Here is a 144,179-nt window from a genome sequence, read left to right on the forward strand (position 1 = left end):
TCAAGGATTCACCTATTATGATAGATGTATCATTAGGTTTCTCTCATGTTGATGTTGATTCATATGGCTCTTAGTAGGGCTTGGATGACGAGTTTGGGATTCTATCCATTAAAGCACCTAGTGTGCAAAAGGCACAAGATGCTAAAGCACATGGTAGTGATCCAGGTCCATGCACGTCAAATACAGTAAGAAAGCCAACGCAACAATTGACATATGATAGCCATGTAGCTCATCGCTATGCATATAGGGCTAAGATTGTGTAGCATATGAAACCCGTTGGTTTTGAGAATGTAGTGGGTAATGAGCATTGGGATTATGGTATGGATGAAGAAATAGTTGTAGTTAAGGAGAATGACACATGGGAGTTGGTACCTTTACCTGAAGACAAGAAAGATATTGGTTGCAAATGGGTTTACAAGGTCAAGTATAAGTCTAATAGATCTATTGAGTACTATAAGGTATGATTGGTTGCCAAAGGGTATGCATAGACTCATGTTATTGATTATGGGGAGACTTTTGCTCTAGTTGGTAAAATGGCCACTGTAAGGGCTCTCATACCAATGGTTGCATCAAAAGTTGGATCATGCATCAAATGGATGTTAACAATGCTTTCGTATTACAAGGGGAGTTGCAAGATGAAGTTTTTGTGGAGCAACCACCTAGTTATGTGGATGAGAATCATCCACATAATGTATACAGGCTTCATAAGGCCTTATATGAATTGAAGCAAGCACCCAAGGCATGGCATGATAGGATTGTAAAACACCTTGTTAGCATTGGATTTTATAAAGTAGAGGCTGATCACTCACTCTATATATGTGAGAATGATGCAAGTATGTTAGCATTGGATTTCATAAAGCAGAGGCTAATCACTCACTCTATGTATGTGAGAGAGATACAAGTATTTTGGTCATTACTACATATGTGGACAATTTGATCATTGTGGTTGATAATGATATAGAAATCGACAATGTGCAGGTTCTTCTCAAGACTAAATTTGAGATGAAAGATTTGGGAGAGCAATGCTATTTTCTTGGCATAGAGATAATCGAGATTCCATAGGGTATATGGTTGTTATAGAGACAATATATATTGGATATGTTGAAAAAGTATAGTATGGCTGATTGCAAGCCTATTTCTATATCTTTGAATGTTAATATTGAGCTTAATGCACATGAGGTTACTTGATTGAGGATGTTACTATATATCAGAAGATTGTGGGCAGCCTTATCTATTTAATGATCACTAGGCTAGACCTAAACTACACAGTTAGTTTGGAGAGTCAGTTCATGCAAGTTTCATGGAAGCCACATTTAGATGTAGTATGGCGCAAGTTGGGGGTAAAGGCGCCTCCGCCTAGCTGCTCATGTATTACTACACTGACAGTACCCGCCACTGCACACTGCAGGTGGTGGACGCTTGTCACAGTCACTTATTCTTTATTCTTTTAGTGACACTTTGAATAAAGGAAGGCCCGGCCACACATTGTGGTTGTTGGAGTTCCCACTTTTGAGTCTCTCTCTCTCTTGGCTCTTGCTCTCCATCCGCCATAGCTCTCACCGCCAAGCTTCTTCCTCCTGGGTTCTACTCAGAGCAAAGGTATTGGAGCTTGCTCGGCATTCTCTTTAGCCCAGATTTGAAGAGCTTCAACCCGAGCTTCAATGGCAGCCATGTCACCTTCATTTGCAGGTATGTTTTGATATCCCGCCTCCTCCCCGATCTCCCAGCCTTCCATTGGCACCTTGTAGGGCTCCATTGGAGCCCCCTCAACATTTCCAAGTGCTCCAGAGCACAGTTGAAGAACCCCCAGCCCCCAAGAGCAACTAGTGCAAAATGTGGCGCATTTTTAAGGGGCCGGGCTGATCTCTTCTTGAACTTTCCAGCTCCTTCCTTGGCTTCTCGGAACTATTGGCAACCTTCTCGATCATCTTTGGACTCCTCGACATTAGTTCTTGGCTCCCGACGATTGATTTGAGTGCTTCCATCTTCAGCCATTGCTGTATACACAATCCCAGGACTGTCAAATCAGGGCAGCACTTGACATTTACTATTTGATGTTTCTTGGCATTGCCCGTTTGATGCCTATTGATGCCTGGTGATGCCCGGATGTTATGGGATGCTATGTCTATACTTTGGGATTGATTTGGAGCAGATTTGGGCACCGATTGAGCTTCATTTAATAGTAAATATCCTGCTATAATACAATGGGCTGAAGCTCATTTACTTGGTGTATGCATTGGTTCTTGGATACAGGATGCTTACTAGAGATTTGCATGATCATACCGATGTATTTGGAGATTTTCAAATGCTTCTTTTTGGTTCTGGAATGCTTTTGAGCTTGGATTAGGCTCCGAATCGGTCGTCATTCACTGGCATTTGGCTTCAATTGTGGCATGCTTTGGACCGGTTAATGCCTATTGTCACTGCTTGACACTTAGGCTTCTTGCATTTATGCTTTGGTCAGATATGGATGCCACTTGGTTTGCCCATGCTTGATAGTCACTTGGAGCTTCGTCTTCAGATATATTTGAGCATTTTGGACCTATTGGGCATTAGATTTGGTTGTCAGTTACATTCTATTTGAATGCTTTCAGGCTTATGCTTTACGGGTCTGCGATAGCTTGGGATTTATGCTCCAAATGTACCCTACTGGGATTTGGCATGTCTGATGCTATGTACTTGATGTATTTCAGCATTGATTGCTCTATTTGTATCTAACTTTACTTCCAATGGGAGCCTCTTGGCATATTCGGATGTACATAGAGTTTTACACTTAAGCTTGAGCTTGTGGGGCAGTTACATGCATTTGCTTCCTTGAGAGCTTTATGTCCGCAGCTAGTCTGTATTGGGCTGATTTGATATGCCTATTGGGACAGGCACCTATCTCTGTCACATGTTTATAAGTTTTGTATGTATCTTGGATGGTTATGCATTGAGCTTCTTGCTCTATCAGTTGTGCTTGTGCTTGGTCTCTTCTCTTACCCCGAGACCCATTACATATATGACTTCTAGAACTATGAGATGTCTCTTGCCTCACACGTTATTGATTTGACTATTCTTGGTACCTTCTTGCCCCTTGACACTCACTGTTGGATGTATATTGCTACCTGGCAGTTGCAGTGATATATGTATCAATGATTGCTTCACTTTGGGACAATTTTACATACTGATGTACTTTATTCCGGCAAGCTGAAATCTGCAGATTTTGAGCACTTGTATGAGGGTAATGCTTACTGTTTGATGTTATCTTGGTCATATTTGGTGGACCGGAGGTTCTCTTGGTGAAATCCACTCTTTCAGCCAGTTTTAGCAGTGGTTTTAGCGCATTTTTTACTAATTACAGCAACCTGTAATTTTGCAATTTTGCTTTGATTTGGGACAGTATGGCTAGTCATGGCTAGTCATCTGAAAGACACGACTCTCTTTAACATTGCCAAGTTGGATGGTACCAACTATGGGTATTGGAAGTCCCAGATATGGTAGGTTTTGGTGCAGAAGTTGCAGATTAAACCCTTGCATTTCAAGGGTGTTAAACTCGAGGATATGGATGATGATGTTTGGATGGAAGTTGATGAGCTATGCAAGTCTACCATTATCTTGTCACTCTCAAAAGAGGTCCATCATAATGTTGTTGAAGATGAGAATCAGAGTGCATGGGATTTATGGGAGAAGATTCAGGAGCTTTATGTGCAGCAGAGTCCTGTGTCACAAATGTATTAGCTGAAGCAGTTAATGGACCTTCACATGAAAGAGGGGACATCCCTATCATCTCATTTCAGTCAATTTCATGCTATCATGAAGAATCTGTTGTCGCAAGGTATTGAGTTCAAAGACAACTTGCACCCGTTGTTTCTGCTTGGCACCTTGCGTGAATCATGGGATGTCTTCCGTACTGCTATACGCATGAACAAGCTTGATGGACTGAAAATCAAAGATGTTGAGAGTGCTTTATTGAGACTGAGGAAATCAATAGGAGAAACAATTATGATTCCCGCTCTTCACATGCATTGACCGTTAGAGGTGGCAGACATGGCAAGCATGATAATGATTATAAGGGCAAGGACTCTCAGAAGTCCAGGTCCAAGTCATGTGGTCGCAGTAAGTCCCGTGGACGGAAGTCTGATCTTACCTGTCATTATTGTGGGAAAGCAGGACATATTAGGCTGTAGTGCCATAAGATGCGCGATGATAAGGCAAGGAAAAGGAAAAAGAGAAAGTGCAGGAAAAGTCTTTTGAGTGCAGTATTGTACATGCAAAGTCTAGTGTGAAGATAGAAGAGGTTAATGTCATGTAGGCCATTGATTTAGATGAAGATTACATACTTGCAGCTTCTTCATGCGATGCTTTACAGCCTTCTGAGATACGTCCTATGTATGCGCAGTGCTGGCTTTTGGATTCGAGTGCGTCATTTCATGTAATGCCCTGTAGAGATTGGTTTTATACCTATCGTACCATCTCTGGTTCTGTGCGTCTTGGTGATGATAGGTCTCTTGACATTGTGGGCATTGGAGATGTTAGGCTGCAGTTTCCTTCTAACAGTTCTTTTGTTTTGCATGATGTACGCCATGTACGTGCGTTGACTTGTAGCCTTATGTCAGCTGGACAGCTTGATGATGCAGGGTATTTTGTGTCTTTTGGAGACTCTGCATGGAAGATTACTGATGGCAGGCTTGTGCTTGCAAGAGGTGCCAAGTTTGGTAGCCTCTATCCCTTACTTATATCTGGAGCTACCTTGGATCATGTTTTGTCTGTGGGTTCTATCCCCCATGTATCCCTTTGGCATGCTCGTTTGGGGCATATGTCCCTTAAATGAATGAAAATGCTCCATGCTTTGCAGTATCTTCTGCCTTTTGACTCTTTGCAATTTGATTCTTGTGATCATTGTTTGTATGGCAGGCAGACCAGGAATACGCATAAAAAGTTTGATAAGAAATGCATGGGTGAGCCCTTGGCTCTTATGCACTCAGATGCATGTGGGCTCATGCCCTGCCAGTCACTAGGTGGGGCAAAGTGTTTTGTTACTTTCATAGATGATTACCCACGTAAGGTTTGTGCTTATCCCATAAAGAGAAAATCCGATGTCTTAGACACATTTCAATGTTGGCTTGCATTCGTAGAGAACCAGTCTGGGAAAAGGCTAAAATACCTAAGGTCAAATAATGGGGGTGAGTATGTATCCCCTGCTTTTGAGCAATTTTGTGATGAGCGGGGTATTGAGCGTCAGTTGACCACCCCTTACACCCCACCCCAGAATGGTATGGCTGAACGCATGAATATGACCATTTAGGAAAGGGTCTATAGCATGCTTAGCCAGGCTCGCTTACCACAACACTTTTGGGCCGAGTTAGTTACTACTGCAGTGCATCTCATTAACAGGTCACCTAGCAGTAGCATTGACTTTTAGGTTGCAGAGTAGGTATGGGCAGGCATGCGCATTTGCATGTCTTTGGATGTGAGGCATTCTGCCATGTGCCCAAGGACAAACGAAATAAGATGGATCCTAAAAGTGTCAAATGCATTTTCATTGGCTATGGAGATGTAGGAGAGATGGGTTACTGTCTATGGGATCCGCAGGCACGGAAAGTGATCTGCAACCATGATCTCATCTATCATGAGGACAAAATGCATATGCAACCTGAGAAAGTGGTTGAGGTACACAGAGTTATCTTTCAGGAGGAGCCGCCTGCTCCCATTCAGCTCACTCCACTGCCACTTAGACAGCGTGCAGCATCACCTGATACTCATGGCCCAGATGTTAGACATGTTAATGTTAGACAGGATGTCGGTCAGGCAGCAGAGCCTGGGTTGAGGCATTCTACTAGAGATAGATGACCTCTTGACCGTTTTGTACCCTTTATGGATTATGTACTAATTACAGATGCAGGAGAGCCTCTCACTTATGATGAGGCTATGCACAAGGGTGATTTCACTCTTGGGAGAGGGCTATGCAGTCTGAGCTTGACTCATTGCATAAGAATCAGACTTGGGATTTGGTTTCCTTGCCTCAGGGTAAGAAGGCTTTGCCATGCAAGTGGGTGTACAAGCTGAAAAGTACCCCTAGACACCCCAAGTCGGCATACAAGGCTTGATTGGTTGCTAAGAGTTTTAAGCAAGAGCATGGTGTTGACTTTGATGGAATTTTTTCTCTTGTGGTCAAGATGGCCACCCTATGCTTAGTCTTGGCCTTGGTTGCATAGCTTGACTTGGACTTGTACCAGATAGATGCCAAGATGGCTTTTTTACATGGGGACTTGCATGATGAGATTTGCATGGAGCAGTCTAAGGGCTTTGTCGACCCTGGCAAGGAACACCTAGTGTGCAAGCTAAAGAAGAGTCTATATGGCTTGAAGCAAGCACCTAGGCAATGGTACCATAAGTTTGATGTATTCATGCAATCACAGGGCTACAGCCGCAGTGCTATGGATTCGTGCTTGTACACGAAGAAAGCCCATGACAGTTCTTTACCGATTTTGGTACTCTATGTGGATGACATGCTTTTAGCAGAGACAGCTCATGAGGAGCTAGATGCTCTTAAGGCTCAACTCAAGAAGATCTTTGAGATGAAAGATCTAGGATAGGCCTCTCACTTACTTGGTATGCACATTACGCACGACAGATCTTAGGGCCTTCTCTATCTGTTCACAGAGGAAGTACATTCATAAAGTCCTTGAGCACTTCCGTATGCAGGATGTTAAGCCTATTGGTTGTCCATTACCTTCTCATGTGAAGGTTTCACATGCCGATTGTTCGAATATAGATGAGCAAAGGGCTGAGATGGCCAAGATTCCCTATGCATCAACTGTGGGTAGTCTTATGTATGCTATGATAGCCACCCGTCCAGATATTGCTTTTGCAGTTGGGGTTCTGGCATGTTATAGGGCTACACTTGGCAAGCAACATTGGGATGCCGTGAAGGGTATCATGAGGTATGTGAAGGGCACAATAGATATGTGTATTTGCTATGGCAGCCAAGATATAGGAGTCGTGGGGTACACTGACTCTAATTATGCAAGACATGCAGATAGTAGGAAGTCCACTTCTGGCTATATGTTCACTTATACTGGAGGGGCTATCTCTTGGATGTCCAGGGCGCAAAAGTGTACGGATCTTTCTACTATAGAGGCCGAGTATATTGCAGCCATAGAGGCTTGCAAGGAGGTTATCTGGTTAGGCCGTTTGATTGCAAACCTTGCTATGATAGATGTTATGCCTACACTGCATTCAGATTCTATGAGTGCCATTCAGTTGGCCAAGAATCCGGTCTTCCATGCGAAGACAAAACATATTGAGGTGAGGTATCACTTCATTCGCGAGGTCGTTGAGGACAGGTCTGTTAACCTGGTCAAGATTCCGATTGAGCAGAATCCTACAGACTTGCTCACGAAGAGCCTTACTTTAGAGCGCTTTGCCTTCCTTAGGAGATTGATGGGCGTTGGATGAGATGACATCTTTTTCCTCATTCAGTTGTATATATGTACATGTTGTATTGTCTTTTCTTTTCTTTTCTCTCTCACTGGGGCAAATTCACCTTTAAGTGGGAGGTTGTTGGGGGTAAAGGTGCCTCCACCTACCTGCCTATATATTACTATACTGATAGTACTCGCCACTATACACTGCGGGTGGCGGGCGCCTGTCACAATTACTTATTCTTTATTCTTTTAGTGACAGTTTGAATAAAGAAAGGCCCGACCACACATTGTGGTTGTTGGAGTTCCCACTTTTGAGTCTTTCTCTCTCTCTTGGCTCTTACTCTCCATCCGCCATAGCTCTCACCACCAAGATTCTTCCTCTTGGTTTCTACTTCCCTTTCAATGCACACTATGCTATGTCAAGTCCACATTAGATTATACCTTATTCTATGATGTAGGCATTGTTAGATATGCTCAATGCCCCACCCTTGTAAGGTGCCGCCAATGATCCATGGTGCTCTAAGTTATAAGGCCACCATTATGAGGAGAAACCACGTGTGATTATGGTGGCATTGGTTGGGTCATCCTGACTTATGTGTCACATGAGGTCTATGTGACCAGATGGAAAAAAGGTGACCTTTGTGAATCTACCTTTTGGATTAGATAAAGTAGTTATGTTGGAAGCAACTCGAGGCACAATGCATCGACTTGAGAGGTGTGGGAGTTATCAATCAGGGACCCCCTATTTTGGGGTTTAAGAGCCGCGAAAGAGGCCCTTGGCTGGGGGTCTCTTAGGGGGACCAGTAACCCCCTTGACGAGGGTCCGAGGGCAATGTCCCCTGCTTGACAATAAAGAGAATATTCCCTGGCCAACTAGGGAAGGTTCATAATATGATCAGATAGGCTGACCATATTGCCTTTCTAGGCTATAAAAGGAAAACCCCTCCAAATCCATTGTCAATCAATCCTTCACCTAGTCAGATTTCTACTAGCTACCCTTAAGCTCTTTTCCTATCATCTGTCTGGATCTCCATCTAAGCTTCACAGTGAAAGTGCATAAGTGGATAGAGCCATCTTTGTATTAGTTCTCTTGAAATTGAAGTAGTTTTTGTTCTTCTCATATTTGATCTGTATTCTCTACTCCTTGCATAGATTTTGTCCATATGCCAATTTAATCTACAAGTGTATCATTGGACTTGCATGGTTATACAAATTTAGATTGGGCTGGTAGTATTTCAAATAGGAGGTCTACTAGTGGTTTTATGTTTTCCTTTGGCAGTATTGTTGTTACTTGGAGTAGCAAGAAATGGTTGACCATTGCCTTGTCTAGTATAGAGGCAAAGTATAGAGATGCTACAATTACAACATATGAGGTAGCTTGGTTACGTAGGCTACTTGGTGAATTGAGGATGCAAGTGGACAAGAAGGTTATCATCTACTATTGAGATAACCTTAGGATCATTCAATTGGCTAGGAATGGACCCAAAGTATCATGTGTGGACCAAACACATAGAGGCCCATTACCATTTCATTCGAGAGCGGGTTTTGACATGTGATATTGACTTGGTTTATGTCTATATAAGCTGGCATCTACTACATGCCTTGGCAATGTGGCAGGATATTATTTACTACCGACACCCATATCGTCTATCCTTGGGTATGTCACATTCATTGTGCCACCTTTTCTTTCCTTAGGGTATTCACACTTAATGATTATGTATACATATATTATGGTGCTCTCATATTCGTCTTTTATCATGTTGTAGACTAAGTTTTTTTGTGTGGAAGAAGAAAGAAAGAAGAAGAAGAAGATTGCAACCCTATCTCTATGTGTGCTCAAGTCTCCATTTCTTTTGTGTGTGTGCTCTTACTTTTCTTCACGTCTCTTCCCTCTTGTTTATTTTTATGTAACACTTACATATTGGGTTTGATGGGTAGCCTTCCTGGATCACTTAGAGCTCAAATAGTTCAATACTTGAAGGGTTTAGCTATAGCAAAGTTTGGATAACTAGCATTCATAGTGAATGTCTATGTATTGAATGTTTACGTGCTCTTCGGGTATGCTATATGGTTATGTTCATGCTTGACATTGATATTCATGCTCGGATGTACTTATGTTGAACTCTATATCTTACATTTGAACTCAATTGGTTGCATTTGGGTAGTGGATGGCTATTTGCTTCAGTGATTTCCACTTGCAGGCTTAAAGACATGTTGAAGGTATATGCTCTTGGATTGATATATGATGTATTTTGGATATCCGAATGCTATAAGCTCTATGCATTGAGCTTCCTTTACTACTTTGGATACTCCATATTTTCTTCAATACTTGGTATTTTCTACATAGAGCTTGGTTCATTTGAGTCCATGGGAGACTCTCTTATGCTTTCTTGGTTTATGCATATATTGTAAGTGTAGAGGTTTATGACTATGGACTAATTGCCTTTGATTTGGACACCTTGTACCTCTTATTGTTTGTCAATGGGTTGTCAATGTGGTGGATACATGCTTGGTATGCATTGTGGTATGCATCTAGATACCTGGCACCTTGGACATTTTGATAGTCTTTGGTACTCAGTGGTTTATGCTTTGACTTTACATTGCTAGTTGCATTGTACATTCCTGTTTCTACACAACTTTTTTTGGTAGTGGGAGCTTACTCTTTTGCATGTGTGTCTATAGTTACATATTAATTTATTGTAGTTTTATGGACAACTATGCTAAAAATTAGTTTTGAAAAATTTCTCTAAGAGCAAACACTTACGTTCAACACTCTTGTGTTTGTGAATAACAATGTATTGGCTCAATCTTCCCCCTATTGCAAGCTTTTTGGCTCGTTTTTGGGGCTAATTTTCTATTATTACAATATCCCATATTCTCTTTTTTTAGTAGACATAATGGCAGGTGCTTTAAATTCTTCCAATGGTAGTGTTGTTTTCAATATAGAGAAGTTGGATGGCATTAAATTTTGGTATTGAAAGACTTAGATTTAGCAGGTATTGATGCAAAAGACGCACGTTAAGATATTGACACTAAAGGGCATAAAGACACAACTTTATGATGAAAAGGATAGAGAATAGCTTAATGAGTTATGCAAGTCTACCATTATTTTGTCATTGTCAAAGCAAGTATATCTCAATGCCATTGAGACTCAAGGTGATGCTTATGCATTATGGAAAAATATTTGTGATCTCTATGATAAGCAAAGTCCTACACCATAGTTATATTGGCATAAGAAACTCATGGACCTTCGTATGAAGAAAGGGACATCTATGTCATCCCACATAAATGAGTTTCATTCCATTTTCAGTTAGCTTTCTTTGCAGGGCCTCAAGTTGGACGAGAATATAAAGTCTCTTTTCTTGCTTGTCACATTGCCTGAGTCTTGGGATACCTTCTATACTGCTATGAGTCCAAACCCTCCTGAAGTGGCTTTTGGCTCAAGGATGTAGAGGATGCTTTGCTAATAGAATAAGTAAATAGGAAGAATGTTGATGCATCCCCTACTTCTCATGCACTTATAGTGAGAGGTAAATATGGTGGTAATGGGAATAATAATCATGGTAGAGACTCATAGCCTAGTAGGAGCAAGTCTAAGTCTCACAGGCAATTACACAATAAGTTCCATGATCCTAAGTCCTCTCTAACTTCTCATTATTGTGGGTATCTAGGGTCATATAAGGCCATAGTTCCATAAGATGTGCAATGATAGGCATGAAAAAGGCAAAGGAAAAGCATACGATAATGCCTTTTTCTGATGATCGTAGTATTTTTCCTAAGTCCAGTGTTAAAATAGAAGAGAGGAATGTTTTGGAGTATAGCTAAGATGATTATATACTTGCTACATCACTTAATGTTGCCGAGTTGATCGATGCTTTGTCTTCTTACTCTCATGTTGGCTTCTTCATTCCAGTGCTTCATTTCATGTTACCCCACATCATCATTGGTTTTATGCTTATCGTATTTTGGTTAGACTAGGAGATGATATTACATTGGATATTATTAGCATAGGTGATGTGAGATTTTGCTCCATTTGTGCTTCATGATATACGTCATGTTCCATCTTTGACTAAAAGCCTTATCTCCATTGTATAATTAGATAATGATAGGTACCATGTCTCTTTTGGTGATTCTATATTATAGAAGATTACTTGTGGTAGTCTTGTTTTTGTTAGAGGTGCCAAGGTTAGTAGTTTGTACCCTTACTTATATCTGGCTCCATTGATCGTGTTTCAGCCATGACTGATCTTTCTCATGTATCTCTTTGGCATCGTTGTATTGGACATAAGGAATGAAAATACTCACTTGTTTTGCAATATTTGTTGCATATTGACTATTCATGTTTTGACTCTTGTGATTATTTTTTATATGGCAAGTAGACTCATAAATTGCATTTAAATTTGGCTCTACACATTGTTAGTCATTAGGTGGTGCTAAGCATTTTATCACTTTTATTGATGATTATTTGCATAAGGTTTGGGCCTATCCATAAAGCAAATGATCAATGTATTGACTATGTTTCAATGCTTTTTTGCTATATTTGAGAGCCAATCTGGGCATAGGCTAAAATGCGTATGATCTGACAATGGGGAAAAATATGTCTCTAAGACATTTAAGCAGTTCAGTGATAAGAGGGATATTAAGCATCAATTGACTACCTCATACACCCCACCCCCGCAAAATGGTGTTGCAAAGTGCATGAATAGGACTATTGAAAAAAGAGTTCGTAGTATGCTTAGTTAGGTAGGCTTATTACAATACTTTTGGGTTGAGGTAGTTACTATTCTTATTCATTTGATTATAAATCCCCATACATTGCTCTAAGTAGAGTTATTGAGAGGAGGTATGATCTGGTAAACCTCCCTTATATGCACATTTGTAAGTCTTTAAATGTGAGACTTTTTGCCATATTCCCAAATATAAACACAATAAGCTAGATTTGAAGTTTGAAACATGCATCATTCTTGGTTATGTGATGCAAGTGAGATGGGCTATTGTCTTTGGAACTACATGCTCGAAAGGTTATTTGTAATCATGATATCATATTTCACGAGATAAAAATCCATATGGGACTAGCTTAGGTAGTTGAGATATATAAGGTGATTTTTTAGGAGGAGTCTCCTATTATAGTATAGCTAACCCCAATTAGATAGCTTATTATAGGGCTAATGATATAGTCACCTAGGATCCATAAGTTATGCAGGATCATGATGTTGGACAGAGAGGATAGGCCATATAGGCTCCACATCGAGTCTTAAGGTGCTCCACTAGAGTCTCACGTCCTCCTGATTGTTTTGAGCCCTCTTGAGTGCTCCATTTATGAGGAGGCTATGTGTAGAGGTGATACTCACTCTTGGGAGAGATCCATACAGTCTAAGTATGATTCATTGCAAATGAGCCATACATGGGATTTGGCTCCTTTTCCCAATGAGAAACATATATTGCCATACAAGTGGATGCACAAGTTGAAGAGTATCCCTACTCACCCTAAGATATCATATAAGGCCAGATTGGTTACTAAGGGTTTTAAGCAAGAAAAGGGAGTTGATTTTGATAAGACATTCTCTCATGTGGTTAAGATGACTACCCTATGCTTGGTATTGGTTGTGGTTCCATAGATGGATCTAGACTTATACTAGATAGATGTGAAAATGGCTTTCTTACATGGGGCCTACATTCATAAAGTCCTTGAGTGGTTCCTTATGCAATGTGGTAAGCCTATTGGCTCTCCACTACCTTGTCATTTGAAGGTTAGTCAAGTAGATTGTCCCAAGTTAGATGATGAGAGGGTCGAGATAGCCAAGCTCCCATATGTATCCATTGTGGGTAGCTTTATGTATGCCATGATAGCCACTAGACCTAACATAGCATTTGTAGTGGAAGTTGTAGCTTCTTATATGATGACGCTTGGCATGCGACATTGGGACACTGTGAAGAGTGTTATGAGATACTTTAAAGGGCACTATAGATATGTGTATTTGTTATGGTGGCTAGGATATTGGAGTCGCGAGCTACACAGACTCTGATTATGTAAGATGCCCAGACGGTAGAAAGTTCACCTTTGGCTATGTATTCATTTTTGCTAGTGGTGATGTTTCTTTGATGTCCAACATGCAAAAATGCATAGCCTTCTCTACTACCAAGGCTGAGTACATTGCAACCACAATGAGGCTTCCAAGGAGGCCCTATGGTTAGACTGTCAGGTAGTAGGCCTTGGTATGACTATGACTCCTACATTGCATTCAAACTCCATGAGTGCCATTCACTTGGCATGCAATCCAATCTTTCATGCGAAGACCAAGCACATTGAGGTTTTTATCACTTCATGAGAGAGAGAGTTGAGAACAAGAAAATAGAACTTATCAAGATCTCGACAATTGACAAGAATTCTATAAATCTGCTCACTAAAAGTCTCCCAGTGGAATGTTATGCCTTCCTTAGGAAGATGATGGGCGTTAGATAAGATGATATCTATTCCTCATCCTGTTGTACTTATATGTACACATTATACTTTGCCACTTTCTTTTTTCCTTATTCTCTCCACACTTAGGTACATTCACCTTTAAGTGGAAGGTTGTTAGGGGTTAAGAGCCACCTACATTTACTTATACTCATGCTTGCACACCTGTACACTAGAGTTGGCAACTATCCATCACACTATCACTTTATTTCTTTATCTTTATATGACAATAGAATAATGGAAGGTAGGTCACACATTGTGACTGTTGGAGTTCCCACATATAGTCTTACTCTCTCTTTCTTGAATCTCCATAGCTCTTGTTTTTCTCTTGCTTATGCTTGTGCTTCCCCTCTTGCTCCACCTTTCAATGTTTTATTGCTTTGTTAAAGCAAAAGAGGTGAAGAGGTTGAGAGAGATGGAGGCAAAGAGTATCCATGTGCAAAGTGAATAGGTAGTCAATACAATGTGGGCTCTTAAACTAATACGAGTGAATCAGTCACTATTTGTTAATATCCTAGAGTTGAGCCACATTGGCCCACACATTCTGGTTCCATCATTGAGATCAATAGGTATTCAAATAAGCATACCATTCTCTATGTCCTTATTAGATGAAGGCATTGTTAAGCCATTATGGCTTTAAGAGATTGAATGGTTCTCCAATCTCTCTTATTGGTTATATAGCTTCACAAAACCTGTTCGATCAGATTAGGAGAGCCAAATGGGGAGGAATTGATTCATTGAAGTGGACCAAATTGAAAGAACTTGATAAGAGTGGGAACAAATAAAAAAATCACTAAAAAGATCCAAAACCCATGAAAATAAAATTTAAAGATAGGCATAATGTATGGAAGTTATTTATTTGGCTTGAATATTGACCTTGAAGTGATATTTTTCACATAAATACTAGAAAATACACTTGAAAGTAGCTCATTGATGAGTTTGGACTAGATTTGAGCTTTGAAAGATCAATAGGCATAATAATCTGTAGGAGAAATAAATATATCATCCAAACTAGGTCCTAAAATGCACTAGACAATTAATAGCCTTGATATTATGTCTGAAAATGAGCCTTGAGCTTTAAAAGGAGACCAAAACCTAATCTTCACTATTTCCTCACATGAATCTACTTTTCAAAGCTCATAATGGTTCTAACATGGTTAGAAAAGTCTAGACATTAACTAGTCATCATCTAGTAGCTTCCAAAAATATTTTTTTGCATATTCTTGTGTTTTCGTTTCCTCAAAAAACTTGAATTGGGATAAATAAAGGTAAAGCCTACTCTTGAATTGTTTAAAAAGACTTGAATGATCTTGTATTTTGCTTGCTTAAACACAATTGAATCCAAATAGTCAACTAGACTTTTGTTTTTCTTGCTTTAATAGACTTGAATTCAAATAAACAGTAGAACATACTCTTGAATTACCTCTGCTGATTGGCATTTAGGCTCACTTGCATATCTCTTGATTAGAGCACCTAGTCTACATATAGATCTTACATAAACATTGTTTGAGGCAATCATTTACATGCTTGTTATGGGCTTTAGAGAGTTTCCCCACCATTTGCATTATCTTTTCATGAGTTCTTACCTCTTTCTATAGTGCTTGAAGCCATTTTGGTGTATTGAAATTCATAAGATTCTTCGAAACAAGCTCTACATCCTTTACACTAGTCATAGGGAGAGTTAGGAATTAGTGTGGATGCTTGGAGAGTTGAAGCTCTACATCCCTTATGCTAATCATTAGGGAGAGCTGGAAATCATTGTGGATGCTTGGAGAGTTGAAGCATTAAAGCAATCAAAATGTTTGAAGGGAATTAAAATTTGGATCACATACATACAAAAAACCAACACTACCCAAAGCACAAACACACAAAATTTTCAAGATTAAACTTAGGAAAAAGGGTAGTTTATTGATACACTTCATGATGATGAAGGGCCACGAAGCATATTCAAACTCTTACACACTAGAGATCAAACAAAGGCCAATATTGGAAGAACAAGGGTTTGATTGGATGACACTATAGTATATCGCCAAGCAAGGAAAGAATCAACCGACTTTGGAGTTCAGAAGCATAGAGAACATGAATTTGAAGCATTAAAACAATCAAAATGTTTCAAATGAAGCAAAATGAAGATTGTAGCTATACTTACTCTAGCACAACACAAACCACTATTAAGTAAAATTCCCAAGATGAAGGTAGCTAAAAAAGAGAGAAATGGGAATCTTATCAAAGTGCAAAGCCAATCATAGACAAGTTCAAGAAGCCTAATTATTAATTTTTTAACATTCATATCTTGAAGAAAAGAATCGAACAATCAAGACCTAGGATTGATGACTAGCATGCAAGAAATAGTACCCAATAATGGATAGCAACCATGTGAGTCTCAACATCCAAAACAACTGCACTACCCATGCTTTTTAGAGTATTGACATGGCTCCATGAAATCTAAGAAATATCAACATACATGAAATACTTTTTCCATGGCATGAAATAATTATGCTTGGCAATATCATTCAAACTACTTCTAACCAAAGGCAAATGTGCCAAATAAAATATAAGTATAATAGTCCATGCCACTTTGAGACATACATGGAAATGCCATGCTTGAGATTTCCAATTAAGAAACTTAGCTTCCACCTTCTAAGAAATCCATTGCATCAATTATTTAGGCTAACATCAACACCCAAAGGGTAGCTTAGATGTTGTGCAATATTGCCCCATTGACAAAATGAGTCCCAAATGCCTAATTCCATATGGATGTTATTGCAATCAACTTTCCATATATTATGAAAGTGTCATTGGCCAATGCTTGCTTAACAAAATGTCAATTCAATGGGAGGGATAAACTAGCTAATTGCCTTGTCTCAACTAGATGTGACAACATGGTGAGAATTGGATCCTTAGCAAGGGTAAAAAATAGGGGACTCTGAGGTAGACCTATCTAATTGACCATGCAAGGGTAAAGGGATTAGTAGCACCAACACTCAAATGATGCATAAAGGAGCATCATTGTTAATAGTGTATGTAAACTTAGACATATGTGGCCCAAAACCCATGGTGGTTTTGCATAAGCTTTGCAAGGAAAGACTTTTCCAAGTAGTTAAAGGTCTTCTCTCCAAATCCGATTGAATAAGAATGACCTCTTGATTGGAGTGTTGTGCATAATCTATGCCCATATGTATACTCACGATTTAATAAAATATTCCTACCCTTGATGAACCCATGATGCATGATGGTAGGGAGATGCTCATGAAGGTGATTAGCTAGCACCTTCGAGAATATCTTGTACATAAAGCCCATCAAGGAAATTAATAGCCAATGTTTGAGCATCGAAGGGGAAGGGACTTTAGGGATAAACTTGATAACCTTTTTTTTCTAGGATGTAGGCATGATTCTAATAGCACAAACCTTCTAACACATGGTTGTCAATGGCTTCACCAAGAGAGTAGCATAATTCTTGAAAAATTCATGCATGAGACTATCCCAACCGAGGCTTTTATCCTTGGGTAAGTGCAATAAGGTATCCATAAGCTCATCCTCATGAATATCAGTCTCTAAAATAACATGAATGTTAGGAGAAACTTGATCCCTAATCAAGGCATCAAATACTAAGTGAGCATTCAATCTAATTAGAAGGTGTTTGGCTCAAACTAAGAAGATCTAGAAAGTATTGTCTATACATATAAACAATGGACTCGAGGTCTATAGCCATACGACCATCATCATTCTATAGTCTCCAATGCTCTCCCAAATAGAGGATGTTGGGGTAAAGGCGCCTCCGCCGTGCCGCCCCGTGTATTACTACACTGACAGTACCCACCACTGCACACTACAGGTGGCAGGCGCCCGTCACGTCACTTTATTCTTTACATTCATTTTTAGTGACTAGTAAATAAAGGAAGTCCCGGTCACACATTGTGACTGTTGGAGTTCCCATTTCTTGTCTCTCTCTTTCTTGCTCTTGCTCTCCCGCCATAGCTCGCGTGCAAGCTCGATCCTTCTCACCTTTCAACTGGTATCAGAGCTTGGCTTCCTCTTGCTCGAGCTCAACTTGGTGCTTCTCTACCTTCGCATCGACTCCCTTCACGCATTGGATCTCCATCCCGACAGCCATATCTGATCTCCTCGAGCTCCCGTCACTCCCCGGCTTCCCGAGCACCTTCCCGGCCTATTGAGGCACCTTCAAGGCATTGGTACTGAGGTATTTGATCATTCTTTCAGGATTTTATTTCAGTCTACAGGTTGCAAACAGCAAGGGCAGCCATGGCTTCAAACCCTTGAAGCTTATTCCCCTCATATTGTGCCTTACACCTATCAAGGCTCAAAGAGCCTTGTCATAGGCCTTTGATAGGCCCTTCTTGAGCCCCCCATTACCCCCTTTCAGCCCACGTGGAGCAATAGCAAGTTCAGCACCAACAGGGCAGATTGCGCCATTTTTTTCCAGGCTGTTAGCACTCGTCTACTTCAGCTCCACACTTGGCCATTGCTTCTTGCTCTCTACCTTGATCAAAAGGGCTATAGACTTCATGTTTGATGTCATTCAAGCTTTGGACATTGGTCTTGATCATTCGGGGCTGATTTCTTCAGATTTGGGACTATCATAAACTATCATAACAGGCTGAAAATAGGGCAGCACCATTGGCATTAGCATTTGTTGCTTACACTCCATTCCGGTTGTGCTATTTGATGCTCGTATGCGGTCTACATGATGCCTAGTGCCTTGGGAATGTATGCACATGATTATGCCATGATTTTGGCCTGAAATATTAGCTGATTTGGGACTGTCATTTACTGTTATATAGTGCTGAAAACAGGGCAGCCACACTTGGCATTGGCATTTGATGCTTATACTCTACTCCGATTACCTTGTTTGATACCCGTATGCGGTCTACATGATGCCTAATGTCTTGGGAATGTATGCATTCGATTTGCCCATGATTTGGCATTGTTTTTGGGCTGGAAATTGACAGTTTTGGACTGTTTAGAGCTGTTGTACATGAGTGGGCTGAAGCTCATTTGTCAAATGTATTGCTTCTCTATCGATACCGGATGTATGCTATGGGTTATGTCATGATGTATTACACTTTCGGGATCGACTTCGAACTCATGATCGTGATTCCGGAATGCTTTTGAGCATCGCATTTGCTCCGTTGTTATTGGTTTGTCATTGGCAGTTTGGTCGACTTGACTGGCATTTGGGCCACTTATGCCTATTGTCTGTACTTGACGGATAAGCTCTATGCATTACATGCTTTGGTCCGTGGTTGATGCCTCTTAGTTCGTCCATGCTTGACAGATATTTTGGAGCTCCGATTTGGATGTTTTGAGCACTTCCGACTCACAAGGATATTGACTTTGGCTTACTACTGGATGTATTGACTTGACAGAGATCTTGCCATTGGGATTATGTCTTGCTTAGTGGTTGCTACATCAGTTGCTTCATGTATGTCATGCTCTTGGGAAGCGTATGACGCATTGACTTGGTCACTTGTCACTGGTACGTTGTCTTGGGTTGCTTGAGCCCTTAACTTGATTGTACGCCTTTTGTGCCAATGGGAGCATCTTGCATGCTTACTTGACCTTGAGCAGGGATTACATGCTATTGGAGCAATCTATGTCATTGAGCAGTTATAGATGTATTGAGACTTCGACAATTGGATGTTGCATTGAGTATATGTCTTGGTTCACAAGATGCTTATGAGCTGAGTCTCAATTTTGGATCCGCTTTCTTTTGAGCAGACACCTATTTGTGTCAGGTTTTGGCAGTTGGTTCTACATTTTGCCTAGATTGTCTGGGGGTGTGCCTCTTACTGGCAGATGCTATTTGACATCTCTCGATGTTATGCTCATGTATTTTCACTGTCATTTGGCTTTGCTTTGTCCTCTTTATGCTGGCTTTGGACCTAGCATTGTTTAGTTGACATTAGATCCAATTTTGGGACAGTTTGCTCTGATTATTGCAATTCTGAAATTTTATTACAACAAGCATTTATTGGTGGACTGAGCAGTATTTTTTATGCTGAAATATCCTGATTTGGTGTACCGCACCTAGTACTAAGTGGGCAGCATCTTTTGGTACACTTTTCTCGCCATTTGGAGCTCATTTCAATGGATTTTGGGCATTTTCTGCAGTAAAACAGCCAGCAGTTTTACATTGTCTGTGCATTTCTAGCCTGCATTATGGCATCCTCTTCGACTGATAATGCCATATTTAACATCACAAAGTTGGATGGCACCAACTACTCTTATTGGAAGAGTCAAATTTGGTAGGTCTTGGTGCAGAAATCTCAGATCAAGCCACTTCGGTTGAGTGGGGAGCAGCCTGAAACTATGGGCAATGACGACTAGCTTGAACTTGATGAGCTATGCAAGTCCACGATTGTATTGTCTCCCACTGAACAGGTACATTATAATGTATTTGAGGAAGCACAGAGTGCATGGGATCTATGGAATAAGATCAAGAATCTTTATGATAAGAAAAGTCCGGCGAGTCAGATGTACTGGTTGAAGCAGCTTATGGATCTGCGCATGAAGGATAATGCGACTATGTCTGCTCACTTGAGCCAGTTCCATGCTATACTGAAGAACCTGACTTCGGAGGAAATCACCTTTGGAGAGGAAGTAACTTCTCTTTTCTTGCTTGGGACTCTGAATGAGTCATGGGATGTATTCCGTACTGCCCTATGTGCCTCTAGTGCTACTCTGAAACTGAATGATGTTGAGAGTGCTCTTCTGCAGGAAGAGGTTAATCGAAAAAAACTTGGATGCCTCTCGTATTTCACATGCTTTGACAGTTAGAGGCAGGAATGACAGGAATGAACGTGGGAATGGCCGTGGCCGTGATTCTCAGAAGGGTCGGTCTAAATCTCGTGGAAAGTCGCGTAGTAAGTCGCGTGGGCGCAACGCTAATGTCACTTGTCATCATTGTGGAAAAAAGGGCCATATCAGACCACAATGTCATGAGTTGCGCAATGAGAAGCGCAAGGATAAGGGGAAAGAGAAAGTGCAAGAGAAGTCCTCTGATCGCAGCATAGTACCTACGAAGTCCAGCGTCAAGATTGAAGAAATTAATGTCACGCAGACCGAGGATTCCGATGGTAGTGATGAGTTCATACTTGCAGCTAGTTCTTCTGATGCCTCACACTTGACTGAGACACCTAGTATGTATGCACAGTGCTGGTTATTGGATTCAGGTGCGTCCTTCCATGTGACGCCTTACCGTGAGTGATTTCACTCTTACTGTACTGTATCTGGACCAGTCAAACTTGGAGATGACAGGTCTCTTGATATTGTGGGCTGTGGAGATATTCACTTGCAGTTTTCCACTGGCAGTTCCTTTTTGCTCAGGGATGTACGTCATGTACCTGCGCTTACGCGCAGTCTTATGTCTGCAGGACAGTTGGATGATGCAGGGTTTCATGTCTGTTTTGGAGACTCTGCCTGGAAGATTACCAAAGGCAGACTTGTGCTTGCTAGAGGCACCAAGGCTGGCAGCCTCTATCCTCTTGTTGTATCTGGGTCTTCTGTAGACCATGTTTTGGCAGTGGGTTCTATCCCACATGTATCACTTTGGCATGCCCGTTTGGGGCATATGTCTTTGAAGGGAATGAAAATGTTATCTGGTTTGCAATATCTTCCGCCTTTGGACTATGCACGTTTTGACTCGTGTGATCATTGTCTTTATGGTAAGCAGAATAGGTCTACGTATAAGAAATCAGGTAGGCCATGCATGAGTGAGCCCTTGGCTTTGGTGCATTCAGATGTTTGTGGGCCCATGCCGTGTATGTCTATGGGTGGCGGGAAGTACTTTGTTACCTTCATTGATGATTTTTCTAGGAAAGTGTGGGCTTATCCCATAAAGCAAAAGTCCAATGTCTTGGCAGTCTTTCAGCGTTGGCTTGCTCTTGTTGAGAACCAGACTGGGTATAGGCTGAAATGCCTTAGGACTAACAATGGGGGAGAATATGTCTCACGTGCTTTTGAGCAGTTTTGTGATGACAGGGGTATTAAGCGTCAGTTGACCGCCCCTTACACCCCCGCCCAGAATGGTTTGGCTAAGCGCATGAACAGGACTATTCAGGAGCGTGTCCGCTCTATGCTTAGCCATGCAGGCCTACCACAGAGCTTTTGGGCTGAGGAGTTAGTACGACAGTGCATGTCATAAACCGATCGCCTTCTAGTGGATTGGATTTCCAAGTTGTAGAGGAAGTTTGGGCTGGTAAGCCACCCTCTTATGCACATCTCCGTGTCTTTAGATGTGAGGCATTCTGCCATGTGCCCAAGGACAAGAGGAGTAAGTTGGATCCAAAGAGCATTAAATGCATCTTTCTTGGTTATGGTGATTCAGGAGAGATGGGCTATCACCTATGGGATCCGCAGGTGCGGAAAATAGTCCACAGCCATGATGTAGTCTTCCATGAAGACAAGATGCACAGGCAGCCTGAGAAGGTGGTTGAGATCCACAGAGTGATCTTTCAAGAGGAGCCTAGAGCTCCTGCACAGCCAGTTGGACAGCCTACAGCTGCAGCAGATGCTCATGGTCAGGGTGTTGGACAGGCAACTGGGCAGGCAGCAGAGCCTGCAGTGAGACGGTCTGCTAGAGACAGACGTCCACCTAATAGATTTCAACCCTCTATGCATTATATTTTGGTTACAGATGCAGGAGAGCCTTTCACTTATGATGAGGCTATGCGCAGGGGTGACAGTCACTCCTGGGAGAGGGCTATGCAGTCTGAGATTGACTCCTTGCATAAAAATGAGACTTGGGATTTGGTTGCCTTGCCGAAGGGCAAGAAGGCTTTGCCATGCAAGTGGATGTACAAGCTGAAAAGTACCCCTGGACACCCCAAGTCGGCATACAAGGCTAGATTGGTAGCAAAGGGTTTTAAGCAGGAGCATGGTGTAGACTTTGATGAGGTCTTTTCTCCTGTGGTTAAGATGACCACCCTGCGCTTGGTCTTGGCTTTGGTTGCTCAGCTTGACTTAGATCTATATCAGATGGATGTCAAGACGGCTTTCTTACATGGGGACTTGCATGATGAGATCTATATGGAGCAGCCTAAGGGCTTTGCAGAGCCTGGCAGGGAGCACCTAGTGTGCAAGTTGAAGAAAAGTCTTTATGGCTTGAAGCAGGCACCTAGGGAATGGTATCATAAGTTTGATGCCTTTATGCAGTCACAGGGCTACAGCAGGAGTGCTATGGATCCATGTCTTTGCACGAAGAAAGCCCGTGATGGTTCATTGCTTATTTTGATACTCTATGTGGATGATATACTGATAGCAGGAAAAGCTCATGATGAGCTAGATGCTCTTAAATCTCAGCTGAAGAAGAGCTTTGAGATGAAGGATTTGGGACAAGCCTCTCACATACTTGGTATGCGCATTAGACGTGACAGGCATCAGGGACTCCTCTACTTGTCACAGAGGGAGTATATTCATAAAGTCCTTGAGCGCTTCCGCATGCAGGACGTAAAGCCTATTGGCTGTCCATTGCCTTCTTATGTGAAGATATCACAGGCCGATTGTCCGCAGACAGATGAGCAGAGGGCCGAGATGGCCAAGATCCCTTATGCTTCAGCCATGGGCAGTTTGATGTATGCCATGATAGCCACTCGTCCAGATATTGCCTTTGCAGTTGGTGTTGTGGCACGCTATATGGCTACACCTGGTAGGAAACATTGGGATGCCGTGAAGGGTATCATGAGGTACCTGAAGGGCACAACAAATATGTGTATTTGCTATAGCAGCCAAGATACAGGGGTCATGGGGTACACTGACTCCGATTATGCAGGACATGCAGATAGTAGGAAGTCCACTTCTGGCTATGTATTCAACTATGCTGGAGGTGCTGTCTCTTGGATGTCCAGGGTTCAGAAGTGTACGGCTTTGTCTACCACTGAGGCCGAGTATGTTGCAGCCACTGAGGCTTGCAAGGAGGCCATATGGCTAGGCCATCTAGTTGCTGACCTTGGGATTGATGCTATACCTACACTGCATTCGGATTCTATGAGTGCCATTCAGTTGGCTAAGAATCCGGTCTTCCATGCGAAGACGAAACACATTGAGGTGAGGTATCACTTCATACGTGGTGTCGTGGAGGACAAGTCTGTTGACCTTGTCAAGATCTCCACTAACGAGAATCCTACAGATCTGCTCACGAAAAGCCTCACTACTGAGCGCTTTGCCTTCCTCGGGAGATTGATGGGCGTTGGATGAGATGTTGCCTTTCCTCATCCCTTGTACCTATGTACAGTTGTACTGTCTTTTTCTTTTCTTTTCTCTCTCACTGGGGCAGATTCGCCTTTAAGTGGGAGGTTGTTGGGGTAAAGGCGCCTCCGCCGTGCCGCCTCGTGTATTACTACACTGACAGTACCCGCCACTGTACACTGCAGGTGGCAGGCGCCCGTCACATCACTTTATTCTTTACATTCATTTTTAGTGACTAGTAAATAAAGGAAGGCCCGGTCACACATTGTGACTGTTGAAGTTCCCATTTCTTGTCTCTCTCTTTCTTGCTCTTGCTCTCCCGCCATAGCTCGCGTGCAAGCTTCGATCCTTCTCACCTTTCAAAGGATGCATGTAAACCATGAAAGAATTTGTGGGATTAATTAGAGTTATCTTGCATTCCCTCTCTCAAGGCTTCTAGCTCAACTTGTTGATAAGAGTGTAATTGAAAGCACTTAACAAGATCAGCCAAACATACAGACAATGGAACCAAAAAAGCATCATCCAAAGACAAGCAACAAGGAATGAACCAAAGCTAAGACTTCCTTGGCATTCATGCACTAAAGTGAAGCATGGTGAATGCCATATTACTTGGCAATCCTTTGCACATTTTAAATCAACTTTTCAAAGGAGACACTACTTGCATATAGAAAGTCCAACAAAAATGAAGAAAAACTATCAACAAGTAGTTGGCCCATGTAACCATTGAAAATTGCATGGCTCAAAACGGAGGAATTAAAGTGCAAAGGAATCATGCCAAGAACTATCCAAAGGGGTTATTGGCCTATCTAAGCATGTCAAACCATAGAGGAAAGCGTTCAAATAGAGCATATTGTTGCAACACCCTCATCTCTAGAATCTTTGATAAGAAAATATCATCCTCCATAACATATGACCCAAGCAACTTCATGTCGCAATATGCCAAGTTGAATGAGATGTAATTCTCAAAATTGAGGAACATAGCCAAGACCAAGTATCCTATTTGAGAATTGCTAATGCAAAATCTAAAGCATGACCTCTTGGGGCATCCATGATTGAGTGCTTAGAGGTAGATTGTGAAGGATCAACATACATATTGAAGTTACCCACCATCAGTAACCCAATCTACTAAGGAAATTCTTGATTTTAGATGATCCCATAAGTGACATCGATGTGAGGCATCACTAGGTGCATATACTCCACTAAATCATAAAACTTTATCTTCAAACGCAAGGAGCTTAGAACTAGAAGTAGCCAAAGTAGATACACTTGGCACATGTAAAGACTTATCCTTTTGATGCATATGCGTAAATAGAAGGAGTCCTACGAGCCTGTTGATGGACTAATTAATTGCTCAACATCGATCTTATTGCTTGCCATGGACCAATTGGCTACTCAATATCATCCTTCTTTCTTTTTTATTCCAAATATTAGTATATCCCAATTTCTCAAGATGGTTAGATCCTATGTCCATTTTTCTTGGTGCACTCAACCATGAAGTGGCTAAGCTTGTCACAAAAGAGAATGACCAACAAAGGTGCCCCATTTAAGTCTAAAGTGCAACAAATGCAAATTAGAGAAATTTGGATGGAACCAATTAGGCCCTTTTTATGCATCGTCCCACAGTATGCATATGTGATTTCTATTTGCTACCCTCATACTCGGAGGCATCAAAATAGGACCAATAGCTACCATCACATTCTTTAATAGAGGCAAACAAACTGCCGACGAGCCAATAAAACCTCAACCCATATCAAACATTCATGTTTAAGTCCATGTTGAGAGTCAACCATGGCATCACATCATGCACCAATTGTCTATCAAAGAAAAGAGGCAACTTGCTCAATAGATAATCACAATTCTTCATTGATTTCAATGTAACCTCCTCAAAGAAGCGCCAAGGACCCAAAAGAGTTCTTCCAGACAATCCCCCTACAAAATGGAGGTCAACTATTAATGAATCTAGGAAAGCACCAAAATCTTGATAGTGAAAAAGAGAATGACTCCATGCTCGTAAAAGGAAAAGAGGGATTGAAGCACTTTCTTCATGTCCACATGAGTATCCAAAGTATCCTCCTTATCACACTTGAGAGGTTATGATAATTATGTTTGACATATTCACTAAGAAAGGTGTTCGCAAATTCCAACAAAGTTGTTCACAATCTAGATCCTAGGAATCATTTGATTGGGTAGCAACTTGGGCATAGGAGCATGTAGGAGGTTTTGAAGGTATAGGACCCTCAGAACCTGCCATGGGTTCATCTACAACATGCTTGCATATGAACTTTTTAAATGCAGCATTTAATAGCTAGTTGTACTTTAGTGCATTATTGTACCATTTTCTCTTCTACTTCAAAATTGAGCCTTGAGGGTGCTCCTACTCGATCGTGCAAGTCCTCCTTGTTTGTCGCCTTGTAGATTCTCACTGAAAGGTGTGAATCTCTTCCTTCCTCCCGCTCTCTTATGTGGTCGCTTGTTTACAGATTGGCATGTTTGTAGGCTATCTATTTGCAAATCACATGCTTGTAGGTTGATAGTAGTAGCATGTTATGATTACAATTGCATGAGGGTGCACTCCTATTATCTACTCTCTATAGGTCAAGACTGCTTGCAAATCCATGACTATCATATAGGTTACAATGGTTTGCATGCCTTTGAGTCTTAGTAGTTGCACTGGTCAATCTACAGGTTCAAGATGGTGTGGATAGGATGCAATCCATTGGTTTTCTCTCTCTTTCTCTTCACACACACACACACTCTCTCTCTCTCTCTCTCTCTCTCTCTCTCTCTCTCTCTCTCTCTCTCTCTCTCTCTCTCTCTCTCATCCAAGATTCTTGCAACATTGATTATAGCCTTTGGTCATGAGTGTCTTGATGTGAAAACTGTAAGGGCACTTTTGGGTTAGGGAAACTCAATTCTATAAAACACTCAAGGCCCATTGTGCACTCTATAATCATTATTTTGGAACTTTAGGGCCAATGGTAGTCATGTCTTTAAATTGGGATAGTTGATGCCAATGTTATCAAACACCAACTCCTAGAACATGTAAATCATCTGGTGGTATGGAATGCCAACTCTTGGGATATGGAATTGTGGCCTAATACATTACTAGCCCCAAGCTCAAGGTAAGCCAATTTGGCTCTATGGCTAAGAGAAGAGTCTCATGTTTTTAACCTTGTTGGTTCTTATACCCTAGTAGGGTTTGTGTTATTTTGTGTATAGGTGGAATCCTAGGTAGATGTGTCATCGGTAGGCAATTGCATGGCTATCTTGCTATGGCTTTTACTGAGTAAATTCCTATGGGTCATACTCATCCTTCCTACTAAAGAGAAGGATGGCACAATACATTGCTACATGGATAACAAGTAATTTGTTATCTAGAATAGATGATCTTATTTTCAACTTTGTGACGAAACAGTACTTCACAAAGATGGACTTAAGTCCAAATACTATTAAATATTGATAAGTATTGGGGATTGACTATGCTAAAGCTTCATCCCAGTAGGTTGTTATGCTTTTGCTTGATATTGAAAAGGCATTTGATCATGTTAGCTGGTCTTTTTTGCAGTAGCTAATGACCACCATGGGATTTGGGCCTCCTATGATTTCTCTTGTGGATATCATTAGTCAAGGTGTTGTAGCTTGCATCGCACTTAATGGAGGGATCACAAATGAAATTGCCTTACCCCGATCTCTTCGGCAAGGATGCCCTCTCAGCCCTTTGATATTTGCTTTAGTCACTCATTCGATGCTTTCGTTGTTGGACAAGTTGGCTAATCAAGGTGAGATTGTTGGTTTGACTCTTTCCAATGGGAAGCAACTTTTGGGACAATCTTTGGTAGATAATTTCTTTCTTTTTCTTGAGGTTGATCGCTCGAATATCAATCAAGCAATGGTTGCATGGGAATATTTTTGTGATGGCATTGTAGACAATACTTGATGGTGTCATTCCTGGATAGACCCATCTTTATTCTTTTCGGTGTATCCGTTAGCACTTTCGAGTACCTCCAGGTTATCATGACATTTGGTCATCTATACAAGATATGCTTTTGAGGTTTTTCGCTTTGCTTGTATTACAATCATTGTCTCCATGGTGTGATTGAAAGTTTGCTATTCTTGATGATTTTGAGAAAAAATCACCTAACCAAATTTATCATTAAATTAAACCAAGAGATGGATCACAAGAAAGGTAATAAATTATGGCATATTCGAGATAGAAAAAAGAAGTGGTAGGAAATATTCATCCATCTTTGAAAGTCTAGAGTTCCATAACAGGATAAAGGTTGTGTGTGATCCTTAGAGAGGTGGTTGCTTGATGGATGGATATTATTTGCACCATTATGATTAATCCCCTTCATCTATTCTTATAGCCCTATGTTTTTTGTAACATTTAAGCTCCATGTGTTGTTTTTTGTCTATCTTTAACTTAACTTGGTTGGCCAAAAGGCCCTTTGTAAATATTTTTAGTTCATTAATTAATTCTTCACAAAGAGAGAGAGAGAGAGAGAGAGAGAGAGAGAGAGAGAGTACCAAACTACGTATCCATCAGCACTTCTGAGTACCTCGAGGTTATCATGATATTTGGTCGTCTATACAGGACATGCTTTTGAGGTTCACCTTTGCCAGCCTTACAACCGTTATCTCCCTGGCATGATTGGAAGTTCATGATTCTTGATGATTTGAGAAAAGGTTAACCAATTAGATTTATCATCAAATGGTGGAGGCCAAGAGATGGGCCATAGAAAAGGCTAATAAAGTATGGCATATTCGGGATAGCAAACACAAGTGGCAAGAAAGATTCATCCACCTATGGAAGTCTAAGGTTCCGTATCAAGGTAAAGTGTTTATGTGGAGGCTGCTTATTGGGGTCTTCCAATTGGCAATGTGTTGTGTGCTCGCAAGATCTCTTTTGGTCGTTGTGTGTTTTGTACTACATGCGATGAAACAATACTTCATTTCTTTGTCTCTTGCCCTGTTGGTAAACAAAATTGGAGCTTTGTTTCCCGTGTGTGATCTGCGACAACTAAGCACCGAATATCAGTTCGTTCGTGGATTATGGGAAAGATGAATTCCTCATCTTCTTTGCATTCAAATTATTCTTGCCTTTTCCATTTCCTTAGATGGACAGCCCTGTGGCATATTCAGCGCATCCGAATTATGTATCGAGTATCCATGGTCATGTGGCCCATATTCGTGGTTTACTATTATGGAAAATTTCCTCTATGGTCTCAGCTCATGTGGTTCTTCCTGAAATTGCTGCTCCCTGGCTAGATATTGTTCGCTCCACTCCAACTGTTCTTTCTGAGTGATATTTCTGTGTTAGAGCTGTGGTAGACTTTTAGTTGTATTGCTGACCTGATGGTCTGATGTAAAATTGTGACTTGTTTCCTTCCGGTATGGTTGGCTTGAAGGCCGGATGTAAATATTTCTAATATTAATATACACTTATTCACGAGAAAAAAAAGAATCTACCAAACTACTCTTTAGCCAATAATAAAGGCATTCTTATTTACTCATTAAAAAGTTGAAAGGTTACAAAAGCATTGTGGTTTCCAATTGCTTCTTGTGAAGACAACCTTACTTTTGAGCTCCCCTTCTGTCTGAATTGTTGCTGAAGCCACTGATGTCCATGGCAGAATTCTAACAAACAAACAAGCAAACTGGTACAGCATGTCCTGACCTCATGCTAAACATGGCTGTACAAGATTGCAGTCCCTGAATATACATAAGGTATTCCAAAAACCAAGCATAATTTTGTGAAGATGAATGTCAGGTCACATAGAATAGGCTGAGAAATATGTTTTTATAGAGAACATCTAGACACAGTAATATACACTGCCTGTAGATTAGTGCGTATCAAATTCTTTAGTCACTAGGGACCTTTCAAGTTGGAACAACATGAGAGGTTACAAGAATGATTGGGTGTGGTTTACTACTTTCTTTTGTCCTGCTGAACTTGTAAGTGGTGCTTGAACATTGTCTTATAACACATGGATCACATGTTTGGAGCAAATGCTCAGCATGTCACAAGCAGAAGTGTCTCAACTTGCTTCTGAGAGACAAAGTAGCGACTTAGTTTCCAAGCAAAGTCACGACTTAGTTTTGGCAATGCTTCAAGCTAAATATTCTTGCTTTTTCAATTGAAGCTCTTACCTGGTGGCCTTGGAGATGCTACCATATTGCAGTTCAACATCAATTTGCTCTAATTTTCAGCACATGAGTAACTTGACTAGTTGCAAACAACATCGGAATAGAAGCCAATGGTCCTACGTGTGCAATCTTTGGCCTCAAGAAGCTCAACATCAAAAACCTCAAATTGCTTTGCACTAAAAAAAGTTGAAGGTCCAACCTGAAAAAAGCACAAGCTTAATAACACATGATGACAGTCATTCATAAACTGAGGAAACAAAGAATAAAGCCAACATTGTGAGCATTGGCTTAGGTGTTGATTAAATGCACTGACTTGCAAGTTGGCACATTAAAGCTGTATTCACAAACTGCACAATGGCTTACAATAGAAAACATCCACTGCAGCATCAACATAAAAATGATATCATGAGACCCGTGGTGATACCATATTAGAACTGGATGACTAGAGCTCTACAGCACCAAGGTGGCAATGATGTGTATCATGCAGGTTGTCTCCATTGACTCCCTCTCCTCAACTTGCTCCTAGAGAGACAATGGTTTGAGATTTTCTCCACTTTGGGCATATCGATTCAATTCAATGAGTTACTCCTTTACAATCTTGTGTTGTGTCATCTTGAGTTTCTCTCTGAGTTTAGTTCTTTAAGGTAAGTTTGTATATGCTTTGTGTTTTCTATGCAAACCCTAAGACATTCTCCTCATATGGTATCAGAGCTATAGTGGGACTAGGGGTTGCACAAGCAAACTTCACTAACTTTTGATGTCTTAGTCTCATACTTGGAAACCCTCCTTAGAGCCCTCTCTTTTGAGTCCATCAATTTAGGCTCGGCTCCAAGGGATTTCCAAGACTACCAGCCACACACAAAGGGACTTCAATTCCACTACACTTTGCCCCCACACATGTCCACCATCCTACCTCTTGTGGCTATCCAGTAAGACTTGAAGAACTTTGCATCTTATAGATACCATTCTCCTCGTGCCCCTCGCAAAGTACTCGTCTAGTCTTTCCATCAACCCAAAAGGATTCCTTGTCAAACTCAACTGTGAGGCCAAGTCCACAAATCTTACTCACCAAAAGTAAGTGATAGGCTAAGCCTAGAATGTAAAGAACCTCTAAGGTGTGGATACTGCCATGCCCACTCAAAATCAACTACATATTGTGAGAGTGTGCAATGGAAGAGAAACACAAACACAAAGAGAAGCAAAGAGAGAGAAAGAGAGGACGCAAGAGATGAAGGAAAAATACTGCAACGATTGAAGAAGAATGTTGATACAATGATGATGGACTGATCAGCCCTTGCACACAGCCCAAAGTGCCAATGAGGGCACAAGATCAGGCTCATGACGATGGCAACACCAAGCACGGAGAGTCAGAATGTGCACTTGCAAAGGGAAGATTAAAAATTGAAGTGTGTGTGTGTCTGGCAAGTGGGGGGCAAGCTAAAAATAGTCCTAAATGCCCAAATCTGGTCGGCCTGAACCATTAGGTGTCAAATAAGTTGGTTGGCCAGCATTTAACACTGGTCACTGAAGAAAAATGCCAGAAAAAGTAAGGGTAGCCCAAAAACCTGTTGGGTGAAAGGGCCCTTATGCTACTCCCATGTATATATTTATTTACACATGTGAACACACCCTTGCGGGTGTAAGTGTACGGTACCCTAAGTATAAATACATTCTTTTATTCTTTGTGTATACCACATTGGTACACACCCATCCCTCAATCCTTCACTCTCTCACTACATTGAACAGATGCACACACCTCGATTGACACGCACATTTCCTAAGTACTTCCTCTCACACTCTTCAAACTGGTATTAGAGCATTGGAAAATGAGTCTACATTCTCGAGGATTGGGATAAGTAATCGTTGTCAATCAATGGTCAGTTTAACCAGCATGAATGAGGCAACAGCAAGCATGACAGTCTGCAGCAGGCATGACCAGTTAGGTGACAACGTTTCAAGCCACGCGCAATTGTGACAGGCACCTCGTGTTTTCTGCAGACGATCGCTGACAGGAGCAGCTCAAAGGCAGGTCGAACAGCAGTGGGCAGCACAAACAGGTCAGTGGCAACCAGACATAGCATCTTGGGCCAGCGTTTCAGCTGTGGCGACAGCTTGCAAGCAATCGATAGGTCAACAGCCTGGCTCTTTGACACTTTTTCTGACATTTTTTTTGGACATTTTTTAAATTCATTCCAGCAAGCAGGCCCCTTGTTCATTAACGGCGGTTCATGCATGCAAGCACAGAGCCCAGATCTGTGCAGAATTATGCTTGCTGGTCATGGAAAACAGTGAGATCTGACCCAGATATTGCAGATATTGTGTGCACTTGCCTCAAAAATTTGGGGCTTCTCTTAGACAAGTGAAATTTTGCTCAATTGAGCCAATTTCACAGTAATTTGCGCACATTTGGACCCCGAAATTCAGGGGTTTTGCAGAAATTTTGAAATTTCTGCAACATTTGCTTATATTTGATACTCCGGATGATGAATTAATGCAATTGGGGCAAATTTACTACAAAAAACTTGGGGCTTTTCCCATCAGTGATGCATTTTAAGCCAATTTGTGCCTTGACAGTGAAATTACAGCAGATTCACAGCTGAGTGGGAGAAATTTGGAGTTGGGATGTATCAAATGTTATAAAAGGGCAACTTCTCTTGGTACATGTATTGCTGAATACTCATTATTCAGTGAAACAGTGATACATATAGCACTTGGGTTATTGCATTTGGGCATTATGGTGATGTATTATTGAAGTGGGAGGTGGGAGCTGTCATTTATGCAAATGTATCAGATTTGATTCATGTACATTTTGTAGTCAGCACTTGGACTGAAATTGCAGCAAAATATCTACTTCTTAGACACCTTTGGAAGTACAAGCATGTGTACTTACTGTTATATTCAGCAACCTTGCTATTGGCTAAAAGTATTCAGCATTTTATAGCAGTCTTTTATTGCTGAAGATGGCTCGCAGTGCATCTACATTTGACACAAAGAATCTCTTTGAGATTCGTCAATTTAATGGCAATGGCTTTGATCTTTGGAAAGATCGTATGCAATGTATACTTTTTTTGAAGGATTGTGATGATGCTTTGGTACAACATAAGCCTATTGCTTTGTCAGATGAGGATTGGGCTAAAATGAATAAGAAAGCCATTACTTACATTAAAATGGCTGTCACAGATGATATCTGAAGTGAGTGATGCGCCGCGGAGATGCAATGTCCGGCGATGAAATGTCAGGTAAAGAGCAAAACACGTGAGCAACAGCAGCGAGTGAGAGCGAGAGATGCAAGATGTTCTTGGGTACAATTCGAGTGTGTACCACTTTAGGTTTTTAGATAGATATATATGAAAGTACAAGTGTGCTAAGGGTGCGTTCACACCCGTGCACATATAAAAGGCACGATGGCCCTTTATTCCCAACAACCTCCCACCTAAAGGCAATGTGCCTTAAGAGGAGAAAAGAATCAACTAAGTCTAAGTATGTACAAAGCTGAAATACATAAATCTATCCAACTCCCATCATCTGTCGGCAATGAGCAAACCGCTCTGCTGGAAGACCCTTCGTGAGAAGATCTGCAGGATTATCATCTGTATGCACTTTGACAAGCTCAATGCTCTTGCTGTCAAGTACATCTCTGATGAAGTGATACTTCACCTGTATGTGCTTCGTCTTTGCATGAAAGACGGGATTCCGTGCTAGCATGATAGCACTCTGACTATCACAATGAAGAACGGGTAACTCTGTAATGCCAAGATCTCCCACCAGACGTGAAAGCCATAAAGCCTCCTTGCATGCCTCAGTAGCAGCCACATACTCTGCCTCTGTAGTAGACAATGCAACACACTTCTGTAGCCTGGAGATCCAAGAGACTGCTCCTCCTGTGAAGGTAAACACATACCCAGAAGTGGACTTTCTACAGTCCGCATGACCAACATAGTCTGCATCCGTAAAGCCAACGACAGATGCCTTCTGCTTTCCAAAGCAGATGCACAAATCACTTGTGCCTTTGAGGTATCTCATAATACCTTTCACTGCTTTCCAATGCTTTTTGCCAGGGTTTGCCATATATCTGCTAACCACTCCCACTGCAAAGGCAATGTCAGGACGTGTAGCAACCATAGCATACATCAAGCTGCCAACAGCTAAAGCATATGGAATCTTGGCCATTTCAGCCTTCTCATCATCAGATGTAGGGCTGTCCTCTGCACTGAGTTTCACATATGGAGGCAATGGAACACCAATTGGTTTCCCCCCCTCCATATTGAAACGTTGCAAAACCTTAGAGACATACTCCTGTTGAGATAGAAAGAGTAATCCTTTGGACCTATCTCTGAGTATTCGCATGCCAAGAATGTGATTTGCATCACCAAGATCCTTCATGTCAAAGCTGCCATGAAGACTTTGCTTCAACGAATCCAAGGCATGAGTATCCCTGCCAGCAATCAGCATGTCATCAACATACAGAACCAAGATAATTAGGCTGCCATCTATGGCCTTCTTGGTGTACAAGCAGTGATCCACTTGACTTCTTTGAAAACCTTGAGACTGCATAAATGTATCAAATTTATGATACCATTCTCTTGGTGCTTGCTTCAGCCCATACAAACTCCGTTTAAGCTTACATACCATCTTCTCTTTGCCTTTAGCCACAAACCCTTCAGGCTGCTGCATATATATGTCTTCATGCAGATCACCATGTAAAAATGCAGTCCTTACATCCATCTGTATGAGCTCCATATCTTCAGCTGCAACCAAGCCCAAAATGGTTCTCAAGGTAGTCATTTTGACTACAGGAGAGAAGATCTCATCAAAATCAACTCCATGTTCCTGCTTGTACCCCTTAGCAACCAATCTGGCTTTGTACTTTGGCGAGGAACCAGAAGTGACCTTCATCTTATAAACCCATTTGCATGGAAGCGTTTTCTGCCCTTTAGGCAACTGCACCAAGTCCCAAGTGCCGTTTTTCTCAAGAGATTCCATCTCTGACAGCATGGCTTTATACCATTTCTTGCTGTCCTGTCTGTCCATTGCTTCCTTGAAGCATGACGGCTCACCACAGTCAGTGATCATGACATAATCAGCCACATTATTTGCACCAAGAACGAATCTGTCGGGCTGTCTAGTAGCCCTAGACGATCTCCTAACCCAATGATCATTGTTTGCTGCCTGTTCAGCCTGCATATTATCATTTACAGCTTGCTGTCCTGGCATTTCAGCCTGCAAATCAACATTAACAGCTTGCTGTCCTGGCTGTTCCTGCACATTTAGTGGCTCATCATTATGGGCAATGGCTAGCTGATCATTTCCAGCATCATTTTCTGCATTCACAGGTTCATTTACAGCAGGTATTTGCTGCTGTACAGCGGGCACATTTTGCTGTCCAAAAGGTACTTCTTCCCGGAATACAACCCTACGAACCTCCTCAGTCTTTTCGGGCTGTTTATGCATGCGACCTTCCCGGAAGATAACATCATTGCTGCGCACTGTTTTCCTTTTCACGGGATCCCACAATCTATACCCCATTTCACCCTCGTCACCGTATCCTAGGAATATGCACTTACAGGACTTTGGCTCAAGTTTGCTGCGGTCTTCCTTACGAATGTGCACAAAAGCCTCGCAGCCAAACACTCGTAAATGAGCATAAGAAGGTGGCTTGCCCGACCACGCTTCCTGAGGGACTCCCCCCCCCAAAGACCTGTTTGGTGACCGATTGATCAAGTGAACGGCTGTCATAACAGCCTCTGCCCAAAAACCATGGGGTAATGCAGCATGAGACAGCATAGTACGGACTTTATCCTGTATAGTCCTGTTCATACGCTCTGCAACTCCATTCTGGGGTGGATTATGAGGGGCAGTGAGCTCCCTTTTTATCCCTTTGCTGTCACAAAATGCCTGAAAGGCCTTGGACACATATTCCCCACCATTGTCAGAGCGAAGACACTTAAGTGTCTTATCAGTCTGATTTTCAACCAATGCCAAGAAGTTTTTAAACTTGTCAAGTACTTCATCCTTGCTACGAATGGGGTAAACCCATACCTTCCGTGTAGCATCATCGACAAAGGTGACAAAGTACTTCTTCCCCCCCAAAGACAATCCTAGCATCTGACATACATCTGAATGTACTAACTCTAGAGGTGAAGATTTCAAAGAAAGAGATTTCTTATGAGATGTCTGTGCATGCTTACCATAGACACAATGATCACAATGCTCAAAATCAGCATAACGGAGACAAGGCAAGTAACCCAAACGAGAAAGAACTTTCATTCCTGTTTGACTCATGTGTCCTAACCGGCCATGCCACAAAGAAACACTTGGCCGCTCGGTTACTGCGACAACATGGTCACGCACACTAGATACATGAAGAGGATACAGAGTATCACTCTTTGAACCCCTGGCAATGACTCTAGATCCTGTACTGATCTTCCATTTTCCATCGCCAAATGTGGTATGATAACCATCATCATCTAGCTGCCCAGTACTGATTAAGCTCTTCTTGAGCTCAGGTACATGACGAACATTCTGAAGAGTAAAGACAGAACCATGCTGAAACTGAAGCTGCACACTGCCAATGCCTGCAATATCACATGCTGAGTTGTCCCCGAGATGGACAACACCATGTCGACCGCCTGTATAATCGGAAAACCAATCTCTGTAAGGGGTGACATGAAAGGAGGCACCCGAATCTAAAATCCAAGTATGCATGTCATCAGCCGAATCGGCAACCAATGCATGGGCATCAAAACATGAAGACACGAAGAGTACATTGTTCCCACTGTCACTGTCCTGAGTGACTACATTCACCTCTTCGATCTTGACGCTACTCTTCTTGGGCTGGCTCTCTTTCTTCTCTTCCTTGCTGTCCTCTGTCTTCTTGCCTTTCCCTTTCTCTTTCTTCCACTTGTAACAGTCACGTTTGAAGTGGCATTTCTTGCCACAGTGGTGGCATTCCACATTCTTGCCGCGAGACATGCTGCGACCCTTGCCATCAGATTTTCCCTTCTGCTGTGATCTGCCCCTGGTATGCAAGGCACTAGACGACTTACTTGATGCATTATTTTGCCTATTCATCTCTTCCATAAGCAAAGAGCTTTCCACGTCAGAATACATAAGCATAGCATTCGAGTTACTCAAGGCAATCCTAAATGTATCCCAACTCTCTGGTAGAGTGCAAAGCAGAAAGGTAGCTTTAAACTCGTCATCAATGACAAACTTCAAAGCAACCAGCTGGCTGAAAATTGAGTTGAATTCACTCAGATGATTTGACATAGCAGTTCCTTCTTTCATCCGCAAATCCATAAGCTTTTTTAGCCAATACACCTTACTAGCTGCACTCTTCGGAGCATACAATTCCTCCAGTCTAGTCCAAATGGCATAGGTAGTGTCCAAACCCTCTATGTTAAACAGCAGAGCATCAGAGACAGATAGCTCAATGGTCGAGCGTGCAAGCTCGTTCAACTCATCCCAGTGATCTTGTTCCACATCTGCGGGCTTTACCCCTTTGGCCTTGATCGGCTTAGCCTGCTTCTTCTGCAACAGGATATTGTAGCATTGCTTTTGCCACACTGCAAAATTATGTGCACCCTCAAGTTTCTTGATGTGCATAAGATGGCTGCTATCGCTGCTGCTAGCCATGATTTTCAGTCCAAAATATGACCACAAATTCAGCAAATGCAGGCCCAAACTGTCAAACAAGTGACCAAGGTACAAACAAGTACCAACCAGCAATAAGTACCAGTTAAAAGCAGAAATTTCAGATCTGCAAATCAATTTTCAGAAGCACCAAACGTTGTGCTACAGCACTCCACAGCTGATGACAGCTGTTCCAAGGACAAATACATCACATTACATGAGAAGTCCCAAATTTTAGCTGCAATTTCTGCTGTACATGCACCCACGGGCATAAAATTTGACCCGCACGGTCAAAAGCCCCAAAGTTTTGTGCTCAAAACATCAACCATACATCTGCACTGTCTCTGACATGCATAGAATAGACCAATTTTGCCAAAATGAAGCAATTTCAGCAAAACCCCCAAATTTTTCAAGTGTCGGGCGTCCAAATTGCATGAAATTAAACCCGCATGTACATAAAATGACCAATTTGCGCACAGATTTTGCTCAAACAGCAAAAGCCCCAAATTGCACGGGGTCCAATGTGCATCAATGTCAAGAAATTGGGTCAATTTCAGCCCAATTTTAACATGTACATGAAAAGCCCCAAATTTCGGAGGCAAAATGTCACAAATTCCTGCAATTTCTGAGACAGAATCTCACTGTGTGTCTTGCTCGTGTCAAATCCGGACAAATCCCCAAATTTGTGGCTCAAATCTGCCCAAAACACAGAACTGTGCTTACACGCGCGAACTCCCGTCAGTGGGCAAAGGGGGCAGCTTGCAGTAAACCTTTGAAAATTAAAAAATTTTGCAAGAGAAATTTGACGAAAACTGTCCCGTAACGTGACAACTGCTGCGTTTTGACCTGCCGCCAGCTGCACGTGGCCTGGAAAGTCACGAACTGACCTGGCGTGACCTGCGTGACCAGCGCCTGTGCAAAACACGTCACTTCTGACCTGCGCCTGACCTGCACGCTGCCTGGAACTGCACGCCTGACTGCACACTGTCCAAGAACAGTGACGAGCTGACCAGAAAATGACTGACTGACCTGCACCAACCTGGGAAATGTCGCCTGGCTGAAAAACGTGACCTGTGGACTGCGAGAAGCACGAACACCTTAACCGAAGCTCTGCACGGACTGCGAAAAGCGCGAACACCTTAGCCGAAGCTCTGATACCAGTTTGAAGTGAGTGATGCGCTGCGGAGATGCAATGTCCGGTGATGAAATGTCAGGTAAAGAGCAAAACACGTGAGCAACAGCAGCGAGTGAGAGCGAGAGATGCAAGATGTTCTTGGGTACAATTGGAGTGTGTACCACTTTAGGTTTTTAGATAGATATATATGAAAGTACAAGTGTGCTAAGGGTGCGTTCACACCCGTGCACATATAAAAGGCACGATGGCCCTTTATTCCCAACAATATCTTGGTTGATATCAGGGGTCTTACCATTGCTTATGCAGTTTGGGAGAAACTCAAGGCTACGCATGAGAATACAACTCCTGTCAATCAGGTCCATCTCATGCGAAAGTTAGTTAACTTGAAGCTTGACGAGTCTAAGCCCACCTCATAGCATTTAAATGCTTTCACTTGTATTTTGAGTTAGTTACAGGATGGAGGCTTGCCGGCTTTTGATCCTAAGCTAAGGGCTATTTTCTTACTTATGACTTTGCTAGATTCATGGGAAGCATTGGTTGTGTCATTGAGCAACGACCCCAACTTGACATTTGATGGTGTACGTGGTTCTATTCTCAATAAAGAGATTAGACGCAAGGCAAGTGGGAAAAACAGTGGATCGGTCTACAATGTTACAATGTAAGAGGATGAACTAAATGTTATGACAGAGAGTGTGAGGATCAAGACACGCAATGCTTTCTCACAGCAAAGAGAGAGAGAGAGAGAGAGAGAGAGTGCAGAGTAGACAGGAGAGTGAGCACGACACTTGATGTTTGGTGTGACGAGTGTACCTCTTTAGGTTTTAGATAGATATATATGAAAGTGCAAATGTGTGAAGGGTGTGTTCCCGTGCACATATAAAAGGCATGATAGCCCTTTATTCCCAACAACCTCCCACCTAAAGGCAATGTGCCTTAAGAGGAGAAAAAAATCAACTAAGTTTAGGTATGTACAAAGCTGAAATACATATACCTATCTAACTCCCATCAGCTGTCAGCAATGAGCAAACCGCTCTGCTGGAAGACCCTAAGTGAGAAGGTCTGTAAGATTATCATCTGTATGCACTTTGATAAGCTCAATGCTCGTGCTGTCAATTATATCTCTAATGAGGTGATACTTCACCTATATGTGCTTCGTCCTTGCATGAAAGACGGGATTCTGTGCTAGTATGATAGCACTCTGACTATCACAATGGAGAACAGGTAACTCTGTAATGTCAAGCTCTCCCACCAGACGTGAAAGCCATAAAGACTCCTTGCATGCCTCAGTGGCAACCACATACTCTGCCTCTGTAGTAGACGATGCAACACACATTTGTAGCCTGGAGATCCAAGAGACTGCTTCTCCTATGAAGGTAAACACATACCCAGAAGTGGACTTTTTGTAATCCGCACGACCAACATAGTCTCCATCCGTAAAGTCAACGACAAATGCCTCTGCTTTCCAAAGCAAATGCACAAATCCTTTGTGCCTTTGAAGTATCTCATAATACCTTTCTCTGCTTCCCAATTCTTTTTACCAAGGTCTGCCATGTATCTGCTAACCACTCCCACTACAAAGGCAATGTCAAGACGTGTAGCAACCATAGCATACATCAAACTGCTAACAACTGAAGCATATGGTATCTTGGCCATTTCAGCCTTCTCATCATCAGATGTAGGGCTGTCCTTTGCACTGAGTTTCACATATGGAGACAATGGAATCCCAATTGTTTCCCACCCTCCATATTGAAACGTTGCAAAACCTTGGAGATATACTCCTGCTGAGATAGATAGGGTAATCCTTTTGACCTTTCTCTGAGTATTCGCATGCCAAGAATATGATTTGTATCACCAAGATCCTTCATGTCAAAGCTGCCATTAAGGCTTTGCTTCAGTGAGCCCAAGGCATGAGTATCCCTTCCAGCAATCAACATGTCATCAACATACAAAACCAAGATAATCAAGCTACCATCTACTTCCTTCTTGGTGTACAAGCAGTGATCCACTTGACTTCTATGAAAACCTTGAGACTGCATAAATGTATCAAACTTATGATGCCATTCTCTTGGTGCTTGTTTCAGCCCATACAAACTCCTTTTGAGTTTACATATCATCTTCTCTTTCCCTTTTTCCACGAACCCTTCAGGCTGCTGCATATATATGTCTTCATGCAGATCATCATGTAAGAATGCAGTCTTTACATCCATCTGTATGAGCTCCATATCTTCAGCTGCAACCAAGCCGAAAATGGTTCTCAATGTAGTCATCTTGACTACAGGAGAGAAGATCTCATCAAAGTCGACTCCATGTTCCTGCTTGTATCCCTTCAGAACCAATCTTGCTTTGTACTTTAGCGAGGAACCAGAAGTGAATTTCATCTTGTAGACCCATTTGCATGGAAGGATTTTCTGCCCTTTAGGCAACTGCACCAAGTCCCAAGTGCCATTTTTCTCAAGAGATTTCATCTCTGACAACATGGCTTTATACTATTTCTTGCTGTCTTGTCTGTCCATTGCTTCCTTGAAGCAAGACGGTTCACCACAGTCTGTCAACATGACATAATCAGCCACATTGTTTGCACCAGGAACGAATCTGTCAGGTTGCCTAGTGGCCCTAGACAATCTCCTAACCCAATGATCATTGTTTGCTGGCTGTTGAGCGTGCAAATTTCCATTTTCAGCATGCTATCCTAGCATTTCAGCCTGCAAATCAGCATTAACAGCTTACTATCTTGGCTGTTCTTGCACATCCAGTGGCTCATCATTATGGGCAATGGCTGGTTGATCATTTCCAATATTATTTTTGCATTTGCAAGTTCATTTACAGCAGGTATTTGTTGTTGTACAGCGGGCACATTTTGTTGTCCAAAAGGTATTTCTTTCCGGAATACAACCCTATGCACTTTCTCTGTTCTTTCGGGTTGTTTGTGCATGCGACCTTCCCGGAAGATAACATCATTGCTACATACTACTTTCAAGTTTTTTGCATTCTTCTTTACGAATGTGCACAAAAGCCTCACAGCCAAACACTTTCAAGTGTGCATACGAATGTGACTTGCCCGACCACGCTTCTTAGGGAACTCCCCCCAACCCCCCCCCCCCCAAGACCCGATTAATCAAGTGTACGACTGTCATAGCAACCTCTGCCCAAAACCCATGGGGTAATGCAGCATGAGACAGCATCGTACGAACCTTATCCTGTATGGTCCAATTCATACGCTTTGCAACTCCATTTTGGGATGGATTATGAGGGGTAGTGAGCTCCCTCTTTATCCCTTTGCTGTCAAAAAATGCCTGAAAGGCCTTGGACACATCTTCCCCACCGTTGTAAGAGCGAAGACACTTACGTGTCTTATTAGTCTAATTCTCAACCAATGCCAAGAAGTTTTTAAACTTGTCAAGCACTTCGTCCTTGCTATGAATAGGGTAAACCCATACCTTCCGTGTAGCATCATCGACAAAGGTGACGAAGTATTTCTTTCCCCCCTAAAGGTAACCCTGGCATCTGACATACATCAGAATGTACTAACTCTAGAGGAGAAGATTTGAGCAAAAGAGACTTCTTATGAGATGTCTTTGCATGTTTCCTATAAATACAATGATCACAATGCTCAAAATCAACATAACTTCCCTCCGTATTTATAGAAGTGAGACTTATTATTCCCACTATCACTGTTATGAGTAACTACATTCACCTCTTCAACTTTGACACTGCTATTCTTAGGCTGACTCTCTTTCTTCTCTTCCTTCCTGTCGTTTGTATTCTTATCATTTCATTTTTCTTTCTTCCATTTGTAGCAGTCACGTTTAAAGTGACCCTTCTTGCCACAATGATGGCATTCAACATCCTTACCACGTGATTTACTGCGTCCCTTGCTATCAGATTTTCCTTTCTGCTATGATATGCCCCTAGTATGCAAAGCAATGAAAGACTTATTGGAGGCACTGTTCTGCCAATTCATTTCTTCCATGAGGAGAGCACTCTCTACATCAGCATACAAAAGGATTGCATTAGAATTGCTCATAGCAGTCCTGAATGTATCCCAACTCTCTGGTAGAGTGCAAAGCAAGAATGTAACCTTAAATTCTTTATCAATCATGAACTTCAAGGCAACCAGCTGGCTAAAAATGGAGTTAAACTCACTCAATGAGTAGATATTGATATGCCCTCTTTCATATGCAAATCCATAAGCTTTTTCAGCCAATAAACTTTGCTTATGGCACTCTTCTGTGCATACAGTTCTTCTAGTCGAGTCTAAATAGCATAGGCAAAATCCAAACCTTCAATGTTAAACAAGGCATCAGAACTCCATAGCTCGATGGTTGAGTGTGTAAGCTCATTTAACTCATCCTAGTCTTCTTGTTCCATGTCTACGGGCTTTGCCCCTTTGGTCTTAATCGGCTTTGCTTGCTTCTTCTGCAACAGGATATTGTAGCACTGTTTTGCCAGACTGCAAAGTTATGTGCTCCTTCAAGCTTTTTAATGTGCATGAGATGATTGCTGTCACTGCTGCCAGCCATGATTTTCAGTCTAAATGTGACAAAAAATTTCAGTAAATGTAGGCCCAAACTCACACAAGTGACCAAGGTACAAACAAGTACCAACCAGCAATAAATGACCACGTAAAAGCAGAAATTTCAGGTCTGTAAATAAATTTTCAATCGCACTAAACCTTGTGCTACATCACTCCACAACTGATTACAGTTGTTCCAAGGACAAATACATCACATTACATGAGAAGTCCCAAATTTTAGCTACAATTTCTGTTGTACATGCACCCATGGGCACAAAATTTGACACGCACAGTCAAAAGCCCCAAAATTTTTATGCTCAAAGCATCAACCACACATTTGCACTATCTCTGACATGCATAGAATAGGCCAATTTTGCCAAAATAGAGCAATTTCAGCAAAACCCCCAAAAATTTTCAAGTGCTAGATATCCAAATTGCATGGAATTAAACCCGCATGTACATAAAATGACTAAATGACACACAAATTTCGCCCAAACAGCAAAAGCCCCAAATTGCACGAGATCCAATGAGCATCAATGTTGAGAAATTGGGTAAATTTCAGCCCAAGTCTTGCATGTACATGAAAAGCCCCAAATGTCGGAGGCAAAATGTCACAAATTCCTGCAATTTCTAAGACAAATATCATTGTTCTGTCTTGCTCGTATCAAATTTGGACAAATCCCCAAATTTTTGGCACAAATCTGCCCAAAATCTTAAACTGTGCTTACATGCACGAACGCCTGCAAAGGAAAGGGGCAAAAGGAATTTAAAAACAAACTGATTTTTTTTTTCAAAAAAAACATGGGGGAGAGGGGGGGCGGGGGGGCGCGGCAGCGGCGGTGGGGGGGGTTCCGTTCACCCGCCGACTTGGGATGCACCCGTGCAGCTGACGGCCACCACACACGGCGCCTGTCTGCCATTGTTTGTCGACTGGTTGTCACTTTTGCTTGGTTCTAGTCGCCCGTCGATTGGTCGTCACGCAGTCGACGCTATCGCTTGTCAACTATCCAATATGGAATGATGCACTCACCACATTTTGTATTCAATTCCAATATGATAGAACGGATGCATGAAAGCTTGTGAAAGGCTATGCAACCTTAAGCAAGGATATCGATTAGTTTAGGTGTATACCACCAAGTTCACTATTCTCAACCCTAGAATTGATCCCAATTCTCAACCAAAAGATAAGATGTTGAATACATTGTATGTTCAAGGTTTCAATAAACCTTTCCAGAAAGCATTTTCCTTCAAATACTTGTCGAGTAATAGAATAGACCCATTCTACAAGAAATCCCTTAGACTAGAGTACCTTTTGTCTAAATAAAAGTCAAGAAAAGAAAGTAAATCCAATAAGTCAACCCAAAAGCACCACAATGATGATAGTAGTGATTCCGATTCTAATTCTAATCTAGAGGTAGCATCTAGCAATGTTGAATCTAACTGCGAAAAGGAGGAAAAAAAGCCCACCACAAGTAAGAAGCACGTCAAGGACAAGAGAACATTGAAAAACACTAAGAAGTCTGCGCCTGTGCCTTCTGTAAAACCAACAACCTGCTCGCCTAGTCGTCCGCCTGACGTCTCCAGAAGCGTGCACTCCTTGCGTGCTCTAATACCAGTTTGTTATGACAAAGAGCGCGAGGACCAAGACACGCAATGCTTTCTCACAGCACAGAGAGAGAGAGAGAGAGAGAGAGAGAGAGAGAGAGTAGAGAGGAGAGTGAGCATGACACTTGATGTTTGGTACAATGACGAGTGTACCTCTTTAGGTTTTAGATAGATATATATGAAAGTACAAATGTGTGAAGGGTGTGTTCTCGTGCACATATAAAAGGCATGATGGCCCTTTATTCCCAACACTAAAAAGGGGTCAAATGCTACAAATAAGAACAAAAATTGCAGCAAAAGCAAGGAAAAACAGCTAGATGTCACTTGCTATCACTGGACGCAAAGGGCATAAAAAGCCCGACTGCACGTACTATAAAAAGAAGCAAGAACGCAAGAAGCAAGCTAATGCAAAAGGCAAGAAGAATGAGAAGGATGGCAGGTCTACCCCTAAAGAAACAGAAAATGAAAATGTGGTATCTAATATTGTTATTGAGGAGATCGAAGAAGATAAAAATGCCGATTTGCTGGTTGCATCTTCAAATCCACATGCTAGACAACAAAAGACATATCTATCACTAAAAGGGATGTGATAGATGCCTTGTTGTCTGCTCATGATGGTCTGTCACAATTGTGGATTGTTGACAATGGTGCTTCATTTTATGTAACTCATCTTTGGAGTGTTTCTCTTCTTATACAGAAGGTAACCTTGGAAATGTCTATCTAGGCAACAATCATGCATGTGATATTGTAGGAATGGGCACCATATACTTGGCTCTTGAAAACAGTCAAGGATTGAATCTTCATAATGTTAGATATGTATCTGGCATTAAGAAGAGCTTGCTTTCTGTTGGGCAACTAAACAACAAGGGTTACTTCACTACCTTTGGTGGTGGAATGTGGAAGATACAAAAAGGGTCTATACTAGTCACTAGAGGTGGTAAAAAGTGAACTCTATATTATCTCCATTGCAGGCACTTCCTGGAAAGTTTGTTGTGGTTGCTAAAGCGTAATCACACATGGAGTTATAGCACAAGCATCTTGGACACATGAGCCAAAAGGGTTTACAAGCACTTTCTTCACTTAAAAGAGTTGATGTAAAAAACTCAAAGCTTGACCTTTGTGATGATTGTGTTCTAAGGAAAAGTTAAAACATGTAAATAGTTCAAACTCTGATGGAGCTTCTAGGAAGGCATGTATCTTGGATTTAGTTCATTCTAATGTATGTACTATACCAATTTTGTGACTTTTATTGATAATCGTTTCAAAAAGCTATGGGTTTACTTGCTTAAGTTGAAAAGCAAGGCATAAGACGCCTTTAAAAAGTTTTATGCATTTGTTAGTACCCAAAAGGACTTAAAATTAAAATGCATAAGAAGAGACAACAAGGAAAAATATGTATCTAAAGAATTTAATCAGTTTTGTGATGTCAATGGGATTAAACAAAAGCTTACAACTCCTTATAATCCGTCATCTAACGGTGGCTGAGCAAATGAATCGCACTTTATGTGAGAAGATTCGGTGCATGTTATCCATAGCTAATCTCCCGTAATCATTTTGGGGAGAGGCACTTAAAACCGTGATGCATATTTGCAACCCATCTCCACATCGTGCACTTAAAAGTAGTATCCTTGAAGACATTTGGTCTCGCAAACTTGCTTCATATGGTTGCTTAAGGGTCTTTGAATGCGAATGCTATGTACATGTACCTGTTGATAGTAGAACCAAACTTGACATGAAATCCCAAAGGCATCTTCATGGGTTATGGAGATGAAGGTGAAATGGGCTATAGAGTTTGGGTTCCAAGCATGAAAAAGGTACTACACAACCAAGATATGGTATTTAATGAGTGAAAGTTGCTGAAAAATGCCATATCTAATGATTTGGCCAAAAAGAAAGTGAAATTTCAGCATGATCAGCCACTAAAAATTCAGCTCCATTTGATGGAGGTTATGATAATCAGTGCATCATCATTGAGCCAGATGAAAATTGGCAACAAAGGGATGTTGAAAATCAATTTAGGCAACAAAATCAACATGCTGAAAATAAACTATAACAGCCTGAAAATGTATTACAGCAACTTGAACATGCAGTTTAACAGCCCAATAATGAGGTCATTGGCATTCCCTTGGATGTGAATCCATTGCCTGATAACACAGATCATTGGGTGAGAAGGTCTACACGTGTCAAGAGACCTATATAGAGGTTTGATCCCTGTTTGGACTGCATTTTGCTCACAGATGAGGGTGAGCCTCTCACATATAAAGAGGTATTATCGTGTGAGTTTAAAAAAAGTAAGAGCTAGCTATGCAGCAAGAAACGAAATCATTGTATCATAATGATACTTGGGATTTGGTTCCATTGCCCAAAGATAAAAAAGCTATTCCTAACAAATGGGTCTATAAAATCAAGTGTGTGGATGTCAAACCCAAATACAAAGCTAGGCTTGTGGCTAAGGGCTATACACAGAAAGAGGGGATTGACTTTCAAAAAGTCTTTTCACCTGTTGTCAAAATGACCACTCTTCGGGTATTGTTTGCTATCGTAGCATCTATGGATCTTGAACTTGATTAGATGGATGTTAGAACTGCATTCCTGCATGGTGATTTAGAAGAAGAGTTGTACATGAAACAACTAGAAGGCTTTGTAATGCCAGGAAAGGAGCACTAGGTGTGTAGGCTTAAGAGAAGCTTGTCTCAACCTGCACGAACAAAAAGTGTCTATGGCCAAAGGGCAGAGCTGGCTAAATAGGCAGGAAATAATAAAATAATATGATCAGACAAAACTGGCTGACTGCTGCATAAATAGGCCAACTGAAAATAAAATAACAAAACAATGAAACTGCTGCGAAAATGCAGACTGCCACATGGCAAATGTGTCCACCCTGCCCAAGCTACCTAACCTGTCCACAATCCTGCCCAAACTATTGTCGACTGCAAAGCTACTGTGCGACCTGCTCTTGGACATGGTATGACTGCATAAACTGCCCTAATCTGCCCTGTACACACTTGTGACCATCCTAAAGGTGACCACATCTCTAAAACATATAAGAGTTTCATTCTCAGCTCCAATAGTTCTCTCTTGCATCAAACCATTGGGCTCACCTTACTAACAGCTATATTGTCTGAGAGATTTGATATGGTCAGTGCTGTCCAAAGTAATGAGTTGTATCTCCACTTGTGTTAGACTCCTTGGGAGCTAGTTGTGAATACCACTCTTGTTTGGTCCTTGGCATAGGTTGACTTCAAGATTGAATTGGTGATGAAGTTTTTGAAGTCATCTTCCCATCTGCATTCTTACTTCTCTCCAATGTCAAACTTTCAGGTCAAGGCTTAGGTATCTTCAATGTGTACATAGCTCTAATAACATGTAAAGAAATACTCAAGCAAAGAAGATTTAAAAAAAGTGTACAACAAAACACAATTGATAAAATAGATTTACTAGTTTCCATTATAAACCTAGGCTAAGGTGAAGAGTAACTCAAAGTGAATGAGAAGAAATGCTGAAAATACACTGAATACAATAACCTCGAACCTCCATGTATTCGAGTGAACCAGGGCAGATATGCATTAGAGAGTGTATCATACTTTCAATGGATCCTAAATCGCAACACGCGGCCTCTGTATGCAATCAGCTGCTGTAAACACAGATCGGAGAGAGAGAACCATCTGTAACAGGCTGATCAATGGCAGTGACAAGAGGGCAGCCTGCACAGGAGGAAAAATGCCATATGGCAACTGAAAATGCATTCTGGAATAGCTCCGAATGATGAGCAGCATGCTGAAGATGATCTTGATGATGCAAACGGCTGAAGCATGCTGAAAACAGAGCCTCTTGCTCATCTTGGAAGCACTGGCAACTGGTCAGCTACTGATATCAGCAATGTGACTGCCCAAAACAGAAGGAAATGCAGCCTGAAAGGCTGGTGACAGCTAAAGAGTGACGTGGACAGGCTGCAAATGAAGCATTTGCAGAAAATGCAGCAGTGGAGGATGTCTGAACAGAAAATGCAGCAGTGGAGGATATCTGAACAGGTTGCATAGCAGCTAGAGGATGGCTGGCTGCTCCATGAACTAAGGTATTTGCCAGTGGAGGGATGTAGACAGCAGTGGATGATGGTGCCAATTGCTGGAGTGTCAACATCTGCAAAACACAAATAACTAAGCAGCTGGGTGGCAGCCTCTCTATTTATGCGATTCCAGGGCCAACACAATATCATCAGCATAAAGCATAATAGACACTAGTTTACTTTCTACGTCCACTCCATCTCCTCATGTGGTGTGCTCCTCTATCTCATCGGCATAGAGTCCAAAGAGTAAAGGCGAGAGAGGGCATCCTTACTTCATGCCACTAGTGCTAGGGACCACTGTGAAAGTGCAGTGAATGGAGAAGCATATGACAGGACCAAAAGAAAGAAAGGAATAAGAAGACAAGGGAGAGAGAGAAAGGAACACAAGAATGCAGAAATCTGCAATGAATGAATGCTGAATAAAGAGAGCAGATATGTACATTGGGCTATCGAATTTATCTACCGGAGATCTCTCAGCCTGCACAACACAAAACTGAATGTGTGTGCGACTAGGCCGGGCAACCTATAAATAGGCCAAGGACAAAAAAAAGGCAGGTCAGTCACCGACCAACTAAAGCAAATCAGGCTGACTGCACAAATAATAATTTAAAAATGCTATGCAAGCAGGCTGCCTGCCCGAACTGCTCCCCTGGCCCAGCACTGTCTAACCAGCCCAAAACTGTTGTGATCAAGCTGGCAACTCTTACAAACTGTCCAGCAACCTGATCCGGAAATGCATAAATCTGCCCTAAAATACCTGAAAACTGCCTATGCCGATGACCAAATCTCTAACACCCCTTCTCAGATCTTGAATGAGACATAAGGCTCAGGGATCTAGAATGCTGTGGAAGAACGGCCTGAGAAAGAGCCTTCATAAACAAGTTTGCCAAGTTATCCTTTGTCTTACAATACAACACATCAACAATCTCATCCAAGATCTTATCCCAAGTGAAACGGTACTGTATCTCAATGTGCTTCCACCTAGCATGGAATATGAGATTTCATGCCAACGCAATGCAACTCTCATTGTTGCAATTAAGTGTAGTAGGACATGTCTAGGGACAGCCCAACTCTCCTAACAACCTTCGAAGCCACATTGTCTCACAAGTGGTAGAAGACACTGCTCTATACTCCGCCTCTATAGATGATAGGGCAACTGTGGGCTACTTACTACTACTCCAGGAGATAGCATATGCACCCAAAGTATAGAAATAACTCATTGACCTCTTCTAGTCAACATCTCCACCCCAATTGGCATCTCTCTAGCCCCATAGAACAAAGGCTATGTCTCCGGTACCTACTGGATAATAAATACCTAGGTCCAAGGTTCCCCTCAAGAACTGCAAAATCCACAATTGCCTACTAATGAATTAGCTTGGGTTTACTCATGAACCCTACAAGAAAACCAAGTATTTAGGAGCCATATCAACAACCCAATCAACTGCTTGTAATGGGTAGTATCTGCCATTAGTGAATCTGCATGTGTCATAGCCTTCCTGTTCAAATCTATGGGAACAGAAACAGACCATTCTGCTGCTGAGAGATAAAAATCCCCCTCGAAGTTTGCCATATCTCATGACCTAGAAAGATGTGGAGAAACCCCATATCAATCATCTCACGCATCACATATAGTGCCTCCTTAATCTACTTCACCTCCTAGGCATGGTCACATGTCAAAATGAGATCGTCCAAGTAAAACCTCCAATTGGGATTGATACCCTAACTTTCCCTAGTAAGTTTATCTTCTCGTTCCAAGCACGCGGAGCCTATTTGAGACCATAAAGGACTTTCTTCAACCTATAAACTTGGCCATTTAATGAGGAAAAGCAAGGAAGCTGCTCAACATACATCTCCTCCTTCAAATCACCATTAAGGAAAGCAAACTTCACATCTAGCCGATAAACTAGCCATCTCCTATGGCTAGTTGAGGTAAGAACAGGCCAAATTGGAGCCATCCGAGCTATGGGCAAAAATGTATCATGGAAATCCACACCTAACCACTGTGCAACCCTTACTTATCCAAAGTTGCTAGATTTGGATTTAGCAACACGTACACACACACACACACACACACACTCACTCACAATGAACAAGTAAACAAGAGAAAAGAGTGTTGGAATGCCACATTCACTATGTGAGAATGATATGAAAGTATGATTGCTAAGGCACTAAGTATCACACCCACTGACGAGTGTTCACACAGGGAAAAAATTCTTCTCCATCTAGAAGGTAAAAAGTGTCCATGGATAAGGAACCCTTCACACCAAAACTTAGGAGGAACATGATAAGTGTAGCAAACCCCCCTCCAGTGACTGATAAGGAATTCACACCAGCAACCTAGAGCCTTACCAAAGGCTTCAAACTTCTCTTTAGAGAGAGCTTTTAAAAACATATCTGCCAAGTTGTCCTGTGTAGGGACATAAACCAAGTCAATCTCCTCTACATGGAGCCTCTTGTTGACATAATGATAATGCACCTCAATGTGCTTAGTGCGAGCATGAAAATCTGGATTCCTCACGATTGCCATGGCACTCGGACTATCCATATAGATAGGAGTGGGTTATTGTTGCCTCACACTAAGATCAACCATAAGGTGTCTCAATCATACACATTTCAATGTAGTTGTAAATACTGCCATGTATTCACCTCCACAACTAGATGTGGCCATTGTAGACTACTTATTGCTCAACCAAGAAATACATGAATGACCAAGCATGAAACAAGTACCACTAGTGAACACCCGTGTGTCAAAACAACCAGCCCAATCACTATTTGTGAATGCATGCAAGCAAAGAGAAGTGCCTTTAGGATAAAAAAGGCTTAATGTCTAAGTGCCTTTCAAATAATCAAAGATACGTTTAACTACTTGGCAATGTGAGTTCCAAGGCTATGCATAAAACATGCCAACTAAGAGACCCCCAAACTGAATATTTGACCGTGTATTACACAAATATAATAAACAGCCAACAACCTGCTGATAAAGAGAAGCATCGAATAGATATCATGCATCCTCAAGTTTAAACCTAGGGCCTGTCTAAACTAGAGTAGAGATAGGCTTGCAATCTTGCATTTGGAAATGCTCAAGAAGCTACCCAATGTATTTGGATTGTTGCAAAATAATGCCGCCTTCAACTCAATAAACTGTATGCCAAGATAGTAGTGTAAGTGGCCAAGATCTGTCACATCAAAAGCATGCTACAATTCAGCTTTTAAGGCTGAAATTTGTGTCTCATGAGGTCTAGTCAACAACATATCATCCACATAAGCAATGAGAATCAAGAGCTTATCCCATCTTTGTGGACATAAAGTGTGCTTTTAGTGTGTGAATTCCTAAAGTCAAGAGCAATCAAGTATGCATGTATCTTTTCATACCATGCCCTAGGTGCCTCCTTTAAACCATAGAGGGCCTTCGATAAACGGCACACTTTGTTTTCTGAGCCTTTCTAAACAAAGCCAAGAGGTTGTGTGACATAAACCTCCTCATCCAACTAAATGGTAGTCATACAACTGAATCACCATTCAAAAAGCAATCTTCACATCCAACTGAAGCACATGCCAATCAAAATGAGCAACCAAAGCAACGACACCGCAAATGGTAGTCATACAGGAAGTGGGTGCAAATGTCTCATCATAGTCGATCCCGTGTTACTGGGCATATCCTTTGGCAACAAAACATGCCTTGTAGCGATCAATGCTGCCATGAGATCTACATTTTAATTTGTAAACCCACTTTATGCCTATAGTATACTTGCCAATAGGCAAGTCCCATAACTCCCATGTGTCATTTTTAAGAATAGAGTCTACTTCTGATTGCATAGCTGCCATCCAATGCTCATTGTATAAAGCATAAGATAAAGAGACGGGTTCCTCATTGCATGTAGTAGTGACGAGTGCCAACGCAACGTTGTTACCCTGTGCATGGTGAGTGGCTACTCTAGTTTTGCCAAAAAGTGAAACAAACTGTTTGCTTTCTTGTAATGTATCTAACAACCATCTAGGGACCATTTTAGCTTCCCTAATAGAATCCCTCTCATCGGCCACTTCATCATCAACAATATCTTGATCAATAGGCTGAAAACCAGGCTGTTGTTCAACATGTGTTTGCTACTATAAACCCTCAATATGTTGCTAAGATTGACCAAAATTAGGTGCGGGCCCCACATTGGGCTGATTTTTGCAATCCATGAAAGGCTGACCAACATATTCAACAAATACCACATCGCTACTAAAAACAGTGGTGTCGGTGGAGGGTTGGAACAAGCAATAGGTATCCTTTACTTTTTGCATTGTAGCCAATAAAAATGCATTTGACAACATTGTCTTGCAATTTATGTCTTTGTGCCTATGGCACCAAAGCATATGCCATACAATCAAAGACACAAATATATGACACCACTTGTTTCTAGCCATTCCAAGCATCAAGCCAAAACTTTGGGGGCAACTTATTATGTAAAAGCATACAACGTGCCATTTCCATCAAAGTACAATTTTTTCTTTCAGCCACACCGTTTTGTTGAGGTGTGTAAGACATAGTACACTAATGTACAATGCCCCTTTCAACCAAAAAAGAGTTTTAAGTCTCATGACATGTATTACCCCCCTCAATTGGTATATAGTGTAATCAACTTGCATCCATTGCCATTTTCAGCTAAGGCCAAGAAGGTAACAAAGCATATGCCTCAAAGCATATGCCCAACAATGACAAGCCATGTCATCAATGAAGGTAACAAAGTACAAGTATCCTTTGATGGATTTGACACGCATGGATCCACAAACATCACTATGTACAAGCTATAATTTTTAATCAGCATGCATAGATCCACCTTTGGGAAACAAGGCATGATGCATTTTGCCAAGCACACAACTTTCACATGCATTGTGAGCATGTGCTTTTAACGTGTGGACATGAAGCACCATATTTTGTTAAGCTAAAAAATGCATTACATGCTGATTAGCATCTTAAGCAGCCCCAAAACATGCTCATTTAATGAAAAAACACAAAAACGGTACGTGGTTCGAGAGAGTTTCAATGAAACCCTAATTTGGGAAGGTCCGTCCACATCTGTAAATAGACAGGCTTCCCCCATTCAGTCCTCATTCTTTTGTACAGGCTTCTCGCTCTAGTGTGCAGATTACACCCATCAGCCACCTACCATCTACTATCCAACCATCACAGACTACAGCCCATCACTATCAACCCCTCGGCAGCCTACTTCTAGCCATCACCCTCCTGTTTGGAAGTTTCCATTTGTACATCATCATAGCACCTAATCCGCCTGCGTTTTCAGCATCAAGTGCTAGCCGACAAGCTTTTGCTATCTCTCCCACTAGGCGACTATTGTAACACCTGTGTTTTTGCTGTCTTGCGAACCACCTACATCTATAAACACCTCTCCTGCTGTCACTTAATAATTATATGCCTCCATTGATTAGTTTTCAGCCTTCCCTGTGTCAAGGTGAAGCAATGCGGAAGCGAATGACCAAGACAAAGAGTGAACACATAGAGAGAGAGAGAGAGAGAGAGAAATGCAAAAAAAAAAAATCGTAATCAAGTACTCTTGTACTTTTTTCGTAATTAATACAATTACCTTTTACGAAAAAAAGAAATGCAAAAAATCTTGGGGGTAGGTCGATCCTCACAATCCTTTAGGAACAAAATGCCCTACATACGGTCTTTCCAAAGGTCAAAGCCATGACCATCAAACCATTTGATTTCCATCAAACTCTTGATGTCTGAACTGGAGGAAGTTGCAGCCATTTTATCACAAACACAAAAGTAAATGCACTAAACTGTAGGAGCACAAGCTGAACCAGCAAATTACACTATTGTTCTTTCTCAACCAGAAATAAATCTCTACTATTTGTACAAGAACCAACCACCACACGGGCCAAACATGCAGAAATTTACCAAATTCTGCACAAATCCCCAAAATTTCAAGTCCAAAAATGTATAAATGTCAATCAATCTGACCCAGCTAAGCAAAATTTTGCCAATACATGAAAAGCCCCAAATTTTTGGGATCCAATGTCAAGGAATTTTGCTCAAAAGAGTAAAATTTTGACCAATTTGGTAAAATCCCCAAATTAATTGAGGTCACCAAACGCAACATCTGCAATTTTTGACTCAAAAGCCACTGACGGGCATAAACAATGTCAAATCTGAGAGAAGCCTCAAATTTTTAGGCCAGATTTGCATAGATCTGTGACTTGTGCCTCCATCATGCAAACTCTCGCCAAGAGTAAGTTGTAATTGAAAAGATTTAGGGGAAATTTTTTTATTTTTAAAAAAAAAACATCTGACGTAGGGTTCGTTGACCCATCAGGTGGGTCATGTGGCCTGTCTGTCGGCGACTTGCGATCATCACTGCTCGCTGGTCTTTCCCCGTCACCTTGCGTCTACGCCTGCCTTGTCACCTGACTGCCTCGTCACACATAGCCTCCCAGCTGTGTGCTGCATTAGTGCCCCACTAGTCCATTGTCGCCTGCCTGGTCCCGATCATGTCGCCTAGCACCCATCAGTTGCCTACTAACATCTGTGGACTGGGAAGAGTTGGGATTGCCTGCACAAAACCTTAAGCTCTGATACCATGTTGGAGAAGTGAGCGTGAGAGTGTGTCGGCTAGAGGGAGAGAGAGCAGAGTGAAGTACGATTTGATATGAGTATATCAACAAAATGTATTGGTACACAAAGAATAAAATGTATTTATACTTAGGGCATATAAGGGTGCATTCACATGTACAATGTGTGTGTACTATACATGGAGCTTAAACCGGGCCTTTATCCCAACACACCCAAGGTCCACCTATGGTCCACATCGCTAGCCCAATCCAAATCATCCAACTTGCAAGAACAAGATCGGAAGCACCCGTACGTTCTAGGTAGGAAATCCCTAGCTTGGAGGTCCCCCTCAGAAACCCTAGTATCCTTGAGCAGCCTACCAATGCACCTGTTGAGGTACACTCATGAACCCAGCCAAGATACCTACAACAAAACATAGATCAACCCGCGTGTTGAGGAGCCAAATCAATGATCCAATCAACTAACGGTAGCACGTACCATCTACCAAAGGAGAATCTGAGTGTGAAGTGGCCTTCCAGTGTGGATCCATAGGAGTAGAAATGGACCAACAATCCTCCATCTCAAAAGTCACCAAGAGCTCCTGTACATATCTCTACTGAGAGATGAAAATCTCCCTCTGAGTCTGATAAATCTCGTGGCCCAAAAACAAATGGAGAAATCCTAAATCCATAATCTCGAACTTCTGGTGTAAGGCTGCCTTCATCTCTACTACCTTCTCACCATGATCACCTCTAACAATCAAGTCATCAACATACAAAACAAACAACACACGACCACCTTTAGAAGTACGCACTAAAGCTGCGGATCGGCCCTAGAGCGCCAATATCCCAACATTGCCTAAAGAAACGACTCAATCTTCTCGTTCCAAGTACGCAAAGCCTAGTTCATGTCATACAAGGCCTTCTTCAACCTCTAAACCTGACCATCTTGGGAACCAAAGCCAAGAGGCTGCTCTACATAGATCTCCTCCTTCAAATCACCGTTCAAGAAGGCCGACTTCATATCCAACTGAAAGATGGGCCATCTCCTATGACCAGCCGAGGCAATAACAGCACGGATCGTCACCATACGAGCAATGGGGGCAAAAGTATCATGGAAATCAATGCTTGGGCGCTAAGCAAAACCTTTAGCAACAAGGCGGCCTTGTGCTTGTCCAAAGAGCTATCACTATGGTACTTGGTCTTGAAGACCCATTTAACACCAATCACCTTCTTATGAGAGGGACAAGGCACAAGGTACCAAGTGCCATTCCGCTCAATAGCCTCCAACTCTGCTTCCATCGCTTTTTGACAATGGTTAGACTGTAAAGCCTCCTTCACAGAGGTAGGCTCTGTATCCTACATAACACAGGACATCAAACAGTAGTTAGAGCAAACAAGCTCCGTAGAATATGCACGGTCCCTCTGACTTCCATAGCTAAAGGAATCTTTCCTGCCACTTCTTTTTGCCATCCCTAATATGCCATAATTTATACACCTTTGTAGTGACCCATCTCTTGGCCTCTACCATCTGATGGTAAATTTGGTTAGCAGACCTCTTCTCAAAATCATCTGGTATCACAAACTACCAGTCATGCCATGGATACAAAGGCTATAGCATTGGTAACAGAGAGAACCTCTAAAGTTTGACCTATATGGATGACCAGATATTACCATATCCTCGGGGTACCCGAAAGTGTTGACGAATACGCCGAAAAGAGTAAAGCCAGGACTGCCCAGGAATAACACCATCCAAAACTGTCTACAACCCCAAACGAGCCATCCGATTAAACTTGAGTTTGTAAAAATCTTTATCCGGCCAATCTAACAATCTGGAGGAGGCCAAGACTTCTCCTTGTAGAGAATTCGCGTCCTTACGAATCTCAAGAGGGCACCAAACTAAAAAACATAAGATCTCCTGCCAGGATGCAATCAAATGAGAAAGGAGAAAAAACTAGGTGATCTTAAGAGGCCTCGAGGAATTAAGCACATGCCACCAGGAGGTACGAATGACCGTGTTACCATGGGAGATGCTGGTCTTTTCAATGAAAATTTTTCCAATGTCTGACCAAGGATGACTCTGTACGCATAACGCCTGCAAAAGGGCCAACCTCAAGGCTTTCATATGCAAATTAACATCCAGCAAAGCTACTCCCCCCATTCGTTTAGGTGTAGTCACATGCTACCACGAAATCCAGGCCCGTCCCAAATGGTTCCCCTTCTTTTTCCACAACATGAACCTGATCGGCTGAACTAGTTCCAAAAGGGACTTCTTAATCCAGGGAAGTAGAGGCAAAAAGAATGATATCATACTGATCATAATACTTTGAGCAACTTTTAGTCTGACATGTAAAGGCCAACCTTGAGATTTCTAGTACATGAACCTGTCATGAATCTGGGAGCCCATCCAATCCAATAAGGCCCGAGGTGCTACCTCCACACCAATAGGGTATCCCAAGTGTCTGGTGATATTTCCCTTTTAGATCACAATTCCATGCCAACCCAAGGCCTGCAGATCAGTCTCCGTATAGGATAGAAGTGTAGATTTGTGAGTATTAATATGAAGACCAGATGCCAAAGCAAAAAGATTCCACGCCACCATTGCCCGATTAGCATTAGTGTGATCAGTCTTAAGGAACATGAAAGAATCGTCTGCCAAAGATTGACCCACAAGTTGAGTGCCACTGGGAAGAGACAAGCCAAATATCTCGCCTTGATCAGCCAGCTTATCCAACAAGGAGAGCATCCGGTGAGTGACTAGGGCAAACAACAAAGGGCTGAGAGGGCAGCCCTGCCTAAGGGACCGAGATGAGGCAATTTCTTCTGTGATCCCTCCATTAAGAGCAATATGAACCACAGCTCCCTGACTAATAGTGTCAAGAAACCATGTGAGGGCCGACATGATCAAATGCCTTCTCAATATCGAGCTGGAGCATGATTACTTGATGTCTCCTGAAGCTTTAGCATAGTCAATTCCCAGTTTAACATTCAAGATGTTATGCATTAAATTGTGGCCTTTAATGAAACCATATTGGCGTGGATGAACCAAGTGCGCAAAAACTTTGTGCAATCTGTTGGCAATGATTTTGGAGAAATTTTTGTACAACGAATCCATAACGGAAATAGGTCTCCATTGTTTCAAAGAGGTTGGGGAGGGAACCTTGGGCAACAACCGAATGACTCTCTCTCTCTCTCTCTCTCTCTCTCTCTCTCTCTCTCTCTCTCTCTCTCTCTCTCTCTCTCTCTCTCTCTCTTCGTAATGGATGTTATATTTATAAAGTACTAAATGACAAAAGAGTTACAAAAGTCATGGCAAAGACGCAGAGGAAATTGCCATATGCCAAGGAATTGAGTCCTCCCGAGGGAGTAAGTCAGAGTGCCGAATTAGATCTATCTGCCAATGCAAGAGACCTTTAAGCCTAGCAATATGTCCGTGAACATTAGAGGCTGAATCAAAAAGAAAAGCATTCCGAATGGTCCAATTGTGCCAGCAGCCCCAGTATCTAAGAAAGTGAAACAAGATCTTCATATGCGACTGTGCCGGTGTGGGGTATTTGGGCCGCACAAAAACCCAATCAAAAGGGCTTAGCGAGAAACCAACCATTGCTTGCCAAACCGCTGACAAGAGTGACCAGATTTTCTTAGCGAGAGGGCAAGAAATAAATCAATGACGGGCCGATTCCACACTGGTGGTGCAAAAGAAACAATTGCCGTGGGAGATTCGACGCTTGGAAAAGGCTGAAGCAAGAGGAAGACCACCAATCATCACCCTCCAAAGAAAGACCTTGCATTTGAAAGGTGTCTTGTTCAACCAACCCTCCATCACAGTTACTTTCCACCATGACTGAGATTTACGCAATCCCCATACAGTATTAGCTTTAGTAACCAGCCATTGATGATCTTTAATCAGAAGATAATACACCTGGTTAGCTGAGGCCTTTTCCAAATTCAGCCGGCCTGCAAGGTCCCAATCCTGCCAGGGACGATCCGAAGCAAGGGCAGGAAAGGGTTGTCTGCTCTGGAGCACCATCAAAAGCTATCCCCATAAATCACAGTATCCACGAGGGATCCTGAAAAGTCTCCTGGCTATACGAAACGATATCAACACATTGCGACTAGCAAGGGTGACATCAGCAACTAAAGTCAAGCCCAAACATGCCATGCGGTTAAATTTTGGTCTGAGCTCATGTTTGCCTTCCCAAGAAAGTAATCGCGAGGCTGCCAACAATTCTAGTTGAAAAGAATTAGTAGCTAAACGGTCCTCCGCTGGATGCCACTGAGCCTTCTGGAGAACCAATTTCCAAGAACATACCAAATGAGCAAGCAGGGATGATGAAGGACTAGAAAACCGAGAATCTGCACTAAGAACATGCCACCAGGAGCTCCGAATTTGGGTATTACCATGCACAAGCCCGTGATCCTCAAGAAAATAACGGGCTATGAAGACCCACGGGTGATGATCCAAGCACATGGCACGAAAAAGAGACCAAAGGAGTGCCAGCATATGAGTTTCGGCATCCAAAATAGCCCCACCACCCATGCGTTTGGGGGTACATGCATGCGACAAAGAAATCCATGAAATGCCTACATGCAAGGAGTCCTTCCATAACATGAAACGAATGTACTGAGTCAGAGCATTGAATGTAGTAGTAGTCCAAGGCAGCAATGGCAAGAAATATGTGAGCATTGGCAACATAATTGTCTGAGCCACTTTGAGGCGAACATGGAAGGGCCAAGCCTGCGACTTCCAATACAGAAACTTAGCTGCCAGTTTCTGTGAAATCCACTCTAGTAGTTGCTTCGGTCGAACATCAACACCCAAAGGGTACCCAAGATGCCTGACAATGGACCCACGGGAAACAACCATTCCCTGCCAGTCCAATGACTGTAAATCTCACTCCGTGCAACTGAGAATGGCTGATTTCAAAGCACTGATATGAAGACCAGAAGCATGACCAAAAAGAGTCCAAACATCTAATGCTTTGCGAAGATTATCCTTGTCCGCAAAATCATAAAGCTGTCATCAGCCAAGGATTGACTAATGAAGTGCTGTCCAAAAGGAAGAGACAATCCAGCCAACTGACTAGAAGCTGCCATATGAGATAACATCGAAAGAACCGGATGAATGGCAAGGGCAAAAAAAAGAGGACTCAAAGGGCAACCCTGTCTCACAGAGCGTGCGAGGACAAATGGCTCGGTAACACCACCATTCAACATAACTCGCGAAGAAGCCCCAACACTAATGGTGTAGATCAAACGAGACATCCGAGTACCAAAGCCCATAGTAGACATAAGTTCTGCAATGAAAAACCAATCTAAATAATCAAAAGTCTTTTCCAGGTCCAATTGAATCAATACCATCTCCTGATTAGAGTGCCTTGCATAGTCAATAGCCATTTGCACATTTAAGACATTATGCAAAATCTTTCGGCCCTTAATGAAACCATATTGAAGAGGATGCACAATGGCAGGAAGATGCTTATGGAGCCGATTACTTTGGAAAAGATTTTATACATAGAACCCATCAAAGAAATTGGTCTCCAATGTTTCAACATAGATGGCGAAGGAACTTTTGGAAGCAGTTTGATAAGTCCTTTCCATGAGGAAGACATGAACCCCATTTTCCAAACCTGTTGAAACATAGCCGTCAATGGTTTCACCAGTCGCATAGCAAAAACCTCAAAGAATTCATTGGTGAGACCATCCCAACCAGGACTTTTATCCTTGGGCAAGTGTAACAAAACATCCATAACCTCCGCCTCACGAATATCTGTGTCCAAAGTAGTTTGCATGTCATGTGGAACCTGATTGCGGACCAAACCATAGAAAACTAAGTGGGCATGAGTAATTTGGTCAGAAGGTGAAGAAGTAGAACCAAGAAGGTCTAGAAAATAATTCCTCCACATATTCACAATAGTCTGAAGATCAATGACTATTTGACCTTCTGCATCCTGGAGTCTAGTCATATTCTCTCGAGCAGGAGATGCATGGAGAGCTCGAAAGAACTTATGAGTCTGACAAGCACTATCTTGCAAATTCTCAGTCAAGTTTTGCAATTTGGCCTGCTGATAAGATTTCAACTGAAACTCTTTAATAAGATCAGCCAAACGCATAGCCAATGGCAACAGAAATACATCATCTAGAGTCTCCACCAATAGAGAACGAACCAAAGCCAATAATTCCTCCGCTGCTTGTCGACGCCGCCAACAAAGAGAGGTATGATGGATCCCATACTGCCGAACAACCCGCTGCAAATTAGAGAGCAATCGTTCAAAAGAAGCATTGCCCTCAGAGGAGAAGTCCAATAAAAATCTATCAATCAATTGTTGCATATAACCCTGAAAGATTGAATGCTTCAAATAAGACGAGTTGAAAACGCAAAGGGAGTCTATCCAGAAATTGCTTAAAAGGTGCAATGGGTTGAACAAGCATCTCAAGCTATAGAGGAAAATGATCCGACACGGCATATTGCTGCAACACTTTCATTTCCAGCATCTCAGGAAGAAAAGCATCATCCTGCATGATGTACATGCGGTCCAACCCAACCATGTAGTTGTATACTGCGCAGAATGAAAAGTAAACCTTGTAGAAGAAGGGTGTAGTCATGACCAGAGATCTTGCTTAAGTACGGCAAAAGCAAACGCATTCCACACACTGCTTTCGGGAGTGTCCATCACCGAATGCTCTGATGTGGACTGTAAATGATCAACACACATATTAAAATCCCCCATCAAAAAGCCGCTTTGCCAAGTGACAAGGAGGTCTGCAAAGTATTCCAAAGATCCCGACGGGATAAAGGGTCATTTGGAGCATAGAGCCCAAGTAACCATAAGATCTCTCCTTCAAATAAAACTTCAATTACCACAAAACGACCATGTACATCATTTTTAATAAGAACAGGCTGATATTTCTCATGTACAATCATAAGCACACCAAAATAATACATGGCATGTGTCCCTACATAAAACAAGCAAAACCCATGGCAATCCACAACTTTTCCTGCTTCACCGTGACTCTTGTGCTCAACAGCACACAAGACATCCCACTGATTCTCATGCAATAAACTCCACATGGTATGTTGCTTACTGCGATAACAAATGCCTCGCACATTCCATGTGGCTATCTTCATGTATATTTAAAAAAGAAAATCAGGAACGAGGCAGGAGATGATTTTTGCAAAGCTCTATAGAGAGCTTTTAGCAGCAGATACTCGTGACACTCGCAATCAACATGCTCGTGGGCAAGGAGTTCGAGTAGGTGGTAGCAAGGGTATGGTCATTCGGTGCCCTCCAACATTAAGGAGGGGTGGTTCAACTAGCTTGCAAACATATCTAAGATGGGGCTCTAGTAGCTCACACCGCGTGCCTGATGATGGCATCCCCCCCTTACCTACACAGCCATCACCTAGGTAGCCATCATTTGATGATGATGATAACCTCATCAATGAGGATGAGTATGAGAGTGTCTCATCGTCCGATACTGAGGAGTCATCTTCAGACTCTCTTGAGAAGCACTCTGATGGTACTGATGATGACGATGACGACGACAACGATGATGATGATGATAGTGATGCCTCATCATAGATTTATAGGTCCCTCTCTTTTTTGTATCTACTATCATTGTATCCACATGCATGATACCACTATGATGCATTATCCATGGACCATGCATATACTAGACTGTAGTTATATTGTGCCCATGCGACCGCGATGGCCACCCTCATATATTCAAACTTATTTTATAATGAAATGGCTATTTTCACTTTAAACATGTATTCTATCATTTAATTATTTATGGTTTTTTTAAAAATCATGTTAAATTCTTTTTTCATACTAATATCGTACCGTACCTTATAAAATCATAAGGTACCATTTAGTACCATATTTTATGATACCATACCGTACTGTATCGTACCTTTCATACCTAACAACTATACATTGCATGATTTTATCATCTTTGTAAGGGGCACTTGGGCAAGTGAACAATTTTTCCACGAGGGACACTATCCAAGTGGCACCTACTACATTAGCATTTCGTAGCATATAGCATACTCATTGTACAAAGCACCACTAGACAAATCCTAAGCCATTTCCACCCACAGTTTGTACACCTCACCACCATTACTTGATCACCCTACCCTTGTCATTGACACCCTTAAGTTGATGGGTAGCTTATTGATTGGTTGGACCTAACCATCCATTCTCATTCTCCCATATGACAGTTACTTAATCGACCACAAACCATCTCTCAAAATACCTTTTTCCTAAAACAACAAAAACAAAAACAAAGTTCATTGTGGTTCTATCCGCCTTTGCAGGACTTGGTAGACCACTAGGCAACCAACACGCACCCTTTGTCCAATGCCCTGTCCTCTCTGGGTGACTACTTGGACTCTCTTAGTAAGATAACCATCACCTCTGTAATCTTGGTAGGCCAGTGGCAACCACCATACACCCTTTTTCCGATACCTTGCTTGCTTTGAGGTGGGACACCTTGGGCAAAATTTGGTTGGTCTGTTTTTCTCGCCCCGTTTTGAGCCTGAGAGGGGGTTTTGAGCTTAAAAATGCATTACATGCTGTTTAGCCTCTTAAACAGCCCCAAAACATCCTCATTTAATAAAAAACACAAAAATTGTAGCAAAAGAGTTTCAATGAAACCCTAATTTTGGAGGGTCCATTCACATCTATAAAAGACAAGCTCCCTCCATTCAGTACTCATCCTTTTGTGCATGTTTCTTACTCTACCATCCAAATTTCAGCCATCAACCACCTACCATTTGTTGTCTAGCCATCAACAATTGCAGCCCATTTCTATTCAGCCCTAGGCAACCTATTCCAACCATTGCCTTGTCATCTAGAGATCTCCATTTATTGTGTCATCATAGCACCTCATCAACCTACGTTTTCAACATCTAGTGCTGGGCGACAGGCTACTGCCATCTCTCCCACTAGGCAACTGCTACACTACCTGCGTTTTTTGTTGTCGAGCAAGCCACCTACATCCGCAAACACCTCTCCTTAAACAACTCCTCTTCTTGGCCACAATTCATGAGACCCCCCTCCCCCTTCAATTTAACTATAAATATGGGGCATGCTTACATATCTATACATTGAAGGTGGTGGCTACCCATTAGCCATAGCCTATAGGATCTGAGGAGCAATCGCCTGACAATTCTCTACCTCGGGTGATCAGTTTTCAGCCTTCTTTGGTGTTACACTACTACGTTCACTAGATTTCAGCCTTCGACTATTGTGTTTTGGTGACTAGGTTGCTGTCCTTCATTATTCACCATTCTTATATCCAACTAGTGGTTACAACACTTAGAATCTTTCTCTGGTGGACGTCAATCTCCGACACTACTACTCTATTGTTGGGCACTCTGTACACTCTTCATTCATTTACAGTTTTCATTCATTTTAAAGTTGTGTTCTTTCACTCTCCTTCTACTTGTGTTTGTTTCTGTGTTTGAACTTGGAGCTTTTCTTTTAGGGTTTGAGTTTTGCACATTTATGTTTGTAGGACGTTGTGTTTCTATCATGATCAAACATCTCAATGCAAACCCTAGCAACTACTCCACAGTTTTCTTTATAATTTTTGCTTTTTAGGTGAAGCAAACTGCCATAATTAAGATGACCAAATTGAGTATGACATAACTCAGCGTCATCGACAATGGTGGGATCAACCTATAATGCATTCTCCGATGCTCTCCTCTCATATAAATCAAGCTAATAGATTCCATTGTACAATGTGCCAATGACAATGAGGGCATCCCCATCACTACAATCATAGACACTGCATTGATCCATGTGGAATTTAACCACAAAACCAACACATACAATGGCTGAAATTGAAAGCAATTTTTTATTTATACTTGGCACATACAAGACCTTTTCAAGCATGTTATTTTTCCCACCTACCTCAATAATGGGAATTTGACCAATGCCTTGAATTGCATATGAAGCATCGTTTGCATATACAACACATTCCCCTTTTTGTACATTTGCATATGACACAAATAAGTCACAAAATGACGTTATATGCTTGGAAGCTCCGCTATCAAAATACCATGTGCTACAATTTTCAGCTATTGATAGACCATGTTCATGTGAAAAAGGATCATATAAACAATGCACAACAAAAGCATAAGATTAACCAATGTCTAAGCTTGCTAAATATGTAGTTGCATTCTTCGTATTTACTGAATTTTCAGCAACACTCATGCACAATTGTTTCCTCTTTTCACATTCCACCACCTTTCTATATTCTTCAATAACATGCTCCTTTTTTCTACAATAATTATATCTCTTTTTCTTAATGCCATCATCGTTGATGCTTGAGAAGTCCGTGGAAGAAGAAGTTTTGCCTTTACCCTTAGAGTTTGAGGGCTGCCATGGTTTCCCTTTGTTCCTATGGCTGGCTACAAATGCTTGATTGATGTTAAAACGATTCACCCTTGATTTTCTTCTTGCAATGACAATGACACCAACGCATCAAATGTGTCTACCTTGGCATCTCCTTTTGCAAGTAACCGAAGTGTAGTGGCCAAACTCTGATAAGTATCAAGTAGGGCAGCCAAAACTGTACATACAAGAGAGGCATCAAGAATATATGCACCCACAAAATCACTCTCTGTCATGTGCTCCATCTCAAGCTGCTTGCACAAATAGGCTACATGAGTCTCATTGTGCACTTGATACAACGAAGCAAGCTTATCCCAAGCATCCTTGGCCATTGCACAACCAAATATGCGGGATAACTTATCTCTTGCACGAGAGTGCAATCAAAGCATGACCTTGGGCATCATGCCCATCCCATCTCAATTGATCTACAGTAGGAGGTGCAAGAGGAACTATAGCGGAAGATCCACTAGTAACAGTGGATGAGCTAGAAGAACCTATAGCATTCTATGTAGCCGAGCCTATAGGCCTAACCTTTGAACCACATACATAACCCTGCTTGGCAATTAAGACATGCTTCATAATGTATGCCCACATGGGATAATTAGTGCCATCCAATTTATCAAAGTCCCCAAACATATTGAGCAAATCATTTTGCCCTACCATGGCTTGCTGTAAATTTTTTGTTTTTGTGACCAGCTGCTGTCCAAAAGTGCAAATGCAAGGGCAACACAAAAATAGAGCAAAGAAAAAGCCAAAAAACTTACAATTTTTCACAAAATCGATGATGACAAGGAAGAATTCGAAGCTAAAACAGCTCCAATGTGTGTGAATGTCAATATAAAAGGTGTAGTTGGCCTCAATGTCCATGAATTTGGGAAATTTTCACAAAAGCCCCAAATTCATTTTTCGAAATTTTATGAAATTTGAGCTTGAATGTGAAAAGCCCCAAATTTTTGGCACATAATTGAGGAATTTTTTAGCACCAAATGCAAAATCCCCAAAATGTTGGTCAAATTTGGGGTTTTTAGGCAAAAGCCCCAAAGTTTTTGAAGAAATTTGGGGGAAATTGATGCCTATTGCAAAATCCCCAAATTTTTGAGCCTAGGTTGTGCATGAACAATGATCTGTTTGATCAAATCAATACAAATTAAGGTTGAGCAATAGCATGGTTATCATGAAATATTAATTTTAAATGCCAAGGCTACCGAAGGGGGACTAGCTGTCAATTATCTAACGTGGCAACGCTATCAAGAGCTAGCAACTGCTAACATGGGCCATCTCGCAATTCGCACACTACTTGTCAAAGCCCAAACAAGACTGTCGGGGCAGAGAGTCCGGCATGTGCAACGCAAGCTATTGAGAGAGACATGCAAGCTCGCAGAGAATGGTGAGGCACGCAAACTATCAGCTATAGAAAGTGCAACAAACAAACAAAGATGAGGCACCACAACAAATCGTCGCTTGCGGATGCAAAGCTGGTGACAAATCAACATTGCCAAAGAGTGGCCGAGTGCAAGGCTCAATGGCATCAGTGTCAGCGGCAACTTATGAGCTGTGATGGCAACTGAGAAGGGGTAAGGCTCTGATACCAATATTAGGTTAGAGTTCAGCAGCACATTCACACACACTCTCACAATGAACAAGTGAACAGCAAGAGAGAACACTGTTGGAATGTCACATCCACTATGTGAGAATGATATGAAAGTACAATCCCTAAGATATAAAGTACCACACCCACTAACGAGTGTCCACACGGCAAAAAACCCTTCTCCAACTAGAAGGTACAAAGTGTCTGTGGATAAGGAAGTATCCACACTAGCACTTAGGAGAAACACGATAAAGTGTAACGAGAGTGCCACCACTATAGTATTTGGTCTTAAAGATCTAGTTGATTCCAATTACCTTCCTATTAATGGGTCACCAACTCTTGCTCCATAGCCTTTAGCCAATGCTGTGACTACAAAGTCTCGTTCAAAAAGATGGGCTCCCTATCCTATATGGCACGAGTCATCAAACACTAGTTAGTACAAGCTCAATGGAATATGTTTGGTTCCTCTAAGACCTATGTGGGCCATCCTGTGGCTACCACTCCTTCAGATCTCAAGCCCCACATCCCGGAGTGTATCATGCGCCCAACGAGGAGGCTGGTACTCCCCTCATCACTTTGCCTTTGATAAAGTCTTTGGAACATCTACCCGTGCCAACTCTATGGGTGAATACGGTGGTGAAGCAATCTCCTCCTTCACTAATGGTGGAGCGTCAAGAGGCATAGGCTCCAAAGGCATTGGCTCAAGTGCCTAGCTCTCACCCGAATCTCCAAGTAGAGGGTACTCCTCACCCCCCTCTGCAAGTGGAAACCTACGAACCGAACATCTTGACTCGTGTAGACCTCCCATGAAATGAGATCATAAAGCTTGTATCCTTGGGACAGCAAGCTATATTCCATGAGCAGCATTTGTCTTTTGGAAGCTGGCTTGAACTTATCCCTCTATTTCTTTGTGATTTGAGCATAGGCATCATACTCAAAAAGGAGTCGTACCAATGTAGGTGACCAATTAAGGATGTGGACAATGGTGGCCACTGCCTCAACCCATAAACACTATGGAGTCTGCCAATGCTCCATCATAGTCCACTATCCACCCCATCTCGATCATACTCCAAGTCTTTTACTCCAATATGCCATTCTCCTAAGGGGTGTTTCTGTTGGCAAACTCCTAGTGAATGCCACAATCTACATAAAACCTAGCAAGCTCGTTGGAGACAAACTCTTCTCCTTTGTCAAATTGCAAGGACTTGAGTTTTTTACTAGACTGATTCTCCTTGAAAATCAACCAATCCTTGAAATTCCAGAATATTTCAGACTTCAACTCCAAGAATATGCCCATGTCATCTTGCAAAAATCATCAACAACTAGCATAAAATATAAACTCCCTTTAAGGGACTCCATCCTCATTGGTCCACATAAGTCCATCAAAACAAGCTCCAAGGGCTCCATTGCCATTCGCAAAGCCTTGCTAGGAATTGCATCTCTATGCTACTTGCCATAAATGCAAGACACACATGGCAAGTGGCTCACCCCAATCTCCCGCAATCCATAAGGAACCTAATCACGATCTGCCTTTGTAAGGTCTCGTAGTTGAGGTGGCCAAACCAAGCATGCCATAGCTCTGTCTATGTCTATGAAGAAAGAAGAAGAGAGATAAAAGCAGAGGAAGTCCGAAACTTTTAGACTCCATTCTCCTCGTGATGTGCACAAAGAAACTATCTCGAATCTTCATCAAGAACTTGGAAGGAGTCCTTATAGAACTCGACCATAAGGCCAAGTGCACAAATCTTGCTTACTGAAAGTGGATGATATCCCAAACCCAGCACATAGAAAACCTCCAATGTGTGAGCAGCACTACACCCATCCAAAATCAGCTACATGTCACCTTTGCCTTTGACAGGGACTGAAGATCTATCACTACTAAGAATTTGCCCACATATCAAATGCATATGCGCAATACCATCTGCAAAAGAAATCATGTGACAAGAAGCAACACTATCCACAATCCACTCATGAGGCTATAGGGCCATCATAGCTACATCAAAGGAGTAGTTGTTAAATTTGAATCCTCAATCAACTCCAAATGTAAAAAAACTTCTAATGAAGGAGCCGCCACCCCTCCTGAGTCCATAGATTTCTCCTTCTTGGTATCCTTCTTGTCCCTCGAGACAGTCCTTCTTCCTATGGCATTTCTTGCTACAGATGTTGCAACTAGAATCCTTTGCTTTGTCTCACTTGGTCTTCTCATATGTCTTCTTATTATTATTCTTACCCTTCTTTTGGGAAGATTGGCCTACCAACACCTATGTCTTTGGAGTGTTTAACCTTTAAGTTATTCCTCGTAATCCAAGACCATCGAAACAAACTCCTCCCACTCAAGGGTGTTGTTTGTCCTGAAGCAATCAAGGCCGAGTAGAACGCACTAAGTCGAGGCAGTAACTACAAGAGAAAAGTTATTGCCGTGTCCTCTGAGGTAATCACCTTCCTTGTGTTATAGATCTACATCTCCAATTGCCAAAGCTTATTGGCATCCTCCTGCATGGAAGCAAAATTGTTCGGGTTCAACGGTCCGTATCTATACCGCCAGAGACACTTGTTTCATCACAATCATTCGATTGTACAACTGATCCAATTCCACCCACATCTTGAGTAGCAACGAAATGCTTTATGTGGGCTATCGTGACTGGTGTGCATAAGAGAGAGAGGAACAATCAGATACAGGCATTCAACTTGTCCCACTGTGCCTGAACCTTTGCCAACTTGGCTTTCTCATCTAAAGAAATATTGGATAAGTCATGGGCTATAGGACAGTCTATGGCCTCAATCATGAGCTCCACCAAATCATAGGACTCCAAGATAACAACCATCATTACTTGCGATATGTAGTAATTTTTCCCATCGAGCTTCTAATCTTGAGGAAGAGTCGTAATAGGGGATCTTACAATTCATAATAGCCTAGAACTCCACATCAAGCTCAAAAGACATTGTCACCTATATGACTAGCCAAAAACAAGGTCAGTCCCCCTCTAACTCTGAAAATGCAGCTTGCCAAGGCCCCGGTTAAACCGCTGAAGATGATGAAAACTCAAAATCTGAAGGAAAAGGCTGAAAACACAACCTTTTCTCCTTCATGAACAGCAAAACCTACCAAAAATCAACAACTTCACTCCTTTCCTGCACTTCTCCACTTGTGTCAGCGTGTGTCGATGTGCAATCCTCCTGCTCACCCTCAAACACTGAAAACACAGCCTTTTGTTGCACTGCAATCTCCTCTTCGAGTATGCCCAAATCAATCAGCCCTTCAACGTTGCTCTGATACCATGTCAGAGTGCAAGGGATGAGGAAGTGTATGATTGGACTAAAAGAAAGAAAGGAACACAAAGAGAAGCGGAGAGAGAGAGAGAGAGAGAGAGAGAGAGAGAGATAAAAGAATGCAGAAAACTACAATGAGAAGGCTAAATAAGGAGAGCATATGTGTACAATGGATTGTTGAGTGTATCCACGGAGATCTCTCAACCTGCACAACACAAAACTGAATGTGTGTCCCCGGGCTGGGCAGTCTATAAATAGGCCAAGGAAAAATAATAAAATATGGCAAGTCGGCCAGTAAAAACTGACCAACTCAGTAAATCAGGCTGACTGCACAATAAATAATCTAAAAATACTGCACGGGCAGGCTGCCTGCCAGATGGCACCTTGCCGGCGCTGTCTGACCTGCCCAAACTGCTGCGATCAGGCTGGCAACTGCTGCAAACTGTCCGACTTGATCCAGAAATGCATAAATCTGCCCTCAAATACCTCTAGACTGCCTGTGCCCATCAAAGGGAAGACCAAATCTCTAACAACCACATTCAAAAATCCCCCTGGGAATCTAAGTCAGCCCCTCACTATCTCGTACAACACATAGGTGCCCTAAGTCATATCTGATGGGATTCCAAGTGTTTGCAATCTCTGTAGTAGTCTATCTCATTGGATTGTGTCAAAGGTTTTCCCAAAGTCCACAAAGTAACAGTGGAGTATCTTCCTGTTGGCTTTTGCCTACTTGATCATGCCTCTCAAGTGAAGCTGTGGTCTGGTGTAGAGAACCCTCGCCTGAATCCAACTTGTCCTGTAGCTCTCGATGCCCGTCTCTCAGCACAGGCACTCAACTCGATCTCCATCACTGCTCCATTGATCTTGGCTAGTGTGTGACCCACAGCCCACCATTACAGCCCTGTCGCTGCCTGGATCTCAAGGGTCTCCAGATTTGTGGATAGGCACAATGATATATAATCCACTCATTTGGATTCTTTTGCCAGTGCCCTATCATAAATGCAAGAAAGGGGGCCAAGATATCCACTACATAAATAAAGTGCTCACATCATATACTTAATGATCCATCAATCGTCAATGTTGTAGATGCTCTATGGCCTTTCTCACCATATCATTTATGAAGAAAGTGGATCTTAAGGGGCAAGGCTCTGTGGGGTGTGGGATCAGCGACTCGTGTGGTATAGCATATAACCTCTCTACACATGAGTGCAAATCTCTAGATCTCCTATGGGTGTGGGTTGGTGTGGCTCTCATAATCAGCACCATGAGGGGGTTGCACCCCTACAAATGAATAGATGGTACAAATTACCAATATTGCATCTGCTGGTATGCTCACCTCTTATGGTGCATGAGGGTCCTCGTCTGTCTATGGATTTCCCTCTTTGTGATATGCCCTAATCCTCTCCAGGTCCAAAGGTGTCAGTAGAGCTCTCTGCACTATGACCTCAAGCTGACTATGTACTATAACACGTATGGAGTACTCTAGGAAGTGATTGAATATAGGATGGAAGACAGCTAGGAGGTGCCGCTAAATAAGCATCGTGCTCAAATTGGGTAAGACCACTGTAAACATGGTAACTGTATACATCAGCCAACTCAAAACCCTAAGTGCACGCGCACGCACACACATAGATGTGTTCATACACTAACACATACTAATGTGTGTTGATACATGAAGGTCATAGGTATAGTCAATAAACCCCCCTTCCAATCATGGGTGACTGAACCCATGGCATGAAACATATAGAAAAGAAAAATATAGATGGTAAGGTCTTGTCTCAAATAGAGGCAGTGTCTAATCCCGAACAATAGATTGGCTAGAGCAAGCACCCTGCTACCATTGGCCCCTTATGTATGTCACTTCCACCATTCCTGTCATTGCCTCTAGCATGCTTGTTGTTGTGACAGCCACTTGCACCTCGTGCCTAGTCAATTACCTCCCTCGCCAACCCATCCTCTACTGCTTCCTCTCCTCACTTTGCCTTGTCACTTCTCCTCGGCTGAACATTTGTTGGTCCCTCTCTTTGCATTAGTCCTCCCTTGTTGATTTACAAGCAACTCACTTAGGAGGTCCTCAAACAAAGCATGCCATGGAAATCGCCGTCTTGACATTGATGCATCCCTTAGATGCTCTCTAGTCATATGCTTTGTGATGAGTAGTTCTCTCCAAGGAACAACTTCAATCGTGGGACAAGTTGTGAATCACTCTCCATTCAAAGCATAGCTCCATGATGGGGTTCATTCTTCCTTGCGTATCGGCACCCCACGCAAGGCATATTCATTGTTCACCTTGCTTTAGCAGAGGCATGGGAGCTTGTCAATAGCTATCCAGTTGTGCAACTCAAAATTATTCTTTAAAATGTGATTGTTCAATATTACTTATAAGCCCTCTAATTCCCTTAAACAACACCTAAATCACCTCAGCTTCTCTTTCAACAATGGACCGCTCTTAATAGTTGTTTGATGACAACAACAATAAGGATGTACTCCTAACAATATCTTAAAAGAAAATAAATTTAGTGAAATAGTGACAACTCTTAAAGCTTCTAGGGAAATGAAGTATGAAGAAATGGCCACCATCTCTTGGATGACGAACAATGCAACAAACATGCAGATATAGTTCCTCTTGGTTTTTACACAAAGAGCTAACCAATGGAGTACACATATTGTAAATGTATTGGGTCACACCTTTGACCAGTACTATAGAAAGAAGGGCAAGGAGTAGGAGAAGCAACACACACATTGTGTGGTTGCTCACTCCATTTGGGACAAGTGACAATAATCTAGCTGAGCCACCCACCCCTTTCAACAAGGTCCTAACTGTTTCAGTCATCGTCTTTAGGCAACGATGTATAAAAACCTTTCACTTATGACTTCTAAAATTACTCCAAAAATGATAAAAATGTGTTTGAAACTAGACATTGAACATGTTCCCGAATGATAGACATGTGTTTGAAATTAGACATTGAACATGTTCCTGAATGCACTATGATCATTACAACACATATATTGCATGTGTGGGGTACTCTGCCCAGATTTTTATCCAAAAAGATTTCTATTTTCTTTCTTTATGATCCTATTAGGAGTTATGTTCCAGGGGGGTTGTAACCACATTTTGCATGACTCCGAGTTAAGCCCAAAAGTTTGTATCTAAATATTTGGCCCTTGGTCACGTGCACTCTGCCTTTGCGTCATGCTGGCTTTTGATGTGCCTCTAAGCCGTGTACATGCACCTTTGGACCATGCTTTACTGTGGGTCCTTGAGCTTGTCACTGGATGACATCATGATCTAGCCTATATTGCATCTCTCTCTCTGACATATCTCCTTTGGAGTTATCTACTGTTCTAACTCATTATTGCATAAAGGTTGCATTCTTAGGTACTAGATACAATGGTACACAAATTGCTAGATATTTTCAACATTAAAGAACAAAGAAAACGATGCATTTTTCCTTCCCTTTTTTTGGTCACTCTTTCAGTGAATAAGCTAGCAGTTTACTCCAAATGGTGATAGCCTAGCAGTTAGCACTTGGGCTCCTAACCGTGAGGTTCTGAGTTCGAGTCTCATAGGGCCCATCTGGTTGTAAACCACGCTGCTAGCAGTCTTCAAGTGGTTGGAAACATTGCATTGCTGTTTGGTGAAGGCACATGATCATTTGGGGTTGTTGGGTTTGCATCAAGGAAAAGTGTCTTGCTGTTGGCATGGCTGCCATTGGTTAAGGTGCATTTCCTGTAACTCCACTGCTGCAAAGGTGAGTTCCGGTCCTTGGTGAAAGCAAGGATTACCAGAGGGTGGAGTCAAAAGGAAATATGTTGTGAAGAGTTTGTGGGCTGAAGATCTGGGCATCAGGTTTTTCTCATGGATTGATCTTTTGAGAGGGTTAGACAGGAAGGTCTACATGAAATCACCAAGAATCCAGAAGTCCAGAGAGATTGGCCCACTTTTGGTGCTGAGATCCTCTCGATTTTGGACAGCTTTGCTGTTACGCTCTTCCACCAGAGCTCTTGTTTGGGGGAATCTGCGTTGGTGTCTCTATTCGCAAGAGCAATCTAGCTCCTATCTGTTCTCTTTGCTTTTTGATTTCAACCCGTTAAGGTGATGTTTGTGCAGTAATTTGGAAGGCAAGTTTCAGATAAACTTTTGTCCAAGGTGATGTATGGCACCTCCTCCACATGCATACTCTCAACTTATGTTCTCCACCAATGGAGCCACTGTCTCGTTTGGGGTTGTCCATCCAGCAAATTTATTTCAATACTCGACAAACTATTTGAGCATTTATCTACTACTTTTCCTCTCTTTGGGTTTACATTGATATGTTTTAGACTCCAATTTCCTATTTCTTGGGACCAGTGGTGGGGTTCTTGGGCACAGTGGATTACCAATAATCAGAGCTTGTTCCAAGATCCTAGCATAGACAAGTTTCTTTTTTGCTAAATTATAACTTGGATTCTCTACATCTGAATTGGCTTTTTGAATCAGATCAATGAAACAATATGTTCTGTATTCCACTGCTTTTAGTATGATTTCAATTTTTTATTCTTATCCATTTTGACATGCCTCGTGGATAGAAGTACCACTACATTTGAATCTGAGTTTGGATCAGATTGAGAAAACACTTCGTTTTGTATTCCATGCTTTTAGTCTGCAACTTTTCCTGCATTAATTACTTCATTTCTTTCAATCAAAGATACTGACACATACTGGTTTATACAAAAAAACATGAGATGAGTTCCAATCCTTCATATGGATATGCAGTATGACATGTATTGTTCCAGTAAGATTCTAAGAATTATAGATGAAAGCAACCTACAGATCAAATATGGAAAGAGCCATTCTGGCGGCAAGCATTATTTGACTGAATAGTAAAATTGAAGGCAGTTGTTTGTGAAACTAAATTTTAGGAGAGAACCAAGTCACAAATAGCCGTGTAGCTCTTATCACACTAGGAAAAATTCCATGAACTAAAACTTTATATACAGAGATAGCTCATATAGTTGCTTATAATAGTTACAAGTACCACAGATTACTTCTAATACTTCTCAGCAAAGGTTGCAAGAACTTCTGTTTTTGGTAAAATATGAAGTCAGAAATGAAATTTGGAAAAATCCTTACAGGTGGACCAAGCTCAGGTGGGACAATAATTCTACGCTTTCCACCTGGTCTCATGGTGCGAACACCCTCTTCAAACCCTGACAACATGAACGAATACCACATTACACAATGGACAGCAATCTTACAATCAAAGCAATGCCTTTCAAAAGAGAGGGTGAAAGAGTTATGATTTAAGCTGCATGAACCAAACCACAACCTCCTAACCATGAACCTAATGTAGCAACAGACAGAAACAATTCATACTATACACACTTGCCACACATAATTTTACAAATTCATAGACATATACATGTTTATAGCAAAATAATATATGCATTACAAATAAAGCACTAATTTTGCAAACATGATAAAGTGGGCAAACTTCTGAGGAACACTGAACTATCTTAGACAGATCCGGTTTGGGGGAGGGGATATAAGCATACCTGGAATCATTGCATTAATACCCATACGAGACCTTGCAGGTCGACCTTGTTGGTAAGTGCTATCAACTCGACGGCCAGACTCATTGTAGCCTATGTAGTGAAAAATAACCTGGAATGCATCCATGTATCAGCCTTAAAGAATATGAAGAAAAGAAAGAAGTGCATTATCATGAATATGTGTGAGCAGAAATTTTTGAGTATGCTGCATGCACAAAACTGTGCATGTGGGTTAACAGACTTATTTTACCTGTGCATAAGCATGTGAATCTAGAAACAGGAATGCCCTATTCAGTAACATGATTTGCCCATGGCAGTCTTATGCATCAAATATTGAAGTCAATCAAATAAATCGTTGGTTCAGAGTGGAAACATCATTCAATATGATATAAAACTCATCTATAATCAAATCACTGATATCATTCTATAATTGGCAATTGTTTGACATGCTAGAATATACTTTTTTTGGCCTAAAATTCACTTATACATTGGTTGATTACACAAATCCAAATCGAAACTATTTTGTAATAATTAATCATTGGGCTACCTTATAAGACTGTGACATAGCAATGATCCAATCACTGCAGCACTGCAAGAAGCTAATACTACAACACCCAACCACTGTAAGACTGCAACGTCACAGTGATCCAATCACTGTTACATCACAGTGATCCCACATCACAGTGATCCCACATCACAGTGATCCAGGACATGCCCTGCGGCTAAAAACAACAAGGGTGTGATATCAGTGTGAATAATTTTGCCACATTGCAGTGACCAATACTACGATATCAGAATGATCCCCCCCATCCCCCCGAGGGGCCCCTGCCCCAAAAAATTAAAATAAAATAAACGTCACTGTGAGCCAGTTGATAAGCCACATCATTTCCATCTACAGGAGAATGTACAAATTGCTCCACGACATCATCTTCTTCGCATAAAACCTCGGCATGTGACTCATCAAAAGTAGGATCCTCATCCAGAATATAACACTATTGATTACTTGAGATCCACATGATCATCCTTGACTCCTTGATTACATTTTTGCTAATTTGCAACTTCTGTAAAGCCAAGTAAATGCAATGTGGAATACTTTCCAAGAAACTTAATGACCTCTTTCTTGCCTTGGAAATTGATCTAATCTACACCATTGTTTGGATCCATGCTTAAGGCATCAAACACGATTAGGAACATAATCTTCAACATGGACAACCTGAGGCTTTTGGTATTCCAGCCATGAAGACTAAAGCTCTTGCACTCCATTTGCTGAATTTGACATTGAATCAAGGAAATCTTCAGATTTTGTATGATTCTTGTTGGTAACCTCCAATGGATCTGCTTCCTTCTGGTTGGTCTTTGGAAGATTCATGATGGTAAGCACCACTCATCGTCATCATCCTCAGTTGCATTGGACCCAAATCTATCTTCATACTTTCACTTAACCTATCCAGTACTTACTACAACATTTGAGCACGATGAAAGCTAAAGCATCATTTTTCTCTCTTTCCATGATGATTTACATGCCATTACTCTACATTATCCAGTAAATCTGAAAATTCTTCCAACTCTTCCCTCATTTCCATCTCAAAATTCTTCCACTGCTTCCCTTGTCTCCTCCATTTCAGCATGTTTAGAAATTAGATACATTCTGAAATTGCTGGATATTACATATCTTTCTTCAAGCATGGATCATATGTATGGGCATTCCCCTGTGCAACAATTGTGCTTCACATGTAAGTAGCACTTACTCTCTTCTATTTGCCATTTAGCTAAGCCTTTACATATAAAAAGCATTTCATGTGGAGTTTAATGTTGCTATAATTGAAGGCATCATAACTGATCTTCTTCCCTTAGTTCTACTTGGTCTACACAAATCTACTTGAGAATAATTGAAAACGCTGCTTAACTGCTTGAAAATTGCACATGAATAATTCCATTAATAGCATCTCCAAGAAAATCCCTTGGGGTAAAATACAATGTTCAAGGAACTATGTAAAGAGTAGCTAAAACATCGCAAATACAATGGTTGTGTCAACAACCAATCTAGTGGGCCATAATACCAAAGCATCTAAGGAGCACTCTAGAGAAGAATGTCTAAATCCCACATTTGCAAGAAAGCTGCTCTCCTCCTCATCCTCTCAAAGCTGCCCTGCATCCTCCCCCATCTCTTGTGGAGAATTTGGACGACCTCTATCCAAATACTAGAAAGAGTCTCCGTTGTGGATACATCCTGGAGGTCTGTGGCATGGCTACCCCTCACAGTCCAAATGTACCAAGCTATGATGCTGGCAATCAGCTCCCATCTATGACATTGTCCTTGGGTCCTCTATGCCTGTGAGTAATCTTGAGTGGGAATCCTACTTACATGTTGTCCAATGATGAGGAAAGAAAGCCTCCCCTAAGCATCCTCATAGCCAAAAGTTGAGCCTTTGTTTTGACTCAAGCTACAACTCCCCAGGTTGTAGGCATGGTCTCGGCTGCTCCATGGAATATCATCTTAAGGGGTCTCCTTCATACCTCTTGAGATCTAGAGCAGTCCATAGGCAATTTCCGTGTGTCTCCTCTAGCTCACCGGACTTCACAAATGCCACTAGGTCCCTATCATATCCAAGCCAAGTGCCAACTGCTAAGCTCCTGTGAGCCAATAGCTATAGGAAGAAGGAGACTTTCCTAGGCCTAAAGCTATCATGTAGCCTCACCCAGAAATAATCTTGCACCTGAGCCTGATCTTTTTCATTTAGGTATCCAAGTGCAAAATGGAGCTCTAGGGAGACAAAATCTTGTACAACAACATGAATGGACCATAGAAGCATAAAAGAATGTATTCATTGTGACAAGTGAGTACTCTTTCCAATCCATTTGCTTTGCCTAATGTACTCTCAACATGTCCTAAAAAGGTTTTTGGACGTGTTATTTAATAAGATAGTCACTGAGCACGCTATCATTGTCACATCCTTCAAGAAGTCCATACAAACAATATAAGTACTTCAATAATATATGTGCTAGCTCATGAATTTTAGCATTGCTCAAGTAGGATATGTGCCATTTTCATTCCTATATTGATGACTAACCAAATGCAATCATGACTTCTCTAGACCCTAAGCAGACTACCAACAAAATGCATCCAAATGTTGCCACATGCAAATCTCTGCTAGATGTCACCATTCATTAACCTTTTAGAAAATGGGATCTTTAATAAATTTAAAAATGCATCCACCTTTAGGCATCTAATCTTTATTCAGTCCATATTTTGGTTGCTTTTCTATACACTCTTGAACATCCTAATACATTCAAAGCCATGAAATGCAACGATCTCTCTTTTATGCAATGATCTCTCCTTTATGCCCAAAAAGACTGCACAATGACAACAGTGATACTCTTACAAAGTTCACTATCACATGATTTGAGGCAAATGAACCCACGATCTGTGGTGAGTCAACAACTATAGCTACACATTATGATAGCCATGGAATTTAATTTTCAATTTCTATCAAGCCCGCCAAACATTTGCACATGATATCAAATTAGATTTTACCGAATGAATACAAAGAGACTTATTTGTGGAGTTGTGACAAAGGCACAAAGAAATAGAGGTAAGTGGCAAACCTGTTGACCATCCTTAGGGCAGTCACCTCTACCTTCTTGAATATCCAAGTATATAAGCCCAGAATCACACTTCACATACTTATCATTGGTCACAACCTTCACATTGTATCCTACAGATGACATCACAAAGCAAAACACATTATACAAACCACCTTACATTATTTTATCAAGTTGTGACGCATGGTGCAATAAGTAAGACAATGGTTGATTTAAATATGGCCCTGACTTCTAAAAGAAACCTAAATTCATTTACAATACAGCCCAAGGTTAGGTGTCATGAAATCAAATGTTCAACCTTATTTGAGACACACCTAAAGAAAAGCTCAGCATGGAATACAAGCCTACTACATGGCTGACTGCCTCAACTTACTGTATACAATCACTCCCAGTTAACTTTAAACCATTGTCCACAATTGCTTCATGAAAATACAATGTGAAACTCTTAGCAAACTATAAAGAAAAAGAACAACATGTTGAGCCACTAATATTAGCGTTTGCACTCAAACTTAACTATGGTGCATCAACCACTAATTTAATCTCCTTAAAGCCGCCCCAAAAATCAATCAATGCTAAATAACCAAAAATAAATGGCTTTATTTTTGACACTAGGATAGATGCACCCTCAATCCTCTATAAATAGGAGTCTTGTGTTTGTGACTTTACTCCCTCATTCTAGCCGGTCACACCTTCAGCTTTCTCCTTGCCCACTGCTGCCCACACTCCTTCCAAAGGACATTCCCAATTCATGGAGCCTGTTCAAGTGCTGCCCTTGCTGTCTACAAACCCTACACGGCTGGGCGACCTGATTTCCAGCCTCAGAAATCTACACTTCTTGTCTTCTATAAGTGATAGGAAGAACGAGAGAATCAAATATTTTGAGCTTATACAATTTGATTAATTATCGCCATGAAATTAAAAGATGGACACACAACAGTGAGAGAGAGAGAGAGAGAGAGAGAGAGAGAGAGAGATGACGCCATGGGGGGGGGGGGGGGGGAGGGGGGGATAACACCACGGGGTGGGTGTGACATCTGTTGGTAAAGAAGCCATGGATACCAGTGTGCCTTACTGAAGAAGGAAGAGATCAGCCACCATGAAGCACGAACCGCAAGGTCCGCCTCAAAGGGTGTGAGGGCAGTGCGAAGCACGAACCGCAAGGTCCGCCTCAAGGGGTGGGAGGGTAATAGAAGGGCTGGAAGTGAGCTGCCAGTGGGAGGAGGATGCGACCAGCAGTAAGAGGTTGCAACCAATAGAAAAACGCGGGTGAGGAGAGAGAAAGAATAAAAGCGCAAGCAGGACAGCCTACAGGAGAGAGGAAGACTAAAAACGTAGGCAACAGGTGAGAGAAATACTAAAAACGCAAGCAAGACAGCCTGTAGGAGAGAGAGAGAGAGACTAAAAACGCACGAAAAAACAACAGCAGCAATCAAAATGCTGAAATCGCTCTGAACAGTGTGTGATAGGCTGGAAACAAGCACCAGACTATTGTAGACAGCAATAGCCAGCTTGGACCGCGATGTCCTCCATGTTTGGGGTGTGGCCAGCAAGCTGAAATACCTGAAATCTGCAAAAACGAGATTGTTTTCTGAATGGAGAGTGATCAGCAACAGTCGTTCTGCTATAAACAATTGCAAACTGTGGGTGGAAGACTCGAAACAGGCGCCAGACTATAGATAACAGCAAGGGACAGCTGAGACTCCGATGTCCTCCGCGAAAGGGGTGTAGGCAACAAGCTGAAAACACCTGAAACCTACAAAAACGGGATTTTGATGCAGTCAAAGAAGAATAGAAGTGGATGCCGAGCCCGCCACCGATCTTTGCCTTCACTGGAGTGGAGGATCTTCGTTGCTAGGTGAGCAGATCTAGCTCTGATACCATGTCAAAAGATGGCGTACCAGCGAAACAGTAGGGTTTGCGGGGAGGAACACTAAGTGAACTCGGCAAACATGGAGAAGAGAAGAGAAGAGAGAAGAAACTCTGATGAATGGAATGATGAAGTTCCGAATCATGAAGTGAATGTGATATAAGGGAACAAGGGTGCCGTAGCACAAGGAAGATGATAAAGACAGCTACGAACCACGAACCGCAATGTCCTCCTAAAGGGGTGTGAGGGTAGTGGAGAGGCTGGAGAGAAGAAGTGACGGACTGAATGAATCAGCCGTAAGGAATGAATGAGAGAGTGGCCTATATATAGGCACAGTCAGTCTAGGATGGCGCTCCTTTTTGGGGCTACAAACCCTAAACACAAAACGCAAAAACGCAAAGACACAAACTGCACGTGAAGGGTGAAGGGTTGAAGCCTCTATAAAGTGGATAATGGTTGGAAATTGTCATTTGGGTACTGGGGTGGCAGCAAGAGCTGGAAACACATAATGATGAGATGATTTATTGTATCAATGTCACAAGGATGTGAAATTTTAATGTTGTGCTTAGCACTTGAATTAAAAGTTAATCAAATGTGCAAATGTGACTTGCACACGTGAGGTACAGGTTAGTAATTTCACAATGTGGGACCTAGGACCTCGAGATTTTAGCTGGTGCCAAAGGTAAAAATTGTAGTAAGTTATGCCTAATAGGTACTAGGTAATATCCGGTGTCAGATTTTGGCCCAGACCATTTATGGGACTAAGACTGAGTGTATGAGATGGGGAGTGTGTCATACTTTGTTAGATCCCAAAATGCAGCAAACAGCCTTCGAAGCAGCAAATGCAGATCTAGAGAGTCTGGATTAGGCTAAACATGTGAGAAGGAGCTCAAAAGAGGGGGCAATAGCCTGAATACAGTCTTGATGAGGTAGACAACAGCTCAAAATGAAAGTGCAGCTGATAGTGATGATGTGGTAGGCTGGTGACAGCTCTTGATCAGCAAATGCAGATTCTGTGGACGTGCAGCAGCAAACGGCAGCCAGCTGATGGTCACCGAGTAGGAGGAGAAGGCAATGAATTGCCACTTGATAGCTAGCAATCATTAGCAGCAAATGCAAGTAGGGAAGGCTGAAGATAGTTGCCAATGGTTGATTGAGGGCTTGGTGTAGGTGCCTACTGATCGATAGCCACCTGAATTTAGGTATCCTTTGGTGAAGGGGTGTGGACAATAGAGACAGGCTGCCAACAATATGTAGAACAAGATTCAAGCTGAGTGGTGAGCAGCTTGTCTATTGAAAGATGAGTCAATCCGCCTAGATTAGGGTTTGGTATGTGGGACAAACGCTCTCTAGGAAAGTGGTCATTTAATAAAACTTTTTATAATAAACATGTTTTGGCTTTGTAATAAAGAGCTAATTGGTAATGAAAATTGTGTTTGTTTCAAACGCTCCAGAATTTTGTAAGAAATAATTTTGTGTTCAGCTTCTGTATCAAATTTTCAACTAGTTGAGATATTTTTAGAATGGAAGGTTTAGAAGCTTCTTTATGTGGAAAATTGACATGTGGCATCTAGAATAGGACATGCATCATTTGAAAGTGGCATGTGTCTCTACATCTATATGTTGGAGATCTCTCTCTTCACTTCTACAAGCTCTATAGCTGAAATTTCAGCCACATGCTATGTATACACCTATCCAATACTCATCCAAGGAGCACTCTCTACTCAGCTTGATCAAATCAAAGCATGAAAGAAGAAAGTCAGCTTGTTGCCTGGAGTATGCAAAAATTAGGGTTTCAAAAGCCTAGCATTCGGTTTTGTAACAAATCAGCCCCATTATATATTGTTCAAACACTTTGTACATGTGGTTTGTGTCAAGAAAATCCTATAAAGGGTAGGGGCCAGTTCTACTTCCCCTCTTACCGTGGCATCATCTATCTCTCTCTCTCTCTCTCTCTCTCTCTCTCTCTCTCTCTCTCTCACACACACACACACACCCACCCACCCCGTGGCATCATTCAAGCCGTCTACAGCAAGATATACCCTCTTTATCAGCCCTACATCATATACCTCCGTTTTTGTGTTTTCTTCACTCCTAAAGGGTTGCCCATCAATCGCCTTGACAAGAACCATCATCCCAAAGAGATTTTAGCATATCCTTCATCTTCGACAGCTCTAAGGACTGCATTTCGCTCCCTCTACTGCTATCCTCCATCTTCAAGACTTCCAATATCTACTCCGACATCCCACTACCCAAAGGATTGTGTTTCACTCCCTCCATAGAGCAACACTTTCCTCATCATGAACACCTCTACCCAAAGGACTGCGCTTGGCTCCCTTCCAAAGCAGATCCCTTCCAAGTGCTGCCATCTGATCACCCAGAACAAGGCAATTACCTTCAAGATCGACTTCATTATATCAACATGATTCAGTATTCATGGTTCTTCATTCATCTTCTTCTTCAATTTTTTTGAGTTTCTTTGTCTCGATGTTTGCCGTACACTCTGTGTTTCTCCCCGCAAACCCTCCCATTTCTCGACATGGTATCAAAGCATACCATTTTGTCTCTTGATAATGATCTCTTCAACTTCTAGCCCTAGCTTTCTAGCCCTTGTATTGTTGTCATCCCTCATGACTCTCTAGAGCTAAAGAGTACCAAAGAGAGTGTGACACGATGGTGGCGGTAGGTCATTATTACCTCATCCATATGCAAGTGTGGTGGACCCTAAGTGCAACTTTCCAGAACATCGACTAAGTCTGGCAAATTCAAATCCTTGAGTTGGTTTGCCTTTCAAGTTCATGATGGGATGTATGTTTGAGAGAGCACAGTATTTGCTCATAGACTAATGTCACATGAGAGGACACTTTAGTGGTTTAGCCAAAGGCGAGGAATCCATGGTCATGAAGTGTTGTCTAGGGAGTTGGTTCATAATAGGCATCGAGACTCAACTATTTTCTACTCTCTATGCTCACAAATTGGTACGATCAACATTGACTTTGGTGTCTTTCCGAGGCACCTTGTGTTGAGAGTCATTAGTCATCTCTTTGTTAGCCAATCATTTCCTGGACAGTCAGAGCAGTACGGCAATCCACACAGTCCATGTCAGCAGTCGGCCAGATTTGTTGTGCAATCAGCCAGTTTTCCTGCAGTCGGCTGCATTTCTGGTGCTAGGATTTCCTATTATTTCGGCTATTTATACCCAGTTTCGTGGCTCACTCCAGCATTCATTATTCAAATTCTGATCTTGAGATTTGTTGGTTGAGACAGACTGTGCTCGGGCTAATAGAGATCGAGGTCATCAAGTCGGAGACATACGCAGATATTTCCTCTGCCCCCTTGTGTATTTCTGCACTCTTATATAGTATACTACACCACATATTTTCTACGTTTACATTGTCTCCTTTTCTCTCTCTCTCAGTCTTTGTCCTACGCTTCCGCATCGTCGCACTCTGACATGGTATCAGAGCGGTGAAGATGGACTGCTCACTGAGGGCTAAACCTATATGAAGAGGAGATTTCAGCGCGACACAAGGCTGTGTTTCCAGGTTTCGAGGGCGAGCGGGAGGGCTGCGCATCGGATCAAGGCTGAAGCGAGCGTGGGTGTGCAGGAAAGGAGTCTAATCGGTGAATTTGCTGCAGGTCATTGTTGTTCGAAGAGGAGGAAGGCTGCATTTAAGGCCTTCCATTGCAGATTTTACCTTTTCATCGCCTCCAATGGGTGAAGAAGGTTTGGGCAACGGACGAATCAATCCTAGAAGGCTGCATTTTCACAGTCAGAGGGGGCTGCTTTTGCGTTTGTGCAGGTATTGCAGATTAACATGTCTTCAGTGACTGATTTGGAGTTCCAGGCGATCATGGATAGGAAGGTGCCTGTCCTACCGGCTCTTCCAACGGATCAAAAGCTTGATAGTGACAATTACCGCATCTGGCGGGTGATGATGTTGGCCATTTTAGAGTCTTATGATTTGGCAGAACTGGTGATGGAGGAGATTAACAGACCCTCGGTGAGGGATGAGTCCAAACTCTCTTCCAATGCTCGTGCGGAGTTGACCAAGGCCCAGTTTCATTGGAACAAACTGAATGCCAAGATTCAATCTTTTCTGTTTCTGTCTTGCACCACAACCGTGATAGCTCACATCGAGCACTTGATGATGGCTCGTGAGATATGACTGGAGCTCGACCACATGTACAACCGGATGACCCTGATGAAGAGGGTTTCTTTGGAAGTGCAAATGCGGACTTTGTCCGTGAATAGGTCTTCTTCGCTTCAGGAACACATCAACAAGCTTCGGCAGCTTCAAATGTAGGTTCAAAATGCAGGAAAGCCTATTTCCTCCGAAGACATGGTGATCACTTTACTATACCCAGTTGCCGCCACGATTCGGTACTTTTTATTCCGCTCTTATTGCTTCAGGGCGGGAGTCGACTCTTCGATGGGAAGAGTTGGTTCCTATGGTCTTGGACCAGGAGGAACAATTGAAGGGACAGAATGCTTCCAAATCAGAGGCATTGGTTGGTCAAGCCTCTCAAAAGAAGGGGAAGGACCAAAAGAAGAAGAAGGAGAACAACAAATCCAAGAAGGACAAGGAGAAGGAATCAACTTGCCATATTTGTGGTAAGACCGGTCACTAGAAGAAGGATTGCCCCGACAAAGACAAAAAGGATACCAAGAAGAAGGACACGAAGGACTCTAGAGCGGTGGTTGCACCCTCATCAGCTGCTTTTCTACATTTAGCAATCATTGAGGACTCTACATCAACAAATTCTGATGCTGCGATGTCAGCTCCCCAAGCTCGAGAGTGGATTGTGGACAGCGGTGCCTCACAGCACATGACTCCTTCTTCCGTTGGTGTTGCCCATTTGCGACCTTCACGTGGGCAGATTCTCATTGGAGACAGCTCTTCTGTGTCTATTGTTGCGCGGGGTGAGATGCAACTTATTCCAGATGGACGTGGTGGTACTCACACCTCTGAGGTATTGCATGTGCCAAGATTGGGGTATCATTTACTTTCAATTCATAAGATTTGTGCTCTTGGCCTCTTGGTGGAGCTTGACAGTGATACTGTTCGAGTCCTTGATCATGGATCGAGAAAAGTTCTCTCTGCAGGGTATGAGGAGAATGGAGTCTACAAATTGAAGTCTTCTTCAGCTCTTACTTCTCTTATTCTTACTTCTCAGACACAGTCTGAGCTATGGCATGCTCGGTTTGGCCACCTAAACTACGAGTACCTTCGGAAGGCATCGCGAGGGTCGTTTGTCCAAGGCTTGCCGGACATAGTGGTGAGCCATCAGCCATGTGTCTCCTGCATTCGTGGGAAACTGCATCGGGATGCGATTCCCAACAAAGCTTCTAGGTGGTCTACTTCACCCATGGAGCTTGTATCTACGATTCTTTGTGGCCCGATGAGAACCAAGTCCCTGAAGGGGAGCTTGTACTTTATGTTGATCGTAGATGACTATAGCAAGATGACTTGGGCCTATTTCTTGACTTTTAAGTCGGAGGCTTTCTCTCATTTCAAGGATTCTCTTCTTTTTTAGGAGAACTGTTCTAGCCGGTGACTGAAGACCTTGCGTTCAAACAAGGGAGGTGAATTTATGTCTAATGAGTTTGCTCATTTTTGTGCAAATAGAGGCATTCACCAGGAGTTTACTAACACCAACACTCCCCAAGAGAATGGCATTTTTGAGCGGAAGAACCAAAGTGTGATCAAGATGGCACGCACCATGATGGAGCACCGATAGACACCTCAGTTTCTATGGGCCGAGGCAGTGCCTACCGCACTTCACATCCTTAATCGATCTCCCACTTCGGCCGTTGACAGGATGACACCTTTTAAGGCTTACTTCGGGACTAAGTCTAATGTCTCTTATTTCAGGATCTTTGGGTGTGACGCTTATGTGCACATTCCGAAGACGCAGCGTGATAAGTTTGAGGCGCTTCCTGACGACACGTTTTTGTTGACTATAGCTCCCAATCCCAAGGTTATCGTTTGTTTGATCCCGTTAAGCGGGATGTCTACACGAGCCGAGATATGCGGTTTGTGGAAGTACCAGCCACAGAGGGGGGTGAGGAGCACCCCGTCCTTGGAGATCCAGGGGAGAGTTGGGCTCCCGAGACAGTTTCTTTGGAGCCAAATTGGAAGGCCACTTCACACTCAGATTCTCCCATGATGGATGCTTCACGCTACCGTCAGTTGATTGGATCCTTGATTTGGCTTCTCAACACTTGTGTTGATCTTTGTTTTGCTGTGGGTCTTTTGGCAGGGTTCATGACGGAACCCAAACAGGTGCATTGGCAGGCTACCCTGCGGATTCTTCGATATTTGAGGGGGACCTCTAACTTAGGGATTTCTTATCCCACAGGTATAGATGCTACAAATCTGGTTCTTGCAGGTTGAAGTGACTCGGATTGGGATGGAGAGGTGCACCACCGACGGTCTACTACAGGCTACTGTTTTATCTTGGGTACAGGTGTTATCTCTTGAAGTAGCAAGAAGCAGCCCGCGGTAACCCTTTCTTCTACTGAGGCGGAATGTCAGGCTGCATCTTCCACCACATGTGAGGTTGTGTGGCTTCGGAGATTGTTGGAGGAGCTTGGCTACCCCCAAACTCGTCCTACCCTTCTGCGGTGCGACAATGAGAGTTGCATTGCCTTGGTCTGGAATCCAGTATTCCATGCCTGGACGAAGCACATTGAGATCTAGTATCACTTCATTCGGGAGAAGCTTCTGGATGGGACCATTGATGTGGAGTATTGCAAGACGGAGGATAATCTTGCAGATTTGTTCACGAAGGCGCTTCCCCAAGCTCTTCTTCGGTAGCATTCCAGATCCCTCAGTCTTTTCGCCCGTCCAGGATCTGAGAGGGGGTGTTAGCCAGTCATTTCCTGGATAGTCAGAGTAGTACAGAAGTCCACACAGTCCACGTCAGCAGTCGGCCAGATTTGTTGTGCAGTCGACCAGTTTTCCTGCAGTCGGCTGCATTAAATTCAGCCGACCTGGTGCTGGGATTTCCTATTTTTTCCGCTATTTATAGCCGGTTTCATGGCTCACTCCAGCATTCATTATTCAAATTCAGATCTTGAGATCTGTTGGCTACGACTGTGCTCGGGCTGACGGAGATCGAGGTCATCAAGTCGGAGACATACGCAGATATTTCCTCTGCCCCCTTGTGTATTTCTACACTCTTATGCAGCATACTACACCGCAGATTTTCTGCATTTACACTATCTCCTTCTCTCTCTCTCTTCTCTCTATTCTCTCTCTCTCTATCTTTGTCCTACGCTTCCGCATTGCTACACTCTGACACTCTTGTGCCACGTCAGTTGTGCCACGTGGCAGTAATCGGATTGTCTAACTGCAGTAGGCTGCATTAAATGCAGCCAACCTGATTATTTCGGGTTATTTTGAGGCATTCTTTTCAGCCTTTATAAGGCTGAGTTTCCAGCACTCTTGGACACTTGTATCTAACAAATTTCAGCCTGCTGGTGACGGAGATTACACTCGGGGCTGACGGAGATCGAGGTCCTCAAGGTGGAGACATACGCAGATATTTTCTCTGCACCCGTGTGTAATTCTGCATGCTTATACAGCATTCTTCACTGCAGATTTTCTACATTTTACTGTCTCTTTCCCTCTCTCTTCTCTCTCTGTTCACTCTTTGTCACGGTCATTCACTTCCGCATTGCTTCACTCTAACATGGTATCAAAGCATTGAAGGACTGACCTAGGGTGGACCTATCTAAAGAGGAGTTTTCAGCCGACACAAGGCTATGTTTTCACCATTCAAGTGCGAGCAGGTGGGCTACGCATCAGAACAAGACCGAGGCAAGCATAGGCGTGCGAGAAAAGAGAAGATTTGCTGAAGCTATTGTTGTTTCTCTGCTGTTAGAGAAGGAAGAAGGCTGCATTTTTGGCCTTCAAGTGCAGATTTTACCTTTTCATCGCCTCCGACGAGTGAAGAAGGAATAGGACGAGCGAACCCCAACCCTAACAGGCTATATTTTCACAGTCAGAGGGGGCTGCTTTTTGTGTTTCTGCAAAGATGTCTTCTGAGGCCGAAACAGAGTTTCAGGCGATCGTGGATCGGAAGGTGCCTATCCTACCGGCTCTTCCTTCAGATCAAAACCTTGATGGTGAGAACTCCCGCATCTAGCGGGTCATGATGCTTGCCATATTGAAGTCCTATGATTTGGCGGAGCTTGTTATAGAGGCTATCAACCGTCCTTCGCAAGACGGGTCCAAACTCTCTTCCGGTGAGTGGAGTTGGCAAAGACTCATGCACATTGGGATAAACTCAATGCATGCATTCGCTTGCTTTTATTTCTCTCATGTACTACAGTTGTTATCTCTCACATAGAGCATCTGACGATGGCTAGGGAGATATGGCTGGAGTTGGATCAAATGTATAATCGAATGACCGTCATGAAGCGTGAGTCTTTGGAAGTGCAAATGAGGACTATGAGTGTCAACAAGTCATCATCCATGCGGTATCATATCAACAAGCTAAGGTAGCTTCAGATGTAGTTTCAAAACGCACACAAGGTGATCACTTCTGAAGACATGGCGATAACTCTTCTCTCACAGTTACCACCTCGCTTCAGTAGTCTTTATTCTGCCTTGATTGCTTCAGGGCGGTTTGAGACTATTCAGTGGGAAGAGTTGGTTCCTATGCTCTTGGACCAAGAGAAGCAATTGAAAGAAACCAATGCGTCGAAGTCTGAAGCTTTGATTGGTCAATCCTCTCATAAGAAGGGGAGGCATCAAAAGAAGAGAAGGAAGACAAATCTAAGAAGGACAAAGAGTCTATTCGTCACATTTGTGGCAAAACACGTCACTGGAAGAAGGATTGCCCCGACAAGGAGAAGGAGAAATCTTCAAAGGATTCCGGAGTGGTGGTTGCTCCCTCATTAGTTGCTTTTCTCCATTTGGAGGTGGTTGACGATTCAACTATGTCGGCTTCTGATGCTGCGTTGACTGCCCCATTTACTCAAGTGGATTGTTGACAGTGATGCCTCTCGGCATATGACTCCTTCAGCAGGTGTTACTCATTTGCGGCCTTCTCATGGACAAATTCTTATTGGAGATAGTTCGTCTATTCCTATTCAAGGACAGGGTAACATGCATCTTATTGCAGATGGGCGTGGTGGTGCCCATGCTTCTAAGGTACTTTATGTGCCGACTTTGGGGTATCATCTTCTCTCAGTGCACAAGACTTGTGCCCTCGGCCTTTTGGTCGAGTTTGATGTGGATTCTTTACGGATAAGAGTGGTTCTGTCTTTAGGTTATGAGGAGAATGGAGTCTACAAGTTGCGGTCTTCTTCTGCCTTGACTTCTCTTCTGCTTACCTCTCAAACACAGTCCAAGCTTTGACATGCTTGGTTTGGTCACCTCAATTATGAATACTTTTGGAAGGCGTCTAAGGACCAGTTGGTTCGAGGTTTGCCAGATATTGTGGTGAGTCAACAGCCTTGTGTATCCTGCATCCATGGGAAGCAAACTTGTGATGTTGTTTCCAACAAGGCTTCGAGGCAGTCTTCAGCACCCTTGGAGCTTGTTTCCACCGATCTTTGTGGACCGATGAGAACGGAATCCCTTTGAGGGAGTTTGTATTTCATGCTCATTGTAGATGATTACAGCAGGATGGCATGGGCCTATTTCTTGAAGCTAAAGTCGGAGGCTTTCTCCAACTTCAAGGATTGGTTGCTCTTTGAGGAGAACCGATCGGGGCGGAAGCTGAAGACCTTACGATCGGATAAGAGAGAAGAATTTGTTTCTAATGAGTTTGCTCGGTTTTGTGTAGATCATGGCATACATTAGGAGTTTGACAATACAAACACCCCTCAAGAAAAAGGCATTTTGGAGCGGAAGAATCGCAGTGTGATAGAGATGGCCCGTACTATGATGGAGCATCGTCAGACACCTCAGTATCTATGGGCTGAGGCTGTGGCTACTTCAGTTCACATCCTTAATAGTTATTCTACTTCCGCTATTGTTTGTATGACACCTTTTGAGGCATACTTTGGATTCAAGCCTGATGTTTCTTATTTCAGGGTTTTTGGGTGTGATGCTTATGTTCATATCCCAAAGACATGGCGTGCCAAATTTGAAGCGGCTTCCAGAAGACAGGTGTTTGTGGACTATAGCTCGCAATCTCAAAGCTACCGATTGTATGGTCCCATTAAGCGAGATGTCTACACGAGCCGTGATGTTTGGTTTGTGGAGGTTCCAACCCCAAAGGGGGGTGAGGATCACCCTATACTTGGAGATCCTGCTGATAGCTGGGCCCCAGCGACTGTTCCTCTCGAGCCTATGTCTTTGGATGAGGAGCCTACTACCCAGCCACTGGAATCACCAATTGATCCTCCATTGTTGGTGGACCTTCTAAACACTTTAGCAGATGGAGAACGCCGAGGTGAGATTCAGTCTCCTCCTCGTTGGGCTCGTGATATGCTCCAAGATTCAGGGATCGAGGGGTTCCCTGAGGAGTGGGAACTGCACAATGGACCACAGAGGTCGCAAAGACGCCAAGCACATTCTACGGAGCTTGTTTGCTCTAACTATCGTTTGATGTCCTGTGTTATGCAAGATAGAGAGCCTATATCAATGAAGGAGGCTTTACAATCCAATCACTGGTTAGCAAAAAGCAATGGAAGCTGAGTTGGAGGCTATTGAGTGGAATGGCACTTGGTTCCTTGTGCCTCGTCCCTCTCATAAGAAGGTGATTGGTGTCAAATGGGTTTTCAAGACCAAGTATCATAGCGATGGCTCTTTGGACAAGCACAAGGCTCGCCTTGTTGCTAAAGGTTTTGCACAGTGCCCAGGTGTTGATTTCCATGACACTTTGCCCCCACTGCTCACATGGCAACTATCCGTGTTGTTCTTGCCTTGGCTGGTCATAGGAGATGGCCACTTTTTCAATTGGATGTGAAGTCGACATTCTTGAATGGTGATTTGAAGGAGGAGATCTATGTAGAGCAGCCTCCTGGCTTTGGTTCCTTAGATAGGCAAGTTTACAAGCAGAAGAAGGCCTTGTATTGAAGCAGGCTCCGCGCGCTTGGAACGAGAAGATTAATTCGTTTCTCCAAGCCAAGTTGGGATATCGACGCTCTAGGGCTAATCCGCAACTTTATGTGCACACTTTCGAGGGTGGTCGTGTGTTGTTTGTTTTGTATGTTGATGACTTGATTGTTACAGGTGATCATACCCAAAAGGTCGAAGAGACAAAGGTAGCCCTACATCAGAAGTTCGAGATGACACATTTACAACTTCTCCATTTCTTTTTGGGCCACGAGATTTATCAATCTCAAAGGGGGATTTTCATCTCTCAACAGAGATATGTACAAGAGCTCTTGGTGACTTTTGAGATGGAGGATTGTCGGTCCATTTCTACTCCTATGGATCCGAACTGGAAAGCCACTTCATACGCAGATTCTCCTTTGGCAGATGTTACTCGCTACCGTCAACTAATTGGATCATTGATTTGGCTCCTCAACACACGGGTTGATCTATGTTTTGCTATAGGTCTCTTGGCTGGATTCATGAGTGCCCCTCAGCAGGTGCATTGGCAGGCTGCTCAGAGGATACTTCGGTTTCTGAGGGGAACTTCCGACCTCGAGATTTCCTATCTAGCAAGTACAAGTGCTTCTGATCTTGTTCTTGCATGTTGGAGTGATTCAGATTGGGCTAGCAATGTGGATCAAAGGCGGTCTACTACAGGTTATTGTTTTACCTTGGGTGCTGGTGCTATCTCTTGGAGTAGTAAGAAGCAACCCACAGTAGCCCTATCTTCGACTGAGGTAGAGTATCGATCTGCGTCTTCTACCACATGTGAGACTATGTGGCTTCAGCAGTTGTTGGAGGAGCTTGGCTGCCCCCAGACTCGTCCTACTATTTTGCAGTGCAACAATGAGAGTTGCATTGCCTTGGCACGGAATCCCGTATTCCATGCCTGAACGAAGCACATAGAGATCCATTATCACTTCATCGGGGAGATCCTTCTAATGCGACCATTGATGTGGAATACTAAAAGACTGAAAACAATCTTGCAGATTTGTTTACAAAGGCAATTCCCCAGGCTTTGCTTCACTGACATTCCAGATCCCTCTGTCTACTGCCTTGTCCAGGATCTAAGAGGGGGTGTTGAGAGTCATTAGTCATCTCCTGTGCCATGTCAACAGTGCCACATGACAGTCTGCCACGTGCCAGCAGTTGGACTATCCAACTGTCCCCCGACTGCACAGCCGACATGATTATTTTAGGTTATTTTAAGGCATTCTTTTCAGCCTTTATAAGGCTGAGTTTCCAGCAGTCTTCGACACTTGTATCTGACAAATTTCAGCCTGCTGATGACAGAGATTGCACTTGGGGCTGACAGAGATCAAGGTCCTCGAGGTGGAGACATACACAGATATTTTCTCTACACCCATGTATAATTTTGCATCCTTATACAGCATTCTTCACTGCAGATTTTATGCATTTCACTGTCTCTTTCTCCCTCTCTCTTCTCTCTCTGTTCACTCTTTGTCACGATCATTCGCTTCCGCATTGCTTCACTCTGACACCTTGGTGATGGCTTGACCACCCACTACTTGGTATCCATGGGCTTATCTTGTTGTCATTGTTCTAAATACTATGATGAACCCTTAATCATTGTATGATTTATTGTATTAATGGCCCATGATCTAAGGCAGGGTCTTAGGAAAGTACATATCCTAGGTGCCATAGTGCTCATCTTAGGTGTCAAAAACCCAATTAGAGTGTGCTCCATTTTCAAGTTTGTACATTAAACATGGTCGATTGGTATTTTTGGCCCAAATTAAATGCTGACCGACAAGTCATAATTATAGTATTCTTTCTACCGATTTATAGGAGCGGCAAAGACACAAACATAGCAGCTGAAGGTTCTCCGTGGACTGCATTTGGTGATGACACATTGTGAAAGTATGCAACAAAAGCAAAACAACACAGAGAGAAGAGAAGAATGAGGGAAAATGAAGGACGAGAGAAATATGAAGGAAAACACTCTAATCTGAACGCAGTACAGCACTGCCAGACATTAGGAGCTCTAACACTCAAATCTATCATGTGTTTTGACAGAGGCGGCAGCTCCACATAGAGCATGGATTTCTTTTTCAATCAGTTTTGTTCACACTAGCTAGTTAGTTTCCAGCTTGTACATTTCTTTTTCAATGGATTTGGACTATGTTCACACTGGCTAGATTGAGGTGACCAGCAATTATTATTGGTTACTGCATTATTTTATTGATTTAGGGCAGGTCAGCCAGATTTTGACCATGCATGGTCAACAATCAGCCAGTGTTTTCCCCTTTTGGCTATTTACAGCCATCAGTTGTTGGCTGGTAGTCATTTTGCTTTACAGGTTTTCAGCACACTATGACATTCAAGGACTCTCCTCCATCTTCCGGAGCTGCCTTCCATTATCAACCTGATCCGATGCCCTCACTAACACCTTGGTCTATGTGCAGGGACTGATGAGTCCACCTTGTATTCAGCTTTCATTCAGAGTTCAGTGTAGATTTTTCTCTTCCATTCTCTTCTTTTGTTGCAGTCTTTCGCTTCCCTCTCTTTCTCTCTCCATGTTTGTGTTCCTCTTCCATTGTGTACTCTCACATCGTATCATCACCAAAAGTGAGGACTCCAAGATCTTAAGGAGAGAAGACCACACTCAGCTTGCCGTTTGGAGCAGATCTGTTGCACAGAACGCAGATTTTATGTCTTGTTTGGGCCTTCTACAATGTGCAGCACATCTACTTTTTGCAAGGTGTAGCTGATTTACCCTCTGTTCGGGCAGCCTAACACCAAGACACATCAGTTCTTTGCATGTTTGCAGGCCTATAAGAGTTATGGAGTTCTACCTTTTAAATGCTTTTGATGACTTGGATGAGGGGACCATTTAGTCTTCCTCCAATAGGCAGTCCCATCAGTCAAATCATCATGAAGAGTGACATGAAGATCAACATTCAGAGCCACGTCCTTGCTCTAATAGATCAAGAAGATCAAAGCCCCCTTCTCCCCAACTTCTCTCCATGTCTCACATGGCTCATACTCTCACATCGCCGTTATGGCACCTTCTATTCAAGTGTCTCTTCTTCCTTCTCTCCCCAAAGAAGATTGACTTGATGGAGCAAACTACTCCCTTTGGTCATGCAAAGTGGAGTGTAGACTTGGCATCTTCAACTTATGGGACTTTGCTATTGCCCCAATCCGCCGTCCAATGGAGGATCCCTGCATTGGTTCCATGATGGACTAACTGCCCTTTGGGATTGGCTCAACTTTCAAGCTCGATCTTTTCTCTTTATGAGTTTGCAAGATTCTATCTATACGCATGTGCACATACTTCAAACTGTAGCAAAGGTGCGGATAAAGCTCTCTTCTCTTTACCATCAAAAGACCTTTGCCCACTATATCACCATGGACAAGAGACTCAGGATGCTTTCCATTAATGATTCCCTTACTATGCATGACCTCATCAACGAGATGGAGGACATATGGTATAAACTTGTCAAGAGAATCTCATTAGAGGACATAGCGACAATCCTCCAAACTCAACTGCCCTCTCCCAAGCATGATGTCTTCTACACCAGCTTGCTTATCTCCAAGATTCTAGAAACTCTTCTATTCGCTTGCTTACCTTTAGGATTCTTGAAACTCTTCTATGGAAAGAGTTGGCTCCACTTGTTTTAAAGCACGACAAGCAACTCAATGAGATTGGTGACGATGAATCCAGCCTTACTAAAGCCTTTACCCACAGATTCAGGAGGGGGCAACAAGAAGGACAAGAAAGGCCAATAACAAGAAGAAGAAACAAGTTAAACATTTGAAGTCTTCCTCATGCTCTAACATAGATTCAAAGAAGTCTAAATGCCCATAGTATGGAAAGGGTACTAATCCTAAGGAGAAGTGCTGGAAGAAATACCCTCATCTTTATCCACGAGCGAAGGATGGAGCTAAATCATCTAAGCCTTCCTCTATCTCTTCTCCAGCTATTACACACAAGTCCATGTTCCTCTTCATCCATGAGATGGAGGTGCCTTCTTCATCAATTGTCTCATCTTTGAAGAGGCCCTGGCTCATTGATCGTAGTGCATCAAGTCATAGGACTCTCTGTTCAGCTAAAACACGCTTTCCAGTTGATTAGCATTCTTAAACAGCCCCAAAACACACTTAATTAATGAAAAACCCTAAAAAGGGAAGCAGTCCGAGAGAGTTTCAATGGTTTCCCAAAAACCCTAATTCTTTGAAGCACCCTTCAACATCTATAAATAGACAAGCTGCCCCCATTCAGCCTTATTCCTGTCTGTACAGTTTTCACACACTTGAGTGCAAATTTTAGCCATCAGTCCACACACACGTGGCTGTCCAGCCCAAGAGACTGTTGCCACACCTGCTGCTACATTTGCTCCTCCAGTGTGAAGGTGACAGCTGCCAGCCCTCTTCATCATCTATCCAGCTTGCGTTTGGTGCTCTAGGTCCTCCTAACACCTGCATTTGTTGTATCCTCTCCATCCTACACTCCGACTAGTGGTCACAGACTTGGGATCCATCTCTGGTGGATGTCACTCTCTGACACTACTCTGCCCTTAAGTATATGTACACTCTTACATTCATTTGCAATAGTCATTCACTTCAGAGTTGTGTTCTTCTCTAGCTTCTTCTATTTGTGTTTGAGTTTTGAGTTTTTGTGTTTAGGGTTTGAGTTTTGAGTTTTGCATTCAAGGTTTGAGTTTTACTTTTTGTAACATAGGGAATCAATGGCTGCAGAAAAATGCTTTATTTATGAACAGGAGGGTCACATTGCAAGGGACTGTCCCAATAGGCAGCAAGCTGAAAATCAAAAAATCAAGGAGATCCTAAAGATAAAAAGCCCAAAACATCAATTGGATTGGTGCCCAATGTTGTCAATGATGATCAACCCAATGATGATGCTACTCAGTTATGCAGAGCGTGGGACAAAATTAGATATCAACATGCATTAATATTCTTTGATAATGACACATGAGCCAACTTCATCTCTATAGACATGGCAACCCATCTAGGCATGAGAGAGGATGAGATAGAACCTATAGGGGAAGTTGGAATGGCATGCAAAGGCCATACAGAGCCTATCACATTGCTCATTGAAAAGCTTCGGTTACACATTTAAGGATATGTGGACAGTGAAGAGTTCTTTATTGCTCCACTTGAGGGTTGTAATTGTGAGAGTGCACAATGAAAGAAGAAACTCAAACACACAAAAAGGGAGAGAGACAATCTGGAAGAGAATAAGAAAAGAAACCTACAATGAATAAGGAACAAATGCTGAATACAAAAGGAGGACTGATCAGTCCCTGCACGCAACCCACAGCATCAATGAGGGCACCAGATCAAGCTGATGATAATGGCAGCACCGGAGACAGAGGAAGATGAGGGAGTCGGAGTCTGCATCTACCAAGGAAGAAAGGAATCTGAAAATACTATAAATGTCGGCAAACCAGTGGATAGCCTAGGAAATGTACAAACTACTCATGGAAAACACATTGGAACCTGACAAACAAAAAAAATGCACCCAAATAGCCACTCTGGAATGAGTAGCCTTCCCCATCCAAACACATGACAAACCTGTCAAAGCTCCAAAAGTCGTCTAACTTAGATTGAGGCTCACAGGCATGAGATGACAAGGCATGATAAACATGATTACTAAGAATAATGTCTTGCTTGGTATACCACAGTGCCATTGTATGCATGTAGTGATTGATTCACGTACCAAAGTAATCACTATTCAGCATAAGGACAAGACCCATACACTTGATGTAAAGTTGAAAGGGAAATCTGTCCTTGTTATATTAGCTCTACTGCCATTGCAAAAGTAATGAAAAATCACCTTTTAACATACTTGGTTTTTACTAAGGATAAGGTTGATAATGATAATGTTGGAAACATGTCAAAGTTAAATAAAAATCGCATTTCCTTTCTGAAAATGTATGTTGATTGCTTCTCTCAATCACTCCCAAGGTTACCGCCTGAAAGGCTTGAAGATCATAGTATAGATCTTATCCTTGAAAGTAGCCCACCTAATAAGCCACCTTACAAAGTTAGTACATCCCAAGTGAGCTGTTAGAAAAAGGGATGATTCAGTCCAATTCTTCACCGTCTTGCTCTCCAATGCTTTTTGTGCAGAAAAAGAATGGTTCATGGCATATGCATATGGACTATTGTGCTTTGAATAAAAGTCATCTGCCCCATAGTCACCTATCTATATGGCAGAAAAAGAATGGTTCATGGAGTATGTGCATTGACTATTGGTTTTAATCAGCCATGACTGAATATGGCCATGGCCAAAAGACAAATGACTGTTGGGCAATCCTTCAAGAGTGAAGAAGACACAAGAACACAAGTATCGGATGTAGGGCTGATAAAGAGGGGTTGCATTCCATCATCAACTTGATATGGTACCCTCACTGACGCCTTGGGCTGCATGCAAGGGACTCATCAATCAACCTTGTATTCAACCTTCATGCAAAGTTCAATGTAGATTTTCCTCTTCCATTCTCTTCTTTCATTGCAATCTTTCTCTTCCCTCTCTCTCTCTCCATGTTCGTGTTCCTCTTTCATTATGCACTCTCATAGTTTTAAGGAGTCTAAGTTAGAAACTCATGCATGTAAATTTGAGATTGGTGCATGCCCTAAATTTGGTGGCACAACAATCATAGTTCAACCAAGGCTCCCTTCAATTTTGTAAAGAGTGAGACATATAGGAACCGGGGGTTATATACCCAATCACACTACCGAGGTGTAAAAGGTGTAAGAGACCTAGTTTACGGCATCCAAATATTATCAAGAACTGACTCTTCACCTTGCTTCCAACTCCCATGGCTTCTTCCCTCTCTTTCTTTCTCTTTTGCTAGTGTTTCTCTCTCTTTTTCTCTCTTTCTCTCTCCTCTGCAATCTTCTTCCTTCTCTTTTCTCTCTCCTAGGACTCCTTCATTACAATTGGCATCAAAGCTATGTGCTTCACTCCTTTCTCTCTCGCTCCTTTCAATTTAGCTTTCCCCTTTTAGAGCAGTGAAACCCTAGTTAGTCCGGATACACAAGGTACTACAAGTAGGGATGGTAACTTTCTTGAAGACCACACATGCTATAGCAAGAGGCTTGGACAAATCTAGAGGCAATGGAGTAAAAATGGCAGCTCGTTTTCAATTCACAATCAAATTTTAAGAGGTAATTTACCAAGGACTCATCCAAGAATCTTCAAGATCTCCACTCCTCCTCCAAGACCTCAAATGCAGCAACCAATGGCCTCCTTAGCCCTTGAGCAATTGATTGAGCAACATCTCGATTGGTTTTCCTCTTGTGATGTCCTCCAAGCAGCCCTCGCAAATTGCTGCACAATTTGCACTAGCTATTTTGAACTCCCATCAACACATCATTGAAGCTTCTCCAAGTCTTGACACATCAAATGGGCACACATTAAGCATTCCTCCTCTTCTCTTTGATACTTCTTACTCCTAGAAAGAAATCACAGCAAGTGGACAATTTTGGACAGCCATGGATTATTCACTCAAGCTCCCTCTTATTGAAAGGCTTTAGCTCCTTGATACAAGGACCACTCCCTTACAAGGTCCCTTGATTAGTGAAGCATTGGAGGTTGTTATCTTGAGAGAGCATAGGCTATCTGCAAAGGAAAGTAAGTGCATCTTCATGCAGATCTTAGAGGAGTACTTGGGGCACATTGTTAGTGAACAAGCTGATCCCAAAAAGGTGCGATATGTCAAGGACTGGCCCACACCATCTAGTACCACCTCTTTACGTGGTTTTCTTAGTCTATCCTCATTTTATAGATGATTCATCAAGCATTATGCCAAAATTGCAACACCCTTGACAAATCGATTGAAGGAGGAGTTTTTTTTTTGGGATGCTATTGCTGATCGCAACTTTAATCGACTAAAGGAAATGCTTACTTCAACCCCCATCCTCCTATGCCTTGACTTCTCAAAAGAGTTCACCATTCAATGTGATACTAGTGGCAAAGATATAGGCACTATCTTGCTGCAAGAACATGCTATGATTGCTTTTGAGAGCCGTAAGATTAATGAAAAGAATGTTGGCCATCCTTCATACTATTAAGAAATGGCATCAATACCTCTATGACCACCAATTTAGAGTAAAGAGTGACCATCAAGTCCTCCAATACTTCCTGACTCAATCTACTTTAACTCTTAAGCAAAGGAGATGGATGGCAATTTTGCAAAATTATAATTTTGGCATCTCTCATACTAGTAGCAAAGACAATGTCGTACCTGATTCACTATCACAGATATGGGCATGCAGAGTGTCATCCATTTCAAAGTTGCATAGTGATTGGATTGAGAAGCTCTAAGAGGCCTACTTGCTAAATGAGGAAATCAACCACATATTTCAGAAATTATAGCATGGGGTAATGGAAGAAAACTTTCAATATCAACTCAAAAATGAACTCATATGATCCCATGGCAAGATTGTCATCCCCCACACTTCTCCCTTCACATAGAAGATCATAAAAGAGATGCATTCTTGCTCCACTCTGCTATTCAATTGGGCGTTTTCAAAATATATAATAGGATTGCCAGGAGCTTTCAGTGGAAGGGCATATGGAGGGATGTCAAGGAATTTGTGTCCAGTTGTATTCCATGCCAACAAAATAAGGACAACACGCTTAGACGAGCTGGTCTCTTGCAACCCTTGCCTATTTCTCAAGGAAAATAGACACATATCACTATGGATTTTATTATCAAACTGCTTGTAACCAAGAAAGAATGAAACAATATATATGTGACAGTTGATAGGCTCACTAAAGCTGCCTACTCTATTCCCACTAAAACTCAATAAACTACCTCTCAAGTGGCCACTTAGTTCATGGAGCTTCTATTTAAATTGCATGGGTAACCACATATCATAGGGCATGATAAAGATACTAAGTTTATAAGCAGCTTCTAACATGCAATTTTCACATCTATGGGTACCAAGCTTGCTCCATCCACCACATACCACCCACAGATTGATGCTCCATCCACCGCATACCACCCACAAACTAATGCCCAAACCAAGAGAGTCAAATAAATGGCTTGAGACTTATCTAAGACAACTTTGCCATGACATACGGCACAGTTAGGATATATCACTCCAGTTAGCTGAGTTTGCATACAATAACTCCATCCACTCTAGCATTGGCGTTTCTTCTTTTAAGGCACTATATGGTTGTGAGGTTCCCCTCCCTACAATCATGTTCAATGATAAGATAAACCCTCAAAGAAAAGAGGAGTTAGAGCACATGCATACTTTGCTTCAGCAATGTAAAGTTAATCTTCAGAAGGCACAAGATCACATAAAGCTTTATGTTGATGAGACAAGAAGGCATATGAAATTCCAAGAGGGAAAGCTCGTCCTATTGAAAGCATCTAAGTCCCATTACTCTACTATCAAGGACGGCAACAGTAATAAGTTGGCCCATAGATTTTATGGCCCCTATCAGGTCATGAAGAGAATTGGTAACTTGGCTTATCAATTAGAACTCCCCTCCACCACCAATATTCACAACATGATTCATGTCAACCAACTGAAGCCTTTCATTAGCACCTCAGTGGACTATATGGAAAAGTTACCTCCCATAGACGAAGAAGGCATCATTCAATATATCCCCGAGGCAATCATTGGGCAACGAGATAAACATTTGAGATCTCGATCCATCAAGAAATACCTCATCAAATGGCAAGGCCTACCCTTGGGAGAGGCCTCTTGGCGACCCATCACTATCTTGAAAGAGTTTCCCCACTTAAGAGAGACCCAATGGGCCGAAGACTAGATGGATATGCCCTATTATGACCCCAAGCTGCATGCAAACTGCACTTTGCTTTAGAACAATTTTGTTCCTCCATTAATTACAGCCAAGAGGTTTGTACATGAGTTGAAAGTGCTCATCATAAGCTTTGTTTTGACATGTGGCAAGCCTTGTTGAAGCAACCAATCAAAAGTTATGGCAAATTCACCTCGGTAGGTCTAACGTGGACAACATGCTGTCCATAGTCTTCAAAACCTCATTTAAGATGAATTGGTGGCCCACTTCCCCGGTGCCATGCCCAATTTATGCATATCAACTATATACAGCCTCACACCCTGATCCTTCTTGAATACGAGCTCCACATCCATCAAATTTTCTCATTGTAATGTGGATCACAATAGTACTCTGCAACCCACTCCCTTGGCACTATGGCAAGTCCCTCTAGTTGCTTTTTGTTTTTTAGGGCAAAAGCTTTTAGAATTGGGGTGGAGTGTAAAGAGTGAGATGCATGGGAACCAAGGGTTATATACCTAGTTACAGTGACTAAGGTATAAAAGGTGTAAAAGACCCAGTTTAGGGCATCCACGTATTATCAAGAACTGACTCTTCACCTTCCTTTTAGCTTCCATGGCTTCTTTCCTCTCTTTCTCTCTCTTCTACTAGTCTTTCTCTCTCTTTTACTCTCTCTTCCTCCCTCTTTCTCTCTCCTCCCTGCAATCTTCTTCGTTCTCTCCTCTCTCCTAGGTCTCCTTCATTGATAAATTTATACAATATTAAGACTGATCCCTCTAAGGCTAATTCATTATTGCATCAACTCAATATCAACATTACAAATACGCTCAACAACTTGTCCTTAGGAATGGATTCATAGTGCATAAGATACACTCCCTCTACATAATGGGACCCAACCTTTTTTTCCCAAGAAAAGAAAATTCTATTAATAACACCTCGTTGAAAAGCCTAAGGTAAATACAAAGTACAAGAAACTTTGTGAAGAGTAACTAAGTACATCACAAATACAATGGTTATGTCTTGTGATAAATGTTGTCTGGTCAAGGTTCTCTACCTGGATATGGCCATCCTCCTCAACCATAAAAGTAAATGTCATGTCTTTGCTAGTCGCAAAGACTACTGGAATAATGTTCCCTCTAGAGAAGAGACCGATCCATGTCTAAGAGACACCTGTATCTATCCACCAATCTAGTGGAACTCCCTCCATCACCATTGATCATAACTCTAGCTCCCTTGAAGTCTCCCTCTCTAAGCCTCCTACGATAAGTCCCAAAATGCAAACCAATCTCCTGCTAATATAGCGACCTGTGAAGAGAGTTTAATCTCTAAAAATTTTGACATTTGATCTTTAATTCTAACAAGCTTGATGCTTCAACACTAACAAATCAAACCTTCAAGCCAAATGCAAACATAATCCCTCACACTGATTTATCATACGCAAAAGAATTCATTTGAGGGAGGAATACCAAAATGAAATAGAGATTCTATTGCCGGATCCTATCGAAGAAACTATAATAATCTTAAATATATATAAATCCATCCAGCTCCTCAAGATTGAGATTCTTATACATTCACAACTTGTGAGTCATTTGCCATTAAGACATTTCAGGCCTACTTTCTAGGAGGCCAAAATCAAAGCATCCACTCTTGTCCAATATTTGTACAGCATGCCATGAACATTTTTGCCACTTTATTACGAGAATCCTACATGCCATTAACACTTCTACCTCCTTGTCATGAGAATCCTACATGGCCTTTTTACCGAGTCATTTGCAGCAATATTAAGATTGTTGTACAATCAGCATGACTTAAGCGGTATACACTTCACACATGTTCGTAGTAATTGTCATAACCTACCATCATCTTTGACTACAATTGCATTTTTATAGCAATATATCCTCTCTTAGACTCACATTAGGAACAATTGTTTTCTAATCGCAAAATGGCTATAAACCATCTTCAATCAAACATTGATTAATTGAAAGGGGAAAAGATAAAAACATGTTGAGAAATATCAGTAAATGGACAAAATAAAAGTCGGAATATATGTTGGTCTGTCACAAGAAAACTCGAGGTTATTGTGGAAGTGTAAGCAAGAGACATTAGAGTAGAATACCATTACTCAAGAACATGGAGACAAAAGCAAAACTTAGACTCATAATCATGAGGTGTGGGTTCACTACTTGATAAGTGAAACCACTTGGTTGGACATCTATATTCATATGTTGCATTCATGTAAATCCTGCCTACTATCCTTGGTAGGGACATCAAGGAAGTGGCTCACAATGCAAACAAATTGTGCAATTCGCTCAGCTTGTAGAGATATCCTATCTTCACAGAGGAACAATGGCCTGCCCTATCAGCTAATATTTGGAGGACGCCGAGGCCCCGGGGCGGGGGAGGGGGGGGGGGAATATTGCCCACCCTCTTTGGTAAGATCATCACAAAGGAAGGTCCGATCTGATCAAGTCATGCAGTTCATTCAGATTCCGGAGATATCCTATCTACACATAGGAACAAGGCCAGCCTGGCCCTTGCCTTCTGATCTGATCAAGTCATGCAGTTCATTCAGATTACGGAGATATCCTATCTACACATAGGAACAAGGCCAGCGTGGCCCTTGCCTCCTCTCCCAGCTAATATTTTGAAGGGGAGCCCCCTAGGCATCGCCTTCTGGACATGTAATCTCGCAAGGACATTATTATGATCAAATTAACTTGATTTTAATATTTTGAAATGGCAGGTTTTTTGTTTTTATTGTTTGGGCCGAGTGCCTAATCAGGCTCAATGACAGAACCCTGTAACTACTATCTTATATGACCGGTCGTCCATTGTCCATCCTGTTTCGTTTTCACTACACTCTTAAGAGCAAAAACGGTAGGTCTTCGCAAAGCCGAAGTTTATGTAGTCTGATTTCATTGGAATATTAAGAGATGGTAAAGACTCTGCCAGGCTGTTGGCAGTGAGGATGAAATGGCACCTTCTCTTACGAATCCCGGGAAACCTTCGGGGGCATTGTTGAGCTGCTGTATCCTTTTGTTTTGTTCAAGCAAGCGTCGTTCATCAAAAGGACTGCTCTTTCCTTTGTTTTTATCTCTGGCTCCCTCCGGAGCTGCCAGAGATGGGCATGCGCTCATGAAGAGTCCAAAGGAAGGCAATGTAGCCAAGAAGCTTCTGCGCTCTATTCTAAGGACTGTACGGTCTTGATGTTGTTCTTGTTGAGGAGGACACGAATCCCCCCTTTTCATATGCTCCTGCTCTTGCAAATGGCTGCGCATGACGAAGATATGGCCATGTGCGCTGCAATGTCGGCCGCATGAAGGCGTCCGGCTGTTGATAAAAGCGGTCTGACAACCTGCCAGGCAAGGAGTAATTGTTATGAAGAATGACAGAAGGATGGCAAAATGCTGGCGAGTCTGATAAGAAGAACAAACAACGGACCGCCGGAGATCAGAGACAATGAGGACATCCCTGCTCGAATTTTTACCGTCTCGAGCTATCTAGACCATCTCCAAGTTATTGCAAGACAGCGAACAAAAAGACGAAGACGAAGAAGGATTTTTTGTGGGATATCTCCTGGAAGAGAGAGCGCGCGCGTGCTATTTACGTGGTAGGAGACAATCTCTTCCCAAATGACTTGGAGGGCTGGCTGGTTCATGTTAGCAATGTGTGCGTGAGTTCCGGCTGAGTTCAATTTTCAAGGATAAATCTGCACCTTTGCATTCAACCTGAGTTCAATTCCGAGGGACACATTAGCTTTGATCACGTTCAATTCCTAGGGACACATTAGCTTTACTTTGCCTTACCCTTTTTCTTTCTTTTTTTCCCAAGCAGCGTGGGGCCAAGGGGAGATGGGGCAAAGGGGGTGGCTGGGGCACTTGGGGTCTCATAATGCACAAATTCAAAGTGTCTTAGAGCCAAGACACACCTAAGTCATCAACTTGTGTTTGTGAGTTTTATCACCCATATGGGGGGGCCTTGGTAGCTCATGATATGCAAACTCAAAGTCTTAGAGCTAGGGCACACCTAAGTCATCGACTTATGTGTGTGAGTTTTGCCTAAAGTCAATTCAATAGACACATGCAAGTCAAGTGGCAAACCCCACTTATGAGAGGAGAGAGAATGCGTTGAGTAGGAGAGGGAAGTCAATTCAAGAGACATGTGCAAGTCAAACCCACTTATGAGTGAGGAGAATGCATTGAGCAAGAAAGATAATGTATTGAGCACTCATGTAATGCCAAGTGTACAGAGATTTAGCCAAGTTATGAAGTATATGTACTTTTTAAAGGTACTCTGTTAACTTTGACAAGACTAATTGATTGGTTTCTTTGCCTTAGACAAACTATTTGGAGTAGCTTGTCTCTTTGCACAGAAGCTATGGTACCATTGCATAATGGCACCCTTCCTTCGGCTCTTAATAGCTTCATTTGGAGTCTAAATTATTTGAGGGGCAGACTAAGTCATCGCACTTAGCATGGATTATTGGTATTTAAAGTAGAGGTATCATTTAAATGTTTGGGTCAATGCCATGTTTGGAGTGCTTGGAGCATCTTGGATCCATTGGATCAAAGTGGCATTGTCTTACACTAGCTGTAGCCTAAAAATCGAGATCTCAATTTTTCCCAATATTGAGTATGGTCCCAACAAGCTTCGTAGCCTAGTTATTTTTACTGTAAGGATGAGTTGGAGGGTCCCCAAGGCTTGATAGTAAGTTTTCATTCCATGAGCCTAAGTTACCTTGATTAAGCCATTTTATAGCATTCCTTCATGCTCATTCTTCATGGAGGTTTCTTCTTCTAATTCCATCAACTTAACCTCATAGTTTTGGACCTTATTGAATTCAATGAAGTGCCTTACAACTTCATTTACTGAAGTGCCTCTATTTACTTCCTTCATTCATCTCAAATGGGTGTGGCCTTGGATTTAGCTCTTCCTCTACATCATCCTTAGCCACTTATGTAGCTTGGATTGTGAAGCCATTCTTATTGAAACAGATGTGGCCTTGGATTTAGCTCTTCCTTTGCATCATCCTTAGCCACTTTGTGTGGCTTGGATTGTGACAGCATTCTCCTTCTCTTCCTCGGACTTGACTCTTGCCTACCTCCATTGCTTAGTGTTTGGTTTTGCTCTAATTCTTTTATTTTCTCTTCTTTCTTTCTCTCTTTCTTAATCTCTTACATTCTTACTTCCAACCTTCTTTGCCTAAGTTTGTCTTTGGTTACTTCTATTCCTTTACCTTCTTCTCTAATTTTATCACTCCTTCTATCTATTGGCCTTTTCATCTATTGCTTTCTTTGTGTCTCTTCTTCTAATTTATCTTCCTCTTTCTTTGCATATTTTTCTTTTGGTTTTCTAGCTCTCCACATTCTATCATTTAGGTTGGCTCATGTCTCTATCTATTTTACCTTCTTTGTTTTTTTCCCTAGCTTTCTTCTTTCTATTCTCTTCTATTGGTCTAGTCCCTTTCTCACTCTTTTCATCTCATCATGGTCTCACCCTCAATTTCTTTACATTCTTCAAAAGTTGCTTCTTCTTCTTCATCTCCTTTTTGCATCCATGAGTCCACTTCCCTATCAATCTAGAGTGACTCTATGGGAAAGTCACTCTAGTAAATGTTATGGAGCTTCACATGGCTTCAAGTAAAAATATAAAAAATGGTAGAAGTTGGCACAATGGAAAGGGACACACCCTCGTGACATTGCACATGAGAGGGTTCACATGCATGGCATGGAGATCACACACTACTACCTCCATATAAGTGCATTAGGCTCCAATGCCAAAGCATACCTACAAAGCCCCAAATGGGAAGGCAAAATGGGGGCATTTACCATTTTTAGGGTGTTTAGGAGGGAAAAGGGAGGCTTTAGTTTTACTAGGTTAGGCTTAGGATTTTGGAGTCATGAGTCATGAGAGAGGGTTCTCTCTCTCTCTCTCTCTCTCTCTCTCTCTCTCTCTCTCTCTCTCTCTCTCTCTCTCTCTCTCTCTCTCTCTCTCTCTGTGTGTGTGTGTGTGTGTGTGTGTGTGCGTGTGTGCACGTGCGTGTGTGCATGTGTGCGCATGTGTGTGTGTGTGCATGTGCGTGTGCGTGTGCGTGTGCGAGTGCGTGTGTGTGCGTGTGCGCGCGCACGCATGTGTGCGTGTGCAATGAGCAGTCAATCACACAACTAGTCAGTAAATCATCAGCAACTTGTCAGGTAGTAGCAATTCATCATGTAACATCAAGTCATAACCAATCGTCACCATCCAGTCAACAAGCGTTGTTGTCAAGTAGCCATCAATGGCCCAATCAACGTAGCATGGCAGCAAGCCCCATAGGTAGTCAATGCCCAATTAGTAATAGGCCTCATCAAGCCCAACACAACAAGATGGAGTTTGCCCCCAAATGGAGAAGGTTCAAATAGAATAGATGATTACGGATGCCATCAACAAAGTCAAGAAGGAGTATGACAATGGACTGAGCATAGTGAACAGGCAGTTGAACGATAAGATTAAAAAGTTGGAATTAAATATAGAAGCCCAAGATGGGGAGATTCAATCACTTATGCAACAATTAATTGAAATTCAGCTCTGCCCCAAGGAAGAGGAAGGAGAAATTCAACCTAACATGACAAGGAGCTCACCCTCATCACTGAGGAAGTACAACAACTCCAAAAAAAGGAGGAGGAGATGACAAAGGGGGCTATTTCTTAGGTAGAGATGCTCAAGAAAATCCAACAACATGTAGAGGAGGCAGAGCAAAGGATTCAAATTGCAAAGAAGGGGAAGCACCTAGCACACACACCTACAAGAACCATAATCAATGATACATTGGAGAAGGAACAAATAAGGAAAATGAGAACACTCCATGCTTGAGTGACGAGGGCTGAAAATGCATGAAAAAGTGGATGAGGACACCAAGGAGCTATACACGTCAATGAATATTAAGAAAGATAGGCATGTCTCCACTTGGAGAGTGGGCAAGAAAAGCACAAAAGGGGAGAGCTCAAAAGAGTGTGCACTCATTCTCCACTTCCCCACCGTAGAGGTTAGGAGAGACTTCTTAGCTCAACGTTGTGCATTGAAGGGGACCGGTGTGTTCTTGGGTGACAACCTCACACCAACCCAACTAGCCCACATGAGGGAGTGCATGCCAAAAACTAAGGCAGTTAAGGAGGAGGGCAAACTCGCCTTCTATAGAGGAGGGAGAGTGGTAGTCGTAATAGAGAGGCACCACAAATGACAATGTGAGGCCTACAGGACTAGCCTTGTAGTGGCAGTTTGGAACTGTAACGGAGCCCTCTGACTGGATGTGGGAGCTTTTGAGGAGAGATTTAGAGGGAGAGATATAGTATTCTACTCAAAGACACGTCAAGGACCACATATCACACTTCCAGGGGTGATAGGCTATAGGTGGGAGTCAGCTTGCAGGAAGGAGACATGCCCAGACCATAGTAATTGTGGGTCAAGAGGAGTGGCAGTGTTATTCAGGGACGAGTTACAACAGACGATCCAGGTAGTCCGTAGAGATGAGTAGGCTAGATACATGTGGGTGAAAGTGCATGGTGAGAAACACACTTTTATGTTGCCATATGCTATTTCCCCCCTATGATGTCCCAATATGCCCCACCCAAAGGGCAATCACCATATGTGGCTTTGGATGAGGATATTTGGGAGTTCTCGAAGGAGGGAGATGTTATCCTGCCAAGAGGCTTTAATGCCAGGATAGCCTCCCATCAGGTGTCTTTCTTTGACGCATCTAAGGAGATGCTATAGGAGCAAGATGTGTCAGAGCTACAACTGGAGTGGGCATCTCAAGATATGGGAGAAGTCACCGAATATGGGAGATACCTTTTTGACGCCTACGCATGTTATCCTCATGTACACGGTGTTAGCACAATAGACTACATACTTGTTCCACCGATGCTGATATCTCACATCCCCCACGCCCTCTTGAAGTTGCAGTGGATCATACCTACCTATCATTGAGCATTGACCTCCAACTCACTGACACACAGACCCATCATGCAATTCATCGACACTTGAGATACCTCTTTTCCAGAGAGACATAGGATATCTATGAGGTAGAGATTCTTAGATTGTTACATGATGCAGACCTCAATGTTCTGTTACAAGAGCCAACTCAACAATTCAGTGAGGCCTTACACATCACTGCAGGTGTAGCCTTTCCATGCTCATGACCCACACAGAGAGCTTCCACACTAGGGTGACAACTCAAAACAATCGGTATGATTATGAGTGCCATGAGACTAGATCATGACTACAAAGAGAGATAGCACTAGGGTCCATTACCCACAGACAGGCACATACATTCTTTAGATGCCTCACACGACGGAAGAAGAGGACATTCTTGGCCCAGTTGGAGCGAGACCTATATTAGCTATTCTTGAACCAGGATTCTAGAGAGGCTTGGAGGCTTTTCAGAGAGCATTACTCGACCATACATATTACGTCCACCACTACATGGGAGGAGTATGCAACTAATCTTTTTACTATGGAGGGTCAGCCACCTCTTCCTAACCCACTTGAGCCTTGTCCAAAGGCCACCACTTTCTTTACAGAAAGTAGGGTCCGAGAGGCCATTGACAAACTTAGTAGAGGAAAGGCACAAGTTCATGATGGATTATTAGTCGAGCACCTAATCCATGCTAGAGATTTGGTGGCAGGATTCCTAGCTTACATGTTTAACAAAGCCATGTGTAAAGGCTTATGAGAAAGCTGGGGCACGAACACTATTGTGCCTATTTTCAAGTCAGGGGACCCTACTTTACTTAGCAACTATTGGACTATCACAGTTGGGCATACATTGGCTAACTTATATGCTTCCATCCTTGAGAATGAGTTAAGCAAGTGGGTAGAGATGTGGTGTCTTAGAGCACAAGGACAGACTGGCTTTAGGAGAGGCTTCTCCACATTGGATCACACCCTCACACTCAGAGTGATCATTGAGGAGGGAAGGGCCCATGGCCAATGGACCTACTACTACTTTGTGGACTTCTGCAAAGCCTTTGACACAGTATCGAGAGACAGGTCGACACACAGATTGCATGCCATGGGAGTACTAAAAGAGCTTAATTGGGATATTTTGGCATTGTATGAGAGGGTTGTGGGTAGAGTATGGACAATTGAAGGCCTTTCGGCACCTATTTACTCCACCATTGGGGTAAACCAGGGATGCCCTCTCTCTTTGACATTATTTGACCTGTACATTGAAAGAATTGCCGCTTATATTTCACATGAAGGAGGCAAAGGAGCTCCCTAGCTGGCACCTAGATACCTCTCCTATTGTATGCATATGACATTGTATTGATAGCTGACTCTCCAGAGGGTCTACAAAGACACTTGGATACATTACACTCCTATACTTTGGACAGTGGGCCTTTAGTGAACCTTGGTAAAACCAAGGTGATTGTATTTAATACTATATCATAGTGGATTGGGAGATCAACACCTGAATTCACATATAGACCTAAGGATCTAGAGTATATGGACTCTTATACATACATGGGAGTCTTATTCACAAGGCCCACCTTTTCTATGCAAGAGGCCATAAACGCTAGATTGACTCGCGGATACATAGTAGCACTAGGTGTGGTTTGGAGAGGATGTGCTCAAAGTGCAGTTCTAGGACCCCACACCAAGCTATGGCCCTTTGATACAATGGTCACAACCATACTACTCTATGGAGTATAGATATGGGGGCCAGTCTTGATCACCGTAGCAGATTAAGGTGCACTTATGATGGATGGAGGTCAATGGAGAAACTCGTAGTGTCCATGATATCCAGGATGATCAAATGTAAGGCCTTAGTTCCACATGAGATCATCAAAGCTAAGCTAGCAACTACACCAATTGTGGTAGAGGCCCTCATTCGATCAATCGCATACATACATAGCCTATGGGACTTACCTAGACATAGATATGCATGGTTGGCTCTTCAGTCATCCATGTAGCTTGCCAAACAGGGTGATACCTCATGTTGATACGCACATATGTCAGTCTGGTTTGAGCTACATGGCTTTAGCATGAACAAGTTACCCCCCTTCTAATACTCCCTTGATGCACCATCTATTGATTTGAGTAGGTTAGAGATTCACAAGATCATTAGGATGGATCTTACCTAGTTAGCTATCACGCAAACATGGTTGATGCTAGGGCAGGAGCTAAGGACAAAGATGGCTTTCTATTGCAAGTATTTCCTTTGTACTACTAATGATGGATTTATTGTTTGCCTGAGATACATGGACACCCACCTTTCCCATGGGATCAAATGTACTATTGGCCACCTGTGCACCTCCTCACATCAACTAGAGATTGAGACCAGCAAATATAGATGCATCCCACCAGAGGAGTGCATGTGTCAAGTATGTCAATTAGAACTAGATATAGATGCATCCCACCAGAGGAGTGCATGTGTCAGGTATGTCAATTACCACTACCCAACATATTATGAGATATGTGGCCATTTCCACTGTCTCTTTAGAGACATATTTGGACCACTATCCAGAGTCATGGATTTTACCGATCAATAATGCCTCAGCCTCTTTCTCCTTGAGATACAATGGTTTTGTGACATGCACCTCAGGAGTACAACGGCTCCAGGACTCTAAGGCCCTTTACAGAGGTAGCTCATAGACTTTTGTGTAAAGCAGACTTATGAGACTTTAGTACATTTACAGACCCAGTCCACATGACAGACTCTCTCATCGCCCACAATCCACACACAAACAATGAGTATTGATTGATTAGGATGTTCAGTTTACCTAGTCCAGATGTCTTAGGCCTCAATACAAACATTGATGACACCTTCATAGGTAGATATTGTGGATTATTGCTCGATCTAGAGCTAGGCCCTCCAAATCCACATGAGATTGTACCATTTGGAGCTCATTGTTACTAGATAGAGCTCTATGTTTTACACATAGCCATAGTTAGTTTCCTTTCTTATTTTGCTTAATGCTATATATTTTGCCCCAACAATTGTTCCATCATACACATGATTGTAACTCATGGTCTAATAGGTCATCGTGGCCTTTTATAGATGTTAATATATCATTTCATCTCTCTCTCTCTCTCTCTCTCTCTCATTGGGTGCAATCATAACTTAGCGAGAGAGAGAGAGAGAGAGAGAGAGAGAGAGAGAGAGAGAGAGAGAGAGAGAGAGAGAGAGAGAGAGAGAGAGAGAGAGAGAGAGAGAGAGAGAGAGAGGCCCAAAGGGGGAATGCAATGGGAGATTGGCATCATTAAGAGGTTGGTTTTGAATTTTGGTCTAGGAGGGTCATCCAATGACTCTTTGCCAGACTTTATTTAAAGATGCTTTCTTGATAATTATAACATGCTCCAAGCATGCTCACAAATGGTTAACATCTACTTGAGACCAAATACCAATCCAAACTTCCTTATATCCAAACAAGTTAAAATTACAGAGTCACAGATGACCCTTATAGCTTTACAAAGGAATTTGAACAAGTATATGATGTTAACAACCTCATATACAACTCCAAGTGAGCACATGTCTTAGATTATGCATAGGCAAAAAAGGGAGAATATGATTTATGGGCTTGGATGTCACAAAGAATGCATTAGGTTCCACCATGCATTATACATTTTGTAAAGGTTGGATGAGAAAACAACCTCATTGTAAGGTTTATAAATGTAGAGTAGCAAGAAGGGAAAACATGAGAGACTATACCTTGAAGATATGTAATTTATTGACCCTCAAGGAGAAGCTAAGCACCATAATTTGGATCCAACATGAGGATTTATCTTGGTGTGAATCCCTTCCAGGATGGAAGTAGTGAAAGAAACAAAAAATAATGGAAGAAAGAAAAAGTGCAATAAATTGTTTTGAAGCACAAGTGAGTGCAAGAGCAAGAGTTTGAATTCAATGAAACAAGAAAAATAATTCAAGTTATATGAGAGCTAGGCTCCCTCTTGTGCAAGTTGTAAAATCAAAGAGTTCACAATGACATATATAATAATTTGTGCTTCGTAGGTTTAGAAAGAATACAAGACAAGTGTTGAGAAAGGGCCATCATTGGATGGTGCATGCCCAAAAAATAGGACATATATATAAGTCAAAAAATAAGAGGATAAGCTCATTCTTGGAATGTGTAAACTCATGGCTCTCTTCTTGCTCTTGTGTCTATCTTGTTGTGTAATAGAGGGATTGAGAGAGAGGGAGAGTGTTAACCCCAACACGAAGAAAGCAAAAGAAAAAAGCAAAAGAAAGTGGAAAAGATGCAGGGCAAAGGTGGAAAAAAGGTAGCCCGACTGAAGAAAGAAGAGGAAAAAAGACCAAAAGCGCAAGGGCAACCTTAAAAGTCCAAGGGAAATGCAAAAGGGGAAAGGCGCATTTTGAAATAAAAAGGCGTATCCTGAAATCTTGTAAAAGAGCGTCAGGCTCTCACCCGTGCAATTTGTAAATGTAGACAGGTGGTGGAAAGGAAGCTAGGAAGATAGAAGGACAATGAGAAAAGGGGCCTAGGCTAATGGCCGGCCATGTAAAAAAGGGGGATGACCGCCCATGGAAATTAGGGCATGTATATAAAGTTGAAAAGTGAATGAGAAGCTCATTCTTTGGTGTGTGGCAAAAGGAGTCTTCTTCTTCCTCTCTTCTTCTCTCCTTCTTGCTTGTGTGTGCTCTTGAGAGAGGGAGTGTGAGAGTGCGAGGGAGTGAGTGTGTGTGAGAGTGAGGGATCAAGAGGGTGAAGCTCTTCACCATCTCCTCTCCTCTTCTTCTCTTCTCTTCTCTTCTCTTCTCTTCTCTTCTCTTGCGCGCGTGGCTATGGAGGATGGAGCTTGGAGATGGAGGAGGCTTGAGGATGCTTGAGCTAGCATCTAGGATTGTGGAGCTACCGGAGTGCAAGAGAGAGGAGGATACTCGATCGAGCATCAAGGTAAGCTCACTACACTCGTAGGATCGACGGCGCGTCGGCTAGGTGAGAGATAGCTATTAGAGCTCGCTTGGAACGCTTGAAAGAATAAGCGGTCCGAGGGTCTTGGCAGTTGAGCGAAAGCTCCTACATTTTGGTTCCGTTGCCAGGACCAACGGATTCAAGCTTGAGCACTTGCACGCCTCATATCGAGCATCGAAGTAGGGTATTCATCCCCAAAACGGAGCTTGAGATAGGTAGGAAGTTGGGTGTTTTCGATCTTCAGAACAGGTAAGTATTTTGGGATATTCTGGTTGTTTGATGATTGGAAAACATGGAGAAACTAGTTCAGTGTTTTGCTTTCGATTTATGTTGTGTTTAGGGTAGATTAACAGTAGGAAATCACACACGAAGAGGCAGAGGGTTGCTACTGTAAAACAGGGAGAAAATCGGAGAAAACAGGGGGAAAATAGAGGAAATGCGAATGTAACTGCGTAGGAAACGCCAGGAGAGGGATCTGTAGGGTTCACGGAAGGACCAGCAGGGTATAAATTCTGGAAGGGTAAGAGAACCCCCATTTGCAACCAACACAGAGAGAGAGAGAGAGAGAGAGAGAGAGAGAGAGAGAGAGAGAGAGAGAGAGAGAGAGAGAGAGAGCTTGGCGACTGTCCGATCGACCAGGGCATGGAGTGACATTGCATTCGGCGATCCCAGGTACACCGATCTCCCCCTCACCACTCCAACTCCATCCTGGTGAATTTCTGGTCAATAGTAATAGACATCTGGAGATATTTGGGTGAATCCGTGTGTGCAAGCTCGTCGGGCTAGCAGACTCGAACGTCCGACCCAATGTCCGATTCCCAGAATCGGACAGTCGGACAACCGTCCGATCGGATGCTCGGAGACTCAGACGCTTTGACTCGGACCCACCCTGTCCGATCGGACGAATTAAGACATGTCACCAATCGGACCACCTGCCCGGTCTGATTCCCAGAATCAGACCCGCCCATAATCGGACCATTAGGATTGGACACTCGGACCAGTCTGCCCGATTCTAGAAATCGGACCACCCTGTCCGATTGGACCATTCGGACGAATCGGATCACCCAAAATCGGACTGGCCCAGAATCGGACCCCCCTTGTCCGATTCATTGAACACTTGCCTGTCCGATTTTTGAGAATCGGACACTCAGACTTTAAGACTGCCACTCAGCCCTGATACACCTGGTCCGATTCCCAGAATCGGACCATTGGTAAATCAGACACTGGTAAATCGGACGTCCGATTCCCAGAGTCAAACCAAAAAAAAAAAAAAAACTTGACCCATCCAGGGACACACTGGGGCACTCCCCAGAGCGATCCACCCCCGCGTGAACAACAGGAAGTAGCACAAGACCCTAGAACCCATTAGAACGGCCAGGACTGGAGTAGCAAAGCCTATCAGGCCCGAAACGAGCAAGAGTGAGTAAGACGCCGAGGAATTGCTTGCAGCACTCATGTTGAATTTCCGCACTTGAAGTACACTTAGGAAAGCTGAAAGCCTGATTGAGCACAAGTGCACGAGGAACAACACACTCACGAGTGACCATAAGTTGAGCACTGCATTCAAATTAAAGGAACTCACTCAGATAAAACACTCAAAAAATCCACCAATAGGAGAAGACCCAAGGTATAGGCAAACGCGCAAAGCGCAGGGTAGAATCAAGCAAGGAGCGTCAACGACAAGGATCTGTCTCACGACCGGTTAACCTGATTGAGAGTGCAGCGAGGTGCACGAATTCAACCATGACAGAGGAAGGCTCAGACCATCGGTTTACCGAGGAGCTCGATGTGAGCGCATTCCCAGACACTATACAGCAGATGGTAAGCAGTTACGATGCGCATGCCTGGTACGAGCACCGTGGCAGGATGGCAGATGCAATCATTGCGGACCTAGAGGAGGAGAGAAGGCTAGCCCGCAAGGCATTGCAGGGCATAGCCGAGTACAATAGGGATCAACAAGCCAGGAGCCTAAGGCAAAGCATGGAGCTGCATGAGGTGCAGCGAGTGCTGAACTTGGCTGGCCGGAATCGGACACAGACCAGGAAAGAGCACTAGAGGGAGACCTGACGCTGAGCGAGCTCCTCATGAAACGACTACTAGATAACACCGCAGTAGAACAGAGTGCCACTACACTAGCAACGTTGCTGCTTGCAGGATTAGGGGCAAACCAGGGCTCAAAGAACCAGGCCAAAATACCAATTGTTGCCAAGCAACTCGACAAGTACCAGCCACGTGATGATCCGTACAGCTTTGTTGAGCAGTTTGAGCAAGTCTGCGAAGCCAATGGCCTCAACGACCAGACTCAATGTTCGCAAGCATTCAGACTTTGCTTAAGCGATAAGGGTAGGACGTGGTATACAAGCCTGGATGCCGTAGAGCGAGCCAACTTCAATAACCTCAAGGATCTCTTCATCAAGAGGTTTACTGAGCCCGCATACTTCGACAACCTGCTAGTACGCTTGATGAATGTCAAACAGAAGGAGAAGGAGGACATTCGCGACTATGTGACCCACGTGAGAAGTCTCTTTAAGAGAATCCCCTTGGGCGAGCGACCGACGGACAAAGCAGTATCAACTGTATTCATCAATGGAATTAGAGATGAGGAGTTGTACAAGGCATTGGCAGGCAATTCAAGCTTGCAGCGAGATGTGGTGGCCAGGGTTTTTGAGGAAGCCATCAGAGTCGATGACCAACTGAAAGAGCGAAGCTTTAGGAGCTCAACTCTAGAAGAGACTAACCCGCGAAGCATAGATCGAACGTCAACCTCTAGCGAGCGATCAAACCCATCATCCCAAGATAAGGGGAAGACCACCGAGACGGACCAAGGCTTGGCCGAGGTCAAGATGGAATTGGCCAAAATACAAGACATGTTGAGGTGACTGACGCGTCCGCACATCCAGTGCGTGTACTGTGGAGGAAACCACCTGCCAGTAGAGTGTCAAGACCCTAGGTCAAGACCTTGCGCTAACTGCGGTAGGTTCGGCCACGATGCCGCACACTGCAGACTACCACGAAGACTACCATACGCGCAACCCTACGGCCAGCCTTATTCGGCTAACAGGCCGCAGCCATTCTTCGGACGGGGAGCCCCACTGGCCCTACCTGCGCCTAACGATATGAAACTAGCTGTCCCTAGGCTGGACATAAATCCTACCGGCATTCCTAGACCGCCTGGTCCCTATGTGACCCACCCACCGAGCGACGCTCCCGTATACTACGTGGAGGAGCCCAGTGACGAAGAGACCTACATATACCCTTACGTCTCGCATGACGACGAGGGCAACGCGGTCCTCATGGATTATCGACTTGTGCCGGTGATGGCATTAGGACAAGGATGGGGTAGAGGCCTAGGAGGGCAGCTACAAGATCCGGTCACTTGTTGGACTTGTGGACATCCCGGTCATGTCTCATCACGCTGCCCCGAAAGAGAGCAGCAAAACAGGGACAAAGCTGACCAAAGGTGCGCAGAGTGCAGAATCACCCATCTTTTCATAGACTGCCCAAAACGGAAGTCGCCCTCTAGTTCAGCTAATTTGCCATCCGTCCCATTGGGGCTGTTTGGTGTTGAAAACCCCGATGGGGAGGCCACACCTATTCCCTTGCGAGTTATGACCCGAGCACAAACGAAGCAGGCTGGCATCTCTTTGCTAGGACCTAGCAATCTTGACGCAACCTCAGTAGGAAAGAAAAGCCGTAGGCGGAAAAAGAAGAGATCAGAAGCTAAGGTCGCACTAAAAACCGACAGTATTACGACCTTACCTAATGGGAAGAAAGTCTCAGACGCAGAGGCAGAGACTTCAGCCCCTAAAACAACCCAAAAGGGAAGTGCTAAGATAGGGGAATACCCACACCCCAAGCAGCAATTAGAGGCCATAGAAAATGTGAAGGAATGGGTGAGGGAGGCTCAACAGCACCTCAAAGATGTTGAACCCATCACGGAGGACGAGATCGATGATCTCTCCAGCATAAGCACGCCAATGTCACCGCCTCAACCTGGCCGAGGCTACTATGCCACAAGCAGTGCCATTGAGGCCAAGCCTAGACGCAACAGAGCCGCAGATCAGCCACGGACATTGGCCCGAATAGTCTAGGCTAAAGGAAGGACGAGTGTTTAGCAATCTCCCGACCACACTAGTGACCACCCCTGTAACGTTTGGCCTGGGAGATCTGCTTAAGTAGCACCCTGCCCTATGGCAAGACCTCAAGCAGTGGGTCGAGGGATCGCAAGAGCAGGCCACGGTAGATCCTCAAGACCAGGATGCAGAAACACAATTGCCAAGTTTGACGCTACACTCCGGGCCTAAATCCTTGCACGTCAACGCCTTCTGGGAGGGCTTGCAGATGCACGCAGTCTTGCCGGTCCTAGCCCTGGGGGACGCAATGAGGAAGGGAATTGTAGACACAGGAGCTAGGGTTAGTGTGCTTAGCCATGCAGTGCTGCAGACGTGGGGAAACCCGCCTGTCGAAGCTGCTCAGTTTAATGTCACGCTAGCAAACGGTATGTGAGTGAAGCCATTCGGGGTCTTGAAGAATTGGCCAGTAAAGATTGCAGGAGTCCAGTTCTCTGTCGACTTTATAGTCATGAAGGGAGTGGACTATGATATCCTATTGGGTCGACCCTAGATGCGCAATGCTAGAGTCATCGAAGATTGGGGTAACAGCCTGATCTTCCTTGGCAACCGAACTGAGGCCGTGAGAATAGAGATGGACACTTGGAAGACCTCACCAGTCGACCTAGACGCCATCTCTACTATGCTCAAAGGGAACACTCAGGTCAAGGAACCCTATGGGTCCTTAACTAAGTATATCCCATGCCCAGAGGACGAGCGGGATTGGATGCACGTTCTCGCTACACTTGACCTGCCGTTCTCAGACCATGAGGCATACGAACAGGCTATCAAAACATTTGGCAAGCCAAACGAAACACTCTCTACACCTGTCTACATGATGGCAGCAAGCCTCCATGAAGGGCCTAAGCCTGTCATCTTCCAAGTACCATCCAACAAAAGGGAACTCCAGGGGGTACTGGAATATCTAGCAGATCAGCTAGCGGGTAACCTGACTGCCAACTTCAAGCTGCTCCAGGATCTCTTAGAGGATCCTAAGTGGCAATGGACTAGAGTGCACGAGCTGAACCTCATGTATAACTGGGCCCTGATACAAGACCAACGAGACGGAGCACTCCAAGCCCTAGGAGACGATGGGCAGTTGAACGACAAAGATTCATGCGATGAATACGAAGATTGCCAATCTTTCAGCGGTGAGAGCGAGGGTGAAGTGGACACCATAGAGTACGACACGGATGGATGCGAAATTGAGCAGATACGAGCAGACGCCAAGCCACAGCAAAGGTAGGCCCTTAGATTGGAGCACGGAGTCATGCGCATGAAATGTGATCGTGCGTGGTTGGAATGTATGGGGGCCATAGACCTGGAGCAGGCAGGCCTAGCCCAAACAAGAACGGCGTCAATACTTAGAATCGAATCGCCATCCGAATTGCTTCCACCAGGGGACACCGCCTCTTCCAGCGGAGATGGAGGGTTTGACTCCGAATCGGAAGTTACTTCGGATAGTGACCCAGAGATCCCTAGGCCGTCCATGACCAGACGCACCAAGGGGGACTTACCCGTCCACCTGAGACGCAGACGGTCTCACCAGGATAGGGCAAAGCACCCCAAAGATACACGATCAGACGAGCAGCGGAAGCCGCAGGACCTCCCTAAGCGATTCACTAAATTCAAAAAAGGGGATAGGGTAGTGGTTCTGCTAGCCGCCAAGCGTCAAGGGCAGACAAGCGAACCGATCGAAGGACCAGCCAAGGTCAAGGAGGTTAACCTAGCCCTGGAAGGGGGGACACCCCGACCAGTGTTCATTGCCAGTGACTTAACTGGTAAGGAAGAGTTGAGTCTTGTTGCTCTCTTGCGGGAGTACATGGACATATTTGCCTGGTCCTTAGAAGAGCCACGGAGGGTAGATCCGAGTGTTGTGACTCACAATATACCCATGACATCGGACGCAATGCCGGTCAAGCAGCGACCGTACCCCATGAATCCAAAACACGCCCATGCTGTCAAGGAGGAAATTGACAAGCTAATGACAGCTGGATTCATTTACGAAATTGAGCACACAGACTGGGTGTCACCCATAGTCATTGTGATGAAGAAAAACAGCAAGATCCGAGTGTGCGTCAATTACAAAAAAGTGAACGCCGTTACAAAGAGAGACAATTATCCCTTGCCGTACACCAAGCACATGCTTGAGAGAGTGGCAGGCAAGGAAGCCTACAGTTTTCTGGATAACTTCTCAGGGTACAACCAGGTGCAAGTGCATCCTACAGACAGGCACAAGACCGCCTTTTCCACTAAGTGGGGCGTCTTTGCGTACGTAGTCATGCCCTTCGGGTTAACCAATGCCCCCGCCACCTTTCAACGCCTCATGTGCACCATATTCAAAGACATGCTTCGCAAGGAGTTAGAGGTCTCTGTCAATGACCTGTGTGTTCATTCGACCTGGATTGAACACCTAGACAAACTCCGCGCGGTCTTTGAACGGTGTCGCTTATACCGTCTCTCCTTGAACCCCTTGAAATGTCAATTTTGGGTGAAGCACGGATGCATCTTAGGAGACGTGGTGTCAAAGAACGGCATTGCCACGGACTTCTCGAAGGTCAAAGTTATCGTTGACCTTCCACCCCCAAGTAATTACAGGGGAGTTCAATGCTTTTTAGGTCACACAGGATACTATCGGCGGTTTGTACTAAACTACGCCTTGATCGCTAGGCCATTGTACAAGCTGCTAATTGTCTTCGAGTGGACCAAAGCATGCCAACGGGCGTACGAAGAATTGAAAAAGGCTCTAACAACGGCACTTATTCTACGAGCCCCAGACTGGACCATTACTTTCCACGTACACACTGACGCCTCTAAGTTTGCCGTGGGGGCAGTGTTGTGCCAACCTAGTGAGCATAACCTAGATTACCCAGTAAGTTTTGCTAGCAGGCAACTCACTGAGACGGAGATGAATTATTCGACAACGGAAAGGGAGGGATTAGCCATGGTGTTCGCCGTGAAGAAGTTCCGGCATTACCTGCTGGCCACCCCCTTCACCTTCTTTGTAGACCATCAAGCCCTGCTCTATTTAGTGAACAAACCTTATGCTACAGGACGTATAGCTCGATGGCTTCTCCTGCTCCTAGAGTTCGATTTCTCCGTGGTGGTGCGGAAGGGAAAACAACATTACATGGCTGATCATTTGTCCCGTATACCCACAGGAGAAGCCGCTGGACAAGGCATCATGGACGAGTTACCGGACAGCCACTTATTCCATCTGTCCAGCGAAGGAGACCTATTCAGGGCCGATCTGACACCATACTGGGCAGACGACATAGTCCAAGTGCTCGAGCATGGGCTGCCCGAACGACCAATAGAACGGGCACGGCTTAGGCGCTTGATCCTAAAAATCCAGCCCTACCAGTTGATTGCAGGCCAACTCTATAGGCTGGGGCAAGACGGATTGCTACGTAGGTGCGTATGTGAGCATGAGATGCACGACGTGCTCTCAGAGGCGCACAACGGTATTGCAGGAGGACACTTTAGCGGAGACACGACAGCATGGAAGGTGCTGCAGTCCCAGCTATGGTGGCCCACACTTTTTCGCGATGCTACACAATTCGTCAAGCATTGTGACGAGTGCCAACGGACAAAAGTCCCGATTCATAAGGATCAGATGGAGTTAACCCTTGTTATTGCTCGCCAACCTTTCAAAAAATGGGAGATTGACTTCATAGGACCCATCAGCCCCGCGGCGCAATACTCACAAGCCAAGTACATCGTAGTGGCTACGGATTACCTCACCAAATGGGCAGAGGCGAGAGCCACACGGAGAAACGATGCTAGGACGACTGCCAAGTTCTTATGGGAGCAAGTAATCTCGTGCTTTGGTTGCCCCATCGAACTGGTTAGCGTCTAGGGAACGCACTTCATCAACGAAGTGATAGCCCATCTCCTATATGCCTTTCTTATCATCCATCGCAAATCCTCACCATACTACCCTCAGGCTAATGGCCAGGCGGAATCAACCAACAAAATTCTCATCAATGTCTTGACTAAAGTGGTCTCAGCCTCATGAAGCGACTGGGATAACAAGTTGATGGCAGCCTTGTGGGCCTACCGAATAGCTTATAAAACGGTCGTCGGTCAAACACCTTTTAGGCTGACCTATGGGACTGAAGCCATTCTCCCATTAGAATTCTTCGTCCCTAGCCTGAGAATAGCGCTCCAAGAATGGTGGGAAGGGAAGGAAGCATGGACGCAACGCTTGGTTGAGCTGGAACGCTTATCAGAGATTCGTCTTCTAGCCACCCACGCACTTATCTGCGAGAAAGCCCGACGCAAAAGCTGGTTTGACAAACATGTCAAGCAACGGGAGTTTGAGCAGGGCGACCTAGTGCTCCTCTACTCAGTTAAAGGACATAAGAAAAAGATGAAATTTAGAGGTCTCGGACCCTTCAAGGTCCGGGCAATCAGCCGAACTGGTAATGTCGAGCTTGAGACACTAGATGGTGAAGGAATGGGCTTCTTCAATGGCAACCATGTCAAGAAGTACTACCCGCCCACTCATTCTTTGCATGAGCCACCAATGGTAGAACCACCCGTCAAAATATGAGTAGCCACAATTACGGAAATCTACGAGAATGAGGAGGAGCCTGTAGAGCCCGCCTACCTCCGTGTCACGGTCACTGCCAAGCAAAGTGCTCCTTCAACGCCCTGATTGATGAGGGGGCGGATTTCAATGTTTTAACGCACAAGCATTGGATCTAGCTCGGCAAGCCAATACTTCATCCCACAACAGCCAAATTAAGCCCATACGGGGCTCAATCCTATCCGCTTCTCAGCACATGCCGAGTCGCCGTTTCTATCGAGTCTGAAACTATCCCCATGCTGTTTTACGTGTTGCCAAGTACCATGGATGCAAGCACAGAGTCATTGCTCGGGCGAACCTTTAAAAAGCAGACTCACTGCAATGTTGATTATGAGTTGCAGCGCATCCACTTAACGATCGGCAACGTGTGTATTGTCACGACTTTCAGCAAGGGCCTCGTAACCCTATCACTGCTCACAGGGCTACCGATAGAAACAGCCGTAGGTAGGACTAAGGAGGGGGGTCATGCATATCTGCCGCACCCAGATCCCCATAAACCGCAGGCCGTAGCACCCAAAGCAAAACCCCAATAGCCTCACTTGCAATGGGTACCTAAACAGCCTCGAGAACTGCCTAGATCTAGACGTGCATGTCTGCATAAGACCTACAAATCTAAATCTAGGAAACCAAGATTCCATCACCGCAAGTGCCGCGTGATTAAACAAATATGGGTCCCTAAAATCCTCCTGCGTGCACAAGGCTACTATGAGGGGAATGCCTCGCCATGGATCCCTAAAATCCCAACTGCCAAAAGCACTAGTCCTACGTTGACCTCAAGTCTGATCAGTCCTTGTCCCCCGATGCCTCAAGACCATGAATCGCAGTGCTCACCCCACTCATTCGACCCCTCTACGCGTCAACCCAAGAGAGTCGCACACGCCTATTGGCCCAAACAACGGCCATCACTACAAGTGGCATCATCCAACCAAGTCAACCTGCCGCTCCACAGCCTAGCTGACTGTAGCAGCATAACTGCTGAGATCAAACCCGACCCATCCATCTTGCCAACAGCCAGGTTGTTGACTCAAACGGACCCCCAGCCCGCAACTCTGTACTGCAGAGGAAGAACAAGTAAAGTACGGCCTCACGGTGGAAACAAGAGCTTTCAACCAGTTAAAGTTTCGCCACGTATTCAACCTGGAAGATGTAGTCATCGAAGAACCGGCGGTACGTCAAATTATAGAGCAGTGCCACCTACAGAAAGACCTGGATGCAGTGGGCCGAAGGATAAACTTTCCCTTGTGCGCTGATTTCTTGCGTACCTTCAATAGAAACAGGGGCACCGTCACGGTGCGTGACAAGGAAGCTACTAGACAGGTGCAGATCGAGCTAACCCCCGAGCTAGTGGAAAGGGCACTAGGCCTGCCAAATAAGGTGGAAAGGAAGCCAAAAAGAGACATCTATGCCATGTTGGGGATGGATAAAGTGAAGGTTCACACCAATGACGGAATTAGCTTGGTGGACGTCCCCAACCAAGAAATTCAGCTGCAGGCAAAGATGGTGCACGTCCTGTTCTCAAGCCAGAGGTACAACAGCATTATGACCCGAATCAATGTACCTCTGCTCGACAGCATCGCGGCGCAATCGCTGGACGAGGTGAACCTCAATGGGTTCGTAAGAAAGACAATTGAGGCTTCGGCAAAGGCCCTGGCGACAGGAGGAAGAGCCGTGGCAGGAGAGTCCCCGTCATCTCGATCGACTCGCAAAGCCTCATCCTCCAAGGCCTCCACCATAGGGTTTGGAGGTGTCCTTACGGCAATCATTCAAGAAGCGATAGTGTAGGGACAAGCAAGAGAAGACAAAGAGGGAGGTGACGAGGAAAGTGGCGAATCACCGTCGCAGTCCTAGCCTCACGCGGAAGAGCAGCAGAGGTCGTCTGATGAAACGGAAACAGACACCGATGAGGAGGGAGAACCCCAGGCTACACCACAAAGGAAGGCGGAACAACGAACTAAGGCCCTACATGGAAAAAGAGAGGAGGAGCGAAAGAAAAAAGAGAAGGAAGATCTGGAATGGGCCCAAAGGGAGTCGGTAAGGAATGAGGAGGAAAGAAAAAAGAAGGCCGGGGAGGAGCTGAGAAGGAAGGAGGAGGAAGAATTGGAGCTGGCAACTCGTCGCTCCATCGAGGAACAGCAAAGAAGAGACGAGGAAGGAGTAGAGGGTCTGCACCAACCTGAGGCACCCGATCCCAGTACTGGTGTGTCGAAAATTGCGCCCTTGCCCCCTGCAGAAGGAAAAGGAAAGGACCTAATCAGGCCAGCTTCCCCTCTCCTCATACCACCTATGCAAGCCACCCCTATCATGATGACACCCCTTGCCACCGCCACTCGGGGGCACACCCCAAAAGTCGACGAGAGCAATGTGGTCACCTGGCTACAGTTTCTGGTGGAAAGGGAGCTGGCAAGGGAAGCGGCCGTGGCCACCCCAGCTTCAGAAGCCAAAAGGGTAGCCACGGCCGAACTGGAGCCAAGGTCGGAACTGAAAAGGCAAAAATTAGAAGAGGTCGCCACCACTACGACCATGCCCCACCCCCCACCTCCAGCAGGCCAATACGACGAGTACGTGAAGAAGCTGCTCGCGCAGTTGCAAAGGGCCAGACAGGAAAGGAGGATAGCCGTGGAGGAGTTGGCAGCGGAACGAGAATCACAAGCCGCCCTCCAGCTGGAAAGAATGAAGCAGATAACAGAATATCAAAGGGAAATCGCTGTGCTCATGGAGGAAGCCAGCACTAAGGAGGCAGAAGAATTAAAAGCCCTGAAGGAACGTGACGCTGCCTGGGAGGGAAGTAGAAAAATCTTGATGGAGCGTCTCAATGGGGAGAGGGAAACGAATGCCCACCTTCGGCGCAAAAATGATCAGTTATCTGTAGTCAACCTAGAAGCGCAAAGCCAGCTTGACAAAATCAGACAGGAGGTTGCAAAGCTGGACCAATTAAGGGCAGAACAGGTGCGAAGGATGCAGGTGAAGTTGGACCAGCTCAATGCGCAAATCGCAGAGGAACGCCAGGAGCAGTCCCGCCTGCACCGTGAGCTCGACGCCCAGCACTAACAACTCATGGCAATGACCCTCCATCAGGGGGAGAGCCTGGAAGATATGGAAAGAAGGGCAAAAGAATAGTCTGATCATAACGAGCATAGAGTACGGGACTTAGCACGCCGGCTAGCCAAGGCCGAAGGAGACAGGGTGCTGGCTGAGAATCAGGCAGAAGCAGCCCAGCTCTCCATGATAGCCCAGCAGCACACCTTTCTCAATACGCTGCTCCACGCCACCAGACCAGAAGGAGATGAAGCCAATGATCAACTGCAAAGGAAACTAACCGTTGCGCGCAGAGCTCTCACAGCAAGCCTGCACGTGCCGCTGCAGCTAGGAGGCCTGCCGTAGAGCCTAGAAGAGCAAAGAAGATATCTTACACAGGTAGGCCTGATGGCGCAGGAGATAGATGACCTCGGTTTCACAGAGAAAAAAACACAAGAAGACGAGCAAGTAGAAGGGGGTGAATCGGAGCTCGATCAGGGACCTCAGGAGGAGGAATACGTCCCACCACCCCCTCAACTACAACAAGCCGAAGTGCAGCCCCCTGATACATCTGCCGAGAGAAGAGTGGCCCAAACCAACCGTAGGAATGAGATGGTGGAGAAGGCAAGAAGAAAGCTGAATGCCAGACAGTCTGCCCCTCTCCTACTATGCACCCAAGATTCCCCTGCTGAATTTCGTGTCGAATTGATTATTTGGGAACATCAGGAGTATAACCGCGACCCCTTCGACTTGCGCTTTGAGTTTCCCACTGCCTTGAATAGGGTACTGCCCATTCAACTGGTGGAGGATGTCATTGCTATGGGAGCAAGGCTCAAAGCCAAATGGTTAGCGGAGCGTGAGGCTCACCCAACTGCTTGGGCAGCCGAGGACCGCGAGTTTTGGCAAGATAAAGTCCTCCAGGTGCCTAGATCAATGGAAGGCTATAATTGCCAACCCATCTGGAGGAGACACATTTTTGACGTCAACCTAGAAGCGTGGATGGCATTTTGCAACACCCTCCCTTCAGAGAGAAATGACCCCACTTTTATGCCGTATCCTCGAAGGGTAGGGGTAGACTTCAATCCGTCCATCCACGACAGGTTCGATTTTCCCATCATCTATAATACCAACAGCACCTCCCATAGAAACGCCCTTCTTTTCACCCTCCCCGACTTGTATAGCTCTATAGATAAATTTCTTAGCGAGTTCACCTCTTGCCCCGACCCCGCATTCATCACCACTTGTAATTATCTTAGGTTAATTAGGATCCTAGTCCACCAAGAGCCCGCACCCCAAGAACGCCACCTCCCACCCCTCTATTTTGACCCCAACGCCATAGACAGCAACACCATGACTCGCCTCATGATGCCTGCTTCTCTTTTGCCATCTTTCTGTGGTGCACTACTCAAAGACATGAATGATAGCAAATTCACCCAGTGCAACCACCCCTTCCTTTCTACCACCACCCTCAAAACCCGCCTCCACATCAAAGGCTACTTGTTGAGTCGAAAATTCCTTAATAAGGCCCCCTGCCCTCCACCAATCCCTACCCACTATTCAGATGACGAGGAGTAAACTCCTGTCATGCCCTTGTACCGCTTGCCTCCATGTATACGCCTCCTCATGCTATTATATTTTTTTTAAAAAAAGGAAAGACGCACCACAATCACCGCACCTAGGACCCTCCCTAGCCCCCCCCCACTTCACACTTAGGGCACATCAAGGGCAGGACGTTCAGACCTGTCACCCTAAGACTTGCACTGCACCACCAACAGAGCATGAACTGGGTCCTCAAGTGTGGGACATTACCAAGGGCTTGCCCAAGGTTAGACCCATCTCCCAGTTCCACTGGCACGGGCACCATGCACTACACAGTGAGACAGACACACCCCCTAGGAAGTGCACCACTTTCCTTGCATGCTATGTTCATGTTTCAAGAACGGGATGTTGGGTTGAAGGGGATCATCTACTACATCCTCCAATGACAAGGAATTTTTCTAGGAGTCGGACATGACCCCATTACAACAACTTCAGGAGCTTCGCTGCGAATGTTTCAATGGCTCAACGGATTTCATGTTGCCAGTCATCCGCCTACTGATGGCTACCATGACTGAACCAAATCAAGCAGAAGGAAAACCCCGGGATGGGCTGCCATTGGCATAGATCTTGGAACCTTGCCGTCCGATGATCCATGCCCACCGCCTCAAGATCTACAGATCGCTTATCAACACCACAAGCCTGAAGACTTTCAACTCAAATTTGAAGATCCTCTACTCCCCGACAAGGGCTTTCAGCCCAGGCCACGGCTTTTCAAGGCAAACAGCGTTCGGAGGGTTTCTCCAGAATAAATCCCTCCAATACCATCCTCCTAAGGGATTGCTTATTGTTTCAAGTGTTTCGGATACTCAAAAGACGACCGGCTCCATAGGGATGTCAGAACAATGAGAAAGATGCTGCCAATTCGTCAGGAAACCTAAAACACGCCGAAATCTCTCCTGGTCATCGTCATCAAACTCCATCACTTCTCATTCACAAGCCTCAGTGTCATCTACCCACCAGTTACACCTAGCAATAGCATCATCTATTCCACTACTTCCCACCACAGTGCCATGGGACTGGCAATCGTCTAGGAGGGGGGTAATGTTAACCCCAACACGAAGAAAGCAAAAGAAAAAAGCAAAAGAAAGTGGAAAAGACGCAGGGCAAAGGTGGAAAAAAGGTAGCCCGACTGAAGAAAGAAGAGGAAAAAAGACCAAAAGCGCAAGGGCCACCTTAAAAGTCCAAGGAAAATGCAAAAGGGAAAAGGCGCATTTTAAAATAAAAAGGCGTACCCTGAAATCTTGTAAAAGAGCGTCGGGCTCTCACCCGTGCAATTTGTAAATGTAGACAGGCAGTGGAAAGGAAGCTAGGAAGATAGAAGGACAATGAGAAAAGGGGCCTAGGCTAATGGCCGGCCATGTAAAAAAGGGGGATGACCGCCCATGGAAATTAGGGCATGTATATAAAGTTGAAAAGTGAATGAGAAGCTCATTCTTTGGTGTGTGGCAAAAGGAGTCTTCTTCTTCCTCTCTTCTTCTCTCCTTCTTGCTTGTGTGTGCTCTTGAGAGAGGGAGTGTGAGAGTGCGAGGGAGTGAGTGTGTGTGAGAGTGAGGGATCAAGAGGGTGAAGCTCTTCACCATCTCCTCTCCTCTTCTTCTCTTCTCTTCTCTTCTCTTCTCTTGGGCGCGCGGCTATGGAGGATGGAGCTTGGAGATGGAGGAGGCTTGAGGATGCTTGAGCTAGCATCTAGGATCGTGGAGCTACTGGAGTGCAAGAGAGAGGAGGGTACTCGATCGAGCTTTAAGGTAAGCTCACTACACTCGTAGGATCGACGGCGCGTCGGCTAGGTGAGAGATAGCTATTAGAGCTCGCTTGGAACGCTTGAAAGAATAAGCGGTTCGAGGGTCTTGGCGGTTGAGCGAAAGCTCCCACAGAGAGTGTGAGTGAGAGTGATGGACTTTGGATAAGCTCTTCCTTCTCTTCTCTTCTTCTTCTCTTCTTTTCTCTTCACATGACGAGTATGAAAAGTGGAGTATGGAGATGGAGCTTAATTGAGTGAATTTCTTGGATCATGGAGCTATTGATGGATTCGTGCGGCTAGACTACAACAAATGGATCTGCTAATAAGCTTACTACATTTAATTAGAGAGTATGCAATGGCTATGAGAGAAGTAGCCATAGTTCGATTGCTTGAAACACTTTAATGATGAATAAGTAGTTTGTAGGCCCGACAATGTTGCTCATGAGAGTGGTGACATTTTGGTTGTGTTACCTAAACCAATGGATTTGAGCAACTAGGCATGTGTACTCTAGGTGAGTGGCAGAATAGGAGCTCGCACTTTGAAACATTGCATAGATTAGTGTTTGTCTTTGTGTATTGGATCTTTTATTTTTGTTACATGGATGATTGGTTGCCAAGTGTAGATAGGTTTAAGATTGTGTGCAAATGTAGAGTTTAGGTATTAAGGTGCTAAATCTAAGAAAAAAAAAAGTTAAAGACATTTCAGTCTATGTATACTCTATAGAGTTACAAGCAAGGGGTTTGCAAGTAGGGGGCTTGTGACTTGGCTAAAAGCAAGGTTCTTATTTATCCCTCTTTCTTATTTTTTTATTAGATTTATTGTTAGGGTTTGGAGTTTGCTTTTTGCTTTGGTGTTCACATTCACTTTTGGTAAAACACTTGCATAGTGGGAGAATTATAAGAGCGGGGGGCAAAGCGAGAAGGCATTAGTTGAAATCTTGCGCTGGGGAGGAGGGCAAAGTTGATAGAAGAAATTGTGAGCTTGACAAAGGCTGAGTCCACTCCACCCCGCTTAGACTCATAGGTATGACTACCATGACCTCTGGATGATGTTAAATTGTTTCCATCATTGGTGCATGATCTAGAGTTAAATTGTTTCCATCATTTGCATGCTTTCATTGCTTCTAGCTGTACTTGATCTTGCCTTTACATTTTGTCTAAGCCTAGGAAGGCCACTTATCCACTTGGACGAGAGAGAGGATTGGCTGTAGAAGTGCACACACATGAGCATGGCTTAAAGCACGAGCCATAAGGCTATGAGGCTTCACTTTCGAGGGGTCCGAAAGCCACAAACCATAAGCCTTTAGCCTTAACGAAGCACAAGGCGACGTCCGTAGAGCAAATCCGACTATCTTAAGGTCCAAGAGCCACAAACCATAAGGCTTTAGTGTTAATGAAGCGCAAGGTGACGTCCATAGAGAAAATCCGACTATCATAATGAGGCTTTAAGCTTTAGCCGTCCATAATAAGACGTTAAGCCCTAACGTTTAGCGTGCTGCATGAGAACGCTATCCATTCGAGTCATAAGGCTTAAAGTGCATGACAATGACCATGAGGAGGCCTTAAGCCTTTCCTAGCCATCCATCCCAAGGCTTTAGGCCTTTGCACGAAGCCCGTCTAAGAGCCATAATAAGGCTTTGAGCCATTGTGCTTTACATCTGAGTAGCATCTGATTATCATAAGGCTTTGAGCCTTTGCGTTTTGCATCTGAGGCAAGGTGTCCAATCTTACTACTATGTTATTTTAGCAATAGGTTCGAAAAGCCCCAAACCTCCAAATGGCTTCTCGAACCTACCCCCTTTTCCAAACCTCTCTCCCCTTCCCCTCCCCTCTTTCTCACGTGTAATATCTCATTTTCTCTTTCCCCTCCATTTTTTCATTAAAGTCTCCCCTCCCTCCCCCCCACCTCCATTTTTTAAATTAAAACCCCCTTCCCTCTCTCTCACTTATAATCTCTCTCTTTCTTTTCCCCCTCCCCTTTTTAATTAAATTCCTCCCCCCTCCCCCCTCTCTCTCTCTCATGTGTAGGGCTTAGGTTCTCTCTCTCTCTCCCCCCTCTTTCTCTCCTTATTTTAATTAAACAAAAAGTTTACATTTAAAAGTTCAATGAGAGAGAGAGAGAGAGAGAGAGAGAGAGAGAGAGAGAGAGAGAGAGAGAGAGAGAGAGAGAGAGAGAGAGAAGAAAAAAGAGGACAGAGGGGGAGAGAGATAGAGAAAATAAGAAGAAGAAGAGAAAGAATTTGAATATAGTGAGAGAATTATAGAGAGAGGAAAGATAAAATTTAAAAGAAAGAAAGAGAATTATAGAGAGATGAAATATAAAATTTAAGAGAGAGAGAGAGAGAGGAAAAGAAAAAAGGAAAAGAGAGGAGAGAGGAGGGAGACAAATAGAGAGAAGAAAAAGAGAGAGAGAAAATAAGAAGAAGAAGAGAAAGAATTTGAACACAGAGAGAGAATTATAGAGAGAGAAAATATAAAATTTAGAAGAAAGAGAAAAAGAAAAAAAATTGAGGAGATAAAAAGAAAAAGAAAAAAGAGGAGAGAGAAAGGAGAGAGAGAGAGAGAGAGAGAGAGAGAGAGAGAGAGAGAGAGAGAAGAATAAGAAGAAGAAAGAGGAAGAGAGATGGGGAAAAAGAGAAAATTCTTTAAATTTTAAATATTTTTTGAGAAAGAGAGGAAGGGAGAAAGAAGAAGGAGAGAGGGGGAAGAGAGAGGGAGAGAGAAGATATAATTTAAAAGAGAGAGAAGGAGAGAAGAAAAACATAAAATTTAAAAGAGAGAGAGGGAAAGAAGAAAAAACGAAAAATTAAGAGAAAGGGGAGAAGAATTAAAGGGGGCGGAGAGAGAGAGAGAGAGAGAGAGAGAGAGAGAGAGAGAGAGAGAGAGAGAGAGAGGAGAAGAAGAGAGAGAATATAAACATAAAGAGAGAATTATATATAGGAAAAATATAAAATTTACATACTTTAAGAGAGACTGAAGGGGGGAAGAAAGTGAGAAAGAAAGAAAGAAAAAAAGTTATATTAACGTCTTCTAAAGACCAAAACTGGCCTATGAGACAAACTGTGATACAACTGATGAGGTCCAGCTATCCAAAATAAAAGTGCTGAATGAAAAGCTAAAAACTGGAAACTGAAAATACGGTGCCGTGAGTGTGATAAGTGTCGTGTATGTGTATGTGTGTATGTAGCTCTGGTACTCCAGATAATGGCTACAAAAGGGGAACAAATGTCGGCTGTGATAGGGGAACAACTGTCGGCTGTGATAAAGTGGTGCGATGTGTATATGTAACAAATGCAGGGAGATATACTATCCTGGGATGTAGTAGCAGTTGTCGAAGTCGCTAATAGTAGGTGATCCCTCCTGGATGCAGGATGTGGTACATTGGCGGTGGAGAAAGAGCAAACTGGAGATCTGAGATCCAATGTGTCGAGTGTCATTGGATCTCAGTCTGCTGTCGATGTAGATCAAGAATCCTCCGGATCTCCTGTCGGTGTGGCTGTGGGGTCCGAAACCCACGGATCCTCGTGCGGCGTCGGGTACGTTGGTCCTCAGCCTGTTGTAGTGTGAGCCCGGAGGTCTGGCTGGAGGCTGGTACAGTAGCTCTCACTCTGTCTGTCTGAAAGAACTGTGTAATAGTCGTCTGGGTGGGCCCCTCTCTGACTGGGACCCGCTGTGTGCTCTGCTCTCTGATGTGCCATGCCTCTCCCAGAAAACGGCCAAATGATCTCTGATCCATATCAGTCATACATCCCTGAAGTGAGCTGCTCAATGTGTATCTAGATCTCAACTCTGAGTATGCCGGGCATCTTAGAACAAAATGCTCCTCACTCTCCACCTCTGATCTGCAAAGGGGGCATATCCTCTCCTCCCGTGGGATGCCACTTGCTCTGCCACTCTCAATCATAAGCTGATGTGATGATACCCTGAGCTGTCCAATAAGAACTCTCAATCGATGTGGCATATAGATCTGCATATATCTCGGAATCTCTATGAATCCCTGCTCTGATATGCTCAAGAACAGTGTATAATAATGTGCCATCTTCGATGGCAGTGGCTGTGCAGGGTTGACCCATGTCCTCTGTATATAAATATGCCATATCTCTTGTCTGATGACTCTGTTTCTCTCACAGAGAGAGAGGGTGTAAGTGGGAGCCTGAGTATCATATAGAAGAGGTGGGAGTCTATCAATGTCCAGCCCATGTCTGTCAAACCAAGCTCTAGTCTGTGCATACCATGATGTGGTATCCCCCGCTCGAGGCATCTCCTGAGATGCCATATATGCTCTATATGCAATGCGATCTCTGTCCATATCCTCTGAGAGAGAGAGAGAGAGAGAGAGAGAGAGAGAGAGAATAAAAAATTTAAAAAGAGAATGAAGAGAGAAAGAGAGAGAAGAAAAAGAAAAAAGAGGAGAGGGAGAGAGAAGGAAAAGAGAGGAGAGGGGAGAGAATAAAGAGAGAGAGAGAGAAGAGAAGCGGGGAGAGAAAAAAAGGAGAGAGAGAGAGAAAACCAAGAGAGGAAAAAAATAAAGTAAAATAGAAGGTAGAGAGAGAGAAAGAAAGAAAGAAAGAAAGAAAGAAAGAAAGAAAGTTATATTAATGTCTTCTAAAGACCAAAACTGGCCTATGAGACAAACTGTGATACAACTGATGAGGTCCAGCTATCCAAAATAAAAGTGCTGAATGAAAAGCTAAAAACTGAAGACTGAAAATACGGTGCTGTGAGTGTGAGTGTGATAAGTGTCGTGTATGTGTATGTGCATATGTAGCTCTGGTACTCCAGATAATGGCTACAAAAGGGAAACAAATGTCGGCTATGATAGGGGAACAACTGTCGGCTGTGATAAAGTGGTGCGATGTGTATATGTAATAGATGCAGGGAGATATACTATCCTGGGATGTAGTAGCAGTCGTCGAAGTCGCTAATAGCAGGTGATCCCTCCTGGATGCAGGATGTGGTACATCGGCGGTGGAGAAAGAGCAAACTGGAGATCTGAGATCCAATGTGTCGAGTGTCGTCGGATCTCAGTCTGCTGTCAATGTAGATTAAGAATCCTCCGGATCTCCTGTCGGTGTGGCTATGGGGTCCGAAACCCACCGATCCTCGTGCGGCGTCGGGTACGTTGGTCCTCAGCCTGCTGTAGTGTGAGCCCGGAGGTCTGGTTGGAGGCTGGTATAGTAGCTCTCACTCTGTCTGTTTGAAAGAACTGTGTAATAGTCGTCTGGGTGGGCCCCTCTCTGACTGGGACCCGCTGTGTGCTCTGCTCTCTGATGTGCCATGCCTCTCCCAGAAAACGGCCAAATGATCTCTGATCCATATCAGTCATACATCCCTGAAGTGAGCTGCTCAATGTGTATCTAGATCTCAACTCTGAGTATGCCGGGCATCTGAGAACAAAATGCTCCTCACTCTCCACCTCTGATCTGCAAAGGGGGCATATCCTCTCCTCCCGTGGGATGCCACTGGCTCTGCCACTTTCAATCATAAGCTAATGTGATGATACCCTGAGCTGTCCAATAAGAACTCTCAATCGATGTGGCATATAGATCTGCATATATCTCGGAATCTCTATGAATCCCTACTTTGATATGCTCAAGAACAGTGTATAATAATGTGCCATCTTCGATGGCAGTGGCTGTGCAGGGTTGACCCATGTCCTCTGTATATAAATATGCCATATCTCTTGTCTGATGACTCTGTTCCTCTCAGAGAGAGAGAGGGTGTAAGTGGGAGGCTGAGTATCATATAGAAGAGGTGGGAGTCTATCAATGTCCAGCCCATGTCTGTCAAACCAAGCTCTAGTCTGTGCATAGCATGATGTGGTATCCCCCGCTCGAGCCATCTCCTGAGATGCCATATATGCTCTATATGCAATGCGATCTCTGTCCATATCCTCAGAGAGAGAGAGAGAGAGAGAGAGAGAGAGAGAGAGAGAGAGAGAGAGAGAGAGAGAGAGAGAGAGAGAGAGAGAGAGAGAGAGAGAGAGAGAGAGAGAGAGAGAGAGAGAGAGAATATAAAATTTAAAAAGAGAATGAAGAGAGAAAGAGAGAGAAGAAAAAGAAAAAAGAGGAGAGGGAGAGAGAAGGAAAAGAGAGGAGAGGGGAGAGAATAAAGAGAGAGAGAGAGAGAAGAAAAGCGGGGAGAGAAAAAAAGGAGAGAGAGAGAAAAAACCAAGAGAGGAAAAAAATAAAGTAAAATAGAAGGTAGAGAGAGAGAAAGAAAGAAAGTTATATTAACGTCTTCTAAAGACCAAAACTGGCCTATGAGACAAACTGTGATACAACTGATGAGGTCCAGCTATCCAAAATAAAAGTGCTGAATGAAAAGCTAAAAATTGAAAACCGAAAATACGGTACTGTGAGTGTGATAAGTGTCGTGTATGTGTATGTGCGTATATAGCTCTGGTACTCTAGATAATGGCTACAAAAGGGAAACAAATGTCGGCTATGATAGGGGAACAACTATCGCTGTGATAAAGTGGTGCGATGTGTATATGTAATAGATGCAGGGAGATATACTATCCTGGGATGTAGTAGCAGTCGTCGAAGTCGCTAATAGCAGGTGATCCCTCCTGGATGCAGGATGTGGTACATTGGCGGTGGAGAAAGAGCAAACTGGAGATCTGAGATCCAATGTGTCGAGTGTCGTCGGATCTCAGTCTACTGTCGATGTAGATCAAGAATCCTCGGGATCTCCTATCGGTGTGGCTGTGGGGTCCGAAACCCACCGATCCTCGTGCGGCGTCGGGTACGTTGGTCCTCAGTCTGCTGTAGTATGAGCCCGGAGGTCTGGCTGGAGGCTGGTACAGTAGCTCTCACTCTATCTGTTTGAAAGAACTGTGTAATAGTCGTCTGGGTGGGCCCCTCTCTGACTGGGACCCGTTGTGTGCTCTGCTCTCTGATGTGCCATGCCTCTCCCAGAAAACGGCCAAATGATCTCTGATCCATATCAGTCATACATCCCTGAAGTGAGTTGCTCAATGTGTATCTAGATCTCAACTCTGAGTATGTCGGGCATCTGAGAACAAAATGCTCCTCACTCTCCACCTCTAATCTGCAAAGGGGGCATATCCTCTCCTCCCATGGGATGCCACTGGCTCTGCCACTCTCAATCATAAGCTGATGTGATGATACCCTGAGCTGTCCAATAAGAACTCTCAATCGATGTGGCATATAGATCTGCATATATCTCGGAATCTCTATGAATCCCTGCTCTGATATGCTCAAGAACTGTGTACAATAATGTGCCATCTTCGATGGGAGTGGCTGTGCAGGGCTGACCCATGTCCTCTGTATATAAATATGCCATATCTCATGTCTGATGACTCTGTTCCTCTCAGAGAGAGAGAGGGTGTAAGTGGGTCCAGCCCATGTCTGTCAAACCAAGCTCTAGTCTGTGCATACCATGATGTGGTATCCCCTGCTCGAGCCATCTCCTGAGATGCCATATATGCTCTGTATGCAATGCGATCTCTGTCCATATCCTGAAATCTGTGTAGGAAGCAGACTGTCTGAAATAATGCCTCGACTAGCATGGGCGGTGTGGCAAGCTCTGCTCGCACAATGTCATGTGGGACTGAGGCCTTGCTGCGAATCAATCTAGATATCATGATCACCTGAGGTCTCTCCATTAATGTCCATACATAATCGGCAAGGCCTGGGCCCCATATAGCTGCTCCATACATCAGTGCTGGAGTGACTAGAGTATCAAAGAGCCACCCCTTGGTGCAGGGCTCCTAGAAATGTGCCTGATGACACTGTTGCTCCATAAGAGCCAATGCTGAGTATCCTCTAGTGAGGCGGTCACGAGCTACCTGTGTCATCGAGAAAATCCCTGAAGTTGCTATAAAGGTGACTCCCAAATATACATATGATCCAGTGACCTCAATACTCCCTCCTGCTGCCATGAAAATACTCTGTCTACGTATCTGAGCTGATGTATGGAATATAAGAACCTTGGTTTTACCAAGGTTCACTGTCATGCCTCTCTGTATGCAAAAATCATCCAATGCTAATAAAGAGGGAATTTGGAGGGGGAGAGAGAGAGAGGGAAAAAAGAGGAAAGAGAAAGATGAGAAATGGATTGTTGAGCAAAGTTGCCGTGCGATAGCATAGCTACTTCGCTCATCGCTTCGAGGCATAAGGCGCCTAAGAACCACAATCACCTGTAATGAGGCTTTAAGCCTTGAGCCTTAGCTTTCAATGAATGAAGGGCCGCCCAAGTGGGCATAAGGAGCCTTAAGCCTTTGCGTTTCACCTCCATAAGATGTCATTTGAGCTGAAGGATTTTAGCCCTAAGGGATTTGATTATGTCTGAGATGTAGCAAGACTTTTAGCCTTGAAGAAATTAACACCATCTGAGTGACCATAAGACTTAAAGCCTTAATGCTTTATGGGCCGTTTGAATTGAGCATACCATGCCAAGGCAAGGGCCATTGGAGTTGACCGAGGGCCTGTCCGAATTGACTAGGCTTTACTTTAAGCCTTAGCCATATAAAGGTGATGCCCGAGTTGCCCATAAAGCGTTAAGAGTTAGCGTTTGAAGGGGTAGACCTTAATGACCGTCCGAGTTCATCCGAGAGCCTTATGTTCGAGTTCGTCCAAGAGCCTTGTCCAAGAGTTATACATCTTAAGGCTTTATGGCTTAACGTTCGTCCAAAGAGCCGTGTTAAGGCTTAAGCCTAGAGTCTAAGCCAAAACACAGAGCTTCCTCCTTCAACACTAGTAAAATTTCAGCCTTTAGAGCACCTATAGCATCATCAGTACTCTGACAAGAGACTAATTAGCCCCCATGTATCATCATCCAGCGAGCCTTGATTTCCAAATAGAACCATTAAGAGGACATTTGTATTTTATTAGCTAGACAGCACCTGAGAGGTAGTTTCTTGAGCAACAGATGCCACTGAAATGAATTCAGCCTCCTAGAGTCTTTTAAGTCTCTCTTTCAACCTACTTTGCACAAAGAGGAATATGGCATTGGAGGGAACTACTACATCCCGTAGAGATTTGTAGTGAACTAGCAGCTTACCCGTAGGGCTAACAAGGTCCTTCAAAACTGAGTCATCCTTTTTGAATGACGAGGTCAGCCATGATGCCTTCAGATGAGTCAAAACCCTTCAGCTTGCATCCAAGAACCTACAATATTGTCCCACAAGTTATCCCAGACTCTAATACCTTTATCATGCAGTGCTTTTGCCAACCTACTATTTCTTTGAATCGGGGCACACTTTGGGTCATAAGCAAAGTGAAGAGTCACCATGCATAGCCCCCTTGGAGGACCAAGAGGAGTCAGCTATCAGTCTCTATGATGAGGGCAAGAAATAATATCCTGCCAAGACTTACCTTTACTTATTAATATCAATGCTCGCATTACACACAAAAAAAAAGGTGCTAGAATGACTTAATGAGTTGATTGTCCGAACAAGGCTTAGTGCGAGTTGTCCATCCGAGCCACAAGGCTTAAGTGTAAGACATCGTCTAAATTGATTTTGCCCAAGACATTGTCCGAATAAGGCTTAGTGCGAGTTGTCCATCTGAGCCACAAGGCTTAAGTGCAAGGCGTTGTCCGAATTAGGCCACTCAAGACCTTGCACATGAGCACATCATGCATAGTACTTAAAGTCATAATGGTAGGCATGCCTACTAAGGCCTTGTGAGCACACATAAGAGCACCTTGATTGTAATCCTCTAGCATGAGAAGAAGCCGCAAGACCTAGGCAAGCCAATGTGAGATTCAAGAACTTGGTGCTAACTTGTACACACACCAAGGCTAAGCACACTTCGGAGTTCACAGGTACCTAGGTATACAACCCTTGACTCTAGCACACATGGGTGCCATCAAGCCACAAGAGTCTAGACCTTAAATTTGCATTACATGGGCAACCCACGTTAAGGAGTTAGGAGTCAAGGACACCAAAGAGTAAGTGAACTTGAATTACAATAGGTTCCCAAGCCATCCCTTGAAGTGCCTCATCGACAAGGGAGACCTAATGGTTCTTGAGAGGTACATTAGTGTCCACCCAATTGGGTCACTAGTCAATCACACTGCATAGTTCTTTGACACGCACTAAGGCCACACCATTATCCATACTCTAATGTGTATTAACTAATGGGATAGCCACTTAGCTACCTAAGCACTTCTTAGCCACTAAAAGCTTTAGGATAATACCTTAGAACATAAAACTAATTGAAATTACTTGCACATAGAGTTATATCCAAACTTCGGCTCCTCGTATGCCCAACCACCATTGCAATTGACCACTAGGGCATGTAGCACTCGCAAGGCTAAGACTCACACAACCCTAGGCATTCTAAAACTCCTAGTCACATAGGCACCTGCAATCACACAAGTAGACTTAGGATACAATCTCAACGCATGCCAGACACATACCACTTGATGCATAAGGATCTCGCCATCTTATGGCAACTTGGTAGGATTTAGAGCAATTTGTCTTGCACATGCACTAGGGAAAATTCTTGTAGATTCAAGACAACACTTTGCATACACACTGTGACATGCACTTAGGTTGCGACTAAAGTAGACACTCAACCACATTGTAACACCCTAGCTTGTGATTATTGGACACCTAAGTGAGTTATTCTCAATTGGAATTGTTAGACCAACTAAGGGCCTTGGAATCCTAGTTGGAACCAACAAACATAAGCCAAGGGAATAGATCATGTTTTGCTTGAAAATATTGATGTTAACCCTCAGATAAACAAGGTGGAAAATTTGAAAAATCTAAAGCAGAAGACAAGGCCAAGGCAAAAGTGAAACGGAAGACAAAGGTGTGCTAAGAAAAATATGGAGACACAAGAAGTGTAGAAAAGTCCTAAATCAAGGAGAAAGGTGCCTAAGAAAACGTGCAAGTCAATACTTTTGTAAAAGAGCGCAAGGCGCACCATGATTTATTTTAAGAGCGTCGGACTCTCACCCGTATAAATTGTAAAGGTAGATGGGCGGTAGGAAGGAAGCTAGGAAGATAGGAGAATAATGGGAAAAAGGGCCTAGGCCATGGCTAGCCATGTAAAAAAGGGGATAAGGGGATGACTGGCCAAATGGGATTTAGAGTTTTGTATATAAAGTTGAAAAGTGAATGAGAAGCTCATTCTTGTGTGTGGCCAAAAGTAGCTCTCTTCTTCTTCTTCTTCTTGCTTTCTTGAGCTTGTGCTTGAGGGAGGGTGTGAGAGTGTGAAGGAGTGAGTGTGTGAGGGTGAAGGACCGTGGTGGAGAAGCTCTCCATCTTCTCCTCTCTTCTCCTCTTCTCTTGTCTTCTCTTCTCTTGTCTTCTCTTCTCTTGCTCATGACAATGGAGCTTGAGGATGGAGCTTGCTTGAAGCTTGTACTTGGATCGTGGAGCTACCGGAGTGCTCAGGAGAGGAGGCAACTCAATCGGGCATGGAGGTAAGCTCACTACATTCGTAGAGAGAGATAGCACATCGGCTATGTAGCCATTAGTGCTCGACTTGGAACGCTTGAAACAATAAGTGGTCGGTGGGTCTTGGTGGTTGAGCTTGAGCTCGCCTCTACACTTGAGATTACACTTGACCAAACACATTGAATCACCATTTGAGAAACCATGAAGGCTTGAACTCAAAAGTCAAGGAAAACAAACTATAGAGCCAAACCGCAAAGGTGTGAAACTAACTTTCAAATCAAGGGGTTTGCAATCCCTAGACCTACAGTAAGCTCAAGCACGTTGATTATGGAAGTCAATATCAATTTTTGAGTGCTTGTTAACCCCTTTTAGAATGAAAGTAGTAAAAGAATGAGAAAGTAGTAAAGAGAAAGAATATGTACAATAAAATTTAAAATTTTTGAAGCATAAACGAGTGCAGGAGTAAGAGTTTGAATAGGACCAAACAAGGAAAATAATTCAAGTGGTACAAGCACCAGGGTCCCTATGCAAGTTGTAAAATCAAAGAGTTCACAACGACATATAGAATAATTTGTGCTTCGTAGGCTTAGAAAGAGTACAAGACATGTGGTGAGAAAGAGCTAGTGTTGGACCAAAGGGTGGATGGATGCTCAGAAAAGAGGACATGTATATAGTCTAAAAAATAAGAGGATAAGTTCATTCCAAGAGTGTCCAAACTTGTGGCTCTCTTTTTGCTCGTGTCTATCTTGTTTTGTGTGAGAGAGGGATCGAGAGAGAGGCACAATGTGAGTGAGAGTGAGGGACTAGTTTGGAGAAGCTCTTGCTTCTCTTCTTCTTCTTCTTCTTATTTTCATGCGACAAGAACGGCAAGTAGAGCATGGAGATGGAGCTTGTTTGAGTGTATTCCTTAGGTCGTGAAGCTATTGGTGGATTCATGTGTCTAGACTACAATGAATGGATCAATCGGTAAGCTCAGGAGAGTGCACATTGGCTATGTGAGAGATAGCCATAGTTCGATTGCTTGAAACACTTGAATCAATAAGGAGTTCATAAGCCTAGAAGTGTTGCTTGTGAGAGCACTGATAGTTCTACTTTACACCTTCTTGAGCTTTGGTGATTGGGCTAAGTTTCAAATGAAAAGGTAGTTGCATAAAAATTAATTGAAAAAGTTTGATTGAGCATCCACCCAGACATGAAAAGTCACATTACATTCATCCATTTCCTTGAGAAAGAATTGAAAACATGTTTGTGTACCATTCACCGATTTATTACATTTGGTAAGAAAGGGATTGTTTGATGTGATAAGAAGCATGCATATGTGTTAAGTCATTCAAAAAGAAAGGGGAGAGGGGAATCAATGATTCACCAGAACCCAAACAAAACAGAATCTAGAAACCATAGAGAGTTGAACCGCCACAATATTGAGAAAAGGGGGAAAAGGTGACAAAAATAAAAGTAGCTAGATAAAGTGTCTCTTATAGGAGAAATTACTTCTCTACCAAACCTCATCAACATCATCGAAGCCTTAGTTGCACAAGAACAAAAAGTGATTATGTTAGCATTAAGATCAAATGCCAGCGACCTAGGGATTGACCCTTGAGAGTTTCCAACCAAAATCCAACAAGTTCTTGCATAGTATGAGCATAATGGTGCGGGTAGACCAGCACATGAGATCATCATTGAGATAGAAGAGGAAAGAAGGCTAGGGAAGGATCCATTGCAACAAGTTGTGAGATTCATGCGAGTGCAATGAGCTAATAGGGAAAGGAAAGAGGTTGAACTCAACCAAATCTAACACATCTTGGCATTCATAGGGCACATGGCACCGGGGGTTGATGTTGACGTAGAAAAAGCACTCCAAGTAGACCTCACTGATGGGACCTCAAATGGGCCGGCACTGGCTATGGTACTAGCCGAACCTCATGCTCATAACAAATGAACACACCCTCACGGCCTCGCGGGCCAGGAGCGTCTTTCTACTACTAAAGGACAAACTGCCCTAAAGCCTAATCTATG

At 43.3% G+C, this 144,179-nt stretch overlaps 1 protein-coding gene across 1 annotated transcript; it reads right to left on the bottom strand.

Moving 5' to 3' along the window:
- Positions 1-29,561: 29,561 nt before the first annotated feature.
- On the bottom strand, positions 29,562-106,467 carry LOC148039771 (FKBP-like peptidyl-prolyl cis-trans isomerase family protein). Its single transcript, XM_087665506.1, has 7 exons — positions 106,259-106,467; positions 105,798-106,172; positions 80,128-80,237; positions 76,525-76,633; positions 76,103-76,179; positions 30,226-30,421; positions 29,562-30,124 (listed from the first exon to the last, which is right to left on the bottom strand). The coding sequence occupies exons 1-6, from the start codon at positions 106,284-106,286 to the stop codon at positions 30,302-30,304; spliced, it is 819 nt and encodes a 272-aa protein (XP_087521632.1). The 5' UTR covers positions 106,287-106,467; the 3' UTR covers positions 29,562-30,124; positions 30,226-30,301.
- Positions 106,468-144,179: the final 37,712 nt, after the last annotated feature.

The sequence above is a fragment of the Lygodium microphyllum genome, chromosome 2, assembly GCF_053477565.2.
Source record: "Lygodium microphyllum isolate KBCC chromosome 2, Lygodium_microphyllum_v1.1.10, whole genome shotgun sequence".
In the NCBI taxonomy this organism is placed as follows: Eukaryota; Viridiplantae; Streptophyta; class Polypodiopsida; order Schizaeales; family Lygodiaceae; genus Lygodium; species Lygodium microphyllum.

Coding starts and splice junctions, on each gene's coding strand:
- LOC148039771 (XM_087665506.1), bottom strand. CDS start 106,286: ATGTCCTCATTGTCTCTGATCTCCGGCG. Junction 80,238..105,797: donor CCCGGGATTCGTAAGAGAAG/GTGCCATTTCAT, acceptor TGTCATCTGTAG/GATACAATGTGAAGGTTGTG. Junction 76,180..76,524: donor TATTAATGCAATGATTCCAG/GTATGCTTATAT, acceptor TCATGTTGTCAG/GGTTTGAAGAGGGTGTTCGC.